Source organism: Panicum virgatum, chromosome 2K (assembly GCF_016808335.1).
Source record: "Panicum virgatum strain AP13 chromosome 2K, P.virgatum_v5, whole genome shotgun sequence".
Lineage (NCBI taxonomy): Eukaryota > Viridiplantae > Streptophyta > Magnoliopsida > Poales > Poaceae > Panicum > Panicum virgatum.
In genome coordinates this window covers 63,609,929-63,744,783 of record NC_053137.1, presented here as the reverse complement: position 1 = coordinate 63,744,783, position 134,855 = coordinate 63,609,929, and the positions used below count along the sequence as shown (strand labels likewise).

The window sequence follows — 134,855 nt, the reverse complement described above, 5'->3', positions numbered from 1 at the left end:
AAACAAACCCTAGCCGTCCGATCATGTTAGCCTCTATATATTCTTCTCCTTCCCAGCACATTTCACATCCGAATCTAGGGTTTTTATCCTCTTCTCCAGCCGCCGCCGCGCCACCGGCCGCTCCTCCATCCCTTCTGCCAATGGCGACCACTCACGCGATCAGCAAGAAGCGGAAGGTAGGCCACGAACCCTCCCCTCATCTAGATCCCGAGCTCGGCTTGCATATCCCGTGGATTTGAAGTCTGACGTCTGGCGTGCTCACTTTCTCGCGCGCAGTTCGTGGCGGATGGCGTGTTCTTCGCGGAGCTTAACGAGATGCTCACCCGTGAGCTCGCCGAGGACGGCTACTCCGGCGTCGAGGTCCGTGTCACCCCCATGCGCACCGAGATCATAATCCGCGCCACCCGCACCCAGAACGTCCTCGGTATGTGCGATTCTGCAACACCATTCCGATTACAGCTGCAAAATTCCAGTGGGTTGGTTGTTGAATCTGGTGTTTCGATTGTTTTTAGGCGAGAAGGGCAGGAGGATCAGGGAACTGACTTCTGTGGTTCAGAAGCGCTTCAACTTCCCGGAGGGCGGCGTCGAGCTCTATGCCGAGAAGGTGAACAACCGCGGCCTCTGCGCCATTGCCCAGGCTGAGTCACTCCGCTACAAGCTCCTCGGTGGACTCGCCGTCAGAAGGTTATGCTCTTATCATATACAATGCTGTTATGATAATTATATAGGCATTTCAGTGATGCACAGTTACAGTCACTCACACAGCAGACTCGGCTTATTGCTATGCCAGACCTGTGTTCGAAGGTGACGAAATTGACCATCTCCCTCCATGCTTTTTATAGGCAGTGGAAGGATTTATCACTGTTCCATTGCTTGAGCGTTTGCTTGAGCGTTCGAGGGATATGTGTATTATTACTTTTTTTTGAAACTATGTGTATTATTACTTGTGTGCTAATGCATTTGCGGATACTGGTGATTTTAGTTCTGTTCTGTGTGCTATGTCATCTATAAAGCAAATAGGTTGCTCTGTACCAACTTTGTGTCGGAAGATGACTATATCACATCTGCCAACTAGAATCTCTCTTCTGAGAAGAGAAGCTTTGATAATATAAGCTTCAGATATCTGGTTGGCCACATTGCTTGCGGTGGCCTTTATACTTTTTTTATGAACAATGCATTGACCTTTATATTACTTGATTTCTTTTTATGATATGCTGAGGCTTGCTAAAGTCTTCTAGTTTGTTCTCTTTGAGCTCCTTTTGTCACCCTTTCGTATCTAGTCTTTTTATCTGACTAAAATAGTTTGTTCTTTTGCCAGGGCATGCTATGGTGTTCTACGGTTTGTCATGGAGAGTGGTGCCAAAGGCTGTGAGGTATGTGTCCTCCCATTCTACCAAGCAAAGTCCGTGCAGTTTCTATTAGATTTAATTCTTGATAGGATCTATAGATTGATCTGCCCTTTTGTGTTCTGCAGGTTATTGTTAGTGGGAAGCTCAGGGCCCAACGTGCTAAATCCATGAAGTTCAAGGATGGATACATGATCTCTTCTGGCCATCCTGTCAACCTATATATTGACTCAGCTGTGAGGCATGTTCTCCTGAGACAGGTTTGTTTCTTATTTGATGGTATTGGTATAAATATATAACCATTAGCTTTTGCTGGCAGTAATTTTTTGTTGACTTGCTTAAAGGGTGTGCTTGGTATCAAGGTAAAGATTATGCTCGACTGGGATCCAAAGGGCAAGCAAGGGCCAACCATGCCTTTACCTGATCTTGTTACAATTCACCCCCCAAAGGAAGAGGATGAGCTCTTGAGGCCCCTTGCACCAGAAATCCCAGTTGCTTAAGTAAAAAAGTTTAGATATGATTTGACCTAGTTTTGCATTCATGTAATGTTCATTATTAACATTGTCGCAAGTAAAAAGAGTTCTACTTTTTGAAGTTGCAAACAGTGGCAATCAATATATTCTTTTTGCTTCTTTTCTCACTACGGCATTGGAGCTTGATAATAGTTTATTGTGGTTCACTTGACATTTAATTTAGGCAACTTGTCACATTTTTTAGGTCATTGTGAGTAAGCCAATGTTAGTTGCAATATTGCAATTCTCTAATTCTTTTGTATTTGTATGTAGGATTGTGGTTGACATGATCCATTTCTTTAGAAATATTCATGGTTTTGATTGTTAGCCTATGATGCTTGCAGGATAGTGTGTATCGGCTTTACGCTACTTTAATGCGTCTTTTGCCGAAAGTGTTTCCTGCAATAACAATTTGAGGAAAGTGGGCAGTTGGGTTAAGCTTATCTGCTTTCTCCAACAATCATTTTCCTCTCATGTAGCCAGCATCATATTTATGTGTTTCATTGTCTCCATTGTTTTTGGTATAGCTTTCCATAGCTTTTGATTGGCTGGATGTTTCTGCTTTTACACAATAGAATCTAAAGCTGTCAGAATGGCTTATGGATTGGCTTTTTTTACATCTGCGCACAAGTTTTCTTCAGTTCCGAATGGCATGTTACTATGCAGGATAGTGTGTATCGGCTTTATGCTTTCTTCTATGCATTTTTTGCCGAAAGTGTTTCCTGCTATATTGATTGAAGGAAAATGGGCAGTTGGGTTAAGCTTATATTCTGTTTTCTCCAACAATCATTTTCCTCTCATGTGTCCAAATCTATATTCTCTGAGAACGATTTCTGAATCTTTTGCTAGCCTTGCTAAGCATTGCAGCATTTACATGCTTTTCTACTGCTATAGTGCATTACATCATTTGTTGCATGTGATTTTGTTTTGTTAGGAAATATTTGTAGTTTGAATGCTAAGTGCAGGACTTGTCTAAATAGGCATACAACTCGTCATTGTGTTACTTGCCATCTGAACTTGTTTCCTGCTAGACCAATTTGAGAAAAATGGGCAGTTGAGTTAGGCCAATGTCTTGTGGTTTCCTCAACAATCATTTTTCTCATAGTTTGCCCTTCTGAGTTGAAGCTTCCACTACCTTCAGGAGTTTAAGTTTGCATCTGTGTATATCTATTGGCTGCATGTAACTTAGCACATAGTAGTTGGTATCATTGTTTTTTGTGGTTGTGCATCTGGTTGCTGCAGGATTTTTGTATCGGCGGCATGCTGATTTTTGTGCATTGTTTCCGAGCGGTCCTGCAATATTGATCCTATGGAGGATGACTTTTCTTCTGCATTTAGTGTTTCGACCACTGAATGCATTCAGCTGTCCTTCGTATATATCCCATTTGTTGTTTAAATTATTGGGAAAACACAGTAACCAGCTCCATTGTGATTCACTTGATATCTGCAGTATGCACTCCTGAAGTCTTCGCTCTAAAGTCTTTTTCTATCCTTAAAAAAAAGTCTTGCTTTCTGAATTATATCTAGATAATATTTGAAAAAAAATGTGCTGGTTTTCATTAGTGTTTTATAATGGTGGATGAACTTTTATGGTTTTCATCAGTAAGCGAATTTGACTAACAGGAGATCAGGTTCTTTTCCTTGTCTATCTCAAAGACACCACGCGCTGGTGCTGTGGAGTGAGACGCTTGGATGATTTGCAATGTGATGTTATCTCCAGTATGTTTAGGAGTCGCTAACTGCTGTACAGTTTAGCAGGAGGTTAAACAGTGAAATTGCTGAGATCTACGTATAGTATGCTTAATGTATCTACATACATTTGTATGGCATTCTATGCTTAATGTATCTTATTTACAATTTTGGGAGTACGTAATTTGATTCTCTGTGCCCATACGCTTATTTCGCTGTGCGTCATCCTTAGCCAAAATTAGGGCATGCTAATAAAATTTGGCTACCAAATGGTTGATGTCTATTCCTGTGTTTTGGTGTTTTGGCTTTTCTAGATTCATAGTATTTGTTATGCATTTAGATATAACATATGTCTAGATATATAACAGATGTCTAGATATAAATCTAGAAAAGTCAAAACGACTTATATTTTGGAACGGAGGGAGTAAAAATTAACATTTTATTATTTGTGAATGAAACAACAAAAGAGAAATATTGCTTGCCAATGTTTTGACAGTAAACTTAATGAATACTTCAATTTTTTGCAAACTCTTTGACAGCTATGATATAATTTTGGTAAGCTATCTTGATTTTGGTTCAGTAAAAACATCCTGATGGAACAATTGGCATGCCTAACTGGGCCCTTAAGTCAGAATAAACATAGCCAGATCATCAATTCCAAAGGACTAAAGCCTAGTGGTTTCCATCGCCAATGAGGCGGCTCCTAAGGGTAGAATTTGCATATTGTTTGTGTCTAACTTGTACTGCGAAATCTAAAAAAAATTATTAATGCCAAACTTGAGTGGCCAAGCAAAGCTGCAGGCCCTTGCACAGATCACGGAGAACAGTAACGATTATGCTATGTTCAGAGCAAATGCGAAATGAAATCCTTTCTAAATCTAGTTCAACACGAATGAATTCTAGAGTTACAGCAGGTCAGCAGCCAGCCACAAATACACAACCGCACTACTTAAACAAGTTTACAACATTGCAATTGCAACTTTCCCTTATGACGGGCGGGCTCGCTTGCTGCCGCCGCCACCACCGCCCGTGCAGGCCGGGCACTTGTACTGCTTGATATGCTCGGCTTTGGCTGCCGTGATCTTGACGCACTTGCCATGGAACCACTTCTCGCAGATGTCGCAGCAGATCCAGAACTTGTCAGGGCCGTAGCTTTCCCCGCATGCGCCGCAGAGTGTCTCCCCGTGCTCACCCTCGCTGACACCGCCGCCACCACCTTCCTCCTCAGCAGCTGGGCTTTCCTCTGCAGGGGCAGGGTCTTCTGCCTTCACCTGGGGTGCCGCCGGCGGCTTCGGCTGCTTCACCTTAGGCTCCGATGATTTCTGCATTTTTCAGAGGAAGAGGGTCAAACAAATTTAGGCAGGATGGAGTGTGTAAATTTGACAGCTAATTTGAGCAAACATAAGAGTGTAACACCAACAATGTCACTATTAAAAAAAGATGCATTCATAGCTGTACAAACCATGTGTCATGAACAATTGAAACATATTTTATTGACGAAGTAAAGGTTATGCAGTGACAACAAATACTTCTCAAGAGCAAACAGATAACGAATGGATTAAGTAGACACAAGAAATCGTGAATAAATGAATTGCAACAGACATAAAGAAAAATGCCACATTGCTGCGGTAATGGGTATTACAGAACGAGTTTCAGAAAAAAAAATAGAAAGAGTTTCAAGATTAATCGAACTCAAAAACAGAATAATGGGCATATCTAGAGAATGAGTGGTACCGTTTTGTTGTTGGACTTGGATTTGGTATTGCTATGGTTATTATTACTCGGTGGTGCCTTGATTTTACTCTTCCCACTAACAACTTCAAAAGTCGTGGGGAGTTCATTAATCATACCAAACAGGCGCTTCCTGGATGACAGAAACAGGTAGGTGTTAGTGAAGCATATCATGCCAAATAATGGTAGGAACCAAGAAAATTGCCAAACATAATTGTTTTGGTAAAGATATGCTTGTTAACATTAATCATAAAATAATGTTCAGCATTTCCTTAGTACCACTACCACCTCCCCTCCAAGCATATTACCATCACAAGTGCTACTGAAAGTTTACTAACTAAAACAATTTTTTAAATAATCCTAGGGACAGATCAGTTATCTCCTCTTGATAAACCTGCCCTAGCAAACATACCTAACATTGGAAAACAATATAAATACTTCAGCTTGAGTGTGTATCATCTGCTCAATTTCACAGAAACTCTGTTCCATGCATTTTCACCATGCCATTATTTAGTGAGCCAAATAATTTGCGCCAGATGACATACACTCATGGTCACTATTGTTCACCAGGCTTAAGTAGCATTTATCATTTAAACTACGTTTTCCAGATCTACCAGCTGCCAAAAAATTGGGTCCAGCAACTTGCAGATTAAGCAGTACACATCTGCAGGAAAGCTATGAAATGAGAACTTCATATACTAAATAGAAACTGAAGTAGCTAAAGGGATACTGCACTACAGATTCCAGAAAGATAGAATGGAAAGTAACCTGTCATTTCTATCGAAGCCGAATCGAGCACCAAAGTAAAATGCAACAGAAAGCAACCAAGCATCACTGTGCACAGCAACCATGGATAACCAATCTTTTTCTTGCATTCCGTCTCGTGCGAAGTTGATGCCCAATGCTGGCTCTGGGAGCTCAGGTGGCACCTCTTCTGCAGGCAAGTTTACTTCCCAATTCTCATTGGGAAACCCATACAGGCACAGGTTTTCCTTTTCTGCAGAGTAAAAAACATGGTCATGCCAGGATGGACAAACATATCTGCTGCAATTATCAATAGCATGATCAGTAGACAATATCGAAAAAAAAAGGATGAGAATGCTCAGAACTTGGAATGAATTAACCCGGCTATGTAAATATGACCACTTCACATGTACATTCAAATAAGGGCAAACTCACAGGTAACCTTTCAAGTAGATTCCAATAAACATCAAACAAGATCATCATCTCTCTGACAGAGTAAGCTATATAAAAAGTTAAAAACATTAATTTACCTAAGGCTTCAACAGATAACAAGCTACAAAAGCAATGAGCAGACTAAAATCTTATATCACATTATAATATTAACTACAGGAAGAATCAATATATCAAACTAGTAGTAAACAAGGATTATAGCATAGAAAAAAAAGGATAGCGCATTGGCAATGCCCAATTTGCTGAAAATTCAGTCCACAGTCTACTAGGGAGGAATAGAAATAGTGACTTCGCCTTTTGTTAGTAATTCGGAACATTCCTTGCATTTAAACACTCACATGCCCAATGGTGATTTTGTCATTATTTCTTATTTCAGTTATCTGAAATATACAGTACAGCTGACCATCCTTTTGTTTCAAATAACCAATGAGCTTCACTCCCTCCCTTACCAAAAAGTCCTTCCACAAGCCTAAACATGGACATTAACCATTAGGGGAACACGTTTTGGTTCAACTCAATTCACCAAGCAAAGACCTAATCCACATGAAGACAGCTTGAGAACTGATGATTTCAGAATTGAGAACGTTTAAGGACCATCATGACAACGCTCTCCCTCGTCTCCTCATATTCAATACTGTGCCAGTACCGAATAAAGTGTCAGGCCATTTGTAACGCTTGCAAGCACTAATATTCAATATGAAGCAGTAGCATGCAATATACAGTGCAGAGGACAATAATGTCATTAAAGAAGAAAAGAGAGAGATCGGGAAGAGGCCCCACGCAGCAACAGAATATTTTGAATTTAGGTGGAATTAAGCTATTCCCCGTCATGAAGTTATCTTGTGACCAAACTAACCATCATCTAGCAGATACCAGCACCACTGCTCTCCGCTCTATGGCATTTTTCGCTGTGCGACAGTAAACTGTACCCAAGGTTTTTAGCCAAGTTCAGTAACCACCATGGGGTCAGAGCTCAACTGCCAGCAGCATTTAGTTTCATTTACCAAGCAGCAAAGATGGTGATAGAGCTTCTATTATTGCAGGCATGGCCAACCCTTCATAGTCAAAGGAACTATATGAATTATTGTTAGGCCAGAAGAATCACACTGCACCTACCAAGCAGGACCCACTGATGTTGAAACCAACAACCCAAACTAAAAACAGGTGACCCCTACATATGTGGCGCCTTTCAGCCCAGCAGCAACACCTTTCTGCCCACACAACTTGGAAGGCATGCATACGAGCATACACACCACACTACCACATACATAAAGGTGGAAGATTCAGCATTAAGGATGTTAATCTGAAGAGCTTAAGATATTAGAAGTAGAAGCCATCCAATCTGAGCAATCAGTGGACGTTGGATAGATCTGAACCATACATTACTGGTCAAGAGGTCATGCTGCTGGTTTCCACAGCTCCACCCTCCCCTCAGGACCAGTGGTAAACTTGTTATTTAATCCTACAATTAAGGTCCTATATTTCGAATTCTGAGGGACATCGGGTAACACTAACTCTATTGCTGCTCTCACATGGGTTCACAACTCCACACAGCAAACTTGCGTTTTCTTTATTCTTTGGATTCAAAGTTAGGCATATATAAGGCTGGAGTTTCTACAGTGACACTCAGTTTAGCATATACCGAGATAGTAGTTTATAGAAAATAGGCATATGCCTAGATGAAAAACGTAAAAATATTGGCCAGAATTATGACAGAACACGCATCCCTGCTTGAAAAATGCAAAAAAAAAATAAAAACGGAGCACGGGGGGAGCAATCCAAAATTACACTACGCCGCAATTTCAGGCAAGAATTCACTCACCCGGGTCGCATTGCTGGAAGAAATCCTCCAAATCTGCAGCAACAACAAGCTAACCAAGTCACGGAACCATCCGAAAACCCCCACAGATAGCAGGAAAGCTGAAACTCCATCCATCAAGTCCCATCGTCAGCCAGAAAAGGAGGAATTCGATCTATTCTCGAATCGGGCGCCTACCGGTGGTGAGCGCGCGGATTATCCCGGCGCGGCGGCCCTTGAAGTCCCGGAACACCTCCTCCACCGTCCTGGGGTTGTACCCTGGGTCCATTCGGAGCGCCGGATTCCCGGATTCGTACCGCTGCCGGAGAAGATTTGCAGCTTCCGACGTATTTCCGGGTGGTGTCTTCGAGCGAAGGGTTTAAAAGAGGAGAGAGAGAGAGAGAGAGAAGCGGACGCGAGCTGTGGGAATGCGACTAAAGTGGTGGATTGGAGACGACAGAACGTGTCCGTGTTAGTGGGCCCACGGCCCATGAGACAATCTCTTTCCCAATTTTCACCCCTGTTTTTTTTATAGCTCACCCTTTGAATTTACTCTTTATTTATTTTGAGAGGAGGCTTTACAGTATTAAATGGGCCTGTAGGTTTAGGTTGGGCCAGCTTTTGGTTTTGGAGCTCCGAGTTCGGAAGAAAATTTCAGGAATGGTGTCTAGTCTGACTTGATTCCACCTCACAATCACAACTCCCCTAAAAAAAACAAAAAATCACAACAACCTAGGGTTGGTTGCGGTTGGGAGCAGCAGCTAGCTTGGCGCCAACCATGGCCGACGGAAATAACCAATGGTCGACGTCAGCAATTTTAACAGATTTTGCGGGATCACAGTATTGAAAAATAAATTACGTTGAAAAATACTATACGGCCACTCCGTCACTGGTAACTGAACAGATGAAGATGGGCTACCCAATGGTTCGAGAAAAAAATATAATCCACGTTAAACGGATTTCCAACTCACTTTCTTGCTAGAACATTTCAGTATACAAGGGAAAAAGGAAATAAACATGAAACCACATTGGTAATAGACAATCAAAATCACAAAGCCAAATGGTTGAGCCAACGAGCTTACAACCTATGTATCGGGCTCGCATACACCAGGTCCACATTTTCAGGAATGTCCCGATACTAGTTCTATTAAAGAAAACCTATGCAATTCGTACATTCAATCAAGAGGATGTATTCGGTTCATAATAGACAAATAGACTCAGATATTTCAGGATCCAGGGGCAACAGTAGCGGCAGAGCATGGTGGAGAATCCTTGAAAAATATTCACAACTTCGGCTGCTTCATGTATAATGGAGCAGAACAATTGCCTGAATTAATTTTTGCAGTGAGCTTCAGTTCATTGATGATAGAAATTGCAGCAATATCAGAAATCATGAGCTTGGAAAAGGAAATCTGATCCAGATGTGTTTCGGTCAATCAGCAGCTTCATCTAGAGAGAGAGAGAGAGAGAGAGAGAGAGAGAGAGAGATCCGTCAGAAACAAGCCAACATAACATCGGCATTTGCAGTCAGCATCATGAACATTATGGGGTACAAAAATTTAATAGAATGGAAATAAGCAACCGACAGTAGTGAATATAGTTAGCATTATTAAAATTGCAGAAGGTACTCAAACAATGAGAACACAAACATAACATGAAAACATATTCTGGCATCTATAGCAATTAGCAATCTTTTCTGAATCTATCCAGGAAAGTCAATTGCCGTCAATGTACTTCAAAAATAAACTAGCCCCATCTCAAAAGCAAAGATGAGAAAAGGATAAACTTTGACAAAAGATTCAAACAGATAAGGCGGTAGATTACCATCCTCAGCAATTTCACTTTTGAAGCTGGCATCACGACTCTGTACTTCTGGAGCATATTGATCCAAAAACAATTGGATTGCCCTCCAGTAGCGGTCCCCTCCAGACATCCAGGTATCCATATGCATGCCACTAGGAAAATCAATAAATCTGCAATTTCTGTTATGTTCAACAGCTTTGTCATATAGCATCTTCATGTGCGAAGGGGGGACAAGTTCATCTTGCAATCCAGAAAGGAAGAGAATCGGTTGTTTGACCTGCAATCAACATATGAACTAAGGCAAGGAATAGCTTGTACCAACAGCTTGTTGGATCAAAGGAATCCCGAAAAAATGGAGACAAGCATATGCAAAGATTTGAGGTTATTTGATTTAGTAGCTTGTGATTGTTTCTTAGATGAGACATAGAATGTTTAAATTGTGTAGCAAATGAATCTAGGTTGGAACTTAGTATAAATTTCAAACACAGCGGAGAGGAAATATAAACTAATAGTCTAATACATGGCGTCCATTGCCCTGTAAAAGTATGAAATCTACACCCTAATGCTCCAAAACTGAATAAAAGAAGTAATAAAATGGTAAATGTAACCAAAGCATGGAACATGGAAGTCAGTTTTAAACCACCAAAAACTCACCTCTCCAACAATATCAAGTGTGCTCCATGGAGAGCGAACAACACAGTTCAGAAGTTTTGGACCTTTAGATGAGCTGCCACCTATGAACCATCTTAAGAAGGGAAGCATGATGCCAGCCATATCCAGTATAGATGTAAATGTGTTTTCCAGTATTAGAGCAGCCACCTGCAGCATGGAGCCATTAGCATAATGTTTTTGATTGATTCCAAAGCATAACTGAACATAACTGGTACCAGCCAATCTGAATGGAAAGGAACAACAAACTAGGTCCAACTTGGGAACAAGGGGAAAAAAAAAGGGCCGCGGGGGGTGGGGATGGGGGGGGGGGGGGGCAACGGAGATCATTGGCTAGGAAAATATCTACCTATGACAAGAAGGTGCACAGTCAAAGGCCTGTGCGGCATGCTACCAGAGGGCCGGCTAAGTATATCTCCAATAATCCTTCTAACACTCCAGCTCCCATGCCGTCATTCATTTTCAGCTCTATAATCGAGATCATGTGTTGCAGGTCATTTTTCACATTGACTTATGCTACAGCTGCAACAATAATGATAAGGATACATAAGCAAACCTTCTCCCCCACTTCTTACTATTCACATTAGACCTTATGTTATGTTAGATTTCAAATATGGCATGAGTTTACAAAAGGATTTATTTCTCATCTATTCCAAAAGAAAAAGGTTAAACTATTACAAACACCATCAGGATAGCCGAGCAGAGTCGACTTGGAGAGACTAGAGTATTGATGGACTTGGGGTTAATTTCTTCTTTCTTCATTGCTTGATTATATAGCGCCAGCTCCTAATAACCTTATCTAATCCTAACGCCTAATCGATCTAACTAACTGTGGCCAATTGGCCATCCATGCTGCCACACCAATAACATCAATACTCTCCAAGGGCTACTTATTTCAAACAGGTTTCAATAATCAATACCCCATTCGTGTGTTCAACATTCAAGTGTACAACAGTAATAACCATGGTCAACAAAGTTCTTGATTTTCACACCCTTTCATCCCCTCCCTAAAATTTCTCAACATTGATCCTAGCATAAGATGGGGAGAGAGAAAAAAATACAGGAATGATGGTGGGTAGGTTTGTTCTTGTGGTGGTGGTGGTGATAATCTTCGAAAGGATTATCCACATTGTGATTGCAGGAAGCATGCAAGTATAATTTGTGGACATGTTTGTGTTGCTTCACGCCTAAGGTTGTTAGCCCGTTCGGTCGTGGCGCAACCGGCGGCACCCGCATGTGGGGGTTCGAACCTCTCAGTGAATGCTGTAGGGGCAGTCTAACCCCCACCGGCCGAGGGTTTTTTTTTTTGTGTTGCTTCACAAAATAAACTCACATTAAAATAAAATGCAGGAGGGGATAATGTCACCAATTCAATAGCATAGGCAACAGAGCATATTTCTCACTTTCCTGCAGCGATACAGATTACATATAGTGATGTTGAGTAAAATGACTACCTTCTCAGGATTGTTTTTCGCAAGAACTGCACCCACAGCGCCTCCTAAAGATCTTCCAAAGATAACTATCCTGGATGTATCAATGTCCTTCCTCTGAGCTAGATGATCAAGTGCAGCCTAGTACATAGAATATCTGTAAAAATTGAGAATTGATGGAACCAGTGAAGTAACACATAAAGGAACCAGCAAACCTGTGCATCATATTGGATCCCTTTCTGAGAAGGATAGCCGTCACTCTCACCATACCTACAATCATATTCAACTTTATTAGATGATAACAAATGAAGTGAGAACGTTTGTATCCACATATTACAGAGCTACAAGTCTGAAAAATGGTACAAAAATGTAAAGTAATATCATACCCTCTATAAGAAAGCATAAAGACGTTGCACTGTAGCCGCTGCATCATTAGTCGAACAAATTCCAAACGATGAGCAATGTCTATAAATAGTAAAGGATTTTAACAGAATAAGATTCCAACAAAATAATTGTAACTTGAGCCATCATATGAGGTACGCTTCCTATGCCCATAAGAACGAAAAAATCAGGATACTGCCAGCATTTTCTTGGAAGAACAGGATGGTTGGACCTGCATCAGAAAAACATACCATGAAAGAATCAACAAATCAGGCATAGGAGTGAAGAAGATTGAGCAAAAAGTGGATAAGCATAAGCTCATAGCATGTTATAGTGATTTAGGAAATGGCGTAGGATCAAAGCACAGAACACTAGAACAGAACATCATTATCCTATCCTAAAATCCCTCCTTTTTGATATAGTTATGCATCACGAGTACCTAATTACAAATACTAAAAAATTGTAACTCCTTTTGCTAGATCATGTATTAACGCTAACCTAATGTAGTATCTAAAAACATCAGTACATGATGCATTCAATCAAAAATACACTAGAACATGTGCCATGCAACTCATTTAATATATGGACAAAATCAGTTAGTTCACGGTGGACACATAGTAATAGATACGACTAGCAAGATAACAAGCATGCAACTAAATAGCTAGATTCTAAGGTTCTTTGCATACTTATTACATTGACCAACCTATCTTGAGTTATTGTATACCAGCCATGTGTGCATGGATACTTTAACAGATCAGTTTTCGCTATTGTTCCCTCCCTCATGCAGCTAACTAGCCAGACTGCCCGCTTGCTGGTAAGGAGCCAAGGAGTGACCGACTGAGTTGTGCAGGAGAAGTTAAGTTCAGAAGTGGCGCAATGTTCATCGAAAGAGAGCCAAGGGACATTGGCCAGATAATCTGTATGGAATTAGAAGTGGAGTTTGCCATTTTCACCAATGATAAAGCACTAGTGCAAACAAAATATATCCTGCGGCGACATGATTTCAACCCTCTCTCTTTTCACATGAATTCATTCAGTAATCAAGCATGTCATCACATGTGGACACATGGCGTAAAGCTAACTAAGTATAATTTCTAAAGCAGCACACATGGTGGAAACCTAAATCATCAACCAAAAAAACTTGTGGCATACTTTACTACTGTAGTCTGATATGTTAATAACTATAGAGTCAAGAAAAAACAGAGTACACCAAATCTAGTCACTAGAGCAGGGCACGTGGCATTCAAGTAGTAGCAAATTAAAGAAATACGAACACCACATACACTGCTGAGTAACATCTATGAGATCTCACCAGTGCAGGAACCAGGTAGCTAAATATCCAGCCAAGCTAGTTATCAGCTCCGATAAACAATCAATATGCTAGAGTACGGAGAACTGTGCATCATAACCTAGAAACCCTAGAGATCGGTCAGCAACAAATCCACAAAGTAGCTACCGCTGGCAAAAATTCTAGCGTGTCCTTGGCGAACAATCACTACCAAAATACACCAGCCCAAAATTACATCAAGGAATCTAAAGCAGAAGCTACTGCGTCGCCACTACATCTATCCGGGCATTCGGATCGACATGGTGTCCTCAAACCGAACCACGAAGAGATCCACCAGCCGACGCCCGCCAGGAAATCAGAAACAATTTATCAAACCTGCAGCGCAACAGCCACGGCCCACGGGGGCAGGAGAGGAAGAGGCAAGCAGAGGGAGGGAGCCGGATGGAGGATTGGGAACTGGGGACTCGGCTCGCGGCCTCGAGCTGACCTCGGCAGGTAGGGGAGTGGCGGATGAACCAGGAGTGGAGCCGCACGCCGTCGGCGGCGCGGAGCCAGACGTCCTCGTAGGAGAGGCGGAGGCGCGCGGGCGTGATGGGGTACGCGCGCGCCAGGCCCGGGAGCACGGGCACGTAGACGAGGCGCTCCTGCAGCGCCACCAGCGCCGCCAGGCCGGCCACCGCCACGCCCCCCGCGCCGTACGCCAGTGCCTTGAGCCACCCCGACATCTCTCCCCCACCTCTCCCGCCGCCGCCGCTCGCCGCGGGAGGAGCAGGCGCCTCCCCCCCCTCCTCTTCTGGTGGTGGTGACTGGTGAGCGCGACGGCGCGGCCGAGAGAGGCGCGGCTTCCTTCCTTCTGGGCCGTGGCCCCGGGCTCGGGTTTGGGTCTGGCCTCATGGCAGCGGCCAGTTGGCGCAGGTCAGTAGGGCCCACCTGCCATAGACAGACAGATAGTGTTGACTGACCCATACAAAGCAATTGCTGCGAGCAACGGCCTAAGCAAGTGCAGTAAATTAGTACTAGTACTGTACTTACGATCTGCAAGTACCTTTAAGCTGGCACTACACTAGTATGTTAAGACCTTTTTTGGCGTAATCCATGGTAATTAGAAAAGGTGCTTTGTGATTGTAAACAATGTTAGTAGCCGGCAACGGCCAGGGGCATTGGATATTTAAATCGGGTAGGAGAATCGCTTGTCATTAGTGTCTGAAGCGACAATGCATATGTAACGGATCATGATTATAGTGCTCTCTCTACAATTCAGGTCGACTCTTATTTATTTTTAATTTAAAATTAAATAAAATAAAAATCCGTCTCTTTTAGACTCCAGCCTTTAACTTGTCTAAACTAAAATTCAATATCCTTTACCAATTACCACCACCCTACGGATACATGAGGGCGCTGACGGCTGACCGATGCCTGGTGGCAGTAATCTTGCACCGAACAACTTTCCTTCGCCACGGCAGAGTACGATGTATCTGCATGACAGAAGCGCTACGGTGTGGAGATACCGATACACCGTATACGTGCTCTTCGTAAGCAATATATACATGGCGAGCAGAGAAGGAATGGGGGCAGTGACTCACCCTCGCCACCTTGACATCTGGCCTCCCAGCACATCGAGGGTGATGGCAGAATGATAGACCGAAACCGCCCGGACATTTAATCAACTAAAGTTTAAGTTCTAAAGTCTACTCTCTCAGATAGCCCATAAATTCCTAGCTCCACAAGCGGCAGCGTACCTGGAAGAGTGCCAGGCCTGCAAATATTTGAGATGCTCTGCTCTTTTACTTACTAAATAGCTTACTCAATTGATAAATGCTTGGTCATGAATGAAGACAATGTTGAAGGACACCTTAGTTCATTGTAACTTTTAGGTGAAACAGGAATGCAACATTTCTCAATAAAAATTTGGTTGCAACTCCTTTGCAAAAACATATTGCACATGTTGATAATTTACCAGTATTTTAAGGTGTTGTAGCAGCTCCACAAAACTGTTGCTACGAACACTATATTAGAAATAGTGGATTATAGTGACGCTATTAGCGACTAGAGAAGACTTACATCAAATCATGTTGCCCTTTATTTAACTTGTTGATTTCTCAAATGTTAGAAAGGAAAACACTTCACATTTATGCTATAATCATAAACTTCTTTAGCAGGCTTTTTTGTCAACTCAGTATTGGTGTCTACATTTCTTATTGGCTTGGCGCTACTCAAGTGTGACTTACCATCTTCGTGTTAGTTTTATAAAGCTTCTCCAATTCTATCAAATTGTACCTAAATAGTACTTCTCTTGAGGCGATTTGGTGTCTATCTCCATCATACGCGTGAGAGCCACATATTCATCGATAGCGAGGTCAACACACAAAAAGAAAGTGATGACTGCATTGCCTGGATTTAACATTGTTGTTTCTCAACAGAAGTTGTCGATTGGTGCAATTGTCTAATCATTCACTTGATTCACACGTAGGAATAGGTTGTAGAGCTCATGTTATACTCGTCATCTATCACTCGTGCTCATTGGTCCAATTACTAATGCACGCGTGGTCTACCAGCTGACGATAGTCGTGGCAAACTGACAATTGAAGTCGGATTCAGCTTCCAAACATGACGAGGGATTCTAGACTAACAGGAGCATACTGCGTAAGGGAGACACGCGCATACTTATAAATGGTGTACTTTTTATCTCATCATGCAAAAGTGCACATATGAGAGCAGCTGAGCTGCGTTGACTATAAGCTAGCCCTTCAAAGTTTAATTGTAGAGCTACCTTACACGGAGTTCATAGTCTACATCCATTTTTATCATCACTTTTAGTAGAAATAGTCATAGTAAAAAATGTTACTTCTAATAATACTAAACATTTTATACACTATGCATCAAAAGTTAAAATGTACTATTATAAAAATAAATAAAAAATATTGAATTTATAGATTTAGTAAGAAATTCGCAACATGACACGAATTGCATGTTCTAATGTGAACAATGGCACTTCAAGCTAGTTTTTTTTTAATCTTTGTCACTTGTGGTTAGGAATTAGGATACAATGTAGTAGTTTCTAGGAAATAAGTATGCCGCGGCCTTTTGTAATCATATAGAATAAAATTAGCACAAATCTAGAAACGTTGAATTACTTAATATAGCGACTTCAAATACATCATTTGCACTTTATCGTGAGAACAGAACTTTCTCTTGGTACTCCCTTCGTTCCAAATTATAAGTCATTCCAAGAATCTTAGAGAGTTAAACCATCTCAAAGTTTGACCAAAATTATAGAGAGAAATATAAAGATTTATGACATCAAATAGTTGCACTATGAAAATATAGCTAACAAAGAATCTAATAATACTTAATTGATATCATAAATGTTATTATCTTGTCATATAAATTTGGTCAAACTTGAAAAACTTTGACTCTCCAAGATTCTTGGAATGACTTATAATTTGGAATGGAGGGAGTACAATTTGCATAAGGGGCGGTAGCTTCATTGTGGGCAAAGGTCTTCAGTAGAATGATTTTTATTTTCTAATAGATACAATAATTTGAGTGAGCTATTGATTACAGCTCTTAGATTGAGCCACTCTATAATTTTATCTAGTCTTAGCTACTGGTTTGCACGAACATTTCAAAAGAAGAAGCTTCAAGAATGTTCTGGATTTTCTGAGTAATCGTACTTCAATAAGTTTAGATTATTTTCCAACAATACTATAAGAATATAAAAGAGGGCAAGAACCCATGCAATACATAGGAAATGTCGACCTTAACCATCATCATGTATCTGACTCTTGGGGCACCTACCAATATTCAAGGCTGGTGACGTGTGAGAACCGAGCAGTGTAGAGGAGACGAAACATTTCCCTTTTGTTTATTGCGCCGAAAGAATAACAAACTGAGAAAAAGACAGAAAGGGCCTGCACAGGAGGCGCGTATATTTGGCAGCCGGAGCGGCCTCGTCGTGCCCCGTATTCTCAGTTGCTTCGACGTATTCGTCTCTCTACGGCTCAAGGTACCGGTACCGGAGGCGGTAGAGAGAGAAACTCGAAGGGAGAGGAGGTGGAGAGAGGTACAGTCCCGATCCCTCTTTAAGGAATCTCGATTGGTCAATTATGTTCTTGAGTCCACTGTCTCTACAGATTGGATGGCTGCTCTGCTCTCCGCTCCCGGAGTGGTATCGTGCTCTCTTGGGTACTATGCCTTAGTCTCCGCGGTTGATTTGATTCATCTTTTTTCTTTAATCTTGCCATCCCAGATGTTTGTTCCCCTTCAGTTTTCTTGGTTTGCATCTTGGAAATTTGTGAACTTCACCAGGAATTTTGGCTGGCGCTGCTATTTTTTGTTCTTCACCGTGCTTGCTTGGGATAAGCTTTAGTTTTAGCATGGCTCGCATTGCGCGATGCGTTTTTGTTAGAACCCGAGCACATCTTCTAAGAGCTGACCTCTGTATTGTAGATTGTGTGGGGGTGGCGTGTTGGTGTTTTGGGCAGTGGGGTGGATGGAAATCTGCAGTCCTTTTTGTAGGATTATGTGCCCTGAGCCTGAAGTGTTTTCTTTTTCGCGATTTCTTTCGATTCCTATTGAATTAATTGTGCAATACAGTTCAAAAAATTAATTGTGCAATAGAGTCGTCTTAAGGTACTGATATGCATGTTAAAACTACAGGAGTGTTGAATCAGGTTTATCAATGCATGAACTGGTAGTAGCTGAAGGCTTTCTGAAGTATCTTTCAGTCTTTCCATAAATACCTAATCAAACAGGACCGGCACAAAATTGATGGTAAACAATACTAATCCTTTCTTGCTAGGACAAAGGTTTCCTGGAGAGTTCTTCAGGGTTCAAACGTCTGGGATGGAGGGGGGAAAAGAAACTGGCTCATGATAGTCCACTGATAGGCTGATAGCAGATACCACTTGGAACTCTGCCTGTGGTAGATGTAACTCTGAGAGCGATGTGGGTAGCCCGACTCTCGAGGGGAAAAGCAGAATTAATTTGAGGTAGAATTTCTCAGGAATCAAGTATTAGTATGAAGCTGAATAGGGGGGAAATTGCCTTGCTTGGTGAGACATCATTGCTGTATAAAACAGGCATGCCACCTTCAGTCAGCTCTTCATTAATTTTATTGAAAATGGAACGTTGTAGTAGGTCCTTATCTATTATACATCGTACCTAAACATGGAAAGAGCCACTTGAGGGCACATGTTGCGTGGAGTACTTGCCCTAGGGTGATGCTTCTTAGGCATTGAAAAGGGTAGGTAACAGTTTGACATATGTTCCTATTTAAGTATTTATAGCTATACTGGACATTTCATCCTGTTCCATGGAGCAGTTAGTTTCAGAATTATGATCAGCCTACCCTGTGGCAGGTGCTGTTTCTTTTCTGAGAGAATTGGTCTATTTCTATTCCTATTGTTCTGTTATTTTCTTTGGTTCGCTCATATGCCTGTCTGTTTGTCCTTTTTGTTCCAATGTGTAACGTCTATAGCACTTCAAGTCACTATGCATAAGCATATTCCAGTGAATGAATACGGATCAAAGTAAGAGGAAGTTGCCATCAATACGGGCTTGTTTGGCTCCAGGGACTTTTTTTTAAGTCCCTGGAACTTTTTAGTATTTAGAAGTATTAAATAAAAGTTAATTATAAAACTAACTGCAGAACCCTGGGGCTAAACTGCGAGACGAATCTAATGAGGTATATTAATCTATGATTAGCGAATGGTTACTGTAGCATTACTGTAGCAAATTATGAATTAATTAGCCCCATTAGATTCGTCTCGCGAATTAGCACTCAGCTGTCAAAAAAACATTTATAAACAGATTTTATTTAATACTATAAAATAGTAAGATTCTTTTTTATGTGATAGGGACTTATGAAAAAAGTTTGGGAACCAAACAAGCCCTACACATGTCTTTAGCATTTCATTGCCAATTCGGCTGATTTAAATGCTAGCAACTTGCCATGAAGGTTAATGCAGGTGTCATTCATCAAATTTCTCTGAAGACCAGAAGCAAAATGCTGCTTGGTGCTAAGTGATACCATCTTGTAATGCCTAAGCTTTTACGGGAAGTGGAGGATCATCCGGTTCATCCCATGTCTAAGTCAAACCATGTAAGTTGGTATTTATGTTGGAAACCTGGGTTGTTTGCATGTTGCCTGCTTTCCATACAACAGATGATAACATATCAGCAATCCTACACATGTAGGGCTTCTTGTCAGGAAATGACCATGAGATGAAGCATTTAGGTCATAAAATCCACGACAAGGACTTGTCATCAGAGTCTGGTCAGTCTCACCAAGAAGCACCTGCAGTTAGCGAGAGCAGTCTAAACGAAAACACCTCAACTCAATCTGGTAGTGCTTTATCTCTAACCATACTATCGCTTATCATTTTTTTAATCTTCTTTTACACCACTGGGATATAGCTTGTTTTGATTTTTTTTTTGGCAAGAGATGTTATGCACTGAGAGTATTAGGTTCAATATGGTCAGATACCTCATGGTCATGGCAATCATAAGTTCTGTTAAGAGCTCATGTTGTGTTACACGGTTATTTTCATATTATTGTAAGTTCTTGTTAGATAATCTGTACAGGAATTCGAATTAGAGACCTGTATCAAAATTTAGTCACTTTGTTGTAGATGTCCCTGATTTCTTTAAATTTCACTTTGCTCCTGTTACCAGCTTTGTCCATGCCTTAACTCATGTTTTGAGTAAGCTCCTGTAATCTTAGTTTTGATGAATCTTTCGTTATGTTACTGGCTTGTCTCACAGACAATGTTCCCACGCCGAAGCCTCATATTTAAAATGGTTAGTTGATACGTTAAAACCATCATGGCAATTTGTTTTTGTCTTCAGACAATGATGAAGGCCATGGGAAACATAATCAGGACACAGTGCACACAGTATTGTCCATGGGGAAGCAAGGATCTGCCTTTTTGCCCCCAAAACTAGATTACAATCGATCTTTTGTAAGTTTCATATATTGTGATAATTGCTGCTTTTGTTAAATCTTATGCAATGGTTTGAGTTAACTTCACATCATCTTCCAGGCTTGTCTTCCTTATACTGCTGATGCTTATTATGGTGGGGTCTTGACAGGATATCCTCCACATGCCGTTGTAAGCTCACTCTTACTTTTCAGTTTCTGACCAAATTCTGTAAATAGATACTATACAATTAGAGGCTATAAGAGCATATAATAATTTCTATATGATCCATCTGCAATTATGTTTAGTCCAAAGAGAGAACTCATTCGTTCTTGCATGTTAGTAGTCAGAAAGGCTTCTTGCGAAAGACATTCTTTCTGTTTCCTTGTTTCTATTTGGATATTATTCCAAAGCAACAGAAATGGTGCTTTCACACAAAGGTTGGGAATGCACATACAATTGCTGTGGCACTTTTGGAAAAATTATTGTAGCCTTTCAATTTGCATTGAATTTTGATAAAAGACATGAAGGAATACAAAAGTAATGCTGCCACAACTTTGACTATGGCATCCTAGATGTCATTCTTGATACCTTGCATTAATATTGTCATTTCTGTACTATGCATCTAGGCCCATCCCCAGCAAAATCATACAACAAATGCTCCGGTTATGTTGCCTGCTGAACCTGCAGAAGAAGAGCCAATTTATGTTAATGCAAAGCAATACCATGCAATCCTTAGGAGGAGACAGACACGTGCTAAATTGGAGGCCCAGAATAAGCTGGTGAAAGGCCGGAAGGTAATACCTGGTAATTTTGTCGGAAGGCAGACATAAGCTCACTTCTGATTGTTCTTCAACATTTGCTGCATACATAGATTTGAGCATCAATTCAATAGATTTTTCTTGGTCATATTCAGAGGGAGGTCTCAAAAGCTCGTCTGGCTACAATTAGAGTAGGCTTTCCTTTTGGTTTGCTTCTTTGAACAAAATGTTGTTTAGGATTTGTGGTGCCATACATCTTTGTAAGAAACAGATATATGCATACTATTTGTTTCCTTACTAACACTAAGCATTTCTTAGGCTTCTGCGTCACTTTTTGGCATGTACCTTTCTGATATAAAAATTGCATGAATCAGTCCTGCATTTTAATCTGTACAGGCAATACTTCTGTTACTTACAGCTATATCGTTTACCTGGCAAATATAAATTACAAAATTCCTTTCTTCTCAGCCATACCTTCATGAGTCTCGACACCGTCATGCCATGAAGCGAGCTCGAGGATCAGGAGGGCGGTTCCTCAACACAAAGCAGCTCCAGCAGACCCAGCAGCATCAAGCATCAGGTGGTTCGAGCTCCTCAAAGGTCATTGGCAACAGCATAAGCTCCCAGAGTGACCCCACCCCTGCACCTTCAACTTCAACTCCTTCGGACACCGCAAGTGCTTCAAGGGCCAACCAGGACCGCACCTGCTTTCCTGTTGGCTTGCGCCCTGCCATGAACTTCAGTGCACCAGGTGGAGAAGGAGCAAAGCTGGTTAGGTGAAAAAGTGAAGTGGGCATAGAAGCATCGCCAGGCACACTGCCTGCGGCAACTCATCCTTGGCTAGGGCCGGGCATTCGGGTTACCCGAAATTTTCGGGTCGGGTAGTTCGGGTTTTAGGAATTTCGGGTTTCCAAAAATGATACCCGAAATCAGTTGGGAAAAAGAAGAACCCGAAAATTCGGGTACCCGAAAATTCGGGTTCGGGTTCGGGTTTTACCCGAATTACCCGAAATTCTGGAACTCCACATATGCAGTATAAAATCAAATCAAATACACCCAACCATACATCCAGTTCACACGTCCAAACTGACAGTTCAAACGAAATTAACTAACACTTCACACGTCCAAACCGTGACAGTTCACACTTCACATATCACAATTAATAAACATAGTTTTGAAGCACACAAATCAAATCATAGATGAAAAAACAAATCATTTCGGGTTGTTCGGGTATTTCGGGTACCGTGGCCCAATACCCGAACTACCCGTATTAATTTCGGGTACCGTGGGTTGGAACCCGAATTAGGGTTCGGGTTTTTCGGGTTCGGACTTTTCGGGTTCGGGCTCGGGTTTTTCGGGTTCGGGTATCGGGTATCGGGTTTTCTGCCCAGCCATATCCTTGGCTTTTGAAACAATGAATATGCAATGGACATGTAGCTTAAGAGTCTCAGAATAATCAAACGCCCGTATATATACAAGTCCTAAGATTGCACTGGCTAAAAGAACTGTGGTTATGAGTATGTTTCTAGAGACTGGAATCTATACATATGCTGGATGTGTAGACCTCAAAACTTGTTCAGCACATATTGCCTTTTGTGTCTGCTAGGAAAATTGCCATATCTTATTTCTAGTACCTGCCTTGGTTGTTATCAGTTTTCCTTATTTTTCATAATGAACGTGATCTCCTGGTGTGCACCGAGAGAATGCAACACTGGTGCAGACTGCAGAATATTAGGAATGAACTGAGACAATGATAATTAGACACACGATAAAGCCCAAGAATCAGTCCCTTGCATATACTGTTATAGTGCTTAAAACGACCAAGTATAGAATTCGTTCTTGAGCTCAAATTAATAGGAAAGCTGAGCAGAACTCAGGGGATACAAGTAGTTCTTAGCCAACTGCATCAATTTACAGGCCCATTGGTAAACAATTTACAACTTGGGCAAAGAAAATATTAGGGAAATGGAAAATCAGTCCCTAGTTTTTAAATGGAAGCACTCAGCCTCAACACCATCTCAAGCCTCTCGGCCTTGCGGTAGTCATTATCGGTAAGATGTCCAGCGGGAAAAGGTGTAATCTCCAGAACCAGATGAGGAGTGGGGAGCTCATCGAACAAAGCTCTCACGTTGTAGCAGCACACACTCTCACCATGAGCACTTTCTCTCCTTATTTGGCAACCCTGGTTGATAATTTAAACATTCAGAGCAAATCAGGAAGGACCAAATAGGCACAAAAGAAACATGTTTAACATCTCTCTTTTGACAGGTGAGTCTGTATTCCAAAAATAATGTAGAAAAGGGCAGGTGAGAGCACGTGGTCTGTCCTGAGTCAAGAATTTACCTTGTGAGTCGAAGCATCCACAAAATGATCATCTTGGGACAGAACAGAAGCGATCTCTTTCAGGATGCGCCTTCCTTCATCTGTTGATCGAACTCGGTAGGTTCTCTTCAGTGTGCCTTTAGTCGTTGGCCTCCACTTGCTAGTTAGCTTCTTCTTATCCTGTGCGTCACTTTCACCTGATCAAGAAGGAGATCTAAATTAGTCACCTTCTCTTCCATTACATAAGAAGGTAATGGAGTATATATGTCTGGAAATTTCAATGAATCACTTATAAAGACAACAAGCATACAGATATACAATTCTAAAACTCTAATAATCTATAATTCTTGATCGAAAAGTATCAAAGTGATTTTCAAGATCACGATGGTTCCTAATGAACTTCTTCACTCATATCGCCAGGGTTAGGTTCATGCTTTTTCCTCCTTGACGTTGAATCTAATGAAATCTATAGAGCAATACAAAAACTGACTGAGAGGTTACTAATCACTATCATATAAAAGAGAGAACATTTTTGCCCCATTTCAAAAAAGGAGAAAAGAAAACAATCTGGTCCCATTGCGACGAGATTTTACATGAAAAATGGATCTTGAATTTCAAAAAATACAAAACTCAGAAGTCAAAAATAGGGACAAGAACACACTTCAGTACCAGCGCACTTTTAAAAAAAGGTCAGCACTGGCAATTACATAGGTTACAAAAGGACAACTCATTGACAAGAAAACAATATTCATCACCCTATCCTTCCTTACAAGCAAGTGCAGACCTTGTAATGATGCCCTTGTAAGGGTGACAGTTGAATAAGAAAGCCAACCGAATTGTAAGATTTTGTAACAAACCCACTCAAACAAACCCACTCAACCAAACTGTAAGCCTACAGAACCCAAACCTTCCATTTAAAGCATCCTGAGCGCTCTACCCTCAACCCCCAAGCATGTGTAACATTCGGATTCTCACATCAATGCTATCAAGTATCAACCCAGTGGATGACCCCATGACAGTGTGGCATGTGCACACCTCTTTCTATCATCTCCAGGTTAACCTCCCTTTACACTTTGACACTTTGAGATGACCAAACAAACAAACAGAAATGTGCCTCAAACCTTTTGGCCCCAGACTTGACAAATTGCTCCCAATACATTGAACTACCTGCCACCATGTACTATGTCTTCCCTAGACATTAGAATCAGATTCTGAAAAAGGAACAATATCCTTCCACATCCGAAATCTCCTTGCAGATGCAGAACCGTATAGATCTTTCAGGGTATCCACCTCCACTTGACAGAGCATCAACGACCACCACGAGGGATGTACAAATAAATAAACAATTACGATCGAGCGTTAACAAATTTGAAAACTGCACGAAACCTGAGGCGCCGCCACGGAGCTTCTCGGCCCACTTGGAGAACCCTAGGTCGCTGTCGCCGGCGCCGTCCTCGCCGATCTCTGCACACCACACGAGCATCAGAAACCATCAACTCCCCCTCCCCATTCCCGAACCGAAACCGGCACGAATCGAAACACCGCCGCGCGATTACCGTGGGAGAGGAAGGGGTTGCGCGGGGAGCCCGCGAGCCCGGCGTGGAGGAGCGCGTAGTAGAGGCAGAGGCGGCCGGCCCAGACCAGCACGGGGCCCTCGAGCAGCGACGCCGCGATGGGGGCGGCCGCGGCGGCGGGGGAGAAGAAGGCGGACGCGGCGGCGCGCCTCGGCGAGGCCGGGCGCGGGAGGGAGGGGAGGAACGGGGTCCTCGCCGGCGGGAGCGAGCGGAGGGTGAAGGCGCTGGGCGCCGCGGCGACGACGGCGGCGGCTGGGGCGTGGAGGAGGTAGGCGAGCATGGCGATTGGCGGCGATACGGGGGGGCTAAAACTGGCTAACCTCTGCGTGTTGTATCAATCTCTCTGTACTCTGTACGCGTGCGTTCAGTCTTCAGTGCTTCCGTTTTTAAGCGTCGACACGCCGATGTTGGTTTGGGACTTGGGAGAAGGGGGGAAAGTACAAAACAAAAGAAACGAAAAGAGAAAAAATATCTTGATCTTTCTTGTTTCGTTCTCAAGGATTTTTGTAGTAGAAATTCTAGCAGATCCTTGAGAAGAAATGCAAAATGAGAGCATGAACCTATCCTCTAAACCTAGGTACCAAGCATGAACAATCTCTTCATATCCCAAAAGGCAACCTTGTCTCCAAATATTTATTCATGAGTTCTGTACTTTGGTTTGCTTCACACTCACACGCGTGCGGCGATTCCCCTTCTCATATACCAATAATATCATAATTATCTTTCACAAAAAAATAAGATAATAATTATATCTTGCATTTCCATATGGTTGGCCACGTGGACGCCTCGGATAATGGCGAAGGACCGGACTACTGGAGGGATAGAGTGCGACAGGTAGGACTCGGCGACTGGTAATAATTATCTTCAGACACCAGAGCTTTCAGATGCCAACCCGTCTTCGTTCGTATTCGCTGGTCACTCACAATAAACAACAAAATCAAGAGAAACCGAGCTGGCCCGGCCCTCAAAGGCAAGGCACGGTCCATGTTGCCCAGCGCAAACCAGTCTGACAAATCACAAATGTGATGGACTTGAGCCGTATGGCTACTGTGCAAGTACGCAGCCAATACAAGCAACCAATGTAAGGTTCAGCATCAGCCAACGCAAGTATCCTGCCGTTTATACGTGACTGGTAGACAAAACGACGGTTGGTTTTAACTTTACAGAGTATCCGGACATTAGCAGACGAGCTTTACAAAGTTACGATCGATTGATTGTGTATGTTCACAGCGGACAGTCTGTATGTGCCTGCGTGAGATCACTCACTACTTTGTGCCCTCTTCCTCCCCCTCCTCTTCCTTCCAGACGGGAAGGATGCCTTGCCCGGCCAGCCTCTTGTAAACCCAGAACACCACGTACTGGGGGGTTATCCTCTTCTCATCGATTAGGAATGGCTCGATGGTGCTGACTTCGTTGCTGTATGATGATAGCGCAAAGCCCTTCGGTCCTGCATTATTTGAAAAAAAAACAGTAGGTTATAAGTATGCGCCTCCCATCAATTCAGTTTGCTCAGCTCATGTGCGATCATACTGCAAAGTAGATGGATAAATAAGTGATGATAGTAAGGACTAAGAAGGCAGAGCCCCTGCTGCTTTTTCTCGAAAAAGCATGGTAATGATTCAAGAAAAAATTTTGTTAGTTGCAGCATGCTGCAAATTATGCTCCTTCATACTGTTGTTAAAGAAATCTGTAGCTTATACCACTGCATATCAGATGAAAGTAGTCTAGATATGCCATGTAGTGTTTTCATGGTAGTGTTTAATCAGAAATTCCAAGGCTGTGCAGGTTCAAATCAGCAGAACACTTATTTTTTCCGTAAGTTTGTTAGCAAGGGTCTTTGAGGGCCGACTGAAATATTGGTTATGAACCAATGATTATAATGAATGTGTTCCTATCAGCAGAATTTTCAGCAAGGAAAACAGCATCAAACATCAAAGTTCAAGGAGGAGATGGCAGAAATCTAAGTATGTACCTGTGAGATCTCCTTTCGGAAAGAAGGCCCAAAAATAATAGGGAACATCATCCTTTATGAAGGAACCCTCCAACTGCAATCCATCAGCGAAGGGTTAGAAATCTGCTAATTACCTCAAGTTTTGCATTCTGCAATCTCGAACAACTGCTCAGGTATGTTAGCACTGTGTATAACAGTGGTGCAAAGAGACAATAGCTGATAATACCATTTTGTTTCTGTTTTATTTTTTTGCAGAACAGTATGCTTGTGTGGTTATGCATACATACTGGACGCACGTCTGACGTCCATCAACACATTAAACTGTTTTTTTTTCTTCAAGAATACGCAGGAGAGCTGCGTATCATTGCATTAAGAAGAAAAGAAATGAGTTTTTTACAACGCGGGCCATAAGGGGCGCACGCACACCTCAACAAGCAAGAATAAGACTATACGGCACTACAATACAACCGAGAGGCTCATGAAAAAAGCAGCCTAGCCAAGAACAAAACTACTCGTTCTCAACTGGTGAGGCCAACCTACCCCCGCAAGCTTGCTTGCACCAGCTCGAATCCAATTGCTTCCCTCTTCGAGAATTCCTTGAACGTTTTTTAGTTGTAATAAAAGAGTATGCTTGAGCGTTTGTGCCTAACAATAGCAGTTACCGCTAATCTTCAATTGATACTAGCTGTCAGTTTTACCTTCTCTGTTACAGTGCCTGAGAAAGTCATAAACTACACACTACACACAACTCTTGATACGGTGTGTGGTATTAAGCCAGGACAATTTCGTGCTAAATACTAATTCAGGTATTCAGCTGCTGCGGATCCTCATGTTGATTTATACTATGGTGCAAGAAGGCTCAGTCAATTATGCATACATATCTTGTTAGCTAGGACAGATGCACCATTATATAGCAATGCCATATCACAACACTCCGGTTTTTTGTAACTCTGGAACCGTTAAAGAGGTCAGTAGCTACAAACATTATGTATTGCAGATTTGCAGTCAGTACTCACCGTGTTGTTTTGGAAAGAAAGCTGGACCTGGGACACGTTCTCCTCCGCCTCCAGGGCGTCCTTCAGCGGCGGGATGATCTCCTCCTGCATCATCTCTGGCAGCGGCTTCGCCGCGGCCTTCTTTGGCTTCGCGGCCGCGGCCGGTTTCGCTGCGGCCGCCGTGGCTTCTTTTTTCTCACCGTCCGCAGCATCCTTCTTCTGGCTAACTACATGAAATGGAATTAAAGAAAATGGTGTCAGCTCTTCAAATCCCAGATAGCAGACAGCATAGGCATCGATCCACACATCCAACATTTCTAAACCCTCAATTAGCACCGACCAGCGAGTTGGCAGAACTTATTTAGAACAGTTATAAGTACTATCGGGCTCAATCAAGCAGAAGGAGATACCGGTGGTGGAGGTGGACGACTCCTGCACGGCCGAGCACAAGGCGACGGCGCCGCCCCTGCCGGCACGGGGGAAGGCGACGACGGCCGGCAGCCTCTTCCCGAAGAGCGGGGCGGCGGAGCACCTGCAGACTGCAGGGCCAGCGGGAGTGCTCAGCCTCAGGCTGTGCACGGGCTGAGGCGCCATGGCGGAACCGGCGCGAGAGCGAGCAGCCACCAACGGTTTCACGAGGCGCGGAGGCCGGGCAGCATGCGATCAAGGTCGCCGCTGGGCACGCGGGAGGCGAAGCGAAAAGGGATAGAAGACGAGATGAGGCGGCTGATTAATGGGGGTGGTTTGGTTCTCTCCTCCGGCCGTCGGAGGTGGCTCCTCCTGTCCACTGGAACAGTTGGACGGCATTGCTTTGGCGCATCCGCGCATGGCGCCACCACGCTATCTGCTCGCCTCCCGAACCTGCGGGCCTCGCGGCGCGGCGCGGTTGCGCCTCTGAGTCTGAGAGCCAGCCGGAATTCACGGTCACAGGCTCCACGGCAGCCTCAGCTGGCTCTCTCGCGGAACGGGACGAATCCGCGGCGTGGCTCGCGAGTTGCGCGGCGCGGCCCGTCCAGATTAACGTCGACGCTTCAGATCAATCGCTGCAGTATTAGGCCGTGTCACTGGCAGACGGCCACCTATCAGTCAATGCACAAGCTGTTTCGCAAGCGGTTTTTTTATTTTTTTTATTTTTTATTTTCGTTATTTACAAAAATATATTTTCGGTTTGGAAATTTATAGAAATATACCACGGCCGCCCGGCAGCGGGGCGGCCAAGACCTGGCCGCCCGGCAGTCGGGCGGGGCTTATCCGTAAAAAAAAAGACGAAAAAAAATTACAGACAAGTCCTTGGGGACCGGTTGCCCGGCAGCCGGGCGGGCTGCCCGGCAGCCGGGCGGGCGGCCCGGCAGCGGGGCGCCCCCCGCCCTTATATAAGGTGTTGGCTGCCCCCCTACCCCTCGTTTGCCTTACAAAAAATTCAGAAAAAAAAGAGAGGGAGAGAGAGGAAGGGAAAATATCCCGGTGCACTCAGTAAAGCACCACAATGTAATCTCGGCATTTCCATTTCCTAAGGCATGTTAGGTTTACTCACAACACGAGGTTATCGTGTTGCACATGCCATGTTTTTTATTGTTCAATTATCTAGTATTTCAAGCCTCTGCTTTGTAATCGTAGCATTGTTTACAAAACAGTATTTCAAACCCAAAATTTATGATTCGTAAGTACCCTTCTATTTTCAGTACACTACATTCAGTGAGCAATATAATTAAACCAACCTACACATTTAGAACTACAACCAAGAAATCTTACTATACAAAAACCTTCGTAATATTATATGCTACAATCTGGTGCAAATACGTATCCATACATAACAAAATGTAATTATGACATACAGGACGGAATACATATCCATACATCTAGTTCAAATACATATGCACACATAACGAAATCTAGATGCGACGGGCTCCAAAATCTGGAGGTTATCATATGATGCCTCATATGTGCCAAATCTCATCTCAAACACCTTTTGTTTTGCCCGCTAAGCCTTTGCATAGCTAATTTTGTATTGAAAACGGTCGTCGATGTCCCTAATTATCAATTTTGGCTCATAATCAATTTTGTCCAGAATCATCTCATACGTCTTCTTGGCAACAAAAGTGAATGTGATGTTACGGTGAGTTTGAGCAACAGCAGTTAACCAACACCTTATATAAGGGCGGCCAGGCCGGCCGCCCGGCTGCCGGGCGACCGGCCCCAGGGACCTGTCTGTATTTTTTTTTCTTTTTTTTGCGGATAAGCCCCTGCCGCCCGGCGGCCAGGTCCTGGCCACCCCTCTGCCGGGCGGACGGGGTATATTTCTGTAAATTTCCAAACCGAAAATATATTTTTGTAAATAATGAAAATAAAAAAATAAAAAACCGCGTTTCGCAAAAAGAGGTAGCGGGCCGATTGCCGGTGAAAACTTGTGCCGTGGGATCGCTCTGGGCCTGGGCCTGGGCCTGGGCCGATCACTCTCCGCCCTGGGGTCACTGACAGTGGCCCCCGCTAGCATCCCCATATCCGGCCACGACTTTATGACTTAGCCGCACCCATCCGGCCATCCCCGTCGGCCGTCGCTGCTCCGCATTCAGCTGCCCGCCTGCACCATAGCCATAGGATCGATCGGTCCATAATCAACTGGGGAGTGCACGAGTCCTGACCCGCCCATAACGGAGGTCACGCATTCGCGCTTCACGACACAGCTCGGTGGCTTGCACGCGGCACGCCTCCCGCCCGGTTCCCATCTACTCCCTCCGCCCCAAAAAAATACAAAAAAATACAATCGTCACGTGATCCAAGGAGTCAACAATTTCAAATTTGATCAAATTTATGGAAAAATAACATTTATGAATTCAATAAATTTAGGTGAAAATATATTACATACTAAATCTAACAATATTTACTATTCGTATAACATAAACATTAATACTATTTTATATAAATTTATCCGAGTTAAAATTGTTTGACTCCTCACAAAACAGAGAATTTCATTTGTTTTTTAGAAGCGGGTGTATTGCGACCAACGGTATTTTCTCAAAAATCCCATTCCTACAAAAAAAACCTTTATTCAGGAAGCGGCTTTCTTGCTCAACGAAGAGAAGGAAAAGTCCGGTGCTGTGGACCGACCTGACCTGCCGTTGCCCTGCTCTGCCTGGCTCGCTCATCCACCACGCCTCACGGGTATAGCGTGCGATCGGGCCCACACGTCAATGAGAATAAGTCCATGTGCAGTAGCGCGAGGAACCGTTTCCGCCCAACTGCTAGTGCCTGGCCGGTGTACCAGCTCTCGTCGTTCCTCCACACGATTCCATATACACCGATCCGTAGACACGGACCACATGCGCAGCCATCGTACGCTTTAGTAGCAATGAACCCGGTGCATGCCATTATTACCGTCGCGCAGGCACCGCCGGGTCTACTGAGCAGAGCAGTAACCGCCGTAATAACGGCCAGTAACTCCGCGGGAACCCCAAATCCATCCCACCCACCCACCAAACGACACCCGGCGCGAGACACTGACCTGCGGGTCCAGAACTTATTAATCCGCCCACCTCACCCACGGGCCCACGGCGCTAGTCACGCGTCGCGCCCCGACGGAGACGTGTCAAACTAGGCCAGCCGAATATTCCAATATTCAACACGGCGGGCCCGGCGCCGAGGCGCAGGGGTAGTACCGTCATTAGCCACGAGCTAAAGAAAGGAGATGAAGGGGTTGCCCTATAGAGCGAGAGGCCGAGGCACATCCGGCGGAGGTAATCCCCGTTCGGATCTGCCCGGATCTTCTGTGGCTCGCCCCTGGGCCCTGGCCTACGCACCCACGCCCCCACCTCGAGCCGCGCGCACCGACAACGCGCTGTCCTCCCGAGTCCCAACCCAAGTCGGGCCCACCAACGGTCTCACACCACCCCCAGGTCACGTTACCCCCGAACCCCACCGCTACCGCCACCGGCACCACTTGCGCAACTTGCCAAAAGCAAATGGCAAATGCCAAATCAACTGGCTGTACTCCACCGCCGCCCCCCCGGGGCTCCTCGCACCCAAACAAACAAGGGAATTGATCCACTCCACTTCAGGCGCCGTCCAGCGCCCATCCAACACAACAGTTACAAGCCCTTTTTACTAGGCAAGCCTGATTTTTACTCCAAGAACAGGCGACCTTAACCCTAATGCACCCTGCAACCGGGACCCGCCTGACCGAGAGACAACCCATTCCTCGTGGGAGACCACGAGCAAAGCAACACGGCGCGACCACCGTGAACCATAGACACAGGCCGCTGCAGGCCCTGAAGCGGCCTCTCCAACCAAAATAAACTCGCTTAAAAATACAAGGACTGGGAGCCCGGTCGCCTCTACAGGCTCAAGGGCGGCGCCTCCATCGCTGCAACCACAGCCATTTCACCTATCTCAAAGCAGTAACCAGGACACAACGCAATTCGGCCAATTGGAGGTGCAGCACTTCAGAAATTCAAATGGAGGCAACGGCTACCAGGGCATTTGAATGGGGGCCATTTCCCGGGCTTTCTTTTGGAGGGAAACTACAGCTTGAGCATGACTATACTGCCAGTGCAACAGAAATTTGGAAGGGTGGAGGGAAACCCCAGGGTTGCAACTACCATTTGAAAATCTGGAGGGAAAAATCAAACAGAAGGGAGTGCAGGCAAGAGGGAGACTGAATAACTCAACTGGTTGGCTACTAGCCTACAAAGCTACAGAAGGTGTTTCTCCATTACCTCCTAAAATCTGCTATTTGAAGAGGAGGCTGAAGCTCTCTCAATTCATCAAAGTTTTTACACGAAAAAACAGTAAAAAAGAAGACAAGGGGAACCCACCATTTCTATTCATGCCTGCTGCTTACTTCTAGCTGAGAGGAAGGGAGAGGGAGATTATCCATGTACATTAGCTGCTTCATCAGTGGTGCTTGAAAGGCCTCAAGTCCTCCACACCATCATCTCCACTGCCCGACGGATCATCATCATCTCTCTTCCGTTTGGTGCCCTGCAAGGATGAAGGTTGGTCTGCAGCCCCCTCATCATCATCATCCACCTCATCCCTGTCTTCATCAGCATCATCAGGGTCCGCTGCGTCGAAGTCGCTTCCAATGGGCACTGGCTGAGGCTGGACAATTGGTTGAACAAGATATTCTGTGTCTTCATCCTGAAGAAACAAAAATTGCAAGTATATCTTAGTTAAGATTGCACATCTAATTTCCCTACCAATACAGAAAACTCAAAACAGAAAAATTATCGTAGAATGGGTTGGAAAGCAACATGGAAATGACCAAAATAATAGTTCCCGAGTACCAAAGGACCAGAAGCCCAGAAACAATTCAAGATTTAGCAAACATGCAGATAACCAATTCTAGTCAGTAAACCCTGGACATAGCTAAGAGAGAACACAACACTAATTCGCCAACAGTCAATACCATCCCAAGCTCATAGGCATTTAAAGATTAGAGATTAACTCAGCAAGAAATACTCCCTCCGATTCTATTTATTTGTCGTTAAGACAAAAGGATTTAGTTGTTTTTGTGAAGAAACTTCTGTCGGAAACGACAAATAAACAAATACAGAGGGAGTAAAATATAACCATGACACTCTAAATAAATACTTGATACATTGCTTCTTTTCCAACCACATCAGCAATCAATTAAAATAACAAAAACATGATGAACAAAGTGGTAACAAAAAAAACTCTGCAGTACACGGATCATCATTTTTTTTGCGAAAAATGCACACAACTGGTTTGCAAATTGCAAGGCAGGGCACAATCATCTGGATCGTCAATTTTTTGGGGAAAAATGCACAGCTCACCAGGAAAATTCTACTACAGCCTGGACAAGGCAGAATCACAAAGAAAATGCCCAGCTTCATGAAAAAATAATTAACCAGAGTTAACCAGAGCATTAAAAAGAATAAGGGCATCAACTATTATACGAACCATAGCACAAATATATGCACTTGCATGCAAAGGAAATTTAAAAATCACTAAAATAGAAGTTTGCGGATAAAGAAAATCTAACCGCTAAAACAGAAACATATGCAGAAGTACACACATTAAAAAATATACCAATAAGAGAAGAACCTACTGATAAAACAGATGCATTATCATAACATATCATTGCAAAAGTATAATAACCCTGGTCACTGACACATGGGTCTTGCCCCATGCATCAGTGACCCAACTGCAAAGGCACGAAAGTCAAGAGGAACCCTTTCCGCTGATAGTTGTGGATAATCAAACAGATCCCACAAGCTAATTTTTTCTTACTCAGAAAACATACAATAAAAAATCAGACCGTCAAAATTCAGCATACAAATAACAGAGGTTGCCATTTTCAGGCCATACTACAACTACAAGTTTACTGAGTCAAAAAGGCTGCATTCTAGACAACGAAGGATAGCAGTTAGCGGCAGTGAACCATGCAAAAAGTAATTATAAATGTAGACCACAAGAAAATATCTTACGGATGTGTTCCCCAACAACCATGGCGCTAACATGTCCTAAATGCTCCAAGGTAGCACACTTGTTAATAACCATTTTCACTAACCTCTTGCTAAAACAGATACACAAGGGACACCCAAACAACCTAATTTCCCTACTTTCACCTAGTAACGCATCGCACAGCACGCCGATAAATAGTATGCAGAACAATCGCAATACAAATAATGTTATATATGCTGAAGAAAAAACTGACATGATCCATAGCGCCAACTGTATAAACTAATGGATAATAATAAACGAATTGCCTGTATAAACTAATGGATAATAATAAACGAATTGCCAACTGAACGAACAGAAATTGAAAGTCATGGTAAAAGCACTTGAAACGCTTGGGAGAAAAGTTGATGCGTTATACCTCATCTTCCGCATCCTCATCTTCATTTCCACCCTCAAAACCCCTATCAGCTTCCAATCCCTCGTCATCCTCTTCTCCAATCTCACCATTCTCATCCTCATCATCCCCTTCTCCATGCTCATGCCCATCTATCTCTTCTCCTCCATCCTCCCCTGTCATCATGGCTACCCTTCCACTGCTCTGTGGCTCAGCCTCCTCGCCTTCATCCTCAACTTCCTCCTCTTCATCATCCTCTTCGTCATCCTCCACCTCAACACCATCTTCCTCATCATCACTACTCGGCACATCATGGACTTCCACAACAGCATCATCATCATCACCATCTTCATCGATCTCCTCTCCCAAATCATCATCCTCCTCCTCTTCAAAGTCCTCATCATCTTCCTCGTCCTCATCCTCCTCTTCTGGGGTTTCTCCGGCCGCCGCGACCCGGAACCCGTTTACCCCGTGGAGGTGCTCGACACCCCCGTTCGGGACGACCTCGTCAGCATCGCTCTCTTCCTCGTCCACATCGATCACCCCATTCACCTCCACCGGGTGCGAAGCCACGCCGCCGCGCGAGTGCGAGACACCCCCGTTGGCCACCTCGCCGCTCCCGGGGTCGTCTTCGTCTTCCTCATCGTCGTCATCTTCGTCGCCGTCGCCGTCGCCGTCGCCTTCCGCGTCGCCTTCCCCGTCCCCATCGTCGTCATCGTCATCCGACTCTGGGCGCTCGATCTCATCGGCGTCCATCTTGTCGAGGTACTTGAGCGTCCGGATCATCCCGAACACCCTGGATCTGTAGTCCTTGACCCTAGTGACCGGGCACTCGTAGAGGTCGAGCGAAACGAGGCGGAGGTCGGCGAGCGGCGCGAGGTCGTCGACGTCCTGGATGCGGTTGTTGCTGAGGTCGAGGTCCCGCAGCGAGGAGAGCCCCGCGGCGACGAGGTGGTCGAGACCGCCGGCGATGCGGTTGTCGGAGAGCGTGAGCCGCGTTAGGTTCCGCAGCCGCGGGAACCCCTCGAGCGACGTGACCCCGACGCCGGCGATCGAGAGGTGCTCCAGGCTCTGGTGCCGCTCCAGTATCTCTGCCGCCGGGAGCCGGCCGTGCATGCACTTGACGGCGCCATCCAGCGTCAGGCTCCGCGCGGGCGACGAGCTCCCCTCGCCGCCGGCGTGCAGCGCCGCCTCCACCGCCCGCTCCCACGCCTCGTCCACCATCTCTTCTTCTCCTCCAATAATAAATTATTTTTTTTCCTCCAGGGCTGTTTTGTTTCTAGGGGATTTGAAATACAGAGTGATTTATACGGGGAGGGCGTTTTCCTCGCCATTGGGGGAAGAGGGGGCGGTTCACGGATGGCGCCGTGGACCCGGTGCATGGAGGGGGGCGAGGGGGTTGCCGGGACGGCCAATGGGATCGCTCGGATCGAGGGGCGCGGATCGCTGACGTGGCCGGATCCGAGGGGCGTGTGTTTCTTCTGAGAGGGAGGCGGGGGGAAGCGGAGCGGAGAGGCGTGGGGGGCTGGATGATGCCAAAAGCATCTTTTTCTCCGGCTCCGTTTTTATTTTCCCCCCTCCTCTGATCTTTTCTATTCGTGGGCCCACCCTTACCTTGGTTTCGATAGAGCAACCAATGACATAATTGGCCCACTCTTTCTGGGACCCATGTGGAAGTGGCTGGGTTTGTGAGGGCCGGTAGTGGAGTGTACTAGTAGCGATCAGATGGCCGTCCGATTGGGTTGAGGCGGTGCGAACCGTCGGATCGGTGTGGGCTGGCGTCTGTCTGGTTTCTTCTGCCAAACTCTTTCTCCGGTGGAGTAGGGCTGCGCAGACTGGCGGTGGGGCCCGTAGGGCAGCTGGAGGTGTGGCGATTGGCAACTGGCACCGGTTGATGTGGACCCGGATCGGCGTTGGGCTGGCCTGCCATGGCGACGGTTTGGGGAACACGGCACGGCCGCTTTGATAGGATCTACGCGTACAGAGGCCCTGTTTGTTCCCCTATCATAGCATAGCACACAATTTTCGAGAAAAAAATCTCACATGCATGGAGTACTAAACGAAGTTTATTTGCAAAATCTTTTCACGGATGGGTGTAACTTTTCACGACGAATCTAATGATAGTAATTAATCGATGATTGGCTACAGTGATGATACAGTAACCATCGTCAAATCGTGCGGTCAAAGGCTTCATTAGGTTCGTCTCGCGAAGTAGAGCAAGATTGTGGAGTTAGTTTTGTAAATTAACTTTATTTAGTACTCTTAATTATTGGTCAAAATTTTTGAGCTACTTGTGCTAGGCGCAACCAAACAGGGCCAGAGTTGGTGCCGGTTTTGGCGGTTCTCTTCTCAAAATTCGTTTGCCTTCCCATTTTACAGTTTTATAGGTCGTTTGGGAAGATTTCTTCTAAAATATTTTTTCTGATGAAGTTAAAATCCAAGAAGATAAAAAAAGTAGCTTCAACTAACTTTTAACTTTTAATTTAAAAAACCCAATTTCTTCAAAAAAAAAGGTTTAAAAACTCAACTGACAAGATGACTTCCCACTATAATATTGAATTGCGTAAAAGAAGTGAAGTCGAATCCTATAAGACTACGAAAGCTCTCGCAAAAGAATCCTTAGTGAGTGTTGTTCTCTAACAAGTTATAGTTTGAGACACCTCCTTCACAATAAATAGAGATGCATATTCTCAGCCAGATTGTTTCGCTCAACAACAGTAAATTTGGTCATTATCGGACCTAACTAATCGCTCTTCATCACTCGATGGTTTTGTAGATTTCCATTGCTCAATGTGTAGCTATAAGAGTAGTTTCTGGCATTTTAGTAGTTAAGGTCTAAAATTAAAGTTTGTAAAGAAATTTCATCTCGCAAATTATAATATTATTTATGTGTTTTTTCATCTTGTCTAGGCTTTGTCGAATCTTTTCGTAATCTTGCTATATTGCAGATCTATACAGAATGTGTTGTCATAGCGAAGTTCTAGTATTGTGTAGCATTCTAATGACGTCTTTTTTAAAAAAAAAATCTTCGTGTCATATGCTCTAATTTCAGTGAAACGGTATTCGCTTTTTTATCTTTTCCGCACACAAGTTCTTCACAATCACAGTTTATGAGATGTTCTTTTCTCCCTTTTTTATTTTTTTATTAGCACCAAACAGACTGTTTAAAAATTAAGGGTGTGTTCAAGAACTATAAATGGAAGCATGAGAAGTATAAACAAATGACAACTGTTAGATCAACTCTCTTCATGTTACGAGCGGATGTTCGGTCAACCCTCTTCATGTTATGAGTGGATCTATCTGATAACAACACTATAGCATGCATGTAGTTGCACTTATATAGTTACACTGAAAAATGGCATAAAATCAGGTGTTTAAATACCAAGGGGATATATAGGTTCCTTCGAGAGCTAAAGTGGATAAAATTGTGATTTATGAATGATATAATCATAAGAGTCAAGGGGTTAACGGATGGGTTGCTAGCTGCTCTAGCTTTGGAGTAAGCAACCATGTTCAAATCCCATCAAATATGCTTTTGCTATAGTGAAGAACAGTTCGGCCGGGTAGAGTGCCTCGGTGCCTAGCGTCCAGTTGACGCAGTTGGCTACTCTAGCCTCTAGTCCATCACAGCATCATGTTCTCCTGAAAATATATAAAATGGTGGTTGGAAAGAAGGAACAAATGCAAGATCAAACAACAAATGGATTAAATTAGAAAAGGGAATATCCTTCTATCAACGCAACACAAACAAAAAATGAACACTAAAATAGGTAAAAGGACGGTGGATCCTACCCATAGATGAGAACAACTGTTTGCCGCTATTTTTACCTCATTTTTTTCTTTTTTCTTCTCATCCTCTCTCTCGCATGTTGCTATTCTCCTCTCTTACGTAATGCATTTTTTTTAAAAAAACAACGCATGCGGTATACCAAGCACCTTCCTATACAGCTGAGCCAACTTGTATGCATCAAGGTGCTATGTAGCTTCGCGCTGCTCTGAGTGTTGTAGCAAGATTCCATTGCATTCTTCTTTCAAATTGTGGTAGGGCATCTGCCTTGATCTTTAGTGTCATGCTCCAACTATAGCTTCTCTTATTGCTCAAGCTTACATCAATAAACTGAGTTAAGATTGGAGGTTCCATTCCTGTGAAATCAATGGTTTTAGAAGGCTTTCCTTTAATTTATTGTTTTTATTTTCCTTTGTTCAAGTAGCACCTTAATCTTGCATGAAAAGGTTGACATAACGTAGTAGTATCGTGTTAGAAAAAAATGTTGTAGAGGGAGAAGATAAGAAACTATATAAAAGCATATCCGCCTATAGCATTTACATTAGATTCTTTTAAAAAACTCCACATCAATAAAAATGTAAAGTGGTTTGTCATATGCCTATTGAGATGGTTCTGTAATAAAATTAGATAAAATAAACTATGAATATTGGATTCAAGTGCTAATGGGTGAAAGTGCTAAATTTTAGCACAAACGAATCTAAAAAGAAGTACTAATAAGGTGGGCTAAAGTTTAGCCAAGATATAATAATTTTAGCAAAGATATGAGTGCAAACATGTGCTAAAATTTAGCACTCAATTGACTTCTCCAAACAAGTCCAAAGTCTACAATATAAGGGCTCAATTTCCATAAACTCAGCATGCATCGTCACAAAAGTCACCACAGCGAAACGGCTCATCTTAGAAATTAAAACTCCAAATAGCGTCCGTGGTGTTTTTTTTAAAATAAATAAATAAACGACCACTTAATCCTCTGTAAGAGGTAACTCGGCCCACTGTCAGCATCACAAACCACCACCCCTCTTCTCACTTGCTCTTGCTCACCCCACAGGCCACAGGCCACACCACAGTCCACTCTTTTCCCCGCTGCCACTCGCCACTCCTACCGCGTCCCCGGAGCTATGAAGGCCGCCGTCGATCACCACCACGGCCTCCACTCCCCCACGCCGGCAGCGGCGACCAAGATCTCGATCCCCATCTCGTCTGGCGAGGCGGCACTGTTCGGGAAGGGCAGGTACAAGGCGTGGGCCCTCGCGGCCATCGCGCTCCTCGCGCTCTGGTCCATGTTCGCCGCTTCCGTCACCCTGCGCTGGTCCTCCAGGGAGCTCGCCGCCACGTTGGGGGACGCGAGCGATCCGCTCATCGACGAACTCGATCCCCTCGTACGGCTCATCAGCCCACTCCATTCTCCCTGCTAGATCTTGCCGCTAGTCTGCTTGTTGATCCGCTCCTATCGTCAGATGTGTAAAATGTAAATGCATCCCACTAACTATAGAGGAAATTGCAAAAAGGAAAAAGGAAAGGAAACACATTACTTCTAGAGTTCACAATGAATTAAAGAGGTAGTTATTTTCCTTAAATGAAGATAAATCTAGCTTAAGTCGGGAAAGGAGGTAATTATCTGGTAGTCCATCTTTCAGTTCATCTGCCCATATATTTCTCGATTTTCGATAGAATGAATTCTGTGCTATACTGCTATTGATAAACACCTTCACGTTATCATGGACTAAACTCTATGTTAGTTGAAAGCTGGCTAAATTGTTTCCTACAGTGTTATAAAAACTTCTCACGTGTCATGCTTTTGGGCTGTGAAGGCAAATACTGAAATTTGTCTAATTGGGGATTGAACAGGAGATGGAGCAAAGGGAAAAGCTTGTGCGCCGGATGTGGGATGTCTACACGCGCACGGGCGATCACGTAAGGCTTCCACAGTTCTGGCAGGAAGCATTTGAGGCTGCATATGAGGAGCTTGCTGGTGATGATACGCAGGCTACTGATGCGGCTATATCTGAGATTGCTCGCATGTCAGTCCATAGGCCTGAGGTTGAGCAGTCGTGGAATAAGAATTAGGTATGAACGAATTGACCTATCTGCAAACTTAGTCGCTATATGTAAATATTATCTCCTTTTTCAGATGTGCCATCAAATTTTCTGAATCCAGAGCTGCAAATGAGACCAAAATTTGAGATGCATTACGAAGTTGCCACATAATTGTAGTTATGACTCCTATCTCATCTACATATTCCATTTCTGTTAACGGTGTGACTCCCTCATTGCCCATTGTCCTTGCTGGTAGATTTATCTATTGCAATCTGAAATCCCAGTTTCTCAATTCCAGTTGATGTACCTGCACTATGGCAAACATACGTATTGAAATACTACTACTAGTTTCCAAACTTCTATGATAAACTGCACTTGGTATATAGGCAAGGGAAAGAGAAGATTTGGTTGTAAATTACCAACTCAAAGAGTAGTTGGTAATCTGACAAAAACATGAAAATTGTAGGTACAGGTGCTGCAAATTTCTCAATGGAAAAAAAATATAGAAAGTTCCTACAATAACTTTTGACATGTTGTGCTTGTAATTATGCATACATGGTCTGTTAAGCTTGATGCCACTTGCTAATGTCAGTGAATTATGTGCTTGATGTAAATTTCCTGTTTTTTTGTATGTAATAGATAGTAGAGTATAATGATTAAGGATGTTAACTTCAAAAAAAAAATGATTTAAGGATGAAACATCAAACATGCAGTCATGGTTCAAGTTACTTCCTTTACCTATTGTCGTGGTGTGCAAACCCACAGCCGGGTGTCGTACTACACCCGCCTAAACCCAGAGGGTGAGTACTCGGGGGTAACTAGGATTAGCACAATCTAGATGATAAAACACGATGAACACATCAGGTTTAGAGTGGTTCGGGCCGCCGGAGCGTAATACCATACATCCACTGTGTGTTGTATTGCTTGTGCTCTCCTTGGCCTTTGAGAGTGTCGAGAGAGTCTGGAGTGTGCAGCGAGCGCCTCCCTTTTATATCTCAAGGGAGGCGCGTATATGGCTGTTGAGTCCCCGACAGGTGGGCCCAACGATGTTGTACTTAATACGAATGGCCTAGCGCTATTATGGTGCTACGCCTGAGAAAGATCTTATTCCGGGATTTCCTTGCCTTGCCCGTGGGAATCTTCCGTCCGGCATAGCCATGCCCTGTCTTGTCGAAACGGCGCCAGGGCGTAGCTTGCGGCGTAGCTTGCTGTAGCCTGCCGCGTAGCTGAACGGCCGTGTAGCTTGCGGCGTAGGAGGTATGATGAAAGGGTGTTGTGCCGTCGTATCCATTTAATGCGGCAGACGTGCTCTGCGCGGATGCGGCGCATGCGGCTGCACTGTGTACCTTGGTAATATGCGGTCTACAGTGAGGCCTGACAAAAGCTGCCCCGCGCGCCGCGGCGGCAGAGCACGCCTCAACTACCTACATTGAATGCGGTGGGTGGGCGAGTCTTCCAGCGGAAGACTCGCGCCCGCGCCTGCGCCTGCGGGACACGTCGCGCCCCCGGACCCCGCCCCGGCGGTATATTGGTTCTACGCGCGTGGGAGGTCTGGACGGACGCGGGGAGGTCCCGGACCCCCATAGGGGTCCGGGCCCTCGGCTGTTGGCGCGGAGCTTCCCCTCCTCAGGGACACGTGGCGTCACCGGACCCGTTCCCAGAGCGGGAAACGGGTCCGGGGCCGTTGGCCCGGTGATGTAGGTGCCGGATCCCTGGGGCCCGGCTGCTCCACCCCTTAGGGCGTAGTTATGGATGACTACGCGAGTCCTGCCTTGCTGCAGTAGGAGTGGGTATCCCTGTTACAGGGTACCGGCAGTGGCCCCCGGGCCCACCTCGGGAAAGGCTACGAACCCGCAGGTGGGGCCACTACTGTGATCTAGCTCTGCATAACTTGAAGCCTTCAGCGTTAGACTGTGCGCGCTGTATGAGTCTTGTCCGGCTTTGACCATCCATCGGGTTCCCTACTGGCCCATCATGACGCAACGGCTCACTGACTCAAGGCCCCCAAGCACAGGAGTGCGCCTAGTCACGCGTATGTCGCTCGGCAGTACTGCCGCCGGGGTAAAAGGAATTCTTTTCCGCCAGCGCGGTTCCCGAAAGGTCTGAACCTGTCAGCGCTCGTACAGGCGCGTCGGTTCGGCTTCCGCCTCGCTCCGCGCGCGCACGACGGTTCGTATCCCGCCTTTTCACACCTTCGTTTGTTACCCGCCTCTCCTGACAGGCAGGCCTGGGCCCCCTTGTCATGGACTGGGCGGCTAACGCCAGGCGTGAGCGTCGCTTGGCTTCCAGCGACGGTTCCGGGGCACGCCGGATGGATCAGGCTTCTTAAAGGCCCGAAACGAATACCGCGGTTACTTTTTCGCATTCGCCTTCTTCCTTCCAAACCTTTGCGCCCCTTGGCCTTCGAGCCTCCTCGCCCCTTGCTCTTCTGGGCAGATTGTTCCTCGCCACCATAGCAAGATGGCATCCCTCGTTCGTCCCCGTCGTTTACAAACCCAGGCGGAACTAAACGTGGTGCGCCGCTTGCTTGGGTGGAGTCCACAGGAGACTGCCTGGGGAATTCGAGCAGGCTCGGTTCCCCTCGGCGATCTGCGAGCCGGGGAATTTCTGCTGTTTATTTCGCACATTTCCACCGATGTGGGGCTGCCGATTTCTTCATTCTTCCTGCTGCTGCTGGAGGATTTCGGCCTCCAGCTCCAGCATCTCACGCCCCACTCCATCCTCCTGACGTCAATCTTCGTCCACCTATGCGAGATGTTTGTGGGGGTGCGGCCCTGCGTCATTCTCTTCCGCCACTTCTTCGTCCTGGTGAAGTCCGGGAAGAGCAAGGATGAAGTGGGGGCGTACTGCTTCCAGACGAGGAACGATCTGCAGACATCCTACATCCCCGGGCTTACTTGCGGAAAGTGAGAGGATTGGCGCAAGGAGTGGGTGATCGCCTCCACCGAAGCCAACGAACGCCTCGTCATGCCGATGAGGGACCCGCCTCCGACCGCCAGTCCTGGAGGGCCAAGCCGTCCCTGCCGTCGGAGTTTGACCCCGTGCTGAGCAAGATCAGGACGCTGGTGGAGAGCGGCCTCACCTCGCTGCACGTGCTCGGGGACTTCCTGAAGCGCCGGATCGCCCCTCTGAAGCAGCGGCCGCGTCCTGCCTGGAACTTCACCGGACTCCAAGACTGCAGCAGGACCCATCGCGCGGAGGGCAGCGATCTGACCCAGGAAGGCCTGGAGGTCGTGGTGCGGGCGGTGACTGGGGAGATCTTCGTCTCAGAGCACCTGATCCTCCCTCAGGGCGTCGTTCCCCTCTGCGAGGACTCGAGCCTGAGGGCTGCGGTGCTGGCCACTCTGCCGACCCTCGACGACGGTGGGCTAGCAGCGCGCCAAACTGGGGGCGACCTGGACCGTGGGATCCGGATCCCCGGTGCGTCCGAGGAACAAGCCGTGCCGAGCGCCGCAGGGTCTGGCCCTTCTGCCAAGGGCAAGCAGGCCGTGGCTGGTAGCTCCGCCGCGAGCGGTCCCAGCCAGGCCTGAAGCAGCTCCGGCGCATCGCCGGAGGAGGCGAGCCGGCGCAGGTTGCACCGTAGCGACAGGGCCGTTGAGGACGCGGGGCGGGTAGCTCCCGGGCCCCCGGCTCACGCGGGACCCCTGGAGTAGCCGCGCCGCCACCACCACCGCCGGGAGGTGCCTCTCCCCGGCAGCAGCAGCAGCCTCCACCACCACCACCACCAGGGCAGCAGCAGCAGCAGCCTCCACCGCCACCACCAGGGCAGCAGCAGCAGCCACGAGGTGCGCCTCCGCCGCCGCCACGGCAGCAGCGGTCGCCACGAGGTGCGCCTCCGCCGCCGCCACGGCAGCAGCGGTCGCCCAGCCTCCGTGGACGCTGGAGACCCGGCGCTTTGGGATAAGTGTTCTTCCATTCACTCCCCTTATTCCTGGTGCTTCGCTTTTTGCTGAAGAGCTTCTTCTCTTCGTTTGCCAGGGCCTGTCGCCCAGGCATCTCTTCCGCCGCCGCTGGCTCGTCAGCGGGGGTCCAGGCGACCGGTGCCTCGGCGGCAACGGCGGAAGCGACGGCGGATATGGGAACCTCGGGTGCGGCGACCTCCGCTAACCCGATGGCACCCAACGCCCGATGCGGTGGCCCCCGAGGCCCCGGCTACGGCGGCAGACGCACCGACACCAGGCTTGGCGACTGTAACGTCCCGCCTCCCCGAGGCCGGGCCCGCTTACATCTGACTGCTTTCTAGGACATAGACTGTCCTCACAGACCAACACCAGTCTTTTCTGCACACTTTGTCCTCACTCGTGTGCACCCGGGAAGAACTTCCCGGTCGGTCACCCATCCCCAAATTTCTCCGGGCCAAACACGCTTAACCTCGGAGTTCTTTGGAAACCGGCTTCCGGAAAAAAAGTTGCAACTTATTGGTATGAGTATCATATTAATCCTATTAAGCCCTGGACCGGGGTGTCACATGCTCACCCCCTTAAGAGACCGACGTCCTCGTCGGTCAATCCCAAGCCAGGAACGTCCTCTCTTGGCCATGTCCCGTACGTCCAGTGGCAACGGCCCATGTGCGACGTCCGTGGGTCCAGTGCCAACGGCGCATCCCAGATGCCCGTGCACTGACCCGCCACGCGCCCGTGCACATGCCGGTGGCATCTGCACCCCCACGCGCCCGTGCTCATGCCTCCGCACTTACGCCCGTACGTGACCGTGAAACCACGAGAGTCGGCTCTGATACCATTCTGTAACGTCCCGCCTCCCCGAGGCCGGGCCCGCTTACATCTGGCTGCTTTCTAGGACATAGACTGTCCTCACAGACCAACACCAGTCTTTTCCCGGACCCGCTTACATCTGTCTGCTTTCTAGGACATAGACTGTCCTCACAGACCAACACCTGTCTTTTCTGCACACTTTGTCCTCATTCGTGCACACCCGGGAAGAACTTCCCGGTCGGTCACCCATCCCCAAATTTCTCCGAGCCAATCACGCTTAACCTCGGAGTTCTTTGTAGACCGGCTTTCGAAAAAAAAGTTGCAACTTGTTGGTATGAGTATCATATTAATCCTATTAAGCCCTGGGCCGGGGTGTCACATGACGAACGGCCCCTATGTGCCCTACGCCACACGGGTAACGCATAAGTCACACAATGTTTTGTTTATTTATGTTTTTCATTTTTTACCGTTGTTTTTGTATTAGTACGAAATAGAATCAAAAGTTGTTTTAAACAAACGGCCTACTGGAGCTGATTTCAGAATACCTGGAAATAGAATTACCGTTTGTGACATACAACCTTGAGTTAGGATACCATTAATGAATTGAAAGTTGTATACGAAATGTTTTGATTAACAAACCACGTTTATTTATTTTTACAGAATACACAAAGTTGCCCGAAATAGAATCAAAAACTTTTGTGTTGGACTGGAGTACTCTGGAAATAAGTACCTGGGAATTTACATTAATGGTAGGTAAATCCTGGACGGTGCCGTAGATAAACATTGTGTTACCGATGTGCTCAGAACTCAGAAGTATTGTACCCGATGTGATTAAGCAAATGCTTAATTACGTTAAGTAACTCTTACTTTGCAAGATGTAACACCCATGTGTTAATCGCAAGATGTAACACCCATGTGTTAATCGTGCTCGCTAATCACGAGTTAACTCGCTAATCGTGAGTTCATCATTAGCGCTAATCGAGTTCGCATAGTAACATTCCACTTAGCTAAGATCGACCCTGTTTTTCTCAGTGATCCAAGCTTCAAATCAATTTTCGCCCAAAACGAAAGTTGTAGATCTTTCCTTCCTCTACAATTTTTATTTTGGCTAAATTTCAAGTTGCTACATGAAATTTGGAGTCAAATCTCTAAATGCGATCACTGTGCTCCACTGTGTTCTCCAGGGTGTTTCAAGTCTATACACCGGTTAAACCGACGATGTTTGAAATTGAACGTCGGTGCAATTGATCGGTGAGTTGGTTTTTCCAGGGATTTCAGAAGTTATATTCACCGGTTAAACCGACGATGGATTTGAGTTAACGTCGGTGCAGTTGACTAGAGAGTTGGTTTTTCAGTTGATCAGTGGACAACTACACTTACCGGTTAAACAAATGATACGTCGGTTAATCTGCCCAAGTTGTAACGGCTAGTTTTCCAAATGGGCAGTTTACATTCATCGGTTAAACCGACGCTGGCTATTGGAGGTTCGTCGGATTAACCGGCGTTAAGTACTTTTCTAGCAGTTTTTCTCCAACGGCTCTATTCGTGTGAGCTGCCTATATATACCCCTCCAATGGGTCATTTTGAGGTCTCTTGACACCAGTCAACATTCATACACTCATACTATTGTTGAGAGCCACCTTGAGCTTCATCTTCCATACATTTGTTTATTCAATCATTCAAGAAGCAAGACTAAGGACTTGAGTAGAGTGAAACTTGTGTGCATCCGTTCTTGGTAATCGGTTCTTACTCAAGTGAAGGCCCTAGCTTGTTACTCTTGGTGATTGGCAGCACCTAGGCGATCTTGGTGATTGAAGGTGTTTCTTCCGGAGCTTGCCAAGGATTGTGGGAGCCCGAAGAAGTTTGTACGTGGCTTGAGCTCCACCACGCCGGGATGGTGAACGGAAACTCTTAGTGAGCGCCCTCGTCTCGGTGACATGGAAGGTGACAAGACTCTTAGTGAGTGTCACAACGTGGATTAGGGGTGTGTGCCAACACATCGACACCACGGGAAAAAATCCGGTTGTCTCTTGCCCACTCTTTACTTTCAAGCACTTACTTTCATGCAATTATTCATGTGCTTGACCCTAGAGATCATAACTTAGCTCTACCTTACTTAGTTTCATATTTTGTTGTTTTTTATAACTTGTGTAGTTTGCTTAGTTAGCCGGTTGGTGAATTGAGCCTTATTAGCATTGCATAGGTTAAGGTTGCTTTAACTTGTTTTAGAAATTTGAAAAAGGCCCTATTCACCCCCCTCTTGGTCCATCGATCCTTACAGCATGGTAACGCTTTCCACCTCGTGCGTCGCCAGTTTCTCGAGCATCTTCTCATCACGTACCCCTGACGGAAAGCAGTAATGATAGATGCGTCAGAGATACGAGGAATGGTACCCTGTACCTTGGTGAAGCGTGAGATGAATGCCCGGAGCGTCTCTCCGGGTTTCTGCCTCACGGTGTGGAGGTGAGCCTCCACACCATGCTGTTGGTACGCACTGGAGAAGTTTGCAGTGAACCTCGCACAGAGCTCCTCCCAGTACTGAATCGTCCCAGGAGTGAGGTTCATGAGCCAAGTCCGGGCTTGCCCAGTCAAGGCTACATGAAAGTAGCTCGCCATGACAGCGTTGTTACCACCAGCTGCTGTGATGGCATGAAAGTAGCTCGTCATGACAGCGTCGTTATGTAACACCCCAGTGTTAATTTAGGTGGTAATTCCGTGCTTAGTCGCTAATCATCACTTAAGCATGGTTATTAATGTTAATCGTGTAGGTTTAGTTAAATTTCAGTTATTGACTTAGCCTTGACCCCTGTTATCTCCCAAATCCAAAACTCGAATCAACTTTTGTCCAACATCAATGTTGTGGAACTTTTCTTCCTCTCCAACTTTCATTTTGGCCAAATTTCAAGTTTCTGCACGAAATTTAAAGAAAACCTTTAATTCTGCTTTGAATAGGACATTTTCAAATGCACTCAAGTTTCAAAATTTATTTTTCAAACCATTGCTTAAAGTTGTAGATCTCGAAATTTTAAGAAAATTTGGTATTCAAAAGTTTTTCATTTAAGACCACGAAGAAGAAGAAAAATTGAGTTTTCAAAATGAAGTTTTGAAATTTGTTTTAATTACAAAACTGCCCTCACCACCATCACTCACTACTCCCTCCTCTCTCTTCCTCGCCGTGACGGCGTTCAATGCCGGCGTCGGCCACCTGGCCGTCCACGCGCCGAGCCCCCGGCCAAACCACCTCGCGCGCCCCCGGTATCGCCCAAAACCGCTCGCCCTGGCGCCCTCCCGCGCTCGCCACGCGCCCCGCCGTCCTCTGCTCGCCACGACGCCGAGGATGGCTGTCGCCGCGCCGTTACCTTCGCCACCGCTCAAGTCATCCATGTCCGAAAACGAAGACAACTCCGAGTTCCCCTCTCCATTCATCGCGCTAAGGCCAGTGCCCGACTTCCCCTCCTCCTCTACCCAGAGCGGGAGCCGCCAGCGCAATGGCCGCCTCCCCTTCGAGCTCGCCGCGGAGCCCCTTTTTCCGACCCACCTCTGCCCAAGCTAACCCCACAGTGAGCTTCCTCTCGCCGTGGCGCAGCTCTCCGACCTCTCCCCGCTCACCCAACACCGCCAGAGCACCGCCGCCAGCACCATGGCCGCCGCCGCCCGCCGCCGCCGCCTGGAGCAGAGCTCCATGGCCGGCCTGCCTCCGTCCACCCCAGCCACAACCGCAAGCACCCATAGGTCCACCTCGGTCTCCTCTCCCTTCTCCCCCACGGGGCCCTCTCCGCCGGCGGGCCCTCGCCGCCGGCGAGCCCTGCCGCCGGAATCCGGCCCGGAACCGCCGCCCCTACTCTGTTCTCCGGCCAGGGGCCTATTCGCGAGTCCCAAATCTTTTTGAGCCCCTTTCTGCAGAATCCAGGGGCCTAAACGTAATATTAGATTTGTTTTTAACTTTTTGCATTGATCTTGGAAATTCAATTAAAAATCATAGAAAAATCATAAAAAGGCAAATAAGAACTTTTTGGAATTCTTATCAAAATCTCTACCCTCTGGAACCATAAAATGACATGTTTTAGTTAGAATGTTTTGCTGCAAAATAGATTTATGTTTAATAGTGCATAAAGACTAGTTCTTATATTTTTAATAAATAATGTTTGGAGCCATGTTATACCATGAAATTTTTATGGTAGTATGTACATGTGAATCTAGTGTTAGTGTAAAAATTTCATTGTCATTTCTCATGTTTAGTTATAGTTTTAATTAAATCTTGATTTATGCCTTGGTTAAATGGTTTTATTTTTCCAAGTTGTTCTACTGTGTTTCATGAGTTGAAACTTTTACAGTACCTTTACTTTGGTTCCTAGTTGCTGTAGAAAAAGTTTGAGAATTTTTAGTTATGCCTAACTAGACCAAATGATTTTTGTTAAGAAAAACTACAATAAATCAAGGAAAATAATTTCTATGCCTGGAAAAATATAATATTTTTTTACTAGAACTTCTCCTTGAGTACATAATCATGACAGTAAAGTTTAAGCTTCTAGTACTCAGTATAACTGCTTGTATATTTTAAACTTGATTAATGTAGCTATCACTTGCCTTATTTCTTTTATGCCTTGTGTAGTTTTTCTTATGCTAGAATAAATCCTTTTGTATCTTGTAAATGCGTAATTGAAGTTAGTAGCATGCTAAATTTTGCAACCAACTGGTTTAGCCTTGTGGTCACCTGCAGTGCCTAGTTAAAATATTCAACGTGTTGTTCGTTTAGCAATTGGTGAGGTGTTGCCTTACTCGTGTTTAATGCCTGTATAAACTATCTCTCAATATCTATGGTCCTGTTAATTCAAAAGCATGCAGTTTCTGTAAGTCATGCTAACCCTGTTAGGTTCAGAGTGTTCTTGGTTTGTGTGCTATGTTTATGCTTGCTTGCTAATAATTTAAGTCCATAGCTACTTCTTTTTGGCTCTAGGCGGATCCTTAATCTTCCTAATGCTTAATCTCCCTAAGTGAATTAGTAGCCTTCCTTTATAGGAGACACTTCAGGCTAAAATGAGTTTGAACTCTGAACCCACACATTAGTATCCATGCAATTGTGACCGTCTGCTTGCTTTGTATGCCTTTCAAATGCTTTGTGTGATGTTTTCTTTGAGTTCATACATTTGCATTGTGGCATATCATTTAGGTACGCTAAATGTGCGACACGTGGAACCGGAGAGCAATGTTGAAGCCGAGCCAGAAGATGGTGCACGGGTGGACCAATCCAGAAGACGGAAGGACCGACTGGAGTGCATGCTTGGACTGGGATGATGTCAAGCCGGTGCAAGACTACAAGCTAACTAACTGACTTTGTGTCAAACCCAGGCAAGCCCCGAAGCATAACCCTTAATTTCAGTATTCAATATTATTATTTAAGTGCATTTACGTTGCTAGGAGTTGTATGAAACCCTAGTATGCATGTTTCTCCCTAGGTACCTATGAGTCTCTACTAGTATACAGGTGTCGTTAGAAATGCTTTGCTAAGTAGGAACTCGGTAGAAGTCGAGTGATTTTCTGTCACTCGCGAGATATAGGTCTTGTTACTTATGGAAATGTTACTAGAGAATGAATTAATGAGGAAAGAAAATGGAGACCGGGCAGAGGAAAGTTGGACATGATTATGGGTTAAAGGAAAGTTGAGTCTCCGCCTGTGTCGATTGAGAACCGTTCCGTTGTTGGCCCTTTGACTGAGGATTGAACAGTACTAACCACATGCCGGAAGTAGGAGGTAGTCAAAACCGGTAAGCTAATTACCTAAATTGCGTCAGAATCTGAGTCTCGACCTGCAATGCTGGGTAGGGATGATGGATGGTGAAGTGGTCCACGGGTTCACCGGGTGTTCGCACGTGCGGGACTCATCATCTGGGTGTCTGCGGGCTTGATTCAGACTTCGGGGTAATCATGGGAACAGTTGCGTGGTGTGACTCGACGGGGTCGCACTGGGTGTGTGAGTTAGGTCCACCTTGCAAGGTTAAATCGGATCGATTCGCCGTGACTCGCGGATATGAGAGCCTTGGTCAATGCGTCGCATTATAGTAAGGATTGAAAGGACAGAAAAATGAAAGGTGGATGTATGGTTATGTTATTAAAAAGATAATATGATCATCCATGTGTGTATTAGCTGTTCAGGCAAATCTAGTGTTATTTATCAAACTAATTGGAGCTAAAATATTGAAAGTAAGGATCCAATACTAGTGGCTTTTCAGCAAAACAAACTCCAGATCCAAAAAGCTTTGCATGTCTAGATAGTGGGCTAAGTATACCCGTGTCGGGTAAGTCTTGCTGAGTATTAGTATACTCAGGGTTTGTTGTCACCCTGTTTTCAGGCAACTGCTGCTGGTTGGAGCTAACCAGGATCCACATCGGTGGGCTCGATGTGACATTCTCACGTCTTCGTAGTATCGTGATTTTTTTTGAATCAAACTTCTATTTAATTGCCGCTGCTTTTTGAACTCTGATATTTTACATAAACCCCTTTTGTTAAGCTCTATTTTGTAATTTAAATTTGAGAAATTTCTGATTGCATGTAATCATCTGTGCTCGCCTTCGGGTGAGACTTCCAGTGTTTTCGATCCTTAACCCAGCAGGCTGCCGGATTACACCATTTTAAGTGCGCGGTGGCTTGATTAATACTTAAAATGATAGTTAGCACACTTAAGCCGGTTTAATTTAGGCGGTTCTGTTACACCACCAGCTGCTGTGATGGCGGTAACGTACACCTGTAGGAATTCCGACGGATTAGTGGTTCCGTCGTACTTCTCCGGCAGGTACGGGCGGAACTTGGACAGCCATGCCACCGCGCGGAGGTGATCTGCCAGCGCAGCGCAACCCACCCCAGCCACCGGGGTGCCCGCCTGTATCCGGGCGTTTCCCGGAGGCTTGGGTGCCGCTGCATCCAAGTCGGCGTTGAGGTTGCGGCCCTCGATGTTGAGGCGGCGTTCTCGCGCCCTTTCCACGGAGATGCGGGCGTCCTCACCCGCGCGCCTACGGTTGAGCTCCGCCCGCAGGTCTTCTGTTCGCGCACCCCTCACCGTGGGGGTGTGCACGGACGCCGACGCACCGCCCTGGCGCTGGTGGTAGGGTACCACCACATTGCCAGACGGAGGTTGTTGCCTAGTCCTTGCAGAACTGGGGGAGGCCTGAGCCAGATGGAAGAGACGGTCAACGTCGTCCCGCCACTGCCTCAGGGCGTCTGGTGAGGCTGCAGCAGCCGGAGGGTTGCGAAGCAACTCCCTAGCTGCTGCCAGCGCTCCGCCGCTCGCAGCTTGTGAGGAGGCCCTTGACGGGCGCCCTGACTCTCGCCGACGTGCAGCGCGCACCGCTGCCGACGGTGGCTGCTCGACGGGCACGGTTACCCCTGGAGCAGGAAGGCGTGAGGCGCGTGGCGCGGATGACGCCACACCCTCCGTCATCTTCACGTCGTCGTCGTGGTGGGAGTGCTCCACCACCCGAACCATGGAGATGAGCAAGAGATGAGCTAAAACTAGCTAAAACTTCCCCTACCTGGCGCGCCAAATATCGTGGTGTGCAAACCCACAGACGGGTGGCGTAGTGCACCCGCCTAAACTCAGAGGGTGAGTACTCGGGGGTAGCTAGGATTAGCCCAATCTAGATGCGAGAACACGATGAACACAGCAAGTTTAGAGTGGTTCGGGCCGCCGGAGCGTAATATCCTACGTCCACTGTGTGTTGTATTGCTTGTGCTCTCCTTGGCCTTTGAGAGTGTCGAGAGAGTCTGGAGTGTGCAGCAAGTGCCTCGCTTTTATATCTCAAGGGAGGCGCGTACATGGCTGTTGAGTCTCCGACAGGTGGGACCAACGATGTTGTACTTAATACGAATGGCCTAGCGCTATTATGGTGCTATGCCTGTGAAAGATCTTATTCCGGGATTTCATTGTCTTGCCCGTGGGAATCTTCCGTCCGGCATAACCATGCCCTGTCTTGTCGAAACGGCGCCAGGGCGTAGCTTGCGGCGTAGCTTGCCGTAGCCAGCCGTAGCCTGCCGCGTAGCTGAACGGTCGTGTAGCTTGCGGCGTAGGCGGTATGATGAAAGAGTGCCGTGCCGTCGTATCCATTTAATGCGGCAGACGTGCTCTGCGCGGATGCGGCGCATGCGGCTGCACTGTGTACCTTGGTAATATGCGGTCTACAGTGATGCCTGACAAAAACTGCCCCGCGCGCCGCGGCGGCAGAGAACACCTCAACTACTCGCATGGAATGCGATGGGTGGGCGAGTCTTCCAGCGGAAGACTCGCGCCCGCGCCTGCGCCTGCGGGACACGTCGCGCCCCTGGACCCCGCCCCGGCGGTATATTGGTTCTACTCGCGTGGGAGGTCCGGACGGACGCGGGAGGTCCCGGACCCCTATGGGGGTCCGAGCCCTCGGCTGTTGGCGCGGAGCTTCCCCTCCTCAGGGACACGTGGCGTCACCGGACCCGTTCCCAGAGCGGGGAACGGGTCCGGGGCCGTTGGCCCGGTGAGGTAGGTGCCAGATCCCTGGGGCCCGGCTGCTCCGCCCCTTATGGCGTAGTTATGGATGACTACGCGAGTCCTGGTTTGCTGCAATAGGAGTGAGTATCACTGCTACAGGGTACCGACACTTATGCTATCATATAGTGCGGGTGTAAATAGGGTTCCATGATGTTTTTTCTGCAATGTTGCTTGTTTCACTGAGCCACTCACTAGCTCGAATACCATATTCTACTGATGTAGCAGCATTCTTTGTTGATTGCAAATTTTTCTTTTTCTGAAGCAATACTCATTGCAACATTTGATCTTGAGCTGGTTGAACTATCTTATACTAGGGGATACATATTGAATTTTCTGTATCTGATCATCTCACGCAGGAGCAGAACAGGATGGACATTTGAAAGAGCTGGAACTCATAAGCTGAAGGTGAAGATCATTTTGTCCCTGTAAATGATGCCATCCGATCTGAAGATCACTTGCAAAGTCAGATATCACAGCAATTCGAGTTTTAAACCTAGTCAGATGCAAAAATGCATTTGCCTGCAGCAGTGTAGCTTCCTTTTCCTTGTCCACTGTTTTGTATTGTTCACGCAATGAAAATCTCTCTGGTTGTACTCTGAGGTCTGAACATATTCTGAACGTAAGAACTTTGGGTATCAGCATCCTTTTGCTTTGCATTCTCCTTCTTGTGGACTTGTGAAAACTCCCGGAGGTTTCGACAGAACAGTAGGGGATGACCGGATGAGGTTGGCGGGCGTTTCCAGCCAGTTTCATGGGCTGAAACTGAAATGGACTTCCCATAGCTTTCTTATAGGCCCAGGGCAGAAAGAACACGCATACAACAGGACATTCAGTCGCTCTCTCCGGCACCACCAGCTGACCAGACCACCAGGCTAGGGACTTAGGGAGGGTGCAATTAAAAAAGAGAGTAAATTGTACTCCATGTACTCAAACTTTTTTCGAAGTTCTGCATAGGTCCCTAAGTGGTTCATCGGAGGTCCCAAATGTGCCACATGAGCTTCCCACACTGACGTAGCATGCTACGTGGTGCCACGCTAGACAATATTTACAAAAAGAACCTCTCTATTGATTATCTTCTACTATTTGATCCTTTCCCTAAGTCACAAGCTACATCAGGAGCAGAATGAGGGGAGAGAGGGATTAGTGAAAGAGGGGAGAGAGAAAGGATTAAATAGCAGAATATAATAAATATAGTGGTTCTTTTTGTAAATATTGTTCAGCGTGGCGCCACGTGGCATGCCATGTCAGCGTGGGAAGCTCACTTGGCGCGTTTGGGACCTCCGATGAATCATTTAACAGAGTTTAGGGACTCAGATGCACGATTTGAGAGTTTAGGGCGAAACTTCGGGACAAATTTGGTGATCTGGAGTGCAATTTACTCTAAAAAAACAGATAGACTAGGGAGGGACTCGTATGTCATCGAGTTCTAGATTGAACTGACGCCACTATCAGCAGAAATCTGACGCCGACGCTGACCACGGCCCCCTAGAAAACAACGAAAGCCCTGCATCGCAAATCTCACCCAACACGGAACACCTCCTCCTAATCGTCAAAGAAGCACTACCGGATCGACCATCATCTGATAGGGGTCCAAACGCTGTTAGGTCCAGCACGTAATGCTCCTCCGCCGAATCCATTTCCAGAGGGACACTGACGCTGACTAGCAGCCTGCCTGCTGCTAACTTTGCCCGCCTGAAGCCGCGTCCTGCTCCGGGACATTTCTGAATCGGGGTCAAAGGAAGAAGGAGGTTAACCATTACGGCATCACCCATGACACGAACAGGAGCTTCAGACAAGCAGGATGGAATGGAAAAGAGGCGAACGTGCTGGATTCCACCAAACCGTTCCGAACCAACTACTCGCCATCTGCTCCCATCCGGCACCCCGTCTCTGAAAAATCCATGACGAGTTTGAAAATCCCACAGATTTTAAACAAATGTTCGCCTCCCTCGCGCGCACAAGTCATGACCAACCTTTCCGTTCCATCCTATCTTACCACTCCAAAAAACTATTCACACACACACACACACACACACACACACACACACACACACACACACACACCAGCATCGAGAATTTTAATGGGCCTTCTGAATTCCATGCCCACAAACCGGGGCCGGGGCCTCAACCTCAACGCGTGGTCGCGTGCCAGGCACTGCCTGCGATCCGCTCTGCTTGCAAACTGACACGGCCAAAGAAGGCTCGATCGATCTACGCGCACGCCAACGCCAAGCAGCGCCAGTTAGTGGCGACCTCGTGAACGAAATGGCCGGCTCTCCGATCTGTAACCAAAACACACGTAGCAGACTCAGGCGTGCACACAACTCCATGGCACGCCGGCCTCTCGCCCTGAATCTTTCTCTCTCAGCGGGAGCACACCGGCCGAGCAGACGTGCCCGGAGGCAGGATCGGGGGGGGGGGGGGGGGGGGAGCTGGGCGCCTAGCGCGGCCGGCCGGGCTCGGCGCGGCCCTCGTATTTAATGGCGTCACCACTTCCTCACACCTCCAACGTCTCGCGTTCCATTCCACTGCATTCCGATTCCGTCCTCTTCCCCATCCCCTCCTCGTATCATCATCATCATCGGCTCGTCGTCGTCAGCCCCTCCCCCATGTCATGCAACGCGGCGTGCGGCGCGACACAATCACAGCCCCCGCCGGCCGCCACCACTCTACACCCATTCCCTGAGCAGTGATCGCCACCTCGCCGTCGGCCGAGCTAGCTTGCCGAAGCTGTCACGAGCTCCGCTAGGCGGCACGTGCGCAGCTGATCAGTTCGACTAGCTCTCCGCTAGTAGTGCTCGACGTGTGGCAGCCTGACCCGAGCCGGGCGAGGTCCGCGGCTGGGGAGGGCACGGCGCCGCGCATGGCCGCCGCCGGGCGCGAGCGACGCTGCGTCGTCCGCGCGGCCGTCGTCGTCCTCCTGTTGGTCGCCGCGTCAGTCCCCACGGCGGCGGGCGGCGGCGCGGACGGGTTCATAACGTGGGATGACCTCAGCATCCCGGGGGCAGCCGCCGCCGTGGCCGGGCCGCGCGGCGTGTCGGACGGCGCCGCGGGCGGAAGCGGCGGCGTGAAGGCCAGAGCGCGCCACGACCTGGAGACGATAGTGGTGTCGCAGGACGGGACGGGGCACTCCCGGACCGTGCAGGGTGCCGTCGACATGGTGCCCGCCGGCAACCGGCGCCGCGTCAAGATCCTCGTCAGGCCCGGCGTGTACAGGTGCGTTGGGTGATCGGCCGCCGCCGCCGCCGCGCTGCTTGCTATGCCTCCGCCCCCACTACCTCGTCTCTTCTCTTGTAGTAACTGTCTCAGCGTTAATGGGGTATTAAGTGATCAAGACGTGTGTTCGATCGTCTCCCTCTCTTGCCTCTTGGCCTGGCTTCTCTGCTTAGCGGCAACTCTTCTCAATCTTTTTTCTTTGAATTTTCTTTTTTCCTTTGCTTGTTGTGGACAGCCAGCTCATTCAGTTTTCTACTAGTAGCAGTTTTCCATTTTTCTCAGTGTTTAAGACTTGAAAGCAACTCCCTGCACCGTCGTATAGGGTGTCAACTGCAATTTGTAGGCATGGCAAGTACTAGTAGCTGCTAAATTTGTGCATTGCTTCCTTCAATATGGTAAAAAAAGCCCATTCTATTTTGCATAGCAAAAGATCTTTCACTATACTAGTTTGTATGAAATATGAATAAGGCGTGCAATGGCGGGTGGGTGCAGGGAGAAGGTGACGGTGCCGATCACGAAGCCCTTCGTGTCGCTCATCGGCATGGGCACCGGGCGCACGGTGATCACCTGGAACGCCAGGGCGGCGGACATCGACCCGTCCGGCCACCAGGTCGGCACCTTCTACTCCGCCTCCGTCGCCATTGAGGCCGACTACTTCTGCGCCAGCCACATCACCTTCGAGGTACGTGCTCCAGCCTTTGCTCAGTCTTGCACCGAAGCGGCTGTGGTTGTGCATGCACGATCTGATCCTCCGGTTACATGAATGTGCTGTGTGTACCCGGCGACCGGCAGAACTCCGCGCCGGCGGCGCCGCCGGGGGCGGTCGGGCAGCAGGCGGTGGCGCTGCGGCTGTCCGGCGACAAGACCATGCTGTACAGGTGCAGGATCCTGGGGACGCAGGACACGTTGTTCGACAACATCGGCCGGCACTACCTCTACAACTGCGACATCCAGGGCTCCATCGATTTCATATTTGGGAACGCAAGGTCCCTGTACCAGGTCGGTAGCAAGAGAAAATTTGCTCAAATTTTCAATTTTCTTGAGAGACAAACCGCCATGTTTTGACCACACTACTCGTTTTATTGCTGACATCATTAGCTTGCCCATCACCACGCCTTCCTTCGCTTTTGATCAGTGGTGTCACGTTGTCATCAGAAAATCACCATTCAGGCACTCACCAACCCTGCCATCTCATGTTCTTGCAGCAAGAACTACTGCTCCGGCTTTTGGTCTCTCGCTTTCTATGTGTCTAGCTTGGAATGCTCAGCTTGGGCACACAGGTTGGCACTTAGGTTACTTGGGAATCTGGTGGAAACCACAACTTCATGAAAATCCGTGCAAACCACGGCAAAAAAGTCATCTAAATTCACCAAAAAATTACACATATAGATGATATGATGATACACAATCTTGTAAAATATCTTGTCCAAACTCAACTTCGTTTGTGAGATATAAAAATAACAAATTTCAAACCAGAAAGCTGTCCAGATGATTTGTTAGAAATTTGTTATTTTTATATCTCACAGATGAAGTCGAGTTTGGACAAGATATTTTATAAGGTTGTGTATCATCATATCATCTACATATGTGATTTTTTGGTGAATTTAGAAGACTTTTTTATCGTGGTTTGCACGGGTTTTCACGAAAGTTGTGGTTTGCACTAGCTACGTGGAACACTTAGCCCTGCACGACGCTCAAGCGCTCTTACACAAATCCATGCTCAAAACCTTAACAGACTCGGTGGTCACATTCTTTTCGCACCCTTGCCACAAACTGTCCAGCCCAAGTGGCAATGACAGCGATGTCCCGCTGCTCTCTTCCTCCTCCTTGGCGCTGAACGTTGCAGCGAAATCGCAGGGGTGCACGCTGCACGCGGTGGCAACGGGCTACGGCGCCATCGCGGCGTCGCAGCGGAGCTCGCCGGCGGAGGACTCCGGGTTCTCGTTCGTGGGGTGCCGGCTCACCGGCTTCGGCACGCTGTACCTGGGCCGGGCGTGGGGCAGGTACGCCAGGGTCGTCTACTCCTACTGCGACCTCAGCGGCATCGTCTTGCCCCAGGGCTGGAGCGACTGGGGCGACCGATCAAGGACAAAGTGAGTAGTGCTTCTACTTCTAATCATAGCATTGATTTTTTCACTGCTCTGATCACAATTACAGTTCACTGAACTTGTTTACTATTAACCTGATGACGATCAGATTCATAGGAAGTGGGTAGGTAGTTGCCTGGTGGCAGGACGGATTCACCAAACAGTCTTTACAAGGAAATGCAGTTAGTTACCTCATGTGACTCGGCTGTTAGCTGCCGGCTCTTCCAAGCCTGACAAAAGCGAACGATACGGCGCAGCATTCGTCAGAGAGTGACATTTCTGGGTCGTTTTTTTTTGGACAGGACGGTGCTGTTCGGGGAGTACAGCTGCAAGGGTCCAGGGGCGAGCACGAGGCAGCGGGTGCCTTGGTCCCGGGCGCTCACCTACGAGGAGGCGCGGCCGTTCCTCGGCCGGAGCTTCATCAACGGCGAGCAGTGGCTCAGGCTGTAGAGCTATCCAGCTCGGCGGTTCCTCGGTCGGAGCTTCGTCGACGGCGAGCAATGGCCCAAGCTGTAGATCCTGAAAGTTCTTCGTCGCACTCCTCTCCCTCTCTTCGGTCTTGTTCAGTGCAGATAATGTACCTAGCATCAGCTTAGTCAGTAGGCATGTACGGTGTACCATACACTACCATGAAACAAACCTGACACGTCCATATATGTGGTGAGATACTGAGATGAGATTTGTTGGCCCCGTTCATCATGGCAAGGTGAGTTCGCATGTGACATTGCCTCTGTTAGGGACCTCAAACCTAACATAACAGAAAATCAAAATGATGAGATCATGGCATGGCTTCATGACTTCTAGTACAGGCAAGTTCAGAACTTCAGATCCAGGATGCCACAAATAGATGGCACATGACTAGCAGAGTGAAAAATGCTCTCATTCAGCAACCACTTCAGATCAGCATGCACAGCTGCTGTTCATGGGATGGCAGGATGCTCATCATAGCGATCAGAATGGACCATCATGGTCGATTCTCTGAGAATCATCACAGCGCCTAAATGCAGATACCAACTGAGCAAGAGTAGATATACAGATTGCGATACAATCAAACAAGGGCAAGGATTTTATTCTAAAAGAAGAATGAAGTTAACTAATCGTGATGAATTTAACTATAGGCGAGGCTGGAAAACATTGTCACAGGCAAAATTCATAGACTGCTACTGTGTTCGGCTGGCTGGTGCTGATTTTTTATGAGAGAAAAGTACTGCTGGCCGGCTGGTGCTGGTGACTGGTGCTGATTTTATGTGAGAGAGAAACACTGTTGGCCGGATGCAACGAAGATGCAGCGAACAGAGCCACAATGGGAAGGGTGCCATTCAGCTTGCCATCCGTGTCTCTCGTAACATAAACACCACAACTACCAGCAAAATAATAGAAAAACTAGGAGAGGTTCGTGTATGACAGAGGCCACAATTCTCTGATATCAGCAACCTAGTGAAACCCCTTCCCCCCTCCCCTGGGGGTTTCAATACCATATCTATAGCTATGTACACGAATCTAATGAGTTTGGACGTCCCAAAGCTCATGTCTTAACATCTACACCTACTTCCCCATTGCAGTCTTGTTCAGCATCTTCATCTCTCGGACGCTTCCCTAGAATTGTTTGTTTCTCATCCTCCGCGAGAATGGAGGTTTTATCAGTCAAACTAAACTCAGTTTGCTTGCTAGCTTCTGTTTGTTTATCTCCATTGGAAGTTGCTTGGATAGCTGCAAGCCCTTGCTCAGCCACTGGTTTATCTTCATTGGGGCTTGCTTGGAAACCTGCAAGCCCTTGCTCGGGCACTGATTTATCTTCATTGGAGCTTGCCTTGATAACTTGCTCGGGCACTGATTTATCTTCATTGGAGCTTGCCTTGATAACTTGCTCGGGCACTGATTTATCTTCATTGGAGCTTGCCTTGATAACTGCAAGTCCTTGCTCAGGAACTGGTTCATCTCCATTGGAGTTTGCTTGGATAGCTGCCAGCTCTTGCTCTGGCACTGCAGAACTGCTAGAGTCTAGCACAGCAACAGATGACAAATTATCAGGTTGCCTTGTTCCAACACCATCTGAAGGTATTTGTGATAACACATTTATCTTTACTTCAATATCAACCCATTGGTTCTTGATCCAATCTTTTGATATTCTTACATTCTCTAGCTGGCACACCCCAAAAAAGTTCTCTCCTGGAATGAAATAATAGCAGAAATGTCATCATCTTCATGCATATATTATAAGCAATGATACATTTATTAGAAGCACCCAATCTTTGTCTGTTGCAATATGATTACACACAGATCACACATTGTTTCACGGTAGGTTTAATAGAAGTAAAATTGTACAGCATACTTGAAAAGATAAAAAATGGAAAATGGTACAAGCATATTTGAAAAGATAAAAAATGGAAATGTCCTACAGTTTGGGGTTTAAAGTTTAAACCAACAGGAAGATGGTGCCTGGTACATTAACCATCTGGATACTCTCTAACTTGGTGCTATAAGTTATTTTGTGAAGGCAACTTTTGTTTCTTATAGGGTAGATAAAATCATAACCTAATGGCTGGACAAGGAAAAAGCACCTGGAAAATATACTCGGAGGCTATCTGCAGCAGCGTTATCCAAACTGACAACAATTCCTTCCCACCAGCCACTAAATTGCCAGACATCAATAGCAGTTCCAGGTACCAAAGCAGCACGGTTAACAGAACTACTTTGTTGAGGGCGTGGCCTAATTCTTAGTCGGTCTGGGCTTCTCAGTCCCAGTTTATCAGGAAGAGCCAATGTAGAGGCAGGCACTGTCTCCTACAGAGAGGCATATAAACTCATTGATACAGATAAGATGATACCTAATCTTTGGATCAGAGAATACACTTTATACAGGCACAATAAAATAGATCATTGCATAAGAGGAGAAAAGAAGGGAAGCTCAAGTCATCAGTCATACCTCCAATCTCCCACTGTCATCAGCATTTTGGAGATCATCATATTGAACCTTCAGTTTGTTATGATTAGTACATGACTTTAGAACAGTGCACCTGAACCAGCAGCCAATAATGCCGCTGTCTTGAGACAAGATCTCCACTCTGTCACCAGCATTGTATGTGAGCTTTAGTTGATTCTGGGGAGCTATAAACTTGATCGAGAGACGCTTCCCAGGAGATTGTTTATTATTTAATATCTGATAAGGTGGTATGGAGTCTGCTTGTGGACCTCGACAGATTTTAGTGCCCAAACATTTTGAGTAAAGCCTCTCATACTGCTTTGGAAACTTGGTCCTCCCAGGTGTCATTTCATCATCCTTTTCTGCCTCGGGTGCAATTTTCAAGGACAGAACAGCAGCTTGACTAAAATATCCACGCAGTGTACTCAAGTCAAAATGCTTGAATTTATTTTTGCTATACTGGCGAAAGCAGAAACGGATCCCAACCAAAGAAGAAGCTGGCAATGCATTGGAGCATTTTTCATAATGATCAGGAGTTAAAACCGTTGCAATATCATCAACACATTCCACACTGATTACTTGTGTAAAAGGAGTGATGAAAACTTCACAAGGATGAGGGGGAGGAGGAGGTATAGCACAGGCAAATTCCTGGTTTTGATGAAACCACCGCACTTTGACCTTCTTCTGTCCCTTCTTATCTTCATACATGTCTTCCAAGTATGCAAGATAGCGACTTTCTTCCTCTGACAAGACCAGCACAAAAGTGTGGATCTGAAAAACAAGATGCCATAAAACATTCTGGAAATGATCTAAAAATGATCATGGTATATGGTATATAAACAATATCATGACAGAACTTACCGATATTGTGGTGCCATTGCGACAAAAAGCTTGATAGTGCCGAAGCTGCTTGCTACACGTCCAGAATGAACCTGACCATGTAATGTCTGAGCTGCAGTCTTTCCCCTAACAAAGACAACAGAAAAAAAAATCAGTAAGTACATAATATATGGAACAAAATTACACAAATTTACAAGTGATGACTTACTAGATTTTGGTGCAAAAAGCTATCAGTTTCACCGTATCCATTTAACCCAATGTCAGTATCAGCATAAGATCTGCATTTTGAGAATTCTGAAATGGACAAAAAAAAAACTATTAAATTACGAATAAACACATTGATGACAATAAGACAATATAATATACGTGTTATCCACACTATTTAGTGACCTGACAGGTACTTGAACCATGGGTGAGTGTTATTTTTGTGTCTGTGCGCACGAGTGTAGGTATAGCTACAGGTATCAAATAGAAGCTATTGACTCTCAAATAGCCAAATAGGACGATGGCCATCCGAGGGCATCCCTGGGGAAGCTCCATGTCATTTGGGGTGAGAATCTTAACAGCCTCTCTACAAGCTTCCTAGCAGATCAAACCTCTTCCACAATATGAGGGAAAGATGTGTTCATGAAGCGAATAAAGGAGAAAGTTTCATTGTGTTTGAAAATCCCTTAAAGGCATGAATTTGCTGTGTTGTGCGTGTACAAATCAAATGCTTCTACAAAAAGGGTGAAGGGAGGTCAACTGCCTTAACATAATTTATAGATTCCAAACTCTTACTACTAGGCTGCAGTGATGGTTTTCAGAGCGCAAATTTGGCACTCATGGATTTCAGAGCACAATTCAGGTTTTGAAAACCATAGACATAATCTCACTCTCATTGAACAAAAAAGTGATGACTTGTGTGATTATCAAGGTCAGATGAATCCATAAACTCAGTGGTAAAACGAAACAGATGGGGTCGATAGTTACTTACTCGAGTCAAGTGCCTTGGCAGGGAGGAAGGACGCGAGCCAATCCACCACCTCGCGGCGCGACCTCCACTTGCGCGCAAACACCGCCGGCCCACCGCCGTCATCAGCGCCGCCGCCGCCGCACCCCCACGCGGCGCGGAAGTCCTCGGATACCACGTAGAGCATGTGGCGCAGGCTCCTCTCGGTGCCGACGACGGCGAGGTGGGACCCGCCGGCCGCGTCGTCGAGGTAGTAGTGCACGACGCGGCTGCCCCGCTCCTGCGACACGAACTCCTCCCTCCACCGCACGAACTCCGGGCCGTCCTCCCTCGCCATCCTCGTCCGCAACGCCAGCGCCGCCAAGGAAGGACGCCCACGCCGAGCCCGGGGCACGGCACTATCTGTCTAGAGGCGCCGCCGCCCACAGCAAGCTCATGTCCCTTCGAGAGGTGGGCAGGGAAGAAGGCGCCGCGTTCTCAGTTTTCGGAGAAGTGCCTCTAGGAAACCTCGGAGGACACAGAAATTTTACAGGAAACTTGAGATTAACCAGGAAACAAGGGTGTTGGGCGACGGCGGCCGTGGGATTTCTGGGAACCCCGGACGAGAGGACGATTTCCTAGGGCTTCAGAGGGATTTGGGGGCGGTCCTCGCCGGCCAGAGCGGCTTGAACCGGAACGGGTTAAGGTTGAGTAGGAACCCCTCCATAAAACGGAAGGCGGCGGCAAAGGCCGGTCCTGCGCCGGCGGCCGATCCTCGTCACAGAAACCCCAGAAAATTTCTCAGAAGTGCAACTAGGCTGCGGCGGAGAGGCCTGAGGCGGAGGACCCCTCTCCTGGCGGGGGCGCTCGCGCGCAGGACGGGCTCCCTCTCCGCGGAGGCGGGGAGGAGAGGCGCGGCGCGAGGGAGGAGGAGGCAGGAAGGAGGAAGACGGACAGGTGGGAAGCCAAGGAGGGTGCGAGGAGAGAAGGGAAGGGGAATCTACTGGGCTTGGCTCCCTCTCTTCCGGGGGGAGCGCGGCGCGGCGCGGCGCGGCGCAGGAGCCAGTACCTGGGCCTGGGCGGTTGGTGGTTTTTTCTTCCGGGGGGCAGCGTAAAAACTTTGTTTGGGTTTGGGTTCGTGACGCCGATTGATGGAATAAGTCAGAAACCGGGGTGAGCTGATATCACGGGCCATGATTTTGTCCACGGTAAATTATGCATTTCACAGCCGCTGGTATATGGTTGTTTTTCTTTCAGATTTTAGATTTGATTCATAAAAATAGACTAAAAACATATCACTACCGATATATAAGTACACCCTGACATGAAAAATTGGCAACAACTTACTTCATTTGTACCGTATTTATAATAATAATGATCTATATAGACTTTTCTCGAGTACCAAATCATGCTGATATCAATTTAGCGTATTAAGCTTAAGCCCTATTCAGATAGAAATACAAATTTTTATAAAAAAAATTAGCAAGGAGCCCATCATAAAGATCAATGATGTGTCTATACCATCAAAAGATTAAAAAAAATTGAAAGATTTAACTCTGTTAATCATCTTAAAACCATCGTATTATTACAGACGAGCTTGCAGCTCGACGGTTGAGCTCGAGAGCTGGGAGCTCGAACCCTGATCTTGCATGCCTCCAAACAAAGGCTAAGACTTCGGTCTTTTCTCTAAAGAAAACCATTGTATTATTTATCCATTGAATTTAAAAAGTAATCACTTTTTTCTTTCTAATGAGAAATGATTAGCCACAAGAAATATTCATACAACCATGTTTGAAAAATTCGACACGGGCTAAGGGTGTTTCTTATCCAACATTATAAACGGAGCACAAAACAGCTCTATCCAATAAGTTAAAGTATATTTAACATCTTCGACCCATGGGCAAAGTGTTCAATATTTCAAAAGGAAATCTTATAATAGAAAAAAAAATGCAAAAAACCCAAACAGCAACAACAAAACCGCTATGCCTATCACGAAAGATAGTACCTTCTTAACAGAAAGATAGGGCTTCTGCCATTATTTTTTTTAAAAAAATAAACAAATAGATTAGATAAAAATAGCTAGGCCTATCACGAAGAAGCAATCGAACACCACAGACTCCGGCTTCACACATCCCAGACACCACCCTACCACCGGCCAACCGAGAAGCGACGGCGGTTGCGCAAGATGAACCAGCTCTCTCTTGTCCACCGCGCCCTCCACCTACCTCGCCCCTCTCCCAGGCGCGGCCATGGCTTCACGGCCGCCGCCGTCCGCGCTCGCCTCTCCTCCCCTGAACCCTCTCCGCAGCAGCCAGCCAGCCGTTCGCCTGGCCATAGCATCTCAAGAGAGCGCCGAGGCAGCCGTGTCAGCTACAACTACGACGGAGAGCAGCAAGCTGCGGCAGGAGGCCGCGGCGGGCGGCGGCAGGTCGTGCGCGCTGCCGACGTGGGCTCTCATCGGCGGCATCGCGGCGGGCGCGGCCGCGGCGGTTCTGCTCTCCGCCGGCGCCGGGCCGGCGCTGGCGCTGGGCCCCGAGGGCCCGCTGGTGGAGGAGTTCTGGGACAACATGCGGCGGTACGCGCTGTACGTGGTGACGGTGAGCACGGGGGTGGCGTACACGGTGCTGCAGCCCATCGTGGAGCTGCTCAAGAACCCCGTCACGGCGCTGCTCATCGTGGCCGTCCTCGCCGGCAGCGGCTTCCTCGTCTCGCAGGTGCTCAACGCCATGGTCGGCAACTCCGACTTCATCTACAGGTACGAGTAGCGGCGCGGGCGGCGGCGCTGCGCGAGCCCTCCGTGTGCCGGCGGGTGGATAAGAATCGGATTGGGTGCACGCGTGACGTGTCAGCGAATCATTGGCGCCGGTGCCGATAGAACAAGCTCGCGATCGAGCTAGCACTCAACTGCCGTGCGACTGTGCTAGTGTACCCGGGAACGCCTCTTCGGCTGCTCCTCTCCCCTTTTTAGCTAGCTAGAACAGGGATGCCATGCCATGTGATTGAAGCTTGTTTGCCTCGTCACGGTTGTATTTTATCAGTCTATCAGCCTGCTGCTTGGTGTACTTGTCACGTTGAGCGACTGGGCGACGGGGAAAAGCATCTCCAACATTTCGATGTGGGCTACTTGTTGGCTCCGATTTGCTCTTCGCTCTACTCGTTTACCCCCAGGACAATGCGTGCGTCTGTAGACAGGGACGGATCGATACTTGAACATTTCGATGTGCGCTGGGCCCCGCCCCGGCCCGCACGGCCGCCGGCGACGCATGCCAACGATGATCCCCCGTCCCCGCGGGAGGCAGCCGCGGAGCGCGCCAGCAGTGGTCGCTAGCTCCGGCGCCGCCGTGACGACGCGGTCCGCGATGGCAAGCGTGGGGCCGTGGGGGGCGAGCGCAACTACTGCTCACAGCGGGCGGGCACTGGTCACCGCACCTGCTCGTGCACGAGTGTGGAGTGCTCGAGTGGTGGGCAACTTCCCGTTCGGGGGCGTCCGCGTTGAACGCCCAGAGATCAAGAGCCCATGACGCCACGTTGGGCTTGGGTGGGCACCCCGCCTTTGAAGGCCTGTCAGGCCTATGAACTTTTTTCTTTTTTATATTTTTAAAACATAAAAATTTCAAAAATATATGTCCGTTTTGAAATACCCCCATAGGGCGACAGGCCTTAAGTGTAATTTTTTTCTTCAAATTCACAACCAGGTCCCTGGCAAAAAAAAAAAAAAAGCTGTCGCCCACCCAACGGGCGACAGGGGCCTGTCGCCCACACCAGGGGCGACAGGGTCCCCTTCCCTGTACCGCGCCTCCTTTTACTAACTCCTGGTGCCATTTCAGATCATAGTACTTGGAACACATGCATGCGCTTGTATGTGTTCTGTGGTGAAACGATCGGAAGTACACACAACTATGCGCCGCACTGTAGCCGCCGCATGTGGCAGCCCGCATACGCATTTCGATATGTATGATCTATCCGACTATCCGCCACCAATATCATCATGGATATTTAGGCTGGTCACTGCTTATTATTTTCTGACTTTCTGGAATATATAGTGCAGGGGCAGTATGGCACACAGCAGAAATATGGTGTGAATTCTTCTTCTTGTTTTTTTAAAAAGGAACGAATATAGGCCATGTTTGGATACACATCACATCACAATTTCAAAAAAGACGAATGTCCGCATGGAGTACTAAATGAAGTCTATTTGCAAAACCTTTTCAGGGACGAGTGTAACTTTTCGAGACGAATCTAATGACTCAAGTTCCGTCTTGATAGCTACAGTGATGCTACAGTAACCGCGCTCAATCATCCTCTAATCGTGCGGTCAAAGGCCTCATTAGCTAGAGCAAGTGCTACAGTACCATGGTTGTGGAGGTAATTTTGTAATTAGACTTTATTTAATACCCTAAATTAGTGGTCAAAGCATCGTTTCTCTCTCATCAAAACTTTTTCACAACCCAACCAAACATGGCCATAGTGTGAATTCTTGTGTGCAGCAGACCGGCCGATCAGGTCGCCATGAAGGCCTGAGAAGTGCGAGCAGCAGGCAGGTTGCGTGTCCGGACTCCGGCCTCGGTCATTCTGTCCGCCAGTGGGTCAAGACTCGAGAGGAGGGAGGAGACGGCATGCAGGCAGGCAGGCATCCGGCGAGGTGCAGGGCTCCTGTTTTTCACCGTGCATGGGATGGGAGCTAGCCGGAGCACGCACAGGGGAAAGGGGACCTATCGCCTGGCCAACGGGCGACAGGCCCCTGTCGCCTCTTGGGTGGGCGACAGGCCTTTTTTTTCTTTTCTTTTTTTTACCAGGGATCTCGTTGCGAATTTAAAGATAAAAAAATTACACTTAGGGCCTGTCGCCCTATGAGGGGGCGACCGGGGGTATTTTTGAAATATTTCAAAACGAACATATATTTTTGAAATTTTTATTTTTTAAAAATATAAAAAAGAAAAAAGTTCCAGGCCTATGATGTCAGAAAAGGCCTCAGCCGTCAGCGGGCTTGCTTTTGCTACGCAGATGGGCCTTGGGGTGGGTGGGATCGGGGACCGGCTCTAAATTGGGCTTCGGTTTCTGCTCGTCTGTTTCAACTTTCAACTGATGAACAAAACCCCCTAAAAAAACTGATGAACAAAAACGTACGTGCCTGACGATTTCCACAAAGCAGATCTTAAGATCTTTTGCATTCAGTACGCCATCCTTTTGTACAAAAAGGATACCAGCTCGAAACGCTGAAAAGGACCGGTCTTCCTTCACGAGCAGTGGTGGTACGAGTGGTTGAAACAACTCTGCATCTTTTCTTTTTTCCGTCAGCCTGTCAGGTTCACTGTCGCGTCTTCTTCCCTTCGCTGCTCGAGTCCAGACACGAGCATGATGAAACCCACTCCAGTTCCGATGGCATTGGCAGCTGATGTCCCCGACCGGGCCGTGCCGCTCGATCCGTCCCCGTCCCGTCCCCCCACGGACGGCTCCATCGACGTCGCTCCACGCCCGTGCCCGAGCCATCACTCTCACTCTCATGTTCAGGCTCGCAGCTCGCTCGCCCCCCGTGCGTCGTCTTCGCCATGATGCTTCGTGGCGCCATCGACCATGGAGTATGGGCCACCAGTCCACCACCGTGTGACCTGTGATTGTTCAAGCTGGCTAGATGGATCCATCAGTAGGGAATCAGCGCAGAAAGGTCAATCCGAGTGTGTGTTTTCTCGAGGTGCGCGTTGCAGATCGTTTGTTTATCCGGAGGAACCTCGGCTTTGCAGGCTGTCCCGTGCACCTAAAGCTTCCGGAGCTTCTTTCCCGGGATCCTGCTTCCTCTGTGTCCTCTCGGTCGATGATGCTCTGCTCCCGTAGGTAGTAGCAATACGCTGTTCCTGCGCTTCGAGAGATTCTTCTGCTACGGAGTACGTGCCACCAGTAGTGCATGGTCTCTGAATACCCAAGCTTTGCGAGAATAACAGCAGATCAGCCAGCTCCAAAGCAGTGCAGGGGATCAGTGCAAGCTCGAATTCAGTGTCCCCCTGGCGTCTAGCTCGTTAGTTTTATCCGAAGATCCTCGGCAGCTTCGTAGGCTGCCCCTTCTCCTCTTCACCCTTGCTGCTAAAACTTCCCGCACCGTATTCCGGGACCTTGCTTCCTTCTCGGTTTGATGAAACTTACGGTGCATGCATGTGCTGCATTGACACAAGTCACCAAACCAAATGCTAGCTACTGAGTACAAGCAGTACGCAGCGCGGGCATCTGGTACAGCACGGCCACCTGCCCAGCAGTCTGCATGATCTCCATTCTCCAGTTCGGGGGATCGGGGGTACGGCAGCGATCCGTGTAGTGGATCAGGTAAAATGTCTGCGGGTGACGCCGTAATGGCGTCCCTGGCCCTCTGAAAGCGAGGTTCCATCCTCCTGATTCCTTTTCTCTTAGCTTTTGCGACCCTTTTTGGCGTCATTAATCATTAAACTTTGTCCGTTCCTTTCACGAGAGAACAGTGGTCGTCACTCTCCACAGCTAGCTCATTGATCTTGCCTTCTCTTTGTTTGGGGGGGTGTATTTGAGGATCGTGTTGGGTGCAACCAATCCGAATTATCCGCGCTATCAAATCCGTAGCGGAGCCAATCATCGAGCACGATCATGCTCTGCTGGTGGTATTAGTATAACCGATCCAATACACACGATGGCGTGGTGGAACGGTGAGACGTGCACATCGGGTAATCGCCACTCGAAAGCTGAATGCCCATTCCTGCCTGGTTCAGCATGAGTCATTTTACTATGAACTGCTCACATCACAGGCATTGATAAAAACCACGAGACGGTCGCAGCAGACGTGAACGCAAGATGCCGGAGAAACGGTTGCGTGGAGGGAGAGGGGTGTCAGCTCGATGGACGGACGTGTGCGGAAACGGACGCGCCACCGGAACGTTTACACTGTCACGGTCCTGGCTCCTGACGCGAGCACCGACACCGACACCAACTCGCAGGGAAGGAAGGAAAACGGAAAAACCCAAGCCGTGGAAACGCCGCAAGGGGGAGGGGAGAGCGAGCGTGTTAGGTGGGCCGCCCGCAGGAAATATACGGGGCACGACACCGCCATCTTCGCCCGCGGCGGCGGCGGCGTGGCTGGCTGGCAGGCAGCGGGCACCGCCCGGCGGCCCGAACACATGCGCGACGCCAGGCAAACAGCTCGCGGCGACCCCGGCGGCGCGGGTGTCCAATTCGCTCGTGTTTTCTGTGGTTTCTCTCCACGGGCGGTGGGCGAGCAGGCCAGGGGACTAGGGGAGGGGGCAGACGAAGCTGCAAGCCTCTGTTCCGAAAGGGCGCCGGATCACAACTTGCGAATGGCGAATGAGTTGTGCCGCACTTTGGGAGCAAATGCCCCCTTCTTCCTCCCTCCCTCCCTTTCAGCTGTGCCAGATTGCTACGGACAATACTAGTGTGTGCGCCTATGATTGCACGATGCAAAAACTTTGAGTAGTTTATTTCTTGCGCAGTTGTTGGCCTAATCTCGTAATCCGGCCACGCTTCCCTTCAGGCCTTCACCGATTCACCCTGCTACCCTACCAACATGCGCATAAACAAACGAGCAGCAGGACAGGGCGCAGAAACTACAAACACGCCCGTGCAAAAAGAAGGCCACTGAAGAAGAAGAATGCACGATTTTGCAACGTACTGCCGGCCGCCCTCCGAATGATTTTCTGGTAGGTTGTCACGCATAAAAGCTCGAAAAAAGTAACGTTGAGCTGGCCAAAATACTACTATTTTTTGCGAGTGGCCAAAATACTACTATCATAAGATCTTCCTTTTTTTAAATTACTTCCCGAAATGAAATTGTGCCTGGCGGCGTCCATCCATGAAGACCATGATCCAGCCCGGCCGCGCGGCCTGGCGCCCCCGCGGCCGCGTTTCGCTGAGCCGGCGGCCGCTTCGCTACCGTCCGACCGCGGAATCAAGACGCCGCCAAGTGAGGTGTCCGTTTCGCTCGGTGGCTTTGGGCCTTGGCTGGGCTCTCTTGCTACGCGGCGCCGCCCTGGCTGCGCGTACGCTCTCTGAAAACTGACGCCCACATCACTCCTCCTAGTCCTAGCGCCCTGTTTGTTTGATTTGTGCTATACTAGAAACTATAACAACTTTGATTATTAATTAGAGATATTAAATAAAAAATAGTTTGTAAAACTAATTCCATAACTCCTGCACTAGGAACCATAAAAAATCTAATGAGTCCACTTCATGCATACAAAAGACATTCGTGCTAGAAACTAGCTGTACAAACCAAACAAGGCCTAACCATTGCCTCACCTGCCCAGAACCATATGCTACGAAAATTTCTGTTCAGCTTTCCTTTTCCTTTCCTCTGTGTATTTATCAGTAGTACTAGTTGCTTATTACCCTGTCAGCTCTCTGTAACTCGCTGTCGTTTCTCTTCGCCATTTCGTTCGGTGAGCATTTTCAGAAATGTGTTCCCGTTTGGTCTCTAGATCATTCTACGAGCAAGCGAATGGAGCTGGTACTCCGATGTGTTTTCCTCCTGTCAGAACGCGTTCGCGTTCGTGCTCGTGTGTGCCCGGCGCAGGGGAGGGGAGGTCCACCGACTGGCACTGCCACGGCAACGCCTCGCCACATGCTGCATAGCTAATGAGGGTCAAATGGCCGCGCGGACCGGGGGCCCACGCGTCGGTGGCCCCGGGTTGGTAGCGCTTAGTCCTAGTAGATTACTTTGCCAGGGCTCGCTGCTTGCGCGAGTGAGCGAGCTCCGGTTTATAAACGCCGGCACCACCAACCGCTTCTCCCCACTTCTTCCGTGTACACCCTTCCTTCTCCTTCCTCGCACACTCCCTGCTCTCTCTCTCTCTCTCTCTCTCTCTCTCTCTCTCTCTCTCTCTCTCTCTCTCTCTCTCTCTCTCTCGGCAGCCGACAGCCGTCATCCCGGAGGCATCACCAGCACGGTGACGGAGCCTCGAGCGCCATTCCCATGGCGGACAAGGTAAGCAGAAGAACGCCGATGAGTCCTGATGCTCCTCCTCTGTCCTTCGTTTCTTTTCCGGGTTGCTCTGCGTTGGTGTCTGCAACTCCTGTCCAATGTTGGTGATCTCTGTTTTCTTATTCAGTCTTTTCTCATTTGTTTGCGAGTTCGTTGGATTTACTGTCTGAAATTCAGGACAGGCCCGGAAGTAGAAAAGAAAATTGGTCTTTTCCCTAATATCGATTAGAAAACTTGTCATATTTTGGAGACCAGGGTTATGCTCGATAGAGACGCGCTCGAAAAGTTCAGTGGAGGTTGATAGATTGATTGCAAGGCGTTTTTGGTCCAAACATGGGTTGTTGTTGTTGCCTAAAGGAGTGTGAAGCACTCAACCGGAGGTATGGCGACTGAAGTACTGAGCGAGCAAATGCCTCCTGGTGATTCTGGGTTTCTGACCAGAGCCCGTTTCCTTTACCCCCAACCACTTCCGCGCGGAGAAGATGAAGGCAGACGTCCGTTTTTCTTCGTTTGTCTGTTTTCAAACAATCTTTTGGACAAAGCTACAAAATTTTGCAACCTCCGCTGATGTCCTTTTCACATTTTCTATGGCACGCTTTCAAGCTAGTATTCATGACGACTAATGAGTGATTGTCTTTTGCGCCTCCACCTTCCTTAATTGTCTGAAATGTGAATTAATCTTTGCCAGTCATGTTCGTCCAAAATTAGTTCATTGGATGCCACTGTATTTTTTTATTCTTGTTTGAGTAACTAGTGATGACCACATTTAGTACTAAATATAAATATTAATATATATCATCACTTTTCCTGGGTTGTGAGTTCATTGCTTCATTCCATTTGGTACTGTTTAACCTCGGAATAAAAACTTGAAAAATGCCCTGGAGTATATTGTACTACTAGTACTATACCAGTTGTACTGCTGCTGGATCCACTTTCAATAATAGTCTGCATTTACCATCATTTAATCCTTTTGATCTCAATGCAGATCTCCACGGTCGTCCTCAAGGTTGACCTTGAATGCGAGAGATGCTACAAGAAGATTAGAAGAGTCCTCTGCAAGATCCAAGGTACAGTATTGTATAGCCCACCCTCATCACCGTTCACCAGTGCGATCACCTATGCAGCCTGCCAGGGCCAGGGTCTGTCACGCTGCCCTGTAACGCTCGCTGACGCGTGGGCCCAATATGATCACATGGCTTGATGGCTGCACGAGCATCCACCCGCGCCTGTGGTTGGGCTCACCTGTCACCTCGTGCTACATCTTACAACTGTTTTTGTGAGAACGATCATCTTGCATGACGAGGCTGTCGAGGCATGGCTGATTGTGATTGATCGTGCCTGTTTAGTTCCAAAATTTCTCATTCCAAACTTTACTATTTATCTACATGTCAAATCTTTTACCTCATATATGTATGGAGCATTAAATATAGATAAATAAAAAATAATTGTATAATTTTGATGTACACGACGAGACGAATCTTTTGAGCCTAGTTAGGTCATAATAGGACAACAATTACCACAAATAAAAAATAAATACTACATTATGATATTATGATATAGTGTCCGATATGCACCATTTTACATATCTAAACACATCCCGTGTTGCGCAGACGACATGAACATCAAGACGATCTCGTTCGATGAGAAGAGCAATGCCGTGACGATCTCCGGGCCGTTCGACGCCGAGAAGGTCTGCAAGAAGCTCTGCTGCAAGGCCGGCCGGGTCATCAAGGATATGGAAATCAAAGGCAAGGAGAAGGATGCCAAGGCCAAGGACGGCGGCGGCGACAAGGCGAAGGCCGCCGGCAAACCGGCCGAGAAGGAAGCCGGCAAGCCGGAGAAGGCCAAGGAAGGCAAGGAGGGCGCCAAGGCCGAGAAGAAGGAGGAGAAGAAGGAGGGCAAGGGCGACAAGGAGGCGAAGGGAGACAAGGCGGAGAAAGGCGGCAAGGACGAGAAGGCGGAGGCCAAGAAGGTCAAGTTCGACCTCGCCGACGCGCCCCCCGCCGGGGACGCGAAGCCCGGCAAGGCCATGGCAATGCCTCCCAAGGCCGACCTCGGGCCGCTCCTGGAGAAGATGATGGCGGCCAAGGCCGGGGCCGAGCCGCCGCCGGCGATGGTGCCTGGCGCCGCGCAGGGCGTGACCGTGCCGTCCATCTGGCCCGCGCCGGCCGGGTCCGTCGCCGGCTACGGCTACAACCCAGGCTACGACGCGCCGTCGTACTACGGCGGCGGCGGCTACGGCGCCTACGGCTGCGGCTGCGGCGGGTACAACGGGTACTGCCGGTGCGGCAAGCCGGCCGCGCCCGGCGGGTACTACGGCGTGCCGGTGTACGACAACCAGGGGTGGTACTACGGCGGCGGCGGCGGCGCCCGGCAGCCGTACTACGGGCAGCAGCAGCCGTGCTGCGAGGACCCCAACGCCGGCTGCAGCGTCATGTGACGGCGATGCGCCCATGGCTGATGGACAGACAGAGCAATCAGTGTGTGGTCACACTCCCATGGCCAGTGCTGCAATGCTGGGAGAAGAAGACGAAGGAAAAAAAAATCTCCTTTTCGCGATGTTCTTGTTTATGCCTGTGGTGGTTGTTTATGTAGGGAGTTGAGTTGTGCATGTGAACAGGTAAGCTGTGATGCTTGCGGCTATGGTGTCTAGCTTCTCTCTCTTTTTTTCGCGTCTGTGATGAACTATAAAGAAATCTATAATGAGAATATAGCAGTAGTATATTTCGATGAAACAACTTGAGTGCTCGTGGAGTCAAACTTGAACGTGCCAATGTGCCATGGTCCCAAAAGTGGGTTATGATCCTCTGAACACAAAATCTACACTAATCCTAAAATGTCCAGGCTGGTCCCTAGTGCTCCGCCAAGCCCTTTTGCTTCATGTGGCAATGCAATTCTCGCCCCAAGATTCTTGTGCGGTTACCAAACGATCTTCTGAATGAAACAAATGTTTGCTACTTGTAGCAGGGCATTGCCAATGCGGGCAGCACAGTATGGGTACGCGAGGATTGAGCTGGAACCGGAGGCAAGGACACCCGCCTTTCGGTCGCCGGCGCGCAGAGAGATTCCTGATTTCCTGAAGAGTTCTACCAACGAGGAGGTCTTGTTTAGTTTCCAAAAATTTTCAAGATTTTCCATCACATCGAATTTTTAGACACATGTATAGAGTATTAAATATAGTTTAAAAAAATAACTAATTACATAGTTTAGTTGTAAATGACGAGATGAATTTTTTGAGCATAATTAGTTCAAAATTGGACACTAATTACTAAATAAAACGAAAGTGCTACAATAGCAAAACTCAAAAAATTTACCAACTACACACACCCTGAGCATTGGTTGGTCAGATCTCCTTGTCTGCTGCTGGGTCAGGTTTGTCTACTACTCGATCAGCCAGCACATCAATCAGTCAATCAGTGTACGGGTTCATGCAAATTCTCGTGCCGCCCGGCAACAGGAGGAACCCGCGCGTGCTCATCATTCATCTGATCTCGTCCACCCGCCCGCGCATTAGCGGATGATTAGCGGAGCTCCCAGCCTGGCGGGCACATCCGGATGGAAAGCTTCAGAGACAGGCCTGGAAATGCAGCGAGGCTTCACGGGAACTTCCGCCTTCCCCCTTTCGGAGCCGTAAAGCTCGGCGCGTCCATGGAAAGGCGACGAAGCTGCTGCAGATTCTGGGCGGCGGCGGCCGGGCGGCTTTGTTTGATTACTCACTACGATGGGCCACGGACAGTAGTTGTAGTAGTATCATCGAGCTAGATGGAGTGGCTAGCTAGCTTGCTATGTTGAGCTCAGGGGAGAAAGAGGCTTTTGGTGGTGCTGTTGAACGGGTGCTGCCTTCTTTTCTGGTGTTTGATGATGATGATGCCTTGGGCTACGGTGGCCGGAAATGGGTCTTGGAAATGGCAATTGCCAATTTGCAACGACGGGAGGATAGAGGATTGCCAATTTGTCATGCCCTCTGCTTGGCTGCTTTGCTCTTGCAATCGCAATGCATTCGGATTCTGGAGCCTGGACCATCATGCGCGGACGGAGAGGAATGAATGGTCGCCCAACAGTGACGGCCAGGCCCGGCTGCTATTTCAGATCAGGACGTGGTTACTTGGGGACGACTACCCTTCGTACCGGCCTTCTGGCTGTACACTCGTACTCGCACATTCGCCGCACGGTTCATTTAAAAAAAGAAAATCATTCGCCGCGCGGCGCAGAGCCATCTCTGCTGCTGCTTGAGACAGTGGCAACTTACAACTGCTTTTGTGAGAACGATCGTCTTGCATGACGAGGCTTGGCTGGTTGTGATTGATCGTGTTGCGCAGACGAGATGAACATCAAGACGATCTCGTTCGATGAGAAGAGCAATGCCGTGACGATCTCCGGGCCGTTCGACGCGCGTGGAGAAATAGAGAGGTCGGTGGCGGGAGTTAGGAGTCGCAGGTGCGACCGGGATACAAAACATCATAGAAGGCCTACGACGTGCTCGCCCCCGCCGCCAACCAACCGCCTCCGACGGTTTCTCACGCTGTCCCGCCCAGTGCCTGGCCCACCGGTTATCTTTCCGACCACCGGCGGCTCCTGCTACCTCGCCGCGCTGCCCTCTCAACCCGCCACTGCCGCCGGGCCTTCTTGCCACCTCCAACCTTCTTCTATATCTCCGGTGGTGCCGGATTCCGAGTGGATATCGCGAGGAGGAAGATGAATAGTGGTGTGGAACCCACCTGCAGCGACGGACGGCCCCGGCCACCCGCGCGTGCTACGCCGGGACCTGCCGCGGAGCTCGGAGCCCGCGTCGGCTTCTGCGAGTCGTGGGCCTTCATTCGCTTGGGCCCGCATCCAAACGCCTCTCTTTGTCATTATTTTTACATTTTCGAAAAGAAAAACGCCCTGCAACTCTACTGCAGGGTTTGCAGGCCAAGTTGGCCCGATAAATGCAATTCGAATGCTACGCCGCTACAGTACTTGACTACCGCAGGGTACACTATTTTCAATAATTGCTCCTTCACGTGATTTCCCGATTTTTCCCCTAGTGAATAGTGATCACGTGGATGCGCGTCCCGGTACTCTGCCGCGAGGATGACAGCGCTAGTCTCTCGCTTGATCTAGCGCGCGTTTCTCCAGCTGCTCCGCGCGCCGGTTCACGAACTCCGCGACGTCGCCCACCAGCTTCCTGCTGTCCGCGAGCTCCCCGAGCAGGTAGAAGGCGTGGATGGCGTCCGGGTACTCCGCCACGGCGACCTCCTCGGCGCCCGCGGCGCGCAGCGCGCCCGCGTACGCTCGCTGCCTGTCCTGGTGCGCGTCCCACCCGCCGACGCACACCACGGCCGGCGGGAACGCTTGCCACCGCCCGTCCCCCGCGTCGGCGTCGCGCCGGATGGCGCCCGGCACGTTGGCGGCCTCGTGGTCCCGCGTCGCGCCGGGGGGAAGGAACGCGCGCCACAGCCACGCCAGCCGCCCGGGCGCCCCGAACGGCGCGTCGCGGAGCCGCAGCTCGGACTCCGTCGGCGCCTCGCCGCCGAAGAACGGCTGCAGGGCCACGAGGCCCGCGACGCGTGCCGGGAGGCGCGCGGCGACGTGGTGGGCGACGTTGCCGCCGGCGCTGTCCCCGGCCACGAAGACGGCCGCGGGGGGAGACGGGAGCGCGCCGCCCGCGCCGGCGAGGACCCACCGGAGGGCCGCCTCGCCGTCGTCGTAGGGCGCCAGGAAACGGTGCTCCGGCGCGAGGCGGTAGTCGACGGAGGCGATGACGGCTGGGATGCCCGAGGCGAGGCGGCGGCACAGCTCGTCGTACTGCGCCGTCGCCGCGGAGTGGAACACGAAGCCGCCGCCGTGGAAGTACACGACCACGGGGACCGGGCGCTGCTTGCCGTCGTCATCTCCTGCGGTAGTCGTGGGGGTGAAGAGGCGAACGCGCAGGTGGTCGGAGACGGCGTGGTCCGTGGATGCCACGCCGGCGACGGGGGCCGGGGTGGGCGGCGCATGGCGGTCGAAGATGGAGAGAAGGAACCGGTTCACGGTGCCGTCGCCGCGGAGCGAGGCCGCGTGCAGGGCGGAGGCGGCACCCACGAGCAGCCGCGCGCGCCATGGCAGCGGGGGCTTCCCGGGCCGCGGCGGCGGATCCGGCGCGGCCATCGATTTCCCTCTCCCTCGGTTTCTTGATTGAGGGATAGGCCGGTTGCTGGTGATAAGCGCGCTATCGAGCGGCGGACGGGTACTTAGCTTGTCGCGAGTTAATTGTTCGACAAGAGACGCTTAACCGCAAAAACGCCCGTCTTGTTTCAATCAATGGGCTTCTATGTCTGTCCACAGCAGTGTATGGGCCTCGACGGTCGATAGTCTCTACTGGGCCAAATCTAAAATCACTTTAGAAGGTTGGGCGTTATTTCAGGTCCTTTTTAGCCCATTGCACTAGGATGGATTAGAAGTCAAGAACTAGTAGAAGTCTAAGAGCTGCTTTTCTTTTCTTTTCTTTTCTTTTTGATTGACAAAAAGATACTGCTAGTACTAACTACATTTGCTTATTCAGATGACATCGTAACAGCGCAATACAGTAAAAATTCAGGCATAAAATATCTTACACGACTCATTTGTTATACATTATTCTAATATATTCTAGATAAAAAGGAGAGAAACCCCTAGGCAATGTTTGGTTTATACGGTAAAAATTTCGCGAAAAGAGAATTTTATATGCATGGAGTACTGAATGTAGTCTATTTATAAAACCTTTTCAGGGATGAATGTAATTTTTCGCGATGAATTTAATGACGGTAATTAATCTATGATTTGCTATAGTGATGCTACAATGACAATCATCTAATCGTGCGTTCAAAGGCCTCATTAGATTGGTCTCGCGAATTTACCAGGGATCCCGCAGGTGGTTTTGTAATTAGACTTTATTTAATATTCTAAATTAGTGGTCAAAGTGCAAAAAGTTTTCACGAATTTTTTTCCATCCCAAACCAAACATGGTCAAAACGTGAATGTGAATGAGCAGCTGAGGCTCTAGCACTTACATTCTAAAACTATTCTAGATAAAAGAGATAAGAGGGAATGAAACCTCACTTACATCGCAAGAGGAGAGGAAAAAGATCCTGATGTTCCAGCACTTAACGTAGGAAAAAGCAAGGCACAATGGCTGCATCCACTTGATGAACCCATTGACATCCGACTCGGAATGATCTCTTGAGCATTGTGCCACCTCCACTGATCGACGAACAGGCCTCCCAACGCCGACACCGGTGGCGCGCAGCGGCGCTGGTGCAACACAAAAACGATCTGTCAGCTCACGGGTCAACCATCCTTTCGGGCAGGGCCGCCGACAGCGAGCCACCTGGAGCACTAGCAGAGATATTATTCCAACGAGACCAAACCCCATGGACGCACGATCTGGATCTACGATGAGAGATGTCATGCGTCGTCCCGCCCCCCTCTCCAATGCGTAGGCCAAATACGACCATGCAATCCTGAGCCGATCGAGCTGATGTGTCCTTCCCTACGCGAATCGGCACGATGCAGGCAAGGCAACAGGGATCGAGCAGTGTCTGCAAAAGCAAGCAGATCAGAGATCGATGACACGCATGCTGCTAGCTGCTGCAGTGTGTCCGCACAATGCAATGTTGCAATGCAATGCAATGAAATCCGCTGTCATTGTTAGGACAGAGGGCGCATCGTGAATTCATGATGACGGAGAGCGATCACCATCGTGCGTCGCTATTTGGTCGGTCGGGTGCCCGCTGGGCTCCTCCGCCGCCGCATGATCCCGGCGTCGATCGATCGAGCACGACGAACGGCGGCGACCTGGGCACCTGGCTTAATCAGATCGGCAGATCGCCCGGCCGCCGGCGAGCCATGGACGTGACATCATCAGGTGACGCGGCAGGCAAGGTAGAAAAGTTATCACATGTACGACTACGAAGCGGGTTTTGACAGGGAAAGATATGTAGTGCGGCAAGATTTATATAAACTAGTCTGGTTGGCGCGCTACGCGCGCCTATATCAAAAATATTAATCTAAAATATTAATGGAAAGATATTATCCGCTACTATGTTCGAAGCAACATTTTATCGATGTATTGAGTTAAATTTAAATATTACAGTAAAGTGGCATAGTAGTTTAGAGTCTGAGAGCGCGACAATCTCAATCATTCTAGTATAGAGGTACAGATAATTTTTTCTTAGGAATTCGTTATTTTTTTTGTGTCTGTAGGTATAGTTTACTTTAGTAGGAAAAAAAAGTAAGATTACGAATGAATGAACAGTTCAATTATATTTTGTGAGTTTATGGAGGGAAACTCAAACCCAAAAAATAGTACAACTACTACATGTGAATGTAGTATACAAAATTTAGTTATTATTTTTATATGTAGGGAGTAGTTAAATATATTTTGTATTGTCAAATAATGGAAGAACAATAATTTTTTTAAGATAAAGAGGCTCACTTAATAGAACCGGGGCCTCACGTGGGTCCCGTCTGAATAGTACGTGGGTTCTGCTTGAATAGTACGTGGGTCCCGTCTGAATAGTATGTGGATAATATTAATGGAAAGATATTATCCGCTACTGTGTTCGAAACAACATCGTATCGATGTATTGAATTAAATTTAAAAATTACAGTAAAGCGGAATAGTAGTTTACAGTCTGAGAGCGCACCAATCTCAAGCATTCTAGTATAGAGATACAGATAATTTTTCCTTATGAAGTCATTATTTTTTTTGTGTCAGTCGGTATAGTTTAATTACTTTAGTAGGAAAAAAAAGTAAGATCAGAAATGAATGAACAGTTTAATTATATTTTGTGAGTTTACAGAGGGAAATCCAAACACAAAAAGTAGTACAACTATTACATGTGAATGTAGTATACAAAATTTAGTTATTATTTTTATATGTAGGAAGTAGTTAAATATATTTTGTATTGTCAAATAATGAAATAATAATAATTTTTTTAAGATAGAGAGGCTCATTTGATAGAACCGCGGCCTCATGTGGGTCCCGTCTGAATAGTACGTGGGGCCACCTGAATAGTACGTGGGCCCATGTGGGCCCCACCTAAATAGTACGTGGGACCCGCATGAACAGTGCACAGGCCCACGTAGGGCCGCATGAAACAGTGCACGACCCCCATGTGGGGCCACGGCTCGCGGAATCGCTCCAATTCTTGTAGCTTTAGTATATGTACTCAATGCTCACTACCGGATGCCTCTCATTTGCCGTGCCCCAAAGGCACACGGCAAAGGCTATTAAACACACGACAAAAGTTTTTGTCGTGTGTTACACACGGCAAATGACTCCCGGCATACAACGACCAGCAAAGAGACTAATTGCCGTGGGTTGTTTCAGAGAGCACACGGCAAAATTTTTACCGTGTGTCTACTCCATGGCACACGGCAAATTTTTTTTCCAAAAAAATAAAAAAAACAGCAGTCGCTGCCGCCACCACGCCGGCCGCCACCACCACGCCGCCAGCCGTAACCACCAGCACCACGCCGCCGGCCACCGCCGCCACCACCACTACCACACCGGCCACCACCGCCACGCTGGGCACCACCACCACCACCACGCCGGCCACCACCGCCATGCTGGCCGCCACCAGGAGAGGAGAGGGGGCGGCGCCCGCAGGTGGCCCCACCGGCCACCACCGCCGTTGCTGCCCCAAGCCGTGCCGCCGCCGTTGCTTGAGGCCGCCGGCCTTCGCCGTCCGAGGCTGCCGCCGCCGCCTGTGGCCGCCGCGCCCAGGCCCGAGGCCGCCGCCGCCGCCCGTGGCCGCCGCGCCCGAGCCCGAGGACTCCGCCCACCGGCGGAGAGAGAGAGAGCAGTGAAGGAGAAAGAGATGGGGTGGGGTTGGCTTATCTATCCATCCGATGGGGAGGGAGAGGGGAGGAATCCAGCTAGGGCCACCTCAGCCAATCAGAAGCCAGCATTGTAGACACATGGATTGCTGATGTGGCTATTGTGTTTTTTCTACGCGTCTGTAACGAAATTTTGGATGGCTAAATGAACTCAAATCTAAAAGTTGTAAACTATAAGATTTTAGATCTCAATGAGCTCTACAATTTCGATATATAAATTATTTACATCCGAGGTCATTTAAAACCGGCATTCTCGGAATTTCCGGTAGTGCGTGTTTAATGAAATTTGATTGAATGAACTTTAAATACTTTTGCCAAAGTGAATAAACATTTGATGTTTGATGATTCTTTGGAAAAAAACCATTATTTCATGTAGTTAAAGCACAATTTAAATGTAAATCACATGATACGGTTTAACTTCAAAAAAATTTAAAATTAAGAAACAGATTCAAAAAATTACTAAAATTTGGCATTAAGGGATGTAAGTTGGGTATTGGATATACAAAAAGTTGTGACCTGAAAACCCAATTCGACCGTCACTTTGACTCGAAATCTAAACGATTCCTTCTCGACTCTATGGATCTTTTTCGGATATGTTTCGATCTATAAGGAGCATAGGTCAAACTTGTTTGAAACATTCTCAATTTTTCACCATATACTCAGCACATGAAATTATGATATCACAATAAATTTTAGAATTTTTAGACTTCATATGTTATTTATAGAATTTTAGAATGATTCGGCCTCATGTGCCCGGTCATGGCTCGCGAAAAAGATGTTCGCTATTGCCTCCCATTTCATGGATACGGCCTCAAATTGGACTCAATAATATGAATATGATTTTTCGATGAATTTTACTCCGTTATTCAAATCATTTGCAATTCAAATTGGACTTAATTCCAACAAATGTGTTTAATGAAATTAAATGACTAAATATAGAAAATAGAGTAAAAAAATACCAGGTGTTAATATAAAGTACCATATGCAATACTTGTATACCAGAAAAAGTTGGAAGTGTGGAATCAATTTTTTTTGGAACAACTTTGCCGTGTGCTTGAGCTTCTGCACACGGCAAATTTTTGAATTTGCCGAGGGCCTGCTATGGCGCACGGCAAAGAGAACGGACGTCCACAATAGCGTCAGCTGCGTCAAGTTTGCCGTGTGCCTTAATGCGGGCACACGACAAACATCTCTTGTTGCTGTGTGCAACAGTTTTCGCCGTGTGTCGTGCTGTTGGGCGCACGGCAAAGTTCACATTTGCCGTGTTCTTGTACTTTGCCGTGTGCCTCCCTTGTAGCACACGGCAAAAAGAGCCTTTGTCGTGTGCCCGATTTTGAGCGGTTTCACACCGGTAGTGGCTGATGGTGCCATGGCCATGCTCGGTGTGATTTTTTTCTCCCCCCGATCTCTTCCAGATGCAGCAATGGTACAACTGTACAAGGTTGAGGCTGCTGCTGTCGAGTGTCGAGTGTCAACTCACCCGCGAGGAGCCACAGGCCATGTTCAGGTCAACGCGGCGGCTAAAAAGAAAAAAAAATCCGAGGACTCACGGCCACGAGTAATCCGGCCCCAAAGGCACTCCATCATCTGAGCGAAAACTACGTTGTAGCCGTGTGTCATCACGACTGCTAGTAGCAGTACTGGTCCCAGTTGCCTCATGCGCCGGGAAACCCAGCCCGGCCGGCCGGCCGACGCCGTCGTCCACATTAATCCCCCGGCGCCGCCCGCCCGCCCGCGGCCTCACACCGGACGCCGGCCGGCCGGCGGTCGCTGACGGCCTCACGCGCCTCGCTCCAACCTCGAATACAAATCCGCGAGCGGGATGGTGGCAGTGCGCGCGGCACGCGTCGCGATCGGCTCGGTCAATCTAGCTAGTCGCAGCAGATCAAAGGAGATATTTGTTCGAGCTCATCATGCCAGCATCTATCGAGCTAAACAATAAGCTGCGGCTCATGCCGGCCGGGGAGGTGGCTGTCGTTTCCGGGGTTTTAAAATCCGACCGGACCGGTCTAATCGCCGTCCTCCGGTACCGGTTTACCGGACCGGTTAGGCCGGTAACCGGTGGAAACCGGTTGAATTCAAATCTAAATTCAAAAACTCTCATGCAACCGGTTCCGACCGGTTTACCGGCCGGTTTGACCGGTTTACCGGTCGGTTTTACCGGTTTGAAATTCAAAAGCTCCCGTGCAACTGATTTACCGGCCGGTTTGATCGGTGGGCTTTCATGGGCCGGCCTATTTTTTTCTTTTTCTTTTTTGATTTAACTTTAAATTCCCATAAACTATACTAAATGAATGAATTTTTGAGAAAATTTGACACCATTAGATTCATCACACCATGAAGTATTTTTAGGAATTTTTTGGGAATTTTTCATTTTTTGAATTCAAATTTAAAATTTGAATTTTTGCCGATTGGGTACCGGCCGAAACAGGAACCGGACCGGACCGGTTTGACCGGTAACCGGTCAAACCAGACCGGTTCCCGCCGGTTAGGTTAACCTTGACTGTTTCTGGACGGAACGGACGCCACCTGTGGCGAGCACCGACACGTCACTGCGGACACGCAGCCGCTGGAGGCCCTCCTACTAGCCCCTAGCCGAAGTGCAGAGAAGAGGCAGCAGCAAGCACACGCCGAGATTAACAGCCGGGCAGCTGGCAGTAAGCACGTACGACAGCAGATCGATGGCGACTAGAGAACAGATTAACAATTGTCTTGTTTAAAAAAGTAGATTAACTATGGGTCACTGTCAGCTTCACTTCCCGTCCCCATCGATCACTCACTCCATCAGCCTTGCTAGCCCTCGCCCATGTCACGGCAAGCTGCTAGCTAGGGCGGCACACAGGCACAGCACATGCTGGACCGATGCGTACGCCACACTCCCAAAACTTAACTCTGACACAGCGACACATCGGCAAGCCGCCACGCACTTTTCTCCTCACTAACCTCGGGATCGTGGCCGTCGGCGTCACCTACGAACCCTCACTCGTTTTTTTACAGAACCGGCAAATTAAAACTCTAATTAAGCGAAATAGCCGTCATTTGAACACATCGGCCTCATTAGCTTAACGGCTTAATTTGGCGATGCTTTCTCAACCCACGTCCCGATCGAAACATCACCGATAGTCCCACGCGAAGATGGGCGCAGATGGTACAAACACGACACGCATTTGAAAATACGACAAATATACATAATATTTACCTTAAGTCTTACAAACCAAGTGTGAATAAATACATAATTTACAAACTTTGTCTTTCTGAAATCCGGGTTCAACTCGAGGAAAGAGGGCCTACATCTAACAAAAGTGTGTCCTAGGAGATCCCTATCTAAACGTCTAGCTCCACAACCTCACATCCCTCTGCATCCCGGCGGATGAACTTGGCGCAGCAGGGACAGAAGTCTACGTCTGCGTGTCCTGAAATAATTGTGCCAATAAACCCTGAGTATACTAATACTCAGCAAGGCTTAACCGACCAATGGGTATAACTTAGCCCACATAGCTAGACATGCAAGGCTTTTGGCTGGTGGTTATTTTGCAGAAAACTGCGGCTAAAGTTATTCCTTACTTTCATTATTTTAGCTCCAATTTCTATATAATTCGACATAGTCTAATATTTGCATAACCAAATTTAGAGCAAACATAATGTAACAAAAAATGATATATCAAAGTTCATCAATATGAGTATAACCGTTTTTCTCCAAAACAACACTACGCTGCGACGCAGTGACCAAGGTGCTCATATACGAGAGCGACTGACGGAGAATCGATTCGATTTAACCTTGCAAGGTGGACCTAACCAACACGGCACGCATATGCCCCGTCGGACTATACGAGCCAACCATTCCCCTCCCCGTCTCGAACTACAGGAACCAGCCCAACGACATATGGTCAGCCGAGCTCAACGTGAGACCACCAAAAGTAAACATATGCATCCCAATTCTCCGTGACTACTCGACTCGCCCCAGGAGTTGGGTGCGTGTTCCTGTATTTTTGAAGCAAGGCAGTACTCGGCTTACCGGTTTCGACTACCTCCTACTCCCGAATTGCGGTTAGTACAGTTCAAACATGATCAGCAGGGCCAACAACGGCTCGGTCCTTAACCGACACAGGCGGAACTACACCTTTCCCGTCCGGTCTCAGATTCTATTCTTTCTTCCATCCCAAGACTATCATTCATCTTTAGTAACTCATATATGGAAACGTAATCCATCCCATATCTCGCGAGTAACCCAGAATTACTCGACTTCTACCGAACCCTATCTAGCATAGCATTTCTATCGTCCTATACATACTAGAACGACTCAGGGGAATCTAGGGTTCATGAAACTAGGGTTTTAAACAACTCCTAAACATAATGCACAATAAATAAATACATAACTAGGTGTCATAATTTAAAATTAATAGGATGTGCACCGGGGCTTGCCTTGCGCCTGTTGCTCAACACTAGGATCAACCGGGCCTTGGGCCGGGTGCTCACACCTCTCCTCCTGGGTTTGCGTCGTCTGCTCTTGTGGTGCCGCGATCACCTCAAAGACGGCGCCCTCAGCTGCGGATGCTACACGTATGCATATGAAATAAATGAGTGCAGCTCTATGATGTAACTAATTTACTTTAACTGGAAAATCCCGCGGACTGTCCGCGCCCAAGTGGCGGACCGTCCGCCGTACTATTCGACCGACCCTCCAGAGACAACAACGTCTCTGGAACAACTTCTAATTCTACCTGCGGACTGTCCGGCCCCCCTTGGCGGACCGTCCGCAGTTCACGTGGCCAATCCACCAGAGACGGCAACGTCTCTGGACAAAGTCCTAGACACTACTGCGGACTGTCCGCGCCCAAGTGGCGGACCGTCCGCGGTTCAATTCTGCGAACACCACCAGAGACATCGTCTCTGGGACAAATTCAAGCTTCAACGGCGGACCGTCCGCTCCCCTATAGCGGACTGTCCACAATAAATTTTCCTAAACTACCAGAGGCAACATCGTCTCTGGACAAAACCTAACTTGGCCTGCGGACTGTCCGGCCCCCCCTGGGCGAACCGTCCGCGACTCCTATCTTTGACACCGCACACCAGGCAGCAGCGAGCGCGGCGACGGCGGCGGCGGTCGCTCACCGACGCCGGCGGCACTCAACAGAAGGGAAAAAGACCGAGATGCACGAGGAACTCACACGAACCATTTCCGCGGTCGGTTCGAGCGGAGGACGACCGGAGAGGCGGATCAGCGGTGGAACCAAGCTTCAAGCACCTCCAATGGCGTCCGGTGGTGGTTGCGATGATTCCGGCCGGGGAGGAGTCGGGCTACTGGTCGGAGAAGGTGGAGGAGGTGCCAAGGAAGGTTCCCGCGCGAGGAAATGAGGTTTGGTGGCCGGAGGAGGGAGATCGACGGGAAGGGGGCGCCGTCGGGGTGAGGGCACGAGCTCCGCTCGGCTCTGGAAGAAAAGAGGAGGAAGAGAGGAATGACAGGTGGGTCCCACGACCATCCAGATAAATATCTGGGCACTGCCTGGCGGACCGTCCGCCGACCCCTCGCGGACTGTCCGCGAGGCAGGTGTTACAATCCTACCCCCTAAAAGAAATCTCGCCCCGAGATTTAATGAATGGCTAAAGGGAGAGTTAGAAACTGGTGTGTACCTTGATAGGCTTGTAGCAATTCCGGACATTTAGTCCGAACAAATTCTTCTGTCTCCCAAGTAGCTTCCCGCTCGGAGTGATTACTCCATTGCACCTTATAGAAGTCACTGGTTTGATTCCGAGTGACCCTGGTCTTGTGATCAACAATTTTGATTGGGTACTCCGGATAGACAAGATCGGGCTCCAGTTGCAATTTTTCTATATCAATCACCTTTTCTGGAACACGGAGGCATCTCCGGAGCTGAGAGACATGGAAAATATTATGAACCGCGGATATTTGGGCAGGAAGTTCCAGGCGATATGCTATCGGCCCACATCGCTCAATGATAGGAAAAGGCCCAACATAGCGATCCCTTCACTCCGAATCGCTGGACCCCTTTTATTGGAGATACCCGCAAATATACATGATCTCCCACTTGGAATGTGACGGATTGACGTTTCTTGTCCGCATAACTCTTCTGTTGAGACTGCGCTATTTTCAAATTCTCCTATATGAATCGGACTTGTTCTTCTGCCTCACTGACCATCTCAGGGCCGAACACTCTTTCTCCGGCTTCTGACCAATTCAATGGAGTTCCGCACCTTCGTCCATACAACGCCTCAAAAGGAGCCATTTTGATGCTTTCCTGATAACTGTTGTTATACGAGAATTCCGCTAGAGGTAGGCATTCATCCCATTTCTTGCTATAAGAGAGCACACAGGCTCTAAGCATATCTTCCAGAATTTGATTGATTCACTCAGTTTGACCATCGGTCTGAGGATGATAGGCTGAGCTGCGAATAAGTTGAGTACCCAGAGATGCATGCAACTGTTCCCAGAAACGGCCAACAAATTGTGTGCCTCTGTCGGAAATAATAGTTTTGGGTACACCATGAAGACTCACGATCCGAGCCATATATATCTCAGCATATTGATGAGATGAATAGCATGTCTTGACTGGAAGAAAATGAGCGGACTTAGTGAGGCGGTCAACGACAACCCAAATAGAATCATATCCCTTTGATGTGGGAGGCAAACCAACAATAAAGTCCATACTAATATCCTCCCACTTCCACGAAGGAATATCCAAAGGCTGTAGCATACCAGCAGGTTTGAGATGACTCGCCTTGACCCGTCGACAGACATCACACTCAGACACATGTTTGGCGACCTCCCGTTTCATCCTAGTCCACCAGAATCGCTGTCTGAGATCTTGATACATTTTATTACTGCCCGGGTGAATGGAATACCTACAAAGGTGAGCTTCATCAAGAATTTGTTTCCGGAGCTCAAAGTTCTTAGGCACTACTAACCGATCTTTAAACCAAAGAACCCCCTCACTATCTTGATGGAAGCACTGCACCTGAGGATCATCCTCACTGAGCCGTTGCCTAATCTTATTCATGCCCACATCATTCTTCTGAGAAGCAATAATCTGATCTCGAAGTGTAGGTGTGAGGGTAATATTAGCCAGTGTGCCCTCAGACACAATAGCTAAGTTCATCTTCTCCATCTCTTGGCACAAGGTTTCATGCAAAACTATAGCTGAGACGCAGTTGCAACTTTCCTTGCGACTCAATGCATCAGCAACAACTTTTGCCTTGCCCGGGTGACAATGAATCTCCAGGTCATAATCTTTAATCTATTCTAACCACTGTCTCTGGAGCAAATTTAGCTCACTCTGGGTAAAATATACTTGAGACTCTTGTGGTCTGAGTATATATGCACTGGATTGCCCAGAAGGTAATGACGCCAGATCTTTAATGCATGCACGACCGCTGCCAGCTCCAGATCATGGGTAGCATAATTCTCTTCATGCCGTTTGAGGGCTCTGGAGGCATAGGCAATCACTCGCTGATCCTACATGAGAACGCAACCTAGGCCCGTACCTGATGCATTACAATAAGTATTAATGGCCGAAAAATTATCCGGCGAAGACAAACAGGGATGAGAACACAGCCGAGACCCGTACCTGATGCATCACAATACACATCAAAAGGCCGGTTAATATCTGGCTGAGCAAGGACAGGGGCAGACGTCAGAAGCTTTCTTAAAGTCTGGAAGGCCTGCTCACATTTGTCGTCCCAACTAAACCTCACCCCTTTCTTGAGTAACTCAGTCATGGGCCTAGCAATTTTAGAGAACTCCGGTACAAACCGGCGATAATAGCCTGCTAGCCCAAGGAAACTCCGGATCTCTGAAACAGACTCTGGAGTCTTCCAATTCAGGACATCCTGAATTTTGCTAGGATCAACAGAAATCCCCTTGTCTGAGATGATGTGGCCCAAGAACTGGACTTCTGTGAGCCAGAAATCACATTTACTGATTTTGGCGTACAGCTTGTGCTCCCGCAGGCGCAGAAGCACAATGCAGAGATGTTCTGCATGTTCTTCTTCATTCTTGGAAAATATCAGGATGTCATCAATGAAAATCACGATGAACTTGTCTAGCTCGGGCATGAACACCGGGTTCATGAGATACATGAAATGAGCAGGAGCATTGGTTAGCCCGAAAGACATGACCAGATATTCAAAAAGTCTGTATCTGGTGGAAAAAGCCGTCTTGGGAATATCTTCAGCTCTAATCTTTATCTGATAATAGCCAGAGCGGAGATCAATCTTGGAAAATACTTTGGCCCCGAATAGCTGATCAAATAGAATATCAATCCGGGGAAGTGGATACTTATTCTTGATTGTGACGGCATTCAGAAGTCTATAGTCCACACACAACCTGAGGCTTTCATCTTTCTTTTTCACAAAGAGTGCAGGATAGCCCCAAGGTGACGTGCTAGGACGGATATAGCCCTTATCAAGCAATTCCTGTAATTGTTTCTTTAACTCCGCCAGCTCATTGGGTGGCATCCGGTAAGGCCTCCTAGAAATCGGTGCCGTACCCGGTTGCAATTCAATGGTAAACTCCACGTCACGATTAGGCGGCATTCCAGGCAAGTCATCCGGAAAAATGTCCGGATATTCACACACCACTGGTATATCTGCTAGCTTCTTACCCTCAACCTGATTCACCGTAGGTGTCAAAGACATATGATCTTTCAAATGTAAAGTCATACACCCATGAATAGAAGATTTGATGTGCACAGATTGTGAGGTCGTGTCCAGACTAACTCCCTGACCCTCCATCCAATTCATGCCCAATATTAAATCAATCCTTTGGGTTGGTAATATTATCAGGGCCGTAGGAAATTTTTTTCCTTGTAACTGTAGGAGTACTTGCTTGACAAATTGATTGGTGATTAACTTTCCCCCAGGTGAGTGAATATGGTACGGCTTGGGCATACTCTCTATCTTCAGCCCCAATCTATTAGCACACTCTTTGCTAATAAAAGCATGAGACGCTCCAGAATCAAACAGGACAGTAACAGGATATTCATTTACTGAAAACGTACCCGCCATCACTGGAGCTCCCTCTGGAATACCCTCGAGGGTGGTGTAGTGCACTTGCCCCCGCTTGAAGTGAGCCACTTGCTGCTTCTGGTTCTGCTGGCTCAACTGCTGGCCTTGCTTAGGTGTCATTAGGCAGTTACGGGCGAAGTGTCCCGATTGCCCACAGTTATAACAAGGGAACAAATTGGGGCACACCCCCGGCTGCTGCACCCAAACCTTCTGCTCGTTCTGCTGAGGGGCAGGAGGCCTGACTGTCCCCTGTGGCTGAGTGTACTGAGGTGCCGGATAACCCCACTGCTGCTGTGGCTGGTGCTGAAAAAGAGCTCGCTGTGGGCCCGACTGCACCAGGCGGAACCTCTGAGGAGCACTGCTAGAAGACCCCACAACCGGTGACTTTCTCTTCTTCTCTGCTTTATGAGCTAGATGGGCATCTTCCTGAACGATAGCCACATTGACTAGCTCACTAAAAGTGTTGAACTTGAACATCGCCAGGCGATCCTGGAGCTTGCTGCTAAGCCCTTGCCTGAAACACGCCTGCTTCTTCTCATCAGTATCCACGTGATAGCCGGCGTACTGTGAGAGCGTGTTGAAATTCTGGGCATACTGCATCACATTGTTGTTACCCTGCTTTAGGGCCAAGAACTCGGTGAGCTTTCTGCGAATGACCCCTGCAGGAATATGGTGTGCTCTAAAAGCTTCCTTGAACTCATTCTAAGAAAACCGGGTGCCAGCAGGAAACATAGCCACATGGTTGTCCCACCACATACGTGTAGGACCCCTGAGCTGCTGTGCTGCAAATGACGCCTTGTCATTGTCATTGTAGGGGTACAATGTGAACTTGGACTCTATGGTCTTAAGCCAGCTGTCGGCCTCCAACGGCTCGTCGGCCTTGTGAAACAGCGGCGGCTGGGTCCCCAGGAACAGGTGGCTGGTGGTGAGGCTCAGGCCGCGGCGCTCTGCCCTGCTGCACGAGCTCACGGAGGAGTGCGGTCTGCTCGTCGCGCCCGGTGAGCATGGCCGCAATGGCCTGGGCCAACTCAGGAGGGTTCGGTGGTTCTCCCATTCTGCATTCAACCATGACAAGGTTAGTTCCATCATTTTGATAAATTAGAACAATACCGATAGTAACTAATCTTTTCTATTCATGGCACAATGCAGAATGTAGAGCTTCAAAGCAATTTTGAATAATGCTTGCAGGCGGGGCCAGGCGATCGATCGGCGCCACCAATTGGTCTGACCGAGCTGCCCTGGTCCAACCGAAAATGGTACGGCGGACTGTCCGCAGTACATGGGCGGACCGTCCGCTTTACCAAAATTCCAGCTGACCGTACTGTCCGCTGAACACACTTTAAACTACGCGACAGTGCCTCCGGTCCTGCCGACGACACTTTCGCAACCTTTCACGCCTCCCCTACCAAATCTTTCAATCCGTACATCATCTACAAGGTCCTTAGGATCGTAGACTCACACCCCCATCAACTCCTACGAAAAAACCCAAAAACACTACAAAAATGAGATGCATGCTCGCCCTACGCTCGAAGTTTATTTTTATATTTTTGGAAAGACATGAAATTAGTCATGCTTGTACCACCCTCGGTGCGTTTCGGCTCTAATACCAGCTGTGACAGAATCGCCAAATTAAAACTCCAATTAAGCGTAATGGCCGTTATTTGAACACATCGGGCTCATTAGTGTGTCCTAGGGAGATCCCTATCTAAACGTCTGGCTCCACAACCTCCCATCCCTCTGCATCCCGGCTGATGAACTTGGCGCAGCAGGGACAGAAATCTACGTCTGCGTGTCCTAAAATAATTGTGGCAACAAACCCTGAGTATACTAATACTCTGCAAGGCTTACCCGACCAGTGGGTATAACTTAGCCCACATAGCTAGACATGCAAGGCTTTTGGCTGGTGGTTATTTTGCAGAAAACTGCGGCTAAAGTTATTCCTTACTTTCATTATTTTAGCTCCAATTTCTATATAATTCGACATAGTCTAATATTTGCATAACCAAATTTAGAGCAAACATAATGTAACAACAAATGATATATCAAAGTTCATCAATATGAGTATAACCGTTTTTCTCCAAAACAACACTACGCTGCGACACTGTGACCAAGGTGCTCATATCCGAGAGCGACTGACGGCGAATGGATTCGATTTAACCTTGCAAGGTGGACCTAACCAACACGGCACGCATATGCCCCATCGGACTATACGAGCCAACCATTCCCCTCCCCGCCTCGAACTACAGGAACCAGCCCAACGACATATGGTCAGCCGAGCTCAACGTGAGACCACCAAAAGTAAACATATGCATCCCAATTCTCCGCGACTACTCGACTCGCCCCAGGAGTTGGGTGCGGGTTCCTGTATTTTCGAAGCAAGGCAGTACTTGGCTTACCGGTTTTGACTACCTCCTACTCCCGGCATGCGGTTAGTACAGTTTAAACATGATCAGCAGGGCCAACAACGGCTCGGTCCTTAACCGACACAGGCGGAACTACACCTCTCCCACCCGGTCTCAGATTCTATTCTTTCTTCCATCCCAAGACTATCATTCATCTTTAGTAACTCATATCTGGAAACGTAATCCATCCCATATCTCGCGAGTAACCCAGAATTACTCGACTTCTACCGAACCCTATCTAGCATAGCATTTCTATCGTCCTATACATACTAGAACGACTCAGGGGAATATAGGGTTCATGCAACTAGGGTTTCAAACAACTCCTAAACATAATGCACAATAAATAAATACATAACTAAGTGTCATAATTTAAAATTAATAGGATGTGCACCGGGGCTTGCCTTGCGCCTGTTGCTCAACACTAGGATCAACCGGGCCTTGGGCCGGGTGCTCACACCTCTCCTCCTGGGCTTGCGTCGTCTGCTCTTGTGGTGCCGCGATCACCTCAAAGACGGCACCCTCAGCTGCGGATGCTACACGTATGCATATGAAATAAATGAGTGCAGCTCTATGATGTAACTAATTTACTTTAACTGGAAAACCCTACGGACTGTCCGCGCCCAAGTGGCGGACCGTCCGCCGTACTATTCGACCGACCCTCCAGAGACAACAACGTCTCTGGAACAACTTCTAATTCTACCTGTGGACTGTCCGGCCCCCCTTGGCGGACCGTCCGCAGTTCACGTGGCCAATCCACCAGAGACGGCAACGTCTCTGGACAAAGTCCTAGACACTACTGCGGACTGTCCGCGCCCAAGTGGCGGACCGTTCGCAGTTCAATTCTGCGAACACCACCAGAGACATCGTCTCTGGGACAAATTCAAGCTTCAACGGCGGACCGTCCGCTCCCCTATAGCGGACTGTCTGCAATAAATTTTCCTAAACTACCAGAGGCAACATCGTCTCTGGTTAAAACCTAACTTGGCATGCGGACTGTCCGGCCCCCCCTGGGCGGACCGTCCGCGACTCCTATCTTTGACACCGCACACCAGGCAGCAGCGAGCGCGGCGACGGCGGCAGCGGTTGCTCACCGACGCCGGCGGCACTCAACGGAAGGGAAAAAGACCGAGAAGCACGAGGAACTCACCACGAACCCATTCCCGCGGTCGGTTCGAGCGGAGGACGACCGGAGAGGCGGATTAGCGGTGGAACCAAGCTTCAAGCACCTCCAATGGCGTCCGTGAGGCAGGTTGTCGGTACCCCAGAACTGGGGTACCCCCTCTTGCGGTGTCTAGACAAGAGCCTTGTGGTTATCCTTAACTACAACCAAACAGCCGGAACCTTGCGATCCGGAGCCCTGTTCACCCGACAACGGTCCCGGACCCATCCCCCAGCTGGGGAAGGTCCGGGAGCACCACGTGTTCCGGAAGAAGCAGGCGCTCAGCCCGAACAGCCGGAGGCTTCGGACCTCCCGTGGAGGTCCGGACCCCCGCAGAGTACCGGACCCCCCATGGGGTCCCGGACCCCCTAGTATAGTAACCGGACCCCTCACCAAGGGAGGGAATCCACACTCCGCCTCGGGGTGGTCCGGAACCGCCACGTGTCTGCAAGCACAGACACATATATAAGGCCGCTTGGTCTACAAGGGTTCACCTACCACTGCGTTCATTGCGGTAGGTGGACGTCCGCATTAATATAGCAGGAGCCGAGGCGATTCTTTGACCAGGGACGGCTCACTACCACTGCGTTCATTATAGTGGAGCCGATGGCGCCGCCCACGCCGCGCCTGTCAGTCTGCCATGACAGATGGACACGACGGCTCGGCTTCACCCATTATGACGCCTACATAATAGCCTCAACAGGTCACGCCGCAAGCTACGCTCCCCCAACGGGCACCTTGCTGACGGGACAAGAGAAGACCTCCCTTCGTCAGAGCCTCAGAGGGTCAGCAGGGGATGGAAGCATATCGGAGGAAAGATTCGTAGCCACTGTAGCCATTTGAGTACTCTGCGCAGTATGCTGCACAGTCACGTTGGGCCCACTTGTCGGGGCCCCAACGTCCTATGTATCCGCACCCCTTGGTCTATAAAAGGGGGCGCCCGCTAGAAGAAAAACTCAGGCTGGGTAAGAGCCAAGGCCCGGCAGAGGATAGATTCACACACAACATAGATCAAAACTTCTCCTAGTGGATGTAGGGTATTACGCTCCGGCGGCCCGAACCACTCTAGATCGTGTGTTCTTGTGTGCCTATCTCAGAGCTAGATTAAGCCTAACCGCCTAGTACCTTCCCGAGCACTCCCTCTCTGGGAATAGGCGGGTGCGTTCCGCCACCCGGCTGTGGGTACCCTAGAAATCCCGCGACACAGGTGTTACACTTTTCCGCTTAATAAAGATGGTACACTTGCGATTACAAGCCACAGATCTCACTAACCCAGCCGGCCGGCCGGGAGCTGACTGCATGTTCCATGTGGAAAGGAACCTGCAACCTGCAAGGCCATGGTGTAACATCCCGCCTCCCCGAGGCCGGACCCGCTTACATCTGGCTGCTTTTTAGGACATAGACTGTCCTCACAGATCAACACCAGTCTTTTCTGCACACTTTGTCCTCACTCGTGCGCACTCGGGAAAAACTTCCCGGTCGGTCACCCATCCCCAAATTTCTCCGGGCCAAGCACGCTTAACCTCGGAGTTCTTTGGAGACCGGCTTCCGAAAAAAAAGTTGCAACTTGTTGGTATGAGTATCCTATTAATCCTATTAAGCCCTGGGCGGGGGTGTCACATGCTCACCCCCTTAAGAGACCGACGTCCTCGTCGGTCAATCCCAAGCCAGGAACGTCCTCTCTTGGCCACGTCCCGTACGTCCAGTGCCAACGGTCCCTGTGCCACGTCCGTGCGTCTAGTGCCAACGGCGCATCCCAGATGCCCGCGCACTGACCCGCCACGCGCCCGTGCACATGCCGGTGGCATCTGCGCCCCCACGCGCCCGTGCTCATGCCTCCGCACTTACGCCCGTACGTGCCCGTGAAACCGCGAGAGTCGGCTCTGATACCATTCTGTAACGTCCCGCCTCCCCGAGGCCGGGCCCGCTTACATCTGGCTGCTTTCTAGGACATAGACTGTCCTCACAGACCAACACCAGTCTTTTCTGCACACTTTGTCCTCACTCGTGCGCACCCGGGAAGAACTTCCCGGTCGGTCACTCATCCCCAAGTCACCCATCCCCAAATTTCTCCGGGCCAAGCACGCTTAACCTCATAGTTCTTTGGAGACCGGCTTCCGGAAAAGAAGTTGCAACTTGTTGGTATGAATATCCTATTAATCCTATTAAGCCCTGGACGGGGGTGTCACACATAGCCATGGTCCCGGCCGGCTCGATCGAGCAGTATCTGTTGCACTCCAAAATAATTGGCCAGATGCTGCCACTACCCACTAATGTAATCAGATCCTCGCTAAGGACAATGATTACCCAAAAACTAATCAAGAGTTTTGTCCTGGCGATGAAGCCAGTAAGCTCTCGTCGCTGCAGATGCCATGTCACCGGGGTCGGTCAATCGATCTAGTGGAGCACTCATTACAAAAAGGCGACAGGTAATGTGTTACTTCAATTTTGAGCCTGCACTTATATTAGAAAAAAAACAAAAAAGATCCATCATGCATGCCTCTGATTTCCTGGGGACAGATTGTTGTTGGTATGGTAGTTATCAATTTAACAGCAATGTATGTACGGCCTATGATGTGTAGTATTTTGGAAAGAAATCCCGAGCTATTTTTAAATCAATTATTGTCTGAGAGCTAGCAGAATCCAAGTGTGAAACCTAGGAAATGTGCAAAAGGCGCAGTGCACTTGGGCGCTTGGCTCGGCGCCACTTGGCAGTAGTCATGGGGGATTTGACCTGGAAATGTACATGCTGGGGGAGTAGCTTCATCGGCTGCTTTTGCATCACTAGAAAGAAAAAAAAACTCTTCTTTTCGGAGTGGTTGGCCGTTAGTGGCGAAAGGCTATGGTTTTTATTTTGGATCTATGCTTGTCTAGTGGCGCGGGTGATGTGGCATCATTTTGGATAGGGACATGTCCAGCTAGCAAATATTTGGCTAGTTGCTTGATTGTCCAACAAAAACAACTTTCAGCTCTTATTAAAAAAAACAACTTTCAGCTGGAACGAACATAGATTTTCAGCTCGCCATATTCAACTTTCACGTCAAGTAATCTCTTGACACCTCAAATACTCCGAATTCAAAATATTTTGCATACCGGACATTGATTTTGAGCATTGAAATTCATGAAAAATAAACCTCCAGATCCAAAACCTCTTCCGTGCATGCGTTCGATTCATTCTATAGAGTCTGTAAGAGAGGAGCAATAAGTTTTTGTCAGTTAAAAAAAATTTGACCTGCGAGGGTAAGACCGTCCCATAGCATTGTGTTAAAAAAAAAGATCTCACACATGTCAAGAAAATCTCCGAACCCCCACCCACCCGTACACAGGGTCCGAAACTCGTGAGAAGTCCGAACCACCTATGTGGTTTTCGTTGCCTGAGTCGATCCTACAAACGTGCTTTGGAACGTACTTTCAAAAGCGCCAGGGGCAGTTTGATAGATTCATTTGGTGCTTCATTCAAGTTCCATTCATTTCAAACTTTGCGAAGATCAATCTCTTTGCGATTCAAAAAAGAAGAAGATCAATCTCTTTGCGGCTGTGGAAGGAATCAAATGCCCATAAAAGTCAACCTGAGAGTAAACTCAAAATTAATAGGTCCGTCATCAGACGTCACTTGGTTACACTTCTCTACCAAAAAAAAAAACTTCATATTGCTCTTACGATCTCTCTAGATATTTGCTGATGGAAAAAAAAGGTTAATTGGATCCATGCCATTACAATTGCTCGAGTTCACTGATCTGCCATTACTATTCGCGATACCAGGAGAGTGCCATTACAATTTCATATTTGTTCGAAATATACCATTACCTACCCCTTCGACGTGTTCTGAAAAATTTTGGACCAAAATACCCTTGTCTTCAACCTCCCACTCCACCGCCGCTCGAGCACCTCGCCGCTGCCGCCCTTCGCACCTCGCCGCCGGCCGCCGCGAGGCGCACTGACCAAGCGCCTTTCCTCTGCCGCCCTTGCGTGCCCCTGGCCAGCGGCTCCCTTCCTTGCGAGTGCAAGCCCAGGAAGCCGACTCGGCGACTCCCCTGCCCCGCGCCGGAACAGACCAGCGGCGCCTCTGCCCCGACGTTCTGCACCGGATCTAGGCCATCCGGCGGCCAGCCCGCCTCTCCCCTGCCTAGATACCGCTCCTGACCGTGCGGCCGCCGCGGGCGGGCGCCAACGTGCCCGCTGGCACCGCCGCACAGGCCTGCTCGGCCACGCGCTTAGTGAGCCGCCGATGGCTCTGAATCGGGCGACGGCGCGGTGAATCGGGCGACGACAGCTTCGAATCAGGCGGTTTCAACGGCGGCGCCGGCAACGGAAGGATCTACCATGGAGAGAGAGGAAGGAGAGAGATGATGAGAGGAAGAAGAAGGCCGAGGGCATTTAGGTCCAAAATTTTTCAGAAACACGTCGAATGTGGACGTAATGGCATATTTCGAACAAATATGAAATTATAATGGCACTCTCCCGGTATCGCGAATAGTAATGACAGATCAGTGAACTCGAGCAATTGTAATGACATAGATCCAATTAACCCAAAAAAAAAACCGAGAGCCTTGCTGCTGCTGCTTTACGAGTGACCATCACCGTCACCATAGACACGTCACACAAGCGGTCAAGGGACTAAGGACACGTCGGACGCACCCTCTCCACGTCCTCACTCCTCGTGGCAGCCTCCCCCGGGACCACCCCGGGGATCACGCACCAGATCGCGCCCCTGGCCCACCCGGACGCCCCGGGCCCCGCCAGCGTGGCGGAAACGGACGGCATCGGCCAACGCCGGCTGGCCCAGCACTTATCGACAAACAAACGGCCCACGCCGCGACACGTCGCCCCCTCCATGCGTTCTTATCCCCACGATTCGTCCCACGAGCGCGCTGCCATTCTCCCACTCCGCTCTCAAAGCCCCCCGCTCTCCCTCGTCCCTCCCACCTCGCTCTCCCTTCTACTCCTCCCCTGCTCCCTCCTCTTCTCCTCGTCGTCCTCCAGAATCCGCGTGCCAGCCACTTTCACCCGTGCTTCGCGCGCTTCTGATCTGCCGCTTCGCTCTTAGCGTTCTTGATTCGGAGTGCGGCGAGTTTTGCTCGGGCTGGATCGTTTTGTTGGTTAGCCTTGGAGTTGTTTGAGTTGACCGGGAGCGAGGGAGAAGGGAAGAGCTTGCTGTGTTTGTTGGCCGGCCGGATCGGTGGCGATGCCGGACTCCGACAACGAGTCCGGCGGGCCGAGCAACGCGGAGTTCTCGTCGCCGCGGGAGCAGGACCGGTTCCTGCCGATCGCGAACGTGAGCCGGATCATGAAGAAGGCGCTCCCGGCGAACGCCAAGATCTCCAAGGACGCCAAGGAGACGGTGCAGGAGTGCGTCTCCGAGTTCATCTCCTTCATCACCGGCGAGGCCTCCGACAAGTGCCAGCGCGAGAAGCGCAAGACCATCAACGGCGACGACCTCCTCTGGGCCATGACCACGCTCGGCTTCGAGGACTACATCGAGCCACTCAAGCTCTACCTCCACAAGTTCCGCGAGCTCGAGGGCGAGAAGGTGGCCTCCGGCGCCGCGGGCTCCTCCGGCTCCGCCTCGCAGCCCCAGAGAGAGACAACGCCGTCCGCGCACAATGGCGCCGCCGGGGCCGTCGGCTACGGCATGTACGGCGCCGGCGCCGGGGCCGGCGGAGGCAGCGGCATGATCATGATGATGGGGCAGCCGATGTACGGCTCCCCACCGGGCGCGTCGGGGTACCCGCAGCCCCCGCACCACCACATGGTGATGGGCGCTAAAGGTGGCGCCTACGGCCACGGCGGCGGCTCGTCGCCATCGCTGTCGGGGCTCGGCAGGCAGGACAGGCTATGAGGCATGACCGGCTTCTTGGTTGGGTGTCGGCAATTGGTGCCGGCACGCTGGTTAACCTTCGTTTTTTCTTTTTGTGGTTTATAATGTTGTGTTAAATGGAGGCAGTGATATGGTTGATACTACTGGTCGCTTACCCTCTTGGTAATCCCATGCCTTGTGCCGTGCTCCTGCTGATGAACTGAGCTATGGCGAGCAGCTTGTAGCCTTAAGCCTTGTGTACTACTGCTACAGAAATGGTGCCATTGACAATTCGAACCTAGCATGCTGTGTCTCTGGTAACAGCTGACAGTGACAAAAAAAAATTTCCTTTTTACTCCGTTTGCTGTCTTAGGACTACTTGATTGTGATTGGTGCTTTGCTAGCATAGCTGTTGATGTTGATTTTAAAATTTGGGATGTCGTGTAACACGATGACAAGTGTCGGTGCGAGCTTCAAGTTCCGGTGGCATCTTGTTCCATAGGGATACCTTGTTGCATTGCAAGTAAAAAAAAAACTTTGACTGTGTTTCAAAAGGAAAAAAAAAACTGAGACTCCATTTAAAACCTGGTGGTATCTTGCCTGGGCATCTGGGATTCTGGGGGTTACAAGTTGGGCTACAGGACGGCCTATTGTGTGCTTTGTTTTCCTTGACAAGTCGCTTTAGCGAGCACTATCTGGGGAGGCATGTGCACATGACAGTTTCTCGTCAGGCAGTGTTACATCAAACTCCAGACAGGTTTATCGTGATCCTTTCTCGTTCCATAGCTTTATTCCATTCCAAAGCCAAATTTGTAGTAGTAATCTTCGTCCAGGCAGGCAACACCTTGCCAAGAGGGAAACGAAAACGCTGGCAACTGAAAACTGAGAATCAAGGAATCATCCCACACTTAGGACACAACAATGCCCCAGCTGAAGAACAATGCAAAGTACTCTAGTGACAGAACATTGGGACAGAATCAGAAGCACATGCTCCCTTTGTACTAGAAGTTTTCTTCTCCTAGGCACGTCACAAATCTTGACACGTGGACAGCGCCGGCACTTAAACAGTGGCCATAAACTAGAATATCCAGGCACCGGATCACATCCTTAATCTGCAAGTAATGACATGCAAATCACTGATCCATGATCAGTCACCATCTCATCAGCCTTTCTTTTAATTTATCCTAGAGGGCTAATGTTTTCGTTATCCTCCCTTTCATGGCATGGCAACGGCAATTTGGCATGGATTAGCAAGGCCAGTGTGTGTTAGTTGCGCTTAGCTTTCACGCGCAGGCAGCAGAGAAGAAAAAGGAGAAGGCTGGCAGGATAAGACGTATGGAGCATTCGGTTTCTGCAGTCGGAATGGAAGCCGACCTCTGTTTGGCCTGGAAGAGGACCTGCCTGCACTGGCAGTGTGGATGGCATTGCATGGAGGCGCTTGGTTTGACGTTTCTAATTAGGTTCCGGTCACTGTCACTTTTGCAGCATGGTTTTTAAAGACTTATTAGGTCTGTAAAGAAACAAAAAAAAAAGAACCATGGATTTTACTACCTCGTCCTCGTGGCACAGCACGACAGGATACGCTTTTTTTTTTGAAGTGGGGAATACGCATTATCAGTGGAAGCTTCGCGGTCAACGCCACACTGGTGCACAAAGATGAGAAGACTTGCCTGCCGGGTTGCGGCCGGTCGCCCGAGGCGTCACGTCCGGGGGCACGATGCATTGCATGGAGCGCGCCCCCGTCAACTCGCAGCAACAACAGCCGGCGCGGGACGAAAGCAGAGGCGGAAGCAAAAGTCGCGCCGCGGCGTCGTGCGCCCGGGCTCCGGAGTGGAGCGCGGCCGGGGCGCACGCGGCGGCACAGGAGCACCGACGGTGAGAGGTCGGGGCGCGCGGCTGACCCGACTACCCGAGCGCCCGAGCCACCACGCGCGCCACCGCCGCCCCCCGGGGGTGGAAAGGGAGGTCAGCGCCGGAGCGGGCGGGATCGCGATTGCGCGGCGCGCTTCGTGTCCACGGAGCGTGGGGGCAGAGGGCTGAGGAGGTCAACGGCCGGCTACCTGATGTGACGCGCGCCTCGGCTTCGAGCGGAGCCGGGAAAGCAGCACCCGTTCGGCGCGCGCCGTCGCTCTCACGGCCGCCTGGACTTGTGCGCCGCAGCGCCCCACCTGGAGCACGTTACCGGCGGCGTGGCTCCTCTTCCTCTCCTCTTGGTGGCTGGAGCTTCCCCACCCTCTCTACCCTCTTCACCGCTGCCGCTTGGGTGTCATTCTGAAGATTACCGGAGTTCAGAAGATGCATCGAAGTGGTTGTAGAACGCTGTCAACTCTCATGAATGAGGCCAGAACTGTGATAACAGTTAGCATCTCCACTACATCAACACCAAACAACACTCCTCTCCTTTGTACAAGCTACTCCGTCCCGTCCAAACCGGCGCCTAACATCCGCATCAGCTTTGCTGACGAGCATCTTCGCCTTCGAAATACGCCCACTCATAGTCGATTACTCCCTGTACAAGCAACAAAACGTCCCTTATCAAGCCCATGCTACGCCTACTACTGCACTGTGATTGACGGTGAGCGTACACATAGAATTCGACAAGCATACCTTCAGAATAAAAATTGCTGCCTCCTTGTCCAAAACTTCATTGTATTCACTACATGTCAGTGACTGAAAAGAAATAGAAGAAAACGACCTGATCAAAGGCCCTGTCTTTTTATCTAAAGTTGAGTTCAGAATAACATGCGTTCAGTATTACCTGGATACAGTTTGGACAACCAGCAGCACCCATGCAGCTGCAAGTGGAAACGAGTTCTAAAGCAGCTAGTAGAAGTTCCCCGAAGAGCATTTGGGCCTACACCATCAGAAGGCATGCGAATTTTAGTCATCGCTGAATCAGCTTAATCCTAAAACATGTCAATCTGTTTCTGTGGTGGTAGCAAGAACTGTTCGTCTTTTATAAAATCAAGTATATTCAGCATACAATTTAACAATGATGCTATTTCCCTAAAGTCTAAGCATAGTGCTATTTCTGTAAACTTGCAGCAAGCAATATTTACCACTGAACCGTTTACATAAAGAAAGATTTATCAGCGAACAGTTTCCAGCAAGAAAAGGATTAGCGATGGACGGTTTATAGCAAGAAAGATCCACCTAGTTTAAGCATAATGCACTCTAAGATATCATCTATCAGTGAACAATTCACCTGCGACGCTATGCCGATACCACCTGGGTGTTTATCATATAAAAGAATTCTGTCCGGAATGCCACGTGTTTCATGAGGATTCGCGCATTCCGTTCCTAGGTCAGATGCACTACACATCATATGCCTGCAAACGAAAGTTATGCACAATCAACCAGACAACTAAACAAAAACCAAAAGTAAGGGGAAAAAAACTGATTTTAAACAGTAGTATGAATCTGAACAGCCCCCCCTTACAAGTGCCTGTTGTACCTTAGGAAAGTAATATCACTACTGCATTATCAACCTCACATATTCTGGTTTATGGAAATCATTTTCCCTCCAAATTTATCTAAAATACATCAATATTTAGATTAACGATTAGTGTATAGATACAGCTAAATAACTTACAGAGGCACTATATTCAGGAGTGCATGAGAAGCAGCATGCGAGCCACCTCGAAACTGTAGCTTTCTTTCCTCCACGGTTATCTTTACCGAGTGCGGAATCCGTACCCAAACAGCCTATAGTTGAGCATCATACAAAAAGGTGAAAGAATTACAGGAGGATGTGTCCTAATATTACTAAGATAAGCATAGGTGAGCCACATACCTGGGAAACATAGGAATACGGGGGTAGGTTAAGCTCGATGCTGTCCGATATTTTATTGCTTGATTTCAGTATGCGATAAAATCCAAACCATTTAGTAGTCACTGTGCAATCATTTGCTTGAGCAGTTGTCTTCACACGATTAGTTTTACATGTAATCATAGGAAGATAAGCCTTCAACATGTATTAGAAGAGACAAAGTGCAAGTGTTCAAAATATTTGATGAACTAGATAGAGTCCGACAGAAAAATACTAAACAAAATGAAGTGCTGAAAACAACACCAGGGGATGAGTCGATAATGCAGAAAATGTATATGAGGCAAAAGTTATAATGTTCTAGAAAACATACAAATTCTCCTCCGAGGACATTGATGTCAGTGTAATCTCGTGTTTTTGTATAATACTTCAAATCAGCTTTTCTACAGAAAGCTGTCCTCGATGACAAGTTAAGTTCCTCAACCAGGTAATTGATACCCTGATGCATGTAAACAGCACCTTCATAAACCTGAAATTGAAGATAGTGACGTTTGATAATGTAAGCTAATCTACAGTACATACATACGAGTCCATAAAAACAAACATAAGTTGTGTTAGTCATTTAAAACCTTTTATAGTAATTCGAAAGTCCATCAACTTATCTGTCAGTTTTGCCAGCAGCAGAAGAATATTTAAAGAGCCCTACATGTATAGTAGATTCTCATGGTCAAGGAACAGATAGACGTACCTGAAAAAAGGCCTTACTTTCCTCAATTTCCTCAAGTAATCGATTATTTAACTTGTCGATCACTTTGTACTTGTCATGCTCAATTGCCCGTATGCTCACTGCCTGTGAAGGACTTCTCTGCAGAAAGACAAAATGCTTCTTGATATTAAAAATATAGGCTGCATCATATAAGATAGAAAATAAAGAATAAACAAACCTCAGGTCCAATGTAGTTCCACATGCTTGAAGATAAAGATCCAGATGGATTGTTAATGATATAACCTTTGTCTTTAAGGGTCGTCATTGCACTATCGAGACTAGAACCAAAGTAGTGCTCATCGTATTGCAGGCACAAGGGATGTTCATAAGCAGCACAAGCAAGTTGCTGTCCTAAAACCTGTAGGAAATTTCAAATTTCGATATAAGGGGAAGAGTTGAGTCCTCAGGGCATTTAAACTTACCAATTAGTCATAAAATAAACACAGATCTCTAAACCTTTAGATTACGTGCATCTACATGGCAATGCTCAATCGGCTTGCCAAATAATTTATGTGGGAACTTCATGAAATACTGATCTAAAGGACCCTCAAAGGCAACATAAATGGCTAATGATTGTTTAGCTCGTCTTCCAGACCTTCCGGCTTGCTGCCACAAACTGCAGTCAAAATTCTGTATCATAGCAGGGTGACAGTATAAGCATAGTGCTTCATTGAGCGTGTCATTCTTCACCTACCTGGCAATACTCCCAGGAAATCCAAGATGCAATGTTGCATCAATATGTCCAACATCAATCCCTAGTTCAAGAGCATTGGTAGCAGCGACACCGCGGAGTTTCCCCCCGAAAAGATCGGCCTCAATTTTTCTTCTGTCCTGCAAATAAGTTCTCCGAGTTGCATGATAAAATGAAAACTTAATGTGTGAAACATGATTCTTTCTCGAAAAAGACAATCCAAAGCTGGAAGTGCTGCTCTGATAAAAAAAAAAGAATGCAGCATAGGCAAGACAAATTACTAACCCATCTATTTAGAAGTTTAAAACATGGAAGTGCTGATCAGTACCACAAGGATTTACAAGAATACGGTTATAAAAATCCGTACATGTTGGAACGTAACTGTGAGTCTATAGACAAGAACATATCTCTTTTATAGTGAATATACAAGCATATCTTATAAGGCATATCTTATAAAGCAGAATGGCAGAACACATTCGTGAAACATGGTAGGACATAACAACCTCTGCAATGTAGCCAGCACGATATACACAGATAGAATCTACCAATCCTTTTGCACTCTCCTGAAGAATTTCACGCCTGCGACAACAAGTGGGTAATGGATCATCTGGAGGAAAAGGTGCATGTAGCAGAAAGTACGAAAAAAAAAACAGAAAAGTGGTCCATAGAAGAAAAATGTGTTCTTACGTGTAAGCTAGGACAAGCTCGCATAGCTTCCTAGTTTTACAGAATGCAATGCAACGGAGCCCATGTTGAACCATCTCAGCAAATAGATATGAAACCTCTACTATTGAGCTAGCAAAGAAAATAAATGCTATTAGAGTATTTCCGCGAAACCAAAGTTATCACAAAGATACTTCTTCATATAGGATAGGAACATTCTAGAAAAAAAGAACTTACTTCTTAATATAGGAGGAAATAACTATTCACTGGTGTGCAGCAGTAAACAAAGTACATGCAGTGTTAAATACCTTTTATTACAGTTCTGAGATGGAGTTGTGCAGTTAAATTTTGCATTTTGGATCCAGGTAGACATAGGAAGTTAGTGCAATAACCTAATAATTTGCACACTAAATGGGAGTTAGCACTTTTAGACACCTCTTTGCATTATTAGGAGCTCAAGCATTGCGACTTTTTGATGTTAAAGCAATTATGACACCACACCAAATAATGGATGCCTTAATTTTTTACTTAATTTTTGCTTACATATTAGTTAGAAGTTGAGATTCAGGAGTTATGGTATTGCAGGTAAGCAATATTTTCTCTGAAAATGGTACAGACCTCAAGTACTATGTTTTCATATTTCTGAAAGTCTCAAGTAACATGGCACATTAATGTAGAACATTATGATCCATGACCCATTGTTTTTTTTTTAGCGAAACCAGTTGGAGGGTTTATTACATTTGAACATAGAATAGTTACTGAAAAAAGGTACAAATAACATAACTAGGAAAAAGGAGCATATATCCCCGTACCTTGAGCGTCTAGGTACTGAACTAGCTTTTGAATTTCCATCTGCCATATATAGAGGGGGATTCCACAAGAGAAAGTACTTGGAACCACAAGGGCTTCCATCATTCTGAATCAACTCAACTTCATCCAAATTAGCCAGTTCCTGGGACAAACATATTTCATTGCGAAGATAATGCATCAAATTCCATGCAATATTCCCAAAACAGAACATAGAACTTTGCAAGATAAAAACAAAACAAAATGAATAAGTCATGGATATATCAACATTTTTTTTTAAAAAAAGCAAAACTATAGGATGAGGCCAGTATGTTTACAAAATTTATTTAGAACAGCAAGTTTCGTTTTGCTATGTGTACTATCAAATCTATGCTAAAGAGAGGGAATAACCTACCATAACATGCTCACATGGATTTGCTGAGGTAGCTGTACAAAATATGAATGTAGGATGACTGCCATAAACTGCAAATACAAAAAACCAAGAGCTTCATAAATTATGTGTAACTGCGTTAGTAGCTCCTTAACTTTCATAGAACTGAAAAGTTACACCTAAGAAGCTCAAAACTCTAAGGAGTGATCTTGTGAATGAAGTCAATTAATAAATTCTATTAGAATTTTTTGGGCTCTGATTGGATCTTGTGAATGAAATCAACTAACAAATAAAAAAGGTTTGGCTTAACTATACATACCATTTGAACAAATACGCTTCAATCTTCTGATTATAAGCGCAGTATGGCAGCCAAATGCCCCTTTGTACGAATGTGCTTCATCAATGACAATATACCTGAGTAAATTGTAACAGAAATGATATCTAATTATGGAATGCAAAGAAAATGGCGAATATACAAGCAAAACCCGCACCTATTCATCTGAAAATTTAAAGTGGATCCCAGATGACAAAACATATGATTGCAACAATAATAGTAATACGTAGACAGTGAATAAGATCATTGAGAAAACTAAGGTACCGATTACTTTTACCTAAGATTTGATAGAATCCTCTGGAATTGGCCATGATACGGCAAGATTGACACATGCAACATATCTGGGTTGGTAATTAACTGAGAGTAGAAAGGTATATGATTAGATTTCTCGAAATAAGGAATCAAATCTAAACACAATTCTATAGCCCTAGAAGCATGCAGTTACCAATCGAGCATTATCCCTGATCCACAAACGATCTTCTCTAGGAGTATCACCATCATATATTTTAACATCAATATCAATATGAAATGAATTTTTCATCCCTAGTAAAGTCCTCAACTGATCTTGAGCTAAAGCCTGAAAAACAAAAGGAACATGAATTTCTGTCGACAATATTGATGACCATTACTAGAACGGTAAAACCTAATAATAAGCTCCAAAAAAGAATCACTAAATGTAACAGGTTATGCCTAGACCTTTGTTGGAAATATATATAGAGCACACGCCATCAAGTCTTGAGAGAGAGATTCGAGAACAGGAATGTTGTAACACAGAGACTTTCCACTTGATGTAGAGGTTGCAACAACAATGTGCCTCCCAGATATAGAGGATTCTATGGCTTGAGACTGCACTCAAGTAAAAAATCAACACAAAAAAAGTGATCTTTAACAACTAAATATGCACCAAAAATGGCATACCTGGTGACTGTAGAGTCTAGATATTCCAATACTAGCCAGTGCTTCTCTCATAGCTTCTGAAAGATGACAAGGAAGTTCTGTAAATGATGCCTCTCTAGATGGTATCTCTTGGATATGTACAATCTGCACACACAAACTTCAGTAATGAAAAATACTATGGTTTTTCTCAGCAGTACCATAATCAGAAAGTTACATACAGCACTGTTTGAAAAAAAAGGAAAGTATATAAAGCGTAAACCTGGCCCTCCTTTCCAAGTCCTTGCTTCAGATGTTCAGCCATTTCAGCAGGTTCCAAAGGGTGCGTATCCTGCATCCCAACCACATAATCAAAAGGCTGGTTTCTATTAAAAACACAACTCTGGTGGGCCAATTGTGTGAAAAACATGCTAAATGTATTTCCTCATATAAGACATGCTGCCGGCTGGGTTTCTTGTATGTGTGATGAAAATTAAGATGAAATTGACATAGGTAGATAGAGAAACAGAGGGGAGACGTACGTGACATGATGTAGCTGTAGATTTGGCCACCCCACTTTTCTTACTCATGCTGCGCTTCTGCTTCTCAGCCATACCATTTTCTCCAGAGGGAAGGGTCTCTGGGGAACCATTTCCATTTTCCTCGCATGCCTTTTTCCTTTTCCTTGAAGATCCAAATGATGAACTTTGACACGGTGGCGTATCATCTGCAGACCTCCCAGTCCCAGAGCACGGGCCAGATGAGGAGTAAAAATCTTTGGCTGCAATGTCAGGCTGTGGGCTGGATGGCATTGCTGAGAGGTCATCCATAATGTCTTGCCAAGCTGAATTAGCTGCAGCTGACACTTCTGGTTGTTTTGGTGGATTGACGCCCTGCTCTTGACTAGGCACGCTCACTGAAGAACATTGTTGCGGCGACCTTGTGAAGGGAACGAGAACGACGAATTCCCCACCACCGATGGCAAGGCTGCCAACCTCAGCGTCCAAACGCAATTTAGCACCCTTGATCAGGAGAGGAAAAAGGGAATCATCGTGAGTAAGGTGCAGCTGCAGATGTCTAGTGTCGAGTATACTGAGGCACGAAGGCTGCAACTGCAACCATCTGAGCCCAATGAGGCCTGAATGCCATGAAGCGAGACAAGGTCTTGGCATACGCCGGGGCCGGGGAGCTAGAGATAGGCAGAGAGAGTGAGAAGGCTGTTGCGCGGCACCTTGAGGAAGAGGTGGAAGCTGGGGGCGACTTGCGCGGGCGGGAAGGAGCTCCGGAGCGCGGCCTTGAGGTCCCGGACGGAGGCGCCGGGGGCGAGCCTGACGGCCGTGGACCGCGAGTCGAGGGCCCGGACCTGGACCTCCCTACCCTCCTGCTCAGCGGCCATCGGCAAGTGCGGCCGGGAGAGGGAGGATGGTAGGGTTGCGGTTCGGAAGCCGGCCGCGGCGCGCCGCGCTCACTCCTACTCCTACTCCTACTCCTACCGGTGGCTGGTTTTGGCGCGCCCCGCGAGAGGGGGAGACGGAGGCGGCGGCGGTTGCTCGGCCTGGACTCTTCTCTCGTCTGCGTTCTCCTGTGGCGCGGGTTGGGCGGAAATGGCAGTCAGGCTCGACTGCAGGAGGGAGAAGATGCCTAGTTTGGGCCCACACCGAAGGAAGCCCAGCTCCAATGCCTGGCCCATATCCCATCCCCATGACTTCATCTCTTGGGCTTGGGCTTGCGCCGGTCACTTCATCTTTGTAGGGCTTTATCGCACAGGCCGCCTGGGTTCTTCTATTTTTTCGGGCCGGATGAGATAGCGCATTAGCACGGGTTGGGCGGAAATAGCAGCCGGGCTCGACGGGGATTCCGGGTGAATGCAAGTGGATACCCATCGGTGATTTTGGATTTCTCATTTTAGTTCAACTTTTCTCCCAAAATAATTACACTCTCCGTTTCAAATAATAAGTCATTCCAAAAATCTTAGAGAGTCAAACCATCTCAAAGTTTGACCAAAATTATAGAGAGAAATATAAAGATTTATGACATCGAATAGGTGCAATATAAAAATATAACTAATAAAGAATCTAATGATACTTAATTGGTATCATAAATGTTATTATCTTGTCATATAAATTTGGTCAAGCTTGAAAAACTTTGACTCTTCAAAATTTTTGAAATGACTTATAATTTGAAACAGAAAGAATATATAATATGTTATTTTAGTTTATTTTATCAAATTTTGGATCGACCCAATAACCCAAAAATGGGACTTGCATCCCGACGTGCAACCGAACAAGACATCACTCCCACAGTCCCACCCCCTTAATTCCCTTACAACCGAACGCGGTCTTACAGTTTTTTTTTTGGACCATCCCTACGCTATCAAGCATTGGTCCATATCCGTGCTAGAATTTCAACAATTTTTAATATTAATACATAAAATTAGAAAAGAGTAAAATTTGCAATGCATGAGTGGCGTGCCGTGGAGGAGCTCCTGCTTCTTGACGGGCGCGCCAAGTTAGCACCAGCGGATTATTTGAAACAGGAAAAAAATAGTAGGAGCATACTCCGTACGCCACATGGTCAGCATCCAAGTCAAAATTTGATCCTATCCTAGTCGAGATAAAAAGGAGCTTGCCTGACGGGCCGACCTCACCACAATCCTCTGGTATAAAACTGGTCCGCGCGCCCGGAAACCACGCCGTCAGTCACTGACAGACCCCTCGCTTGGCTTCTCCGCTGCTCGCTGCTTCTCACTTCCATGGCCTCCGCCGCTGCCAACGCCGCGATTCCTTCGGGCCCTGTCCCGTTCAAGGACGTCGACGACGGCACGGTCCCGGAGCACACCCCCAAGGAGGAGTTCGGCGACCTCGTGGCCGCGCTGCCGCGCCGGCAGCAGTCCATCCTGGAGCTGCGCCTGTACCAGGGCTTCTGGCTGCCGGAGCACTGGGTGCCGGGCACCATCGTGTTCCAGCGACGATTCGCCCCGCACCCCGACGACGTGGTCCTCGCCAGCTACCCCAAGTGCGGCACCACATGGCTCAAGGCGCTGGCCTTCGCCGCCGCGGCGCGCGGCGCGCACCCGCCCGCTTCCCCCGGGCACCCGCTCCGCCGGCTCAACCCGCACGACTGCGTCCCGTTCATCGACGAGATCTTCGCCGGCGGGGAGGAGGGCAAGCTGGACTTGCTCCCGTCGCCTCGGCTCATGAACACGCACCTGCCCTTCACGCTGCTCCCGGCCCCGGTCACCGCCGGCGGGTGCCGCGTCGTGTACGTCTGCCGGGACCCCAAGGACATGGTGGTCTCGCTGTGGCACTTCCTCCGGCGCGCCAAGCCGGACCTCTCGTTCGACGAGACGTTTGAGTCCGTCTGCGACGGCACGGTGGTGGCCGGCCCGGTCTGGGACCACATCCTCTCCTACTGGCGCGCGAGCGTGGCACGCCCGGACCGGGTGCTCTTCCTCAAGTACGAGGACCTGCTGCGGGACACCGGCGCGAACGTGCGGCGGCTGGCCGAGTTCATGGGCCGGCCGTTCACCGCCGCCGAGGAGGCCGCCGCCGATGTCGCGGCCGTCGTGGAGCTCTGCAGCTTCGACAAGATGAAGGGGCTGGAGGTGAACAAGGCTGGCAGCGGAACCGCGGGGAGGTACCGCGCCATGCCGCGCGACGCCTTCTTCCGGAAGGGGGTCGCCGGGGACTGGGCGAACCACATGACGCCAGAGATGGCGGCGCGGCTGGACGGGATTGTTCGCGAGAAGCTGCAAGGAACAGGGTTGGACTTCGCGTGATGATCAGATTCGAGGTGGGTGACCTGTTTTGGTGCGAATCTTTGCCATTCTGTTGGCACTGTGTGTGAAAGGTTGCACCCGAACATGTTTTGGAACTTCCCATGGCCACGTTACGGGACAAGTTTTTGGCACACTCCATGTAATATTTTTGTTTTTTTATTTCGGTCGTGCAATAATGCGAGTGTGCCATCATATTAGGAATAAAGGATGATTTTGCATTTGTCACATGATTTTTTCGCATGAATTTGCACTTCCAACTGATCTCTCAAATTTGAACTCCTGCTTCTCTCTATGTGGACCTACTACACTCCAATCAATCTCTCGCGTACCTTCCTATTTTTCGCTTATCTCTATTTTTTTATTCATGTCTTGTACTAACTAACAAGTCTCCAACCAATAATCTCTCATATCTTCCTATTTTTCACTTATCTCTATCTTTTATTCATATATCTTTTTGAAGTAAATTTATTCATATATCTTGTAGTAGCTAACAAGTCACGAGAGATTGATTCCTTGGACAATGTGTTAACTGCATTCTTGCTTCTCCAAACACCGAGCGACTCCAGATCCGAAGCGTTGCGGCAGTGTTTATTGTGAAGGATCGATCATCATGGCATTATGTCCGACAATGCTCTCGGATCACTTGTCTCAAAAGCGGCGATGCTTGTACAAAAAAATCTTTCACATGAAGATGAAGGCAATCCTCAGCAGATGAGAAACAGCTCACATCATTGCATCCAAGCAGCTAGGGAATACTTAGTATACTACTGGTAGATCAGTACAAACTAAGAGTTCAAGAGCGCCACTGCAGGAATTTTCTTAGCTAGCTAACACTACTGAAGGTTAAAAAAGGATCTGACCTCCAACACAGTACAAACTACTATTGTACATCACTCATCAGAAAGTAGGCCTACATACATAACACTACTGCTCGTAGAGCACATGACAGACACTACAGCTACAGCATCGATCTGCTACCACATGCTAGGACATCGATCGGCTACCACATACTACTGTACTAGTACTTCGGTACCGCCAACCCAGACGCCGCGCGTTCGCCGGCCGGCAGGCGGCAGCACGCTGCAACGCGAGGCAGGTCAGGCCGCGAACGCGGCCACCGCAGCCTGGACGCCGGCGTGTCGGAGCAGCTGGAAGTAGAGCTGCGGGTTGGCCTCGGACGCCGCCCGCGAGATGAGCAGCCCGGCAGCACCCGGCGCCTTCATCATCACGTCGGCGACCGGAGCGGCGGCCGGCCAGAGGAAGTAGGCGCAGGCCTTGGCGAAGGCCACGCGGCCGGCGGCCCTGAGGAGGAGGTCAGCGACCACGGTCGAGTTCATCGTGTGGTATGTCGCGGAACTGACAGGGTTTCCCACAGCCACAGGAGCTTTGCCGTGTCGGTTGTCACAGCGCGTGCGAGGATGAACGGATCGGAGGGTTGAAGAAGGCGGAGGTGGGCGTGCGTTGAGGTGCGCTTGCGGCGACGACGACCCAGTTTATAGCTAGGCCGGGCGGGGTTGAGGTGAATGGATCCGGGCGTTGGCCGAGCGCCGGACGACACGCGTCTGCGCAAGCCGACGTGGAGAGAGAGAGAGAGAGAGAGAGAGAGAGAGAGAGAGAGAGAGAGAGAGAGAGAGAGAGAGAGAGAGAGAGAGAGAGAGAGAGGGGCGGACTGATGTGGACGCCCGAGTGGAAATTTACCGCGCCGCGTAGGCGACTCGTGTCCAATGTCAGGGGAAATTCTCACTGTGCGGACTACTCGTATCGTTCCGTGGAGAGCCGTCCACCGTAAAGGTCGTGTCGAAGTGAATGTGTGCAGCCAGAGCAGTTTCCCCGGCCGTACACCGCGGTCGCAGATCGAGGCGAGCTACCAAAAAGATCGTGACCCGATCATCACTGTTCCGATCGCCGGGGGCATCAGCAGTGCAAGGTAAGGCAGCAATCGATGAACATGAACGGATCACACATGCATGAAGGGGAACAACGCCCCGCGGCCACGCCGCCCATCTTTTATTTACACTTCTCCATCACACCGCTAGGCAGGGGCCCCCCGAGTGGAGGATGGCGAAGTAGAGCTTGGGGTTCGCAATGAACGCCGCGCGGGAGATGAGGAGCCCGCCGGCGCCGGGCGCCACCATCTTCACGGCCGCTGCCGCCGGGATGACCACCGGCCACAGGAACGTCAGGAAGGAGGAGATGACGGCGGCGACCACGGCGAACATCGTCGGGAGCAGCTGCAGGTTCTTGGATGAGAGCGGACGATCTGCCGGAGCTTGGTGGGACGCTGGGATTTGGATTGGGGACGGCCATCGACGCGGCGAGGAGAGGGCTATTTGTAGCGGTAGGTCGAGGTAAAGGCGAGGTGGCTGCATGCATGCCTTCACTGCGCTGCGGCGTGCGTGGGCAGTTGCTCCTCCCCGCCGTCTCGTCTCCGGAAGACGAAGCGTTGTTGGAACATCAACAATGCAACGTTGCAGCTAGTAATACTAGTAAGTAGCTAGGGAATGGTACACCTCACTACTTGGAGGATCAGTACCAGGACTGGAGAACTAGTACACGGCTAAGAGGTCTTGTTGCAACCTGCAAATTAAATAGCTACCATTTCACGCATCCAGCAAGTCAAAACTCGGGCACGGCGCCGAAGAGAACCATGTCGAACGACCAAATCCCCAGCAGGGTACAAAATCAGTAAGGCACCACTACATAGCAAATACTTCCGTAACACTTACGGTACATGCAAGCGACACCACAGTTAGTTACATAGCCAACGCATGCAGGACATGCATCAGAAAGTAGGACAACTAACATACTACTGGTAGATCACATAGTGCATGACACTACAGTTACAGTGCCTAATACTACACATACTAGAACTTCGTCAGCCCAGACGCCGGCGCCACACGGCAACGCCAGGATCGGGACGCGGCAGCGATCGAGCTCGACGGGTACGGTCAAGCCGCGAACGCGGCCACCGCGGCCTGGACCCCGGCGGTGCGGAGCAGCTCGAAGTAGAGCTGCGGGTTCGCCAGGAACGCCGCCCGCGAGATCAGGAGCCCGGCGGCCCCCGGCGCCTTCGTCATGGCGATCGGAGCGGCGGCCGGCCAGAGGAAGTAGGCGCACGCCGCGCCCACGGCCACGCCGGCGGCCGTGCGGAGGACAACGGCAGGGATCCACACCATCGTGCCGCCGCTAGCTTGCTAGTGCGTGGCGAGTAACAAAGAGGGGTCTCCGACGAGGAGCCTTGTGCGCGGGGCGGGCGGGGGTTGCGACAGCGCGCGTGAGACAGAGGATGGACGACGGAGTGTGCGGAGGGCGGAGGTGCGCCGCGTTGCGGCGCCCGATTTATAGGCCCGGCCAGCACGAACGACAGGGCAGCGGGGCTGGGTTGAGGTGGATCGGGGCGTTGGTCGACCGCCTGACACGCGTCTGCTCGAGCCGACGTGTTGAGAGTGTGCTGACGGTGAGAGTCGGGTCCAAAGTTTTCACTGTGCGCCGCTGCTCACGTGTCCCTGGAGACCCGTTAGGGGCTTAGGGCAGCCGCAACGTACGTTCTTAGGTGGTGCTAGTAGGTGAGAGAAGACCGTGGCAGCTTGACCAAAACGCTGGAGCAATGGGGCTAGCCTAAAATTTCTTGGCACCGGTAGCCGAATTGAGCACCGGAGCTAACGTTTGGCTAAGGTTCAAAAAATCATTCATTCCCATCGATGAGCAGCGCATGGCGTGAGGAAATGCTGAGTAGGGAAGTATTTTATTTTCTAATGTGGGGCTAGATAAGTGCTAGACTTTGCTAAATGTTGAGTAAAATGTGACAAGCTAGCACCACCTGACATGTTAGGTTAGAGTTGCCCTTAAGGTCCGACGGAAGAAAACAAAAAGGAAATTCTAGCTTTTTTTCGTAAAGGGAGGGAAGTGAGAACGTATAGTATCTAGCCCGAGTAGTATGCCACGTCACAACCAGATCAGCATCGATGAACAGTGAGCATAGGACGACGCAATACGAGTAGAATGTCATCGCCGTGCGAAAACCATTGCCATGAACTGATATCATATTAGGATCGATAGAGTCGGCATACATGCATGAAGGCAAATTCGCAGCAGCGGCGTGCACGAGTGATCGACGGCCAAACGCCCGAAGGCGCGTGCGGCCACTGCCCACCGGCCATCTTTTATTTACTCTTACTAGCTCGGGTCGCCGGCTTGCCGCTAGGCGGCGAACGCGGCGGCGGCGGCTGCCGCTCCGGCGGTGCGGAGGAGGGCGAAGTAGAGTTTGGGGTTTACTAAAAATGCGGCGCGGGAGATGAGGAACCCCGCGGCGCCGGGCGCCTTCATCATGACGACCGCCGCCGGGGCCGCCACGGGCCACAGGAAGTAGGAGATGACGGCGCCCACGGCGGCGCCGCCGGCGAGCTTCTCGTCGTCCTTCGCCATCGCGCTCGACGAGCGTCGGGCCGGGAGCAGGGCTAGAGCGCGCGGCGCGGCTGGCTCTTGGATGACCGAGAGAGCGATCGAGCTGGTGGTGCGAGGCGTGGTGGATTTGAAGGGCGAGGCCCAGGGAGTATTTGTACGGGTAGTTGAGAGGTGGGAGGGGCGGCTGCTCGGCCTGCCTTCATTGCGCTGCATGCGTTCGCATTCGCTCCGGGCGGCCGGCAGTCTCGCACGTCTCGGGAAGACGAAGCGTGGAACGTGGAACGCGCCGCGTCAGGAATCGATCGGCCGGCCTGGGAACACGAAGAGGCTCCGCACGCCGACGCAGCCGCCTTCGTGCACCTGCATCTCTCTCACCTCTGCTCCATTCACTTTTAATAACTATATTTTAAAAATTTAAATGTTTAAAAATAATAATTATATTTACTGTTGACATAGACTGTGGCAACAAATAACACTAGCTACAAAAAATTTTCAGTTAAAACATTGGAGGACCAATAAAAAATTTATATTACATATTTATTGTTTGATAAACATACTTGATGCTCTTGGGCCACTTACAACGCACCGTTGAGAGCTGTCGAATTGCTTCCGTTTTTTTCAAAAAAAAACCCCACAGAGCAGCAGTTCCTCCCGAGCCATCGACACATCTATCTACGACCCCATCCCGTGCTCCCAGGCGAAATGGCGACAACAGCGCCCGTTGTACGGCACCGCTGCGGGGAGTCGCCGGAGGCCGGGATCCAGTGCGCGGTGGTGGATTCGTTTCGCGCCCAAAGTTCGCGCCTTCCTCTCCCGCGAAAATCCCTTCCGCGCTCTCCCTCAAATACTCCCTCTGCGTCCTCCCCATCCAACCCTAGCTTATGTTCCGGCCACCATGTCGCGGCAGGAACGGGCGGCGGCGGCGGCAACGCAAAATCTGCTGAAGGTGGATGCGGCTCGGGTGCGCAAGGCAGCCGCGACACAATCGCGGAAGGATGCGGCGGCGCCGATGCGGAAGGCCCCGAGGCGAGTTCGGGATGGGGCGGCGCCTGTGCCGGAGCAGAGGACTTCGGGCGTAGCGGCGCATGTGCCGGAGCAGAGGATTTCGAGCGGAGCGGCGCATGTGGGTGCATATGGTGCCGGCAGCTTCTTCAACGGGGGCATCGGCGGCTTCTTTGGCAACAGTGGACAGAGCCCCATTCAGACATGGGTGTCTCAGTCTTCGGATCCTTCAACATGGTAATACTCCATGTTACTCAATTTTTGGCTTATTTGATCTAGTAATTTTGCTTATTGTAATCCATTACACAGTAATCTTGTAAGGCAATGGCCTATGGCTATGTGTTTTCGGTAAATCAATTACACTCTGCACACTTTGCTCTGCTTTCTCACCTCCAACCATGTGTACTGGCCACACACAAACACATATTCAGTAGAGTTAATTTCAGTCTTCCTACTATGTGTACTGCACACTATCATTTTTTCCTGATTAAGGGACTATCCTTTTGTTCAACTTGGTTGTTTAAATTTGTCGTAGTAGAGTACAAGTGCTCTGCTAGTGGACTATTTAACTAGGAGCTCTGTTCAGTGTAAATTAGTTGGCAGTGAGATGCTATTGTACTTAATAATGGAGACAGATGTACTTAATAATTGATTTTAGCTGTTAAGTTAGTACTGCAAATTCTATAACATTGCTAGCTTTTTTTTTTCTTGATGGATTCTCAATTTAAAAGTAATGGTTTAGCAGCACTGATTGCACTTCCTGTTTGCAAGGGACAAAATGCAACACCTCCTGGAGGTTTTACAAACTTTATCCAGCCTACTTTGTCTAAGAATTTTAACTTTGTTGGAGAACAATCTCAATTTGCCCCATTCAAGCCGCCGCGGACTTTGGAAGATATGCCATCAGATATACCATCAAAGGGCAATAATGCATATGTTAATGTTGACAGCAGTGATGAGGCACCTAGGACTGAGAAGCAAATCTTGTGGACTCAAGAAGATGTCAGGATGGTGAGTCTCATTGCCATTTGTTGGTATTTAAAGTTTTTTTTTACTAACCATTCTAGCATGAAGATAATATATCTTTTATTACGTTTACAGATAAGCTCTTAGCTGCTCAACTCAACAGACTCCACCATCGGTGCTGATAGGAAGAATGACCAATATTGGTCTGATGTCGAGGCAACATACAATGAAACTACACCAAGTCATAGGCGCAGAAATGCCAAGCAAATCAAGGACCGTTTTCCTAAGGTAAATAAGCGGACTGACCTTTTCCATAGTGCTTGGTTGAAGGCTAGAATGATTTATACAAGTGGCTATAATGATCAAATGTGGATTGAGAAGGCCCATGTATTCTATAAAAAAGATAATGAGAGACTCAACCAAGGTCTTTTTGTGTTGATGGAAAAAACTGAAGCAAAGTGGATTACATACAACAATGGGCTGAGAGCAACAAGGAAAAGAAAGGGTTCAGGCAAGGAAAATGAAGGAGAGGATAGCAGGGCTATAGATGTAGATGAACTTGAGGAACAACCAAGATCAATGGGCCGAAAAAAGCTAAAAAACTAAAATATGCTCAGAGTAAGGAGGGGGGCCATATAGACCTTTAAGAGCTGGATAAATTTGGTAAAATCTAATGTGAAGAGCATGCAAATAGGCTCAAAGTACTGGAAGTGCAGGAAAAGTTATCATCTGAGAAGATCGAACAAGCCAATCTTGCCCATCTTGCAGCAAAGGAACAAAAGGAGACAGCACAGATGCAAAGTGAGGCAAAAAAGTATGAACTAGAGTGTAAGATGTTTGACACATACAATCGCCTTTTGTCAATGGACGTATCGTTAATGTCCGATGAAGAAAAGTTAGATCATACAAATACTATGAAGTATTTAAAAAAGAAATTATTTGTTGAGAATTGAGATGAGTTTCCTGAAATCTGTTATCATTTCTGAAACCTGTTATCATTTCTAAAATCTGTCACTGAATTGACATATTTCAGGTTTGCAGGCTCATCTATTGCTGCCGACTGGAGACTGGACATGTCTTTTTTCTACCAACTGAGCTACCATATGTTGCAGTCAAGTGTCATCTTTATTTTCTATTCAGTGTCATTTCCCTTGTATCAAGTGTGGACTGAAAATTAAATAGTGAAATGACTGCATGTGTTCATGTGTGGTGGCTATTTACATTCATGTCTGGTGACTATTGAAAATTGTGAGTGTGAACTGAAGTTTGCTGTGAATTGATGCCTGCGTGTATGTGTGAACTGATGCATGTGTATATGTGTGAACTGAATGGCATGCATGTTTGTATGATCCGAAGGGCTGTGCTGTCCATGCTCTCATGTATGCAACAAAGTGGTTATAAAGATCAATTATGTACTAGATCATCATAAGTTTGTGTGTCAAAGTCTAAATTAATCACTATGCAGACAGTTCATTGTACAAACTGTCTGTTTAGTTGTCTGTTGGTGACAAAAAAAAACAGCTGCTGTCTACACCATTAATTAAGCCGTCTGTATACGGTTTTTCACGATCTCCCACACGGTTTTACAAAGAGACGGCCGGTGCCGTCGTCTCGCGGGACGACGACCCGCGCTCGTGGTCCGAGACGACGGAGACGGGAGGGCGCCCGTTGTAGTAGCAGGGTCAACGGCCCAAGATCTGCTGCTTCCGGCCGTGCCTCACGCAATCGCGCTGCCTGCTGCGCCCGTTCCTCAAGGATCTGCTGCGCTCGCCGGTGACTGGGCCGACGAGGCATGCGGCGGCGGGGCAAGGTCGGAGCTTCACGTGCGCCGCAACTACTTGGTCTCCACTGCGGCCGTCGAGCGCCTCCACGACACGGCTGGAGGCCATCTCCGCGCACTGGAAGTTGCTGGCCGGTGGCTGCGTTCATCGTCGGTGTCCTATACGTGCTTGCAATGGATTGATACTGTAGTCGCTGACTCACATAGGTTTGAATTGCAACAGAAATTATCAATCGAGAATCTTGTGTTCATGTTCATCTTATTTTTGATTGATCTCAATTGTTTCAAAAAAGCAACAAAAGTACATACAAAGATGTTAGATCATAAATGTATATATTTATTAAATAGTTTGTAGACAGCCAAATGAACAACACACTGTATAAATTGTCTGTTTAGTCGTCTGTGTGCGATACTCTAGACACATATAGACAGCAGCCATCTACACCGTACATGCCCTAATTATTGTGCCATATAAAAAATATATCAATCAAGAATGGAGGGAGTACTATCTCCAGACTACAGTGCGGGCGCGTTGCAAAGGATGATGTGGACGGAGGTGCATCGAGTGGAGGCGGCGCGTTCTCTGGTCCGAGAGATCCGGGGAGCTCGGAGCCTCGGAGCGGCCATGAACGCTGGCGATGTATTTTTGCAGAAACCCCTAAACTGGATCAACATGTTTTCATAAACCCCCTAAAATTTACAGTAAACAAAACCTAAATCGGATCACGGTATCGCATCGCGATTAATAATCGCGATCCAACTTTTTTACTTTTCTGTGCAAAGCGTTAATTCGAGCGCACACAAGCAGCAAGATTTGTGGACATATAGTACCATACACTGGCATCCAAGCTCTGATTATATATCAGCACAAAACATGGCTTAACACACAACAGAAGCAGCTCACGTCAGTGATCAGTACAGCTAAGTTGCTAGGGAACTGGCAAGCTAGTACTACTACTACAAACCACAGAAGCAGCATGGATTCCTACACCTACTGCTGCTGCTTCTTCTGGAGGTCCAGTACCAAGAGTGTTTTTACATAGCTAGAGGTCCAGTAGCAACACACCCGGTGCCGTCGTCATGCACCGAAGGCGGCGAGCGCCGCCTTGACCCCGGCGTGCCGGAGCAGGTGGAAGTAGAGCTTCGGGTTGGCCTCGAAAGCCGCCCTCGAGATGAGCGCCCCGCCTGAGCCAGGGGCCTTCATCATCGCCACGGCCGCCAGCGCCGCCGCCGGGCAAAGGAAGTAGGCGCACAGCGCGCCCACGGCCACGACGCCGGCCGCCGTCACGATCGCGGGGGTGACCATGTCTTCGATTCGCGCCGGCGCGTTGGTGTCAACTGTCAACTCTCACTGCTAGCTCTGCTCGATCGGAAGAAGCTGTTAGTACGATTACAGCTACCACCTATTTATTGGCGCCGTTCGGCCTCTCTGGATTTCTCTATAGGAGGGGATGCATGGGACGAGCTGGGGCGCCGTGGTCGGCGTTGTAGGTTGTACGCGTGTCGTCGCCGGTGGACTACGTTGAGTTTTACCGTGCCGTCCGGGCGACTCGAGCCTGTTCGGCTGGTATAAAAGCCGGCTGATTTCAGCTGATTTAATAGTACTATGTGAGAAGAAATAAGCCAAAACAAGCCGAAACAAACCGTAGATGAAGGTGCTATAAGAGTGTTGAAAAGGAGGTTGGTTTTTGGTACATGTCGCATAGGTCAAGGCCACCATCAATTACTATAAAAAAACTGATATTTTCCTTCTGGTGATATAACGGCAATATTTTTTGAAAATGCGTTATTGTAAAGAAAATCAAAATAGTACCGGAATCATCACATTGAAAGAGTAGAAGCATGACGAAATATTACAGCCACAGCCGTCTCCCGTAGGAGTTTAAAAAATTAGCTAGTACAATAATTTGAACTAAAAAGGGTTGAAAGTGCATCTAAAAGTTATCCACTTGCACCCCTAGTCTCGAGGAGTTCGGGCCTAGATGCGAAATGCAAAATGGGGCTCTAAAATATATATTAAAAATTATATATTTAATAAAACTATGTGTAGCGAAAATGGCCTCTCATGCCATATTTCAATATAATGTTTTGGCGATTGATGACACACGCAACACTTGAACTAATGTGTTTGCTTAGATGATATACTCAGGCTTTAGGTTCAAGTGATGACAAAGAGAAGAGAGGCGAAGCTAGGCCCGAAGGGCCGCCCCTACGGGGGTTCCGCTACCCGGTTAGCGGACGGGGGTCGAGGGGGAGCCGCCCCTCGCGGGTCTCAGGGCAGCGCCCTGAAACCTAAAAGAAATCAAGTCACCGGTTGAACCGACGCCAAGCAAATTACACACGTCGGTGCATTGACTTGAGCACGTCTGGGAGTTTTAGTATCACCGGATGAACCGACGTAAGGCAAAATGTACTCATCGGTGCAATGACAGAGATGGCCTGCGGGCTAGGGTTTGGCACCGGATGAACCGACGATAGGAAGTTTGAATACGTCGGTGCAATGGCAGAAGCAGACCAAGGAAAATGCATACATCGGATGAACCGATGATGCACCGGTTAATGGCGTCGGTGCAGTTGTCCAGAGAGTTTGTTTTTCAAGGATCAGAGGACAGTTGCACTCACCGGTTAAACCGACGCTAACATTACATACACCGGTCGATTGCGTCGGTTGATTGCCCGTACACGTAACGGCTAGTTTTCAGTGGGCAGTTTAGTATCACCGGTTAAACCGACGATGGCGATTTGGGGAGCATCGGATTAACCGGTGTTAAGCGTTTTTCTGGCAGATTTTCTCCAACGGCTATATTTGCTTGTGCTGCCTATATATACCCCCAAGGCCGGGTCATTTGAGTGTGCTGGAGTTCAAAGAAGTATACTAGAGCTAAAGATCATCTCCAACCACCATAGAGCTTCATTGTACATCATATAGGCTTAAGCACACTTGTTAGAGTGCTTAGTGCTTGATTAGGGATTAGTTCTTGCGAGAGCTCCCTTGAGAGAAGTCTTGCTGCGGCAAGCAAACACTTGTACTTGTCGTGTGACCCTCCGACTTGGTGTGGAGTGGCAACGACACTTTGTGCGGGGAAGGAGGCCCCTACTTGGTGTTAAAGCTCCAAGATAGTGAAGACGGTGCCGTGGTGACGCTTCGAGATAGACGGTAGCGGTGACCTCGTCTTTGTGACTTGGTGTCACTTAGCCTTTGCTTGTCGGGAGCCTTGGAGGCGTGGCAAGACGGTGATCAAGCGAAGAGACTCGGTATCACACTTGTTCTTTGTGAGCAAGTGGCCGTGGACGTAGGGAGGGACTTTGGTGTCCTAACCGAACCACGTTAAATCGTGTGTCTTGGTGTCTTCACGGGAGTTTGCATATCCTCTCCCTTACCGCTTTACTTACCGCATTACGTTTCCGCATTTACTCTTTCTTGCTTACCTTTACTTTCCTAGTTAGTTTGATTAGGATTGACTATAGGTTGCAAGTCTTTTGGGGTAAGTAGAGGGTAGCATAGATAAACCTTAGTCATAACTAGCATGTGTAGGACGTGTTAGGTTTATCTTATGCAATTAGATTGAGCCCTAGGATAGAAAAGCGATTAGCGACCCTATTCACCCCCTCCCCCTCTAGGGTCGGACACCCCGGTGATCCTTACACTATGGTGCACTTTCACACAATTACTTTAGCATATCTCATTTCACACAATATTTAGAAGCATATCAAGTATCAAGGTAAAAAAGAACGCAACTATCTTCAGCATATCTTCAATTATGTCTTGATAATTAATCTTCTCCAATATATCATTTTCAAGTGCTATTGTTGCCAAATCATTGAGTCTTTCTTGCTTCATAATAGAACGCAACTAGGATTTCAACAACTGAGTTTAGAAAAACTCCTTTCCGCAGAGGCAACAGTCATAGGAATAGTTAGCAAAATTCTGTATGCGATGGCAGCATTAGGATAAAAAGGGCACTTCTCCAAATACTTTCTATTTCTTGTAGACATAATCCTCCAAGGAACAAATGTCTATTTGATAAACCAAAGAAAATTCAGTTCAATTAATTGATTCAATTGACACTCGGGAACACAAGAATCATTGCATTGCATCAATACAAAATAATCAATTCAAAATTCATGAGCTCACGCTCACCTCACGTTGGGTTGGGGCCTGCCCTGCTGCGCTTGGAGTCAGGAGACGCTTGGAGCCTTGGAGTTGTTTGCCGGCAGCGGGCAACAACAAGCAGCGGGCAGCGGGCAGCGCCGACGCGCTCGCCGATTTGCAGGCTGCTGAGTGCCGAAGTGCCGATGAGGAAGGCGGAAGTTGAAGAGACGTGCAGATGCGATTCGATCCTTGCGGCGGCGACGCTTGGTCGGATTTGCCGGACATGGGAATAGGAAACCTCGCAGACATTGTATGGGCCTTGGGCTGTAAAATTTGGGGCCCTGCGTTTTTGGAGGCCTGGAACCGTCGCTCACCTCGCTCTTGCCCTTCGACGGGCTTGATTACAGCTCTCGACAACATATATATATAGACGGTAGAAAATGGGATAGAGCCCAAAACATTCTATCCCATTTTCCATCATCTAAGAATAGCAAGAAGCTTTTAGGGCGATATGTATGGTTCATTGATCCTCCGGATAGAGTTTATACCAGCTATAATGCTACTTGATAATAAAGCTAATGCAGTCCCTCAAAAAAAAATTGGATACGAATTTTTAAAAACTACATAACAAAGCTATAGCTCTCATCGAAGGCTGTAACTTTCTTTTAATACTACCCTCATCCAATATGGCCTGGGGCACATAGCCATGTAGCCCATGTTGGCACGTACATTGCCAACATGACCCCCATTGTGGGATATAGGATCATTGAATTTTTTTAGGTAACACAGTATAATTTAGACACTCACCACGTACACACACTCACAACTATGAACACACGTACACAAATTCTATCCCTATATGTATTTTTGAGAATTTATCTGGCAAATCCTCGAGATTGACGGAGTCACCACATGCGCCTCGTTTTCGACGCAAACGTCGCCTACCACTGAAGCACAATACCGTCAAATCCTCAAATATTGGCTCTCACTGGAGTCGAACTCATGAGCTAAGATGTTATTGAGACTTCTGTAACCACTAAGCTACATACCCTTTTGTAGGATAGGGTCTTTAATGACTTCAATTGGCGCCTAGATTAGTAATTTATGATAGTCCTCCTACTATATTATTATTTTTATTTAAAAATATTATTTGTAGATAATTTTTGAAATCTATATACTTATTACATTGTAAAGTTATCTCAGACTCGGTAGAAGGATTTTTATATCCAAAGGCACTTTCAGAAGTGAGCATGACTACTATGCTACGGTTGGAGATCGAAGATGAGCCTCCAAATTTTTTGACTTCTTCAGCCGTTGCCCATTTTGAAGGGACAAAAGGACATTTTATTCCGTAAAATTCTATATAAAAGTTTTATAATCTATTTCACTGTTTGTGTTTAATTTACTACACAACACAAAGCGGCTATTTTAAATTACAAACACGAAGATTAGATTATCAAAGGATGTGCCTTTATGTGCCAAGGGCTCCACTTCAATCCAAACTTTTCCCTCCACTAGACTAAAACACCATATCAACAACTAAATCAAACTCCCTATTAGCAGTAGCAGCCTTACCTATGTGTAGACTTGCAACGAGATGGGACGACGACCTTGACTACCAGCAGCAACGAGGATCATATCATGTCACCCAAAATAAAAGATGCTGCATTATCTCAAAAAAGAAAAGAAAAGATGCTAAAAGAAGGTGACAACATCTTCTTTTGCCGCCGGTGGCTGGGCCTTGGGGCCGGCTGTGAGGACGCCGAAGCAACCCCTCCCACTTGGCTGGCGTACGATTTAAACACAGCGAGATGTCTTCGTGTTCAATATTACCAATACCAAAATACCAAATACACGTGAAATACAGTAGCAACACACATAAGACCACGACATATTAAAATACCAAATACGACTCACACGTACGCTTCCCCCCCCCCCTCACACACTAAACCATTCGTACACGTACGTACTCGTATACGTATACACGAAATGCAGGTACGTACGCGAGGACGCGCACGCGCTAGTACACGAGGGGCTTCCCGGCGCGGAGGTCGCGGAAGTAGCCCCGCGGGTTGCTCTCGAACACGCCGCGCGGCATGCGCGCGCCGCGGCGGCCGGGCGCCACCATCAGCCGGCGGCCTCCGCGTGCGAGGCAGCAGCTGCAGCAGCAGCGCCAGCAGCATCGGGCGATGCAGAGGAGCACGAAGGCGCCCAGCGCGGCCGGGAGCGCCACGGTGACGGCGACGTGCAGCCACTCCCGGAGCGTCTCGGAGCGGGTCTCCGGCGGGAGGAGCTCGTCGACCTTCCTGGCGAGCGCCGAGAAGAGGGCGGCGAGCCAGGCCACAAGCTCGGCGGCCTTCGCCCTGACGAGCTGCCACAGGCCCGAGAAGAAGTCGCCGGCGCCGTCGAGGTCGAAGCCAGCGGCGACGCTGCGCGCCACGGCGGAGCTCCCTGTCAGGAGCAGCTTCCTCGCCGGAGTCCCTGGGAAAGCCATGGCGTCCCTCGCAGCTTCGCGGAGAGAGGCGTCTGTGTTTGTGAATTCAGATTTCAGAATTATGCCCCCCTGTGACTCTGCCTCCGGCTCAACCAACCAAGGAACCACTTGTGACTTGCGAGGCAGTGGGAGCAGGGAATCTCTGTGTAGTGGGGGAAAGGTGATACCGATCGCGACAAAGAATCCACAGTGCATGCATCACTGCTGGTGCTTGGACTAGGAGCGACTGCTTTACCTTTACTCTCTTTTAAAAAGAAAACAGATTTTATTCAAAAAAAAAGAAAACAGATAGCATCGTTGTGAAGCTTAATAACTCCTTTTAAATAAGGAAAACAAGTCCGATTTACATATTTAAATAACTATAAAAGTTCGACCTTCATCTACAAACTGGATTTATTATTATTTTTTAAATAAAAATCTAATTAGATGTAAAAATTAAAACTAATTCATTTTAAATTATGAAAATTTGAAACTTGTAGCAATTTTTTTAAAAAAATATAACTTATCTACTATTTCTCTATTTAAATCTTAGTTATTTAAAAATAATAAGCATAACTACAAACAACAGAATATTATGAATATAAAAAAATAGATCTGAATAACTGACAAGTATCATGCCAATAAATATGTTGCATTTTTAGAAAATTTTCGATACCAATGTCATATTTTTTGACTTAAAATGAATTAGTTGTAAATTTGAATATTTTAATTTGTACAAAATGAAAAACCACAAACCACCTAAGAGGTTAAAATTGTTCGGTTTTCAATATTTTGATAATATTTTTATCCAAATTTATAGTTGAAGGTTGAAAATTAAATTTTCACAATAATTCAAGAATATAAACCGGACATCGAGTCTCATCTTTTACTCCACACCACGCTACTTGTTGCTCGTGCTCCCGCACTACCACTCCTTCCGGTTCCAGTGCCACTTCCACCTTCACTGCCCTCTCCATCAGATGTGGTGAGTACAAGTTGTTAATGCGTTTTTGACAAACATATTGAAGTTACAGCTACAGTTTAGGACCTTTTTTTCAAAAAAAAAGAGAAACTACAAAATTAGTGAATTGGCAGAGCAAAAAAATGCTCGGATTTTATTAAAGGTGCTTAATGATGGTCACAGACGCAACAGCACACCCAAATTTGGACAAGTCAAACGTGCTCGATATACATACTCGTACTCGATTCCACAGCTCTGCTTTTGCATGCATGACTAGACGCGGAAAAGAGCGGCGACCGGAGGCGCTACAATCACGGCGACGGTCTTCGCGCAGAAGACGGCGGCGGCCACGACGGGGCCAGCGGCGCGGAGGATCTGGAAGTAGAGCGCAGGGGCCGACTCGAACGCCGCGCGGGATATCAGCGTGCCGGCGGCGCCCGGGGCCTTCATGGTGACCACGACGGCGCAGTCCTTGAGGCAAAGGACGCACGGCGGCAGGCAACAGGCGAGCACCTGGTGAACGGCGAGGGCGACGTGGTACAGGCCGTGTCCGAAGTAGCAGACCGCCGACACGAGCGCCTTGCAGACACCCACGGTGACTTTGCACAGGGTCGGCCCGCAGAACCAGATTAGCGCCAGGACCAGGAGGACCGCGGCGACGGCGAGCACGAACGGGAGCGCGACGGCGGCGGCGGCGGCCTGGAGCCACCGCAGGAGCTCCTCTAGCTTCTTTGGGAGCTCGTGGGCCACGCTCGCCACAGCGGAGAGGAGATGGGCGAAGATTCCGGGGAAGAGTCCTGCGGTGAGCTGCCACAGGCCGTCAATGGCGCCCGCGGCGTCGGCGGCCGTGGTGGCGAGCCACCGCCAGAGCTTCTCTAGCGGGAGGACGAGCATGTGGGGCGCGCTCGCCAGGGCGGCGCAGATCCCAGCGAAGAAGCCCGTGACGTGTTGCCACAGGCCGTCGAGGCCTGAGCTGATGGCGCCCGCGGCGGCGGCAGCGGCGGCGACAAGCCACTGCCAGAGCAACTCCAGCGGCAGGACGAGCAGGTGGGCGACGCCCGCGACAGCGGCGAAGAGGTAGGCGAGGATGTCGGCGAAGAAGCCCGTGACCAGCTCCCACAAGCCGAAGCTGATGCCGCCCACGTCGGCGGCGCCTCCATGCAGGAGCTTCCTTGCCGCCGTCCCAGCGATGGCCATGCGAGATGCAGAGCTTCTCATCTCAAGTGACGATTAGTGAAAAAGTGAGTGGAATGGGGCTGCCGGCCTGCCTCTGTGTAACGTTGCTGAATGCTGAGTGTTTAGTGACACATATGCATATTAATTTACTTAAAAGAATCTGTCACTCTTGGAGCGGGTTTCATGGGCTTACATTCCCCATGATTTACTCAAAGCAAGTAGACCTTTGGATTGTTGCAGGAGCGCATAAGAGTTTTTCTAAAATGTACTCTCTAAATTATCATGTGGAGAGTCACTTTAGTAAAAAATATTTTTTTTTTATATTTTTGTATTTTTCAACAGCTTTTTCTATATCTTACTGTCGGGTACCACGATTAGGGACACCCTAATCGGGGTACTAAGGTCACCCTAAAAAACGCAAACACACGTTAGCCAACTGGGCCCACGGCCTCCTTCCAATCTGGAAGAAAGTAAATGACTCAAAGAAGCCCAGCATGCGGCCCATTCGCATCCCCCCTCGAACCCGTGGAGCGATCTCCGCCTCGCTCGAGGGCTCCCATCGAGACCCTCGACTGCGCCCTGCATCTCCGCCTCGCTCGAGGGTAGCGAATCTACCCTCGAGCGGGCAACTCATCTCCGCCTCGCTCGAGGCCACCCCTCGGCATAAGGGACAAACGGCCCAGCCGCTCACCCGTCCGTCGTACGGAGGCATTAAGTGCCAACCACTCCTCCACAGCGCTCAGGACAGACGGCGTCAGGCCGCCATTCCCCACAGTGGCTGTGACCGGGGTCCCATCCGCCAACTCCGGTCCCTGCTCCGCCATCCCGGACGCTGTGGCAACACAGTGGGACCTGCGGCGCGGGACGAAGCGCGCTCGGCACAGTTCCGTTACTATTCTGCCAACTCCGGCCGTCCGGACTCCACCTCATCACACGTATGGCCCCGGACCCGCCTCCTGCTCGCGAAGGGGTCCGGTGTCGCCACGAGCCCCTCGGAGAGGGACCCCCAACACTAGCAGCCGGAGGCCCGGACCTCCCCCCTCGAGGGGACCGGGACCTCCACGCGACCCTCAGACCTTCTTAGTGCGCACGCCAACACTTTGTCCAGGGGGGTCCGGGATCGCCACGTGCCCCGTTACCGCTGGAGCACGCAAGACCCTGACCTGCAGGGCCCACAGAACGCCATCACGCCACATCTGGAGGACTGTACACCCTACAACAACGACCACGCCGCTTGCTGGGGTTGGCAGAACGCCGACGCGATCTCCGCGAGGTCAAAGACGATGCCAAGGACGACCGCCATGCCTGACGCCATACCCCCACAGTGTACTTCCCACAATACTCGACTATTGCATCCCCACAGCTCGGGGAGAAACGACGACTTTTGCGATCCCCTGTACATGTACCCGTCCCTCCTTGTGTCTATAAAAGGAGGAGGCGGGATTCCCTTAAGGGGGTCGGTCGGCTCTCTAGGCATTACACCACTCACAGAGCACACACTCGCTCCTAGCCCCAATATCGCTACTCCCCACGCTCAACTCCTCATCTAGCCGAGACTTGGGAGCCTCCCTCCCTCTCTCACCTCGCTTGTACCCCCTACTACAAGCACTCCGGGTGCAAGATAATACAGTGCCCTCGCACACCCTCTTGCTGGGACGAGGAAACACGCAGCATTTACTAGTTGGGATCCAGACCCCCGGGTCAGGACACCGACAGTTGGCGCGCCAGGTAGGGGCACGCTGCGTGACATTTTCTCTGTTGTTCCCATTTGATCTCCAGGGATGGCGGGCAGATCCAACCCATACCCCATGGGTGTCTCGGATTCGCTTCTAGCGGGATACGTGATCTGGTTCGAGAGTCTCGAGTTCAGAGCAACTGGCAACAGCTACCTCTTGGAGCTCCTCCCGCCCAGACGCAACCCCGTCACTCCGACTTCACCAGCCCAACGCAAGGGGCTCGGGCCAGCATTTGCGACAAGCACGCGCGGAGCGGCGCCGTGCGGCACGCCACAGCTCCCCCACGTGGGTTGAGGCTTGCATGTCGCAACTCAACATCGCGGCCAACGGGGCCACCGCTTCGTCATCACGAGCCTCGGCATCGTCTGCGCCGGCATCATCATCTGCTGCAGCACCAGCGCCTCCCAGGGGGGGGCTCGACCTCGCCGTCACCCTTTCCCTTCTTCAATCAGCACTAACTTCACCGAGTATGAGGATCTGCCGGGTCATCATCTTCTGTCGATCCGCAACCTCATCGCGTCGTCTCCTGACGAATCCTACCCCGAAACGGCGAGTTCGATCGCCGACGACATCAACTTCTTCATGAACAATTTCACGGCCGAGGAGGCCGAGGACTACTCCGGGGTCCGCGACCCCGACGCTTTCCGCTCGTTCCAGCGCACGACGGCTTATTGCCTCACCTGCTCTGAGGACTCCAGTGAGGGGGAGTACAATCCCACTCGGGAATGCTTCATGGGTGAGGGGGAGTACAATCCCAGCTTGCGGACGAGCAAAACGACAATGCCCCGGGCGACGACAGGGACGGCGGGGCGGACGCACAGGCGAACCAACCAGGGGTGCCGCCTGCGGCCCCTTCTTCTTCGTCAAGCTAAGCGGCGCGACAAGCACAGCTGGCACAGCTCGAAGAGCTTCAAGCCAAGCTCGACGAGCAACATCGGCAGACACAGGAGCTGCGCACCGTGCTCGAGCAGCAGCGCACCGCGCGTGGTGCACATGCCCAGGCGGCGGCGCGCGTTGCCCGGGAGCGCATCCTGGCCGACGACAACGTCGACAAACCTCTGGAACTGAAGACGGCCGGCGAAAAACTCGTCGCTGCGGCCTACCTACTCCAAGCCATGCCTGAGCCATCGACGCCTTCGGGCCGCAACCTGCGCCGCGAGGCACAGGTGCTCATCGAGCAAGCTGTTGTGCAGCAGGCCGAGAGCTCTGCGTCTCGCATACGCTCGATCGTACCGAAGCCTGCCGGTGGGATTGCGCACCGGGACCATGAGGCTTGTGTGCACACTCCACCAACAGGACAGGGCAAGGCAGTCGTAGCATCCGGTGTGAAGGCACCCTCGGTGCACGACCGCACCAGAAAAGACTTCTGCAAAGGAGCGACTCCATGACACGCGCGGGCACACCGACGACGGCGATGCCCGCTACATCGTCGGCGGCAGTAAATACACCCCTCGACGGGGTGGACGTTTCGACCCCGAGCATGACAGGGGCGAGTCACCAGAGCCTCCGTGCACCCGGGTGTTCAGCCGGGAGATTCGTACTGCATCTTTTCTCCCGCGCTTTCGACAGCCCACCACCCTCGTCAAGTACTCGGGCGAGATAGATCCTGCGGTCTGGCTCAATGACTATCGCCTAGCATGCCAGCTGGGCGGTGCGACAGACGACGCGGTCATCATCCACAACCTTCCTCTTCACCTTGCTGACGTCACACGAACGTGGCTCGAGCACTTGCCCGTGGACTAGATCCACAACTGGGCCGACTTAGTCAAGATCTTCGTGGGCAATTTTCAGGGCACATACATGCGCCCTGGGAACTCCTGGGACCTCAAAGGGTGTCGCCAGAAGCCCAACGAGTCCCTGTGCGACTACATGCGGCGCTTCTCCAAGCAATGCACCGAGCTCCCCAGCGTCACCCACGTCGAGGTCATCAACGCCTTCCTCGAGGGTACAACGTGCAGGAACCTGGTGCACGAGCTTGCGAGAAGCCGACCCGCCAACACCAACGAGTTGTTCGACGCCGCCACTAACTACGCCGCCGGCGAGGAGGCTGTTGGTGCCATTTTCGACGATAAGCCGAACAAGCGCAAGGAAGATGCGCCTGCGGAGGGCAGCAACGCCAAGCCCAACGCCCCCGCCAAGAAACAGAAGCGGGGGAGGAAGGGAAAGAAGCCGGTCCCACCAAACCAGCGTAGATCGGGGCAGGCAGAGGACTCCAAGGAGGCCTTCGCTGCCGCCCTGGACCGCAAAGGACCTTGAGGCCCCCCTCGAGGCGGTGGCGGCCTATTCGATGACATGCGTAAGAAGCCATGTCCTTACCACAAGGGCTCGGTCAATCATACCCTCGAGCAGTGTGAGATGCTCAAGAAGTATTACAACCGTGTCACGCATCGCGACGAGGACAAGAAAAAGGATGCTGGCGACAAAGGTGGAAATGACGAGTTCCCCCCGGTGGAGAACGCCTTCTTCATCTTCGGAGGACCAACGACGAACATGACCTCTCGGCAGCGCAAGCGTGAGCGCCGGGAAGTCTTCTCCGTCACCAAGGCCACGCCATCCTACCTCGACTGGTCGAACGATACCATTTCCTTTGGCCGCGAGGACCACCCCGACTACGTCCCGCATCCGGGACGGTACCCGCTCGTTGTCGACCCCATCATCGGCAACACCCGCTTCTCCAAGGTGCTCATGGACGGAGGCAGCAGCCTAAACATCATGTACGCCTACACCTTGGAGCTCATGGGGATTGGATTGAACAAGCTTCGCCCCAGCAAGTCGCCATTTCATGGCGTTGCGCCGGGGAAGCGCGTCCAACCCCTCGGCCAG

General features: G+C 48.6%; 21 protein-coding genes, 3 non-coding genes and 1 pseudogene across 56 annotated transcripts; 12 read left to right on the top strand and 13 right to left on the bottom strand.

The window, feature by feature from the left end:
* The first annotated feature begins 24 nt into the window (after positions 1-24).
* On the top strand, positions 25-3,715 carry LOC120694455 (40S ribosomal protein S3-2-like). The gene is made up of 6 exons (XM_039977584.1): positions 25-176; positions 277-424; positions 513-684; positions 1,319-1,373; positions 1,475-1,606; positions 1,691-3,715. The coding sequence occupies exons 1-6, from the start codon at positions 141-143 to the stop codon at positions 1,844-1,846; spliced, it is 699 nt and encodes a 232-aa protein (XP_039833518.1). The 5' UTR covers positions 25-140; the 3' UTR covers positions 1,847-3,715.
* LOC120696375 lies at positions 2,196-2,335 on the top strand. Its single transcript, XR_005684150.1, has one exon. It is a non-coding gene; the product is annotated as a small nucleolar RNA snoR135 (small nucleolar RNA).
* LOC120696374 lies at positions 2,518-2,661 on the top strand. The gene has a single exon (XR_005684149.1). It is a non-coding gene; the product is annotated as a small nucleolar RNA snoR135 (small nucleolar RNA).
* On the top strand, positions 2,817-2,965 carry LOC120696376. Its single transcript, XR_005684151.1, has one exon. It is a non-coding gene; the product is annotated as a small nucleolar RNA snoR135 (small nucleolar RNA).
* A 614-nt stretch (positions 3,716-4,329) lies between the features above and the next one.
* Positions 4,330-8,730, bottom strand: LOC120694454 (PHD finger protein ALFIN-LIKE 9-like). Its single transcript, XM_039977583.1, has 5 exons — positions 8,469-8,730; positions 8,295-8,327; positions 6,047-6,275; positions 5,282-5,411; positions 4,330-4,869 (listed from the first exon to the last, which is right to left on the bottom strand). The coding sequence occupies exons 1-5, from the start codon at positions 8,557-8,559 to the stop codon at positions 4,534-4,536; spliced, it is 819 nt and encodes a 272-aa protein (XP_039833517.1). The 5' UTR covers positions 8,560-8,730; the 3' UTR covers positions 4,330-4,533.
* A 466-nt stretch (positions 8,731-9,196) lies between these two features.
* LOC120694453 (alpha/beta hydrolase domain-containing protein WAV2-like) lies at positions 9,197-14,701 on the bottom strand. Of its 2 annotated transcripts, none has more exons than XM_039977582.1 (8): positions 14,329-14,701; positions 12,750-12,785; positions 12,559-12,637; positions 12,388-12,442; positions 12,197-12,313; positions 10,728-10,892; positions 10,095-10,350; positions 9,197-9,719 (listed from the first exon to the last, which is right to left on the bottom strand). In XM_039977582.1, exons 1-8 carry the CDS (start codon positions 14,564-14,566, stop codon positions 9,703-9,705), a joined length of 963 nt encoding a protein of 320 aa, XP_039833516.1. In that variant the 5' UTR covers positions 14,567-14,701; the 3' UTR covers positions 9,197-9,702. The 2 variants fall into 2 exon arrangements, with proteins under 2 accessions (XP_039833516.1, XP_039833515.1); XM_039977581.1 differs by having other exon boundaries at positions 9,221-9,597; positions 14,329-14,696.
* A 3,022-nt stretch (positions 14,702-17,723) lies between these two features.
* LOC120694450 (nuclear transcription factor Y subunit A-4-like) lies at positions 17,724-23,157 on the top strand. 14 transcript variants are annotated; one of them, XM_039977573.1, is made up of 11 exons: positions 17,727-17,904; positions 17,975-18,009; positions 18,501-18,614; positions 19,321-19,372; positions 19,801-19,944; positions 20,040-20,187; positions 20,691-20,803; positions 20,885-20,953; positions 21,391-21,558; positions 21,991-22,354; positions 22,918-23,141. In XM_039977573.1, the coding sequence occupies exons 5-10, from the start codon at positions 19,882-19,884 to the stop codon at positions 22,300-22,302; spliced, it is 873 nt and encodes a 290-aa protein (XP_039833507.1). In that variant the 5' UTR covers positions 17,727-17,904; positions 17,975-18,009; positions 18,501-18,614; positions 19,321-19,372; positions 19,801-19,881; the 3' UTR covers positions 22,303-22,354; positions 22,918-23,141. The 14 variants fall into 14 exon arrangements, with proteins under 14 accessions (XP_039833511.1, XP_039833507.1, XP_039833506.1 ...); XM_039977572.1 differs by lacking the exon at positions 17,975-18,009; XM_039977575.1 differs by lacking the exon at positions 19,321-19,372.
* Positions 23,158-23,291: 134 nt separating this feature from the next.
* LOC120694451 lies at positions 23,292-29,172 on the bottom strand. Its single transcript, XM_039977579.1, has 7 exons — positions 28,775-29,172; positions 28,386-28,591; positions 27,391-27,463; positions 25,401-26,865; positions 25,231-25,308; positions 23,866-24,041; positions 23,292-23,704 (listed from the first exon to the last, which is right to left on the bottom strand). Exons 4-7 carry the CDS (start codon positions 25,696-25,698, stop codon positions 23,510-23,512), a joined length of 747 nt encoding a protein of 248 aa, XP_039833513.1. The 5' UTR covers positions 25,699-26,865; positions 27,391-27,463; positions 28,386-28,591; positions 28,775-29,172; the 3' UTR covers positions 23,292-23,509.
* On the bottom strand, positions 26,478-29,110 carry LOC120694452. Its single transcript, XM_039977580.1, has 4 exons — positions 28,775-29,110; positions 28,386-28,591; positions 27,391-27,463; positions 26,478-26,865 (listed from the first exon to the last, which is right to left on the bottom strand). Exons 1-4 carry the CDS (start codon positions 28,956-28,958, stop codon positions 26,684-26,686), a joined length of 645 nt encoding a protein of 214 aa, XP_039833514.1. The 5' UTR covers positions 28,959-29,110; the 3' UTR covers positions 26,478-26,683.
* A 3,761-nt stretch (positions 29,173-32,933) lies between the features above and the next one.
* Positions 32,934-36,457, bottom strand: LOC120694449 (acidic leucine-rich nuclear phosphoprotein 32-related protein 1-like). The gene is made up of 2 exons (XM_039977564.1): positions 35,203-36,457; positions 32,934-33,500 (listed from the first exon to the last, which is right to left on the bottom strand). Exons 1-2 carry the CDS (start codon positions 36,400-36,402, stop codon positions 33,255-33,257), a joined length of 1,446 nt encoding a protein of 481 aa, XP_039833498.1. The 5' UTR covers positions 36,403-36,457; the 3' UTR covers positions 32,934-33,254.
* A 3,523-nt stretch (positions 36,458-39,980) lies between these two features.
* LOC120694448 lies at positions 39,981-54,883 on the top strand. 6 transcript variants are annotated; one of them, XR_005683490.1, is made up of 4 exons: positions 39,981-40,344; positions 40,814-41,032; positions 50,885-51,063; positions 54,584-54,883. XR_005683490.1 is itself a non-coding variant. In XM_039977562.1 (3 exons), the coding sequence occupies exons 1-2, from the start codon at positions 40,084-40,086 to the stop codon at positions 41,030-41,032; spliced, it is 480 nt and encodes a 159-aa protein (XP_039833496.1). In that variant the 5' UTR covers positions 39,981-40,083; the 3' UTR covers positions 47,506-47,523. The 6 variants fall into 6 exon arrangements, 5 of the variants coding, with proteins under 5 accessions (XP_039833496.1, XP_039833495.1, XP_039833497.1 ...); XM_039977562.1 differs by lacking the exons at positions 50,885-51,063; positions 54,584-54,883 and adding an exon at positions 47,506-47,523; XM_039977561.1 differs by lacking the exons at positions 50,885-51,063; positions 54,584-54,883 and adding an exon at positions 41,301-42,221.
* Positions 54,884-56,751: 1,868 nt separating this feature from the next.
* Positions 56,752-60,182, top strand: LOC120694446 (pectinesterase QRT1-like). Its single transcript, XM_039977558.1, has 5 exons — positions 56,752-57,443; positions 57,936-58,125; positions 58,236-58,442; positions 59,301-59,536; positions 59,833-60,182. Exons 1-5 carry the CDS (start codon positions 57,091-57,093, stop codon positions 59,978-59,980), a joined length of 1,134 nt encoding a protein of 377 aa, XP_039833492.1. The 5' UTR covers positions 56,752-57,090; the 3' UTR covers positions 59,981-60,182.
* A 621-nt stretch (positions 60,183-60,803) lies between these two features.
* Positions 60,804-65,276, bottom strand: LOC120694445. Of its 2 annotated transcripts, XM_039977556.1 has the most exons (7): positions 64,270-65,268; positions 63,502-63,587; positions 63,315-63,419; positions 62,457-63,224; positions 62,092-62,314; positions 61,431-61,699; positions 60,804-61,385 (listed from the first exon to the last, which is right to left on the bottom strand). In XM_039977556.1, the coding sequence occupies exons 1-7, from the start codon at positions 64,580-64,582 to the stop codon at positions 61,056-61,058; spliced, it is 2,094 nt and encodes a 697-aa protein (XP_039833490.1). In that variant the 5' UTR covers positions 64,583-65,268; the 3' UTR covers positions 60,804-61,055. The 2 variants fall into 2 exon arrangements, with proteins under 2 accessions (XP_039833490.1, XP_039833489.1); XM_039977555.1 differs by having other exon boundaries at positions 60,804-61,699; positions 64,270-65,276.
* A 1,035-nt stretch (positions 65,277-66,311) lies between these two features.
* On the top strand, positions 66,312-67,347 carry LOC120694447 (annotated as a pseudogene).
* Positions 67,348-72,942: 5,595 nt separating this feature from the next.
* LOC120694427 (protein PYRICULARIA ORYZAE RESISTANCE 21-like) lies at positions 72,943-77,574 on the top strand. 5 transcript variants are annotated; one of them, XM_039977542.1, is made up of 4 exons: positions 72,943-73,032; positions 73,071-73,177; positions 74,160-74,241; positions 74,785-75,909. In XM_039977542.1, exons 2-4 carry the CDS (start codon positions 73,166-73,168, stop codon positions 75,612-75,614), a joined length of 924 nt encoding a protein of 307 aa, XP_039833476.1. In that variant the 5' UTR covers positions 72,943-73,032; positions 73,071-73,165; the 3' UTR covers positions 75,615-75,909. The 5 variants fall into 5 exon arrangements, 4 of the variants coding, with proteins under 4 accessions (XP_039833476.1, XP_039833488.1, XP_039833486.1 ...); XM_039977554.1 differs by having other exon boundaries at positions 72,991-73,032; positions 73,081-73,177; XM_039977552.1 differs by having other exon boundaries at positions 72,993-73,032; positions 73,075-73,177.
* A 397-nt stretch (positions 77,575-77,971) lies between these two features.
* Positions 77,972-79,491, bottom strand: LOC120694419 (probable carboxylesterase 18). Its single transcript, XM_039977538.1, has one exon. The coding sequence runs from the start codon at positions 79,301-79,303 to the stop codon at positions 78,257-78,259; it is 1,047 nt and encodes a 348-aa protein (XP_039833472.1). The 5' UTR covers positions 79,304-79,491; the 3' UTR covers positions 77,972-78,256.
* A 20,965-nt stretch (positions 79,492-100,456) lies between these two features.
* On the top strand, positions 100,457-101,751 carry LOC120694412 (nuclear transcription factor Y subunit B-10-like). The gene has a single exon (XM_039977530.1). The coding sequence runs from the start codon at positions 100,782-100,784 to the stop codon at positions 101,433-101,435; it is 654 nt and encodes a 217-aa protein (XP_039833464.1). The 5' UTR covers positions 100,457-100,781; the 3' UTR covers positions 101,436-101,751.
* Positions 101,752-103,689: 1,938 nt separating this feature from the next.
* LOC120694402 (uncharacterized ATP-dependent helicase YprA-like) lies at positions 103,690-111,220 on the bottom strand. The gene is made up of 23 exons (XM_039977525.1): positions 110,895-111,220; positions 110,206-110,685; positions 109,947-110,015; positions 109,709-109,831; positions 109,487-109,636; positions 109,236-109,367; positions 109,068-109,147; positions 108,776-108,870; positions 108,481-108,548; positions 108,092-108,231; positions 107,304-107,411; positions 107,120-107,195; positions 106,620-106,756; positions 106,382-106,541; positions 106,104-106,283; positions 105,908-106,024; positions 105,533-105,688; positions 105,187-105,357; positions 104,986-105,098; positions 104,599-104,722; positions 104,152-104,247; positions 104,001-104,063; positions 103,690-103,902 (listed from the first exon to the last, which is right to left on the bottom strand). The coding sequence occupies exons 1-23, from the start codon at positions 111,057-111,059 to the stop codon at positions 103,843-103,845; spliced, it is 3,063 nt and encodes a 1,020-aa protein (XP_039833459.1). The 5' UTR covers positions 111,060-111,220; the 3' UTR covers positions 103,690-103,842.
* A 1,094-nt stretch (positions 111,221-112,314) lies between these two features.
* LOC120694380 (cytosolic sulfotransferase 8-like) lies at positions 112,315-113,668 on the top strand. Its single transcript, XM_039977513.1, has one exon. The coding sequence runs from the start codon at positions 112,416-112,418 to the stop codon at positions 113,439-113,441; it is 1,026 nt and encodes a 341-aa protein (XP_039833447.1). The 5' UTR covers positions 112,315-112,415; the 3' UTR covers positions 113,442-113,668.
* A 519-nt stretch (positions 113,669-114,187) lies between these two features.
* On the bottom strand, positions 114,188-114,968 carry LOC120694390 (protein EGG APPARATUS-1-like). Its single transcript, XM_039977518.1, has one exon. It carries the CDS (start codon positions 114,776-114,778, stop codon positions 114,539-114,541), a length of 240 nt encoding a protein of 79 aa, XP_039833452.1. The 5' UTR covers positions 114,779-114,968; the 3' UTR covers positions 114,188-114,538.
* Positions 114,969-117,439: 2,471 nt separating this feature from the next.
* LOC120696223 (protein EGG APPARATUS-1-like) lies at positions 117,440-117,947 on the bottom strand. Its single transcript, XM_039979353.1, has one exon. It carries the CDS (start codon positions 117,864-117,866, stop codon positions 117,642-117,644), a length of 225 nt encoding a protein of 74 aa, XP_039835287.1. The 5' UTR covers positions 117,867-117,947; the 3' UTR covers positions 117,440-117,641.
* A 526-nt stretch (positions 117,948-118,473) lies between these two features.
* On the top strand, positions 118,474-121,215 carry LOC120694344. 9 transcript variants are annotated; one of them, XM_039977492.1, is made up of 4 exons: positions 118,480-118,641; positions 118,753-119,084; positions 119,619-119,858; positions 119,949-120,839. In XM_039977492.1, exons 1-4 carry the CDS (start codon positions 118,548-118,550, stop codon positions 119,958-119,960), a joined length of 678 nt encoding a protein of 225 aa, XP_039833426.1. In that variant the 5' UTR covers positions 118,480-118,547; the 3' UTR covers positions 119,961-120,839. The 9 variants fall into 9 exon arrangements, 4 of the variants coding, with proteins under 4 accessions (XP_039833442.1, XP_039833433.1, XP_039833426.1 ...); XR_005683461.1 differs by adding an exon at positions 120,855-121,215 and having other exon boundaries at positions 118,482-119,084; positions 119,949-120,101; XR_005683452.1 differs by adding an exon at positions 120,847-121,215 and having other exon boundaries at positions 118,482-119,084; positions 119,949-120,101.
* A 1,204-nt stretch (positions 121,216-122,419) lies between these two features.
* LOC120696222 (protein EGG APPARATUS-1-like) lies at positions 122,420-123,631 on the bottom strand. The gene has a single exon (XM_039979352.1). The coding sequence runs from the start codon at positions 122,897-122,899 to the stop codon at positions 122,672-122,674; it is 228 nt and encodes a 75-aa protein (XP_039835286.1). The 5' UTR covers positions 122,900-123,631; the 3' UTR covers positions 122,420-122,671.
* A 3,846-nt stretch (positions 123,632-127,477) lies between these two features.
* LOC120694333 lies at positions 127,478-128,333 on the bottom strand. Its single transcript, XM_039977475.1, has one exon. It carries the CDS (start codon positions 128,178-128,180, stop codon positions 127,707-127,709), a length of 474 nt encoding a protein of 157 aa, XP_039833409.1. The 5' UTR covers positions 128,181-128,333; the 3' UTR covers positions 127,478-127,706.
* A 906-nt stretch (positions 128,334-129,239) lies between these two features.
* On the bottom strand, positions 129,240-130,516 carry LOC120694321. Its single transcript, XM_039977472.1, has one exon. The coding sequence runs from the start codon at positions 130,336-130,338 to the stop codon at positions 129,394-129,396; it is 945 nt and encodes a 314-aa protein (XP_039833406.1). The 5' UTR covers positions 130,339-130,516; the 3' UTR covers positions 129,240-129,393.
* Positions 130,517-134,855: the final 4,339 nt, after the last annotated feature.

Bases quoted from the DNA above. Each gene is read 5' to 3' on its own strand.
- LOC120694452 (XM_039977580.1), bottom strand. From the start codon at position 28,958: ATGGCGCCTCAGCCCGTGCACAGCCTGAGGCTGAGCACTCCCGCTGGC. The intron at 28,592-28,774 runs GTATCTCCTTCT...CATTTCATGTAG, and splicing joins GTCGTCCACCTCCACCACCG to TTAGCCAGAAGAAGGATGCT. The intron at 26,866-27,390 runs GTACATACTTAG...CAAATAATGCAG, and splicing joins TCCGAAAGGAGATCTCACAG to GACCGAAGGGCTTTGCGCTA.
- LOC120694453 (XM_039977581.1), bottom strand. From the start codon at position 14,566: ATGTCGGGGTGGCTCAAGGCACTGGCGTACGGCGCGGGGGGCGTGGCG. The intron at 12,786-14,328 runs GTCAGCTCGAGG...TTTCTGATGCAG, and splicing joins CCACTCCCCTACCTGCCGAG to GTCCAACCATCCTGTTCTTC. The intron at 10,893-12,196 runs GTAGTCATTTTA...TCCATGCTGCAG, and splicing joins CGAAAAACAATCCTGAGAAG to GTGGCTGCTCTAATACTGGA.
- LOC120694402 (XM_039977525.1), bottom strand. From the start codon at position 111,059: ATGGCCGCTGAGCAGGAGGGTAGGGAGGTCCAGGTCCGGGCCCTCGAC. The intron at 110,686-110,894 runs GTGCCGCGCAAC...CTCCTGATCAAG, and splicing joins GCTTCCACCTCTTCCTCAAG to GGTGCTAAATTGCGTTTGGA. The intron at 105,689-105,907 runs GTACGTCTATCT...CTTCAATTTCAG, and splicing joins AAAGTAAGGCCTTTTTTCAG to GTTTATGAAGGTGCTGTTTA.
- LOC120694412 (XM_039977530.1), top strand. From the start codon at position 100,782: ATGCCGGACTCCGACAACGAGTCCGGCGGGCCGAGCAACGCGGAGTTC.
- LOC120694390 (XM_039977518.1), bottom strand. From the start codon at position 114,778: ATGAACTCGACCGTGGTCGCTGACCTCCTCCTCAGGGCCGCCGGCCGC.
- LOC120694446 (XM_039977558.1), top strand. From the start codon at position 57,091: ATGGCCGCCGCCGGGCGCGAGCGACGCTGCGTCGTCCGCGCGGCCGTC. The intron at 57,444-57,935 runs GTGCGTTGGGTG...GGGTGGGTGCAG, and splicing joins GTCAGGCCCGGCGTGTACAG to GGAGAAGGTGACGGTGCCGA. The intron at 58,443-59,300 runs GTCGGTAGCAAG...GCGAAATCGCAG, and splicing joins ACGCAAGGTCCCTGTACCAG to GGGTGCACGCTGCACGCGGT.
- LOC120694321 (XM_039977472.1), bottom strand. From the start codon at position 130,338: ATGAGAAGCTCTGCATCTCGCATGGCCATCGCTGGGACGGCGGCAAGG.
- LOC120694427 (XM_039977542.1), top strand. The intron at 74,242-74,784 runs GTACAGTATTGT...CGTGTTGCGCAG, and splicing joins AGTCCTCTGCAAGATCCAAG to ACGACATGAACATCAAGACG.
- LOC120694449 (XM_039977564.1), bottom strand. From the start codon at position 36,402: ATGGTGGACGAGGCGTGGGAGCGGGCGGTGGAGGCGGCGCTGCACGCC. The intron at 33,501-35,202 runs GTATAACGCATC...TTGTTTCTTCAG, and splicing joins ATGAGGATGCGGAAGATGAG to GATGAAGACACAGAATATCT.
- LOC120696223 (XM_039979353.1), bottom strand. From the start codon at position 117,866: ATGGCGAAGGACGACGAGAAGCTCGCCGGCGGCGCCGCCGTGGGCGCC.
- LOC120694451 (XM_039977579.1), bottom strand. From the start codon at position 25,698: ATGCTCGCCTACCTCCTCCACGCCCCAGCCGCCGCCGTCGTCGCCGCG. The intron at 24,042-25,230 runs GTTTCGTGCAGT...CTTCTTGATCAG, and splicing joins GCTCCGTGGCGGCGCCTCAG to GTGAAAGTGACGCACAGGAT. The intron at 23,705-23,865 runs GTAAATTCTTGA...ATTATCAACCAG, and splicing joins TGGATGCTTCGACTCACAAG to GGTTGCCAAATAAGGAGAGA.
- LOC120696222 (XM_039979352.1), bottom strand. From the start codon at position 122,899: ATGGTCACCCCCGCGATCGTGACGGCGGCCGGCGTCGTGGCCGTGGGC.
- LOC120694450 (XM_039977577.1), top strand. From the start codon at position 19,882: ATGCCTAAGCTTTTACGGGAAGTGGAGGATCATCCGGTTCATCCCATG. The intron at 20,804-20,884 runs GTAAGTTTCATA...ATCATCTTCCAG, and splicing joins TAGATTACAATCGATCTTTT to GCTTGTCTTCCTTATACTGC. The intron at 20,954-21,390 runs GTAAGCTCACTC...CTATGCATCTAG, and splicing joins GATATCCTCCACATGCCGTT to GCCCATCCCCAGCAAAATCA.
- LOC120694380 (XM_039977513.1), top strand. From the start codon at position 112,416: ATGGCCTCCGCCGCTGCCAACGCCGCGATTCCTTCGGGCCCTGTCCCG.
- LOC120694455 (XM_039977584.1), top strand. From the start codon at position 141: ATGGCGACCACTCACGCGATCAGCAAGAAGCGGAAG. The intron at 685-1,318 runs GTTATGCTCTTA...TTCTTTTGCCAG, and splicing joins GGTGGACTCGCCGTCAGAAG to GGCATGCTATGGTGTTCTAC. The intron at 1,374-1,474 runs GTATGTGTCCTC...TGTGTTCTGCAG, and splicing joins GTGGTGCCAAAGGCTGTGAG to GTTATTGTTAGTGGGAAGCT.
- LOC120694448 (XM_039977559.1), top strand. From the start codon at position 40,084: ATGAAGGCCGCCGTCGATCACCACCACGGCCTCCACTCCCCCACGCCG. The intron at 40,345-40,813 runs GTACGGCTCATC...GGGATTGAACAG, and splicing joins TCGACGAACTCGATCCCCTC to GAGATGGAGCAAAGGGAAAA.
- LOC120694445 (XM_039977555.1), bottom strand. From the start codon at position 64,582: ATGGCGAGGGAGGACGGCCCGGAGTTCGTGCGGTGGAGGGAGGAGTTC. The intron at 63,420-63,501 runs GTAAGTCATCAC...TGTCTTTGTTAG, and splicing joins GCTTTTTGCACCAAAATCTA to GGGAAAGACTGCAGCTCAGA. The intron at 61,700-62,091 runs GTGCTTTTTCCT...ATTTCATTCCAG, and splicing joins CCTCCGAGTATATTTTCCAG to GAGAGAACTTTTTTGGGGTG.
- LOC120694454 (XM_039977583.1), bottom strand. From the start codon at position 8,559: ATGGACCCAGGGTACAACCCCAGGACGGTGGAGGAGGTGTTCCGGGAC. The intron at 6,276-8,294 runs GTGAGTGAATTC...TTTACTCTGCAG, and splicing joins CTTCCAGCAATGCGACCCGG to AAAAGGAAAACCTGTGCCTG. The intron at 4,870-5,281 runs GTACCACTCATT...TGAAAAATGCAG, and splicing joins CCAAGTCCAACAACAAAACG to AAATCATCGGAGCCTAAGGT.
- LOC120694419 (XM_039977538.1), bottom strand. From the start codon at position 79,303: ATGGCCGCGCCGGATCCGCCGCCGCGGCCCGGGAAGCCCCCGCTGCCA.
- LOC120694344 (XM_039977481.1), top strand. From the start codon at position 118,548: ATGGCGACAACAGCGCCCGTTGTACGGCACCGCTGCGGGGAGTCGCCG. The intron at 119,085-119,618 runs GTAATACTCCAT...CCTGTTTGCAAG, and splicing joins TCTTCGGATCCTTCAACATG to GGACAAAATGCAACACCTCC.
- LOC120694333 (XM_039977475.1), bottom strand. From the start codon at position 128,180: ATGGCTTTCCCAGGGACTCCGGCGAGGAAGCTGCTCCTGACAGGGAGC.